Genomic DNA, 143,428 nt, shown 5'->3' on the forward strand with positions numbered 1-143,428 from the left:
ATGAGATATAATTATATAAGAAAACTTGTGAAGAAAAGAAAACTCACTTTCGAATATTTACCTACGGATCAAATACTTATTGATCCACTCACCAAATCACTTAGTAGTGAGAGATTGAACAAAATTCGGAGAGATAGAAATTTTATCAATTCAAGAATAGTATGATTAAAAGCATACTCTTTAGAGTTTAAATGACTTAATCATTAACTTTTAAAATAAATATTGACGTGTAGATAATATTTCACGTGCAAATTACTTTAGAATAATAGGGATGCCACCTATATAATCTAAAATTCTATATCTAAATTAATGTACATTAATATACAATGTAAGGATGGATGGATACTTAATCATTAGCAATACTCATAGCATAGTTAGAATAGTACAAAGAGGTTGTGGACACTCTTGATAAGACTGCCTTTGCAGGTATAAAGATTATGGCCACCTTCTATTAGTTATCAATAAAATCAAAGTATACTCCCTATGGCAAGATAAATGCAAGACCTATAATGTGCTCTTAAGAAGACTAACAACCATGTGTGATGCGGACATTAATTCATTTAATTTTAATAATTTGATATGAAGATTTAATCATCGCATCCATTTAAAATATTTGAATTGTGTTCAAATATAGGTTCAAAGGACATCTACCTACGGTAGACATGATCAAATGGCCCAGCCCGCCCGTGCCCGGCCCGACCCGGCCCAGTTTGGACCGGGCTAAGCCCGGCCCGGACCTGGTTTAGGCCCAGCCCGACCCGAGCCCGAACTACCCATGGGCAGCACGGGCCAGCTCTTTGCCCGCCCGACCCGGCCCGAAAGCCCGCCCGTTTGGCCCGCAACTAAGCCCGCCCGTCTGCTCCAGTACTTTGCCCTTCTGCTACAGTAATTTACCACTGCTATAGTAAAAATTTTGGTATTATACCATTTTGCATTATTTTAAGCACACATTTAAAAAATTTTAATTTATTTTAATTTTTTTAAAATGGAGGAATATAAATATATATTTTTTAAAATAAGCTAATAGTTAAAAAATTCTAAAAATAGCTAAAATATGGGTTGGGCCAAGTGATTGGTGGGTCAGGCCGGCCCGGCCCGACCGGTTAGCCCGATCTCTCACGGGCCAATGGGCGGTAACGGGCTAGACTATTCTAGCCTAGCCCGAACCCGGCCCGGCCCGAGTGATTGGTGGGTCGGGCCATGGACAAATACTTAAGCCCGGTTGGCCCGAAGAGCCCGGCCCGCCCGATGATCATGTCTAACCTACGGCAATGCATCGTACATTATTCAAATATTTTATCTATTTCTATTATTATTATTATTATTATTTATTTTATTATTATTTATTTTATTATTATTTTGCAATTAAGTGAGGAATTGTAGGCTATTTTATTAAATAATATAACAAAATACTCATGCACAAAATGAGTTGTTTTTACTGAAAAACTATGGTGTAAGAAATTTGTTCGAACGAGATTTGAATATGTTGGAACGAGATAGATATGTTTGAACAAAATTTATCCGAAAGCAAATTTATCCAAAATTTGAAATCTATTCAAACACCTTTAAGAAGACAGTTATTCTTCATTAAAAAATCATTGGGTCTACTTAGTCTAAAAGAGTCATTTTGAATGAGATATATCCTATTACAAAAAGGTGCATATTTTATCTCTAAAACTCTTTAAATAAAGAGAAAGAGAATACATAAAAGTGAAGAATAATATTTATACTCTTGATCTTCCTTTTTTTATATAAAATTATTTAATTTTTTCTCCTTAATATTTGGGTTGGTGATTAGTTCCCAAGTTTTTTGGAGTGAAATCCTTAGAAATTTGAAAGTGAAGGTATTATATTCTGGAGATAGAATTACTAATATTTTTCTGTCATCTTTCTCTCTAGTATCCTATCAGTCACCTTCCTATTCTGAAGGGTATCACTGTCTTATTGTGTCCAATAATTGCCTTTTTTTTCTGGTTATTCCATATTCTCCTTCTATAGTCCAGAATTATCTTTGTTTCTTTTATTTTTATCATCATTTCAACAGAAAATATCATGAAAAAATTTCTCTTAACATAGATCTAAGATTATTCACTATATTTGTGGCCTTAAACCAGCAAACTGCAATATGCATCATCCTAGGAATTAGTAATATTGATTTGATAGCTGATTATTGTTTGATAAGAAGTTAAGCCCCATTTGACTAACACAAAGTTTTAGAATCATGAAAATGAATATTAGCAAAGTATCAACTTTGGATTTTAGACAATGCACACATTTGCCAAGATTTGTTTGATGCAATGAACCACAAAAATGTTCATATAGAAGAAGTAAACACAAAGTATCATAGGAGAAGTAAGAGCTACAGTGTTGCATCACCAAGTAGCAATTAAGGAGTGCAAGTATGCCAGAATTTTCTAAAGTTTTCACCCCTTGTTGAAAAAAAGAAAACCAATATAAGCAATCATTTGTCGTTCTTCTCCATAGATGCAAAATGATGCAAATAAAACAAGTGCAGAGAAATACAAGCATCAGAAATAATATTTTCTACTCCTCTGAACATATTAGTGTTGAAAGAGTAGCAAAGCAGCCAGTTCTTGTCCTAGTGTTTATCAAAATATATCAATATTGTGCTAATTCTTTTTGTTTAAAGTGAAACATGAAACTGTAAAACATTTAATACACAGCATCCAACTTTTATTATTTTCAATATGCATGAAGTTTTCCACAACACCTAATGTCCTAGAACTTGTCATCTCACCTGATTAACAACTATTAAACGTTAAACTATTCAGCCTGTTATTTAAAAAAAAAAAACTTAGACAGTTCAACATTTTATTTATTAAAAAATTGAAAAAAAAATTAAAATCTAAAAGGAGTATCGTTGTTTTTTGTGATTCTGAGTGCAATTGGTTGCGAAGAAGAGTTACATAATTCCAACATATAGATACCATATTTTTGCAACAACATATTTCATGACTAAAATAGATAACCGAGCACAAAGTTATGACGCTATAAACTTTTATTTATTTTTTATATTCACATCACTCATTTGAGGTCCAATTAAGTTTCGATCAAAATTATTACATTTATTTTTCTTCCTCTTCATAATGGCGTATCATATGTCTAAAATAGACTGACTAAAAAGTTATAATGGCATATCATATGTCCAAATAGACTAACTAAAAAGTTATGACATGCAAAAGTGAGTAGTTCAACATCTTAATAAGACACTGAATAGTTAAGTATTTTTACTAATAAGATGCTTTATCATTCAGTATTTTACGTGCATTATCTTTCCATAATAAAATATTCCAATATAAATACCGATAAAATTAGTGTTTTACTTAGAAAAACACTGATATAATTAGTGTATCTAAAAGTTAAATATTTAATAGTTCAGTGTTTTACTTAGAAATATAGTGAAATAGACATTTTTAATATTAAATTCCGGGTGCCATCTATTTCGATAAATAGAGTTTAAAATAGGGCTAGTTTGGTCAAAAATTCTCTTCTGGGCCACAAGGACAATACATTTTGACAGCAAGTTTAACACCGTTGTCACTCTATCCAGTTCCGGATTTAAAGTGTTTTGACATCGAGAATATTTCCAGTGAGTTGGAAACTAAGATGAAAGTATTTGTCAGCAGTATTAATTTTTCAACTGTTTCAGTGTAACTACTAGTCTTCAAGCACAAAGATGGAGAAATAGAACGAACTATTCTGTAACACGTTCAAATGCATCCTGGTACTTGTACGAGGAAAATATATTCATACATCACAACCCACCTCAGAATACCAAGAACAATATGGAATACAACCGACAATATGTAACGTTTTGGATACTTTTCAGTGAACTTTTGAACCCAAAAGATTACTACTGAGAGAGGTGACCTTCCATAGATCATGAAGACGCTTGGGTAAACCATCTCATGCCTGCTTAAATGGCAAGCAAAAGCGTACTGCAATTCTTCCAATTCTGAGGCATCATCCATCATAAAATCTTTAGGAATAGCAAGGCCTTGACTATCAAATCCACAGTGAGTGCCCTGTATATGAATTAGCATAGATCTTGTTGCAAAACCATGCTCAGTTCTGAACTATCGTATGATTACACACCAACACAACTTTCTTTCACAACAAAATGCATCAGATACGAACTATAAACAAGAAACCTAGAGCCATCGTTTATGAATGCATAAAGAGAGTTTCAGCACAATATTACCAAACTACTTGCTTCTCACAGTAGAGAAAAATGTTTAAGAGAAAAATTGTTATAAACCATGCTTCTCTTTCTGAATAAGTTTTAGCCTATCATTCACCCTAGCTGTTAGGGATCTATAGTTTTTGAAAGTCAATGGAATGTAAGACTAAAAATAGACATCAATAGAAAATTCAGTGTGTGAACTCAGAAGTGCCAAATCGTTCTCGAGCACTGAGATGTGTCTGGCGATTTCTTACTTAACTATCTTTCTTAATACATCTTCAGCACGCCGTTCCATCTTAGGTAGGGCCCACTCATGTTGAATGATGTCGAGGCTATCCTTCTCTGCACCCAAGCTCTGTAAGGCAGCAAAGTAAAGCAAAAAAAGATGTACATTAGTATAAATATGAGGAATCAAGTATTTCCTTCATAGGTAGAACATAAGCTGGATAGTACACATGATGAAAACGGTTAATGGATGCCTGATGCTAATAATGTGGGAAAATTTCATTTCAAACCCTGCACCTTTTAAGACTTTAAAGATGACATGCTAAATCTGTAATCACAAGTAGAACCCTCTATTTTTGAATTGTTGCTCACATAACACCCTGTGTTAATCTAGCCCAACAGGATGCAGAAACTATTTAATATCTGTTTGCCCGCATATGGAAACATGTCACTCATGTACCCCTGCTCTCTGTCCCTCCCTCTACTGTCAAGAACATCAACAACATTGCAAAGCCTCAATGCTGGCCTTACCAGATTCTTTCTGAAAGTACGCCATTAAAGCATCATGATCATGGCTTTCCTACTACCAGCTATTGACCAATAACGCAAAGGTGTTTGCTGTCATCTCTTGCCTATTTATGATCCATCTTGTACACTGTAATTCGAAGTCATATGTGGAACACCCCTTGGTGTTGACCCAAATGCATTGATTTGGTTCAGGATGATCCAAATAAAGATAAGTTAATCAGAATCTGTAGTTGAGGGTAAAAAATTTCATTGATTTTTTGTTTGACTTGGATGGAGGTGGTGATGTGATTATACAATACCATACCTCTAATTTGCTTAAATTTTTGGGAATTTTCAAGCTTTTTGTGCTAGTCTAGTACCCTGAAGTTCGCTGTAACTTGTAAGCTTTGTAACAATCAATTTTGAGGACATTAGATTGTTAGAAACCATGACAGCTTCGGAGTTCGGAAAGTTGACATTTTCGCCGTGCCTCTTAAATCTTGAGCATTTTGAGTTGACATTTTCACCGTGCCTCTTAAATCTTGAGCATTTTGAGAGTTGTGATCAAATTAGTTTGCTTCACAATTGGTTACCTCTGGTCCTCCTAGACATTTTCTAAAACAAGTCAAATTTTTTGGTGCATATGGTTTTTCAATGAATAGCTATGAAGGGAAATTTGCTGCCTTAAAGCATGATTTAAAGATGATTTGGTCCATGCACATGCATCAACAACACCACTCACCCAGTTTCTCACATCACCAGTAACAATCAATCGTTACGAGTTAGTTCATCTATCAAGGCATGAAGCTTTTCCTCAAACAATCAATCAAATACAGGATATTAGGACTGGATTGATCACGAACACAGGCTATTGCCTGGAATGTGTGGAGGACAGCAAACAACAGCCACAGGAGATCTATATCGTAAGGAAGATTATCACCAACAAAAGTGGCCATTGGGCTGGGGAGGTCTCAGATGAGTAATCTATATTTCTCAAGAACTCATCTTTGAGTAGTGTAATGACAATCAATATGTATGTGCTCATGACCAGGCCAAAAAAAGAAATTTTAACATTTCTAAGCTGCATCTAGCTAACACATAAACGATACAGCCACTCAATGACGAAGATCGAGATGGTTTCTGCGCTTATGTGAGTTGCCGAAGAAATATCCCGAGTCTCTAGATGTGTGACGACAAACATATCATATCAAACAATGGTTAGCATGTTACTATTTCATTTAAGTAGATTGATTCAATCCTTCTCGAATCTGAATTTCATCTTTGATTGAGAACTAGAATGATTATTAGGTTTTATTCCAATGTTGGGTCAAGTTGGTTTTCTTTTAGACTCGATTATGGTTTAGTTTGAGTCTATTAGAGTCATATTAGTTTTAATTTTGTTTTATTTGTAATAGGACATATAAGTCAAGGGTAAACTAGTCATAATAGAAATTAAAATTCCTATGTAAGGAAATCAAATCCTACTTGTACGGGAGATTATTATGGATCTTGAAAACAAAAAGACCCCACAGTTTCCTCCAATTTCTTTATGTGAAGTGTGGAATAACAGGATGTGAAACCCTCCGGAGTGAATCCAGGTTATCTCTTTTCCCGATCTTATTGCTCTTCGCTATTTTTTTTACCAAGAGTTCGATGTTTGAATTTTGAAATGGATCTTAAGAAATTAATAAAAAAAAAAAAAATAGTGCTTATACCGTGGTAACTATTCTAACCAATTATGGGCGTGCCGATCAGCACGGGGCGTGGTAGTGGCACGCATTTATAATATTTTTATTAAAAATTTTAGGATATTTAGAGATGTTTTTTTATCTTCGCCATCTCAATCTTTGATTTTTTATTTAACTATATGCATTAAAACATACATTATAGTGTTTTATCTTTAGATTATTTTTGTAAATGACCTATTTTATTAAAGATAAAATAATAATTAAATATAAATATTATTCACCACATAATATGATTGAATACATTCATAAAAACTAATATAAATGATTGAACACTTTATAATATGATCAACTACTTCATAATATAATTGAACACATAATAACATTCAACTTATAATATTAATTGCTAATAGTTTGATAATTAAAATTTCTAGTTGAATGTGGCATAACGAGGAGAATCAAAAACTTTATTTGTTAGCACAAGAATAACACGAAAATGTTGTATTAAATAATGTCCATAATCTTCAAAACTCACCCACTGAAAGTATTGCTTATTGTAATGTCTCACATAGTCTTCATACAAATAGAAATTTTACAATTCTCATATGATATAAATATTAAACATGCACGAAAACTAAAGTTGATTTAATAATTATTGATAAAAATAGAATAAATTTTTTAAAAAAAAAAAGCTTCACATGCCATGCCAGATGGCATGCAGCCGTATCGGATCGGCACGAGGTGTGCCATTGGCACACCCCATGCCAAGTGTTGTTGTACCACTACCGGCACGACCATCATTGATTCTGACTTCTTTAGAATTCTGAATTCTTTGGAATATTATTAGTTACCTTTGATTCTGACTTCTTTGGAATATTATTAGTTACCCTACTACTATCTTTTTTTTTATTGTCGAGTTTTGTTTTCCTTCTATCTCTACATCTTATAATTTGCATCTCATACAATGTAGGAGCATTTAGGTTATTCCCTCTGAGTTTTCAAATGCGGTCACCATGGCGGGGCGATGACCCAACTGCCCTGCCATGCAGCCTGCTAGTGGCGGGCAAGCTGCCATTTGTTTTTTGGCGGCCCGCGCAACCCGCTTAGTTGTTATAGCGGCCCGCTTTTTCCTTTCCTCTCATCTTCCTCTCCCCCTTCTTGAGCACGACAACGAGCAACAAGAGTGGGAGTGGCGACGAAAGCGACGGCGGTGGCAGGCTTTCTTCTCTTTTCCTCCTCTCTTCTTTATTTTTTCCCTTTCATCTCGGCATCGGCGACGACAAGTGATTGTCTTCCTTCTCTCTCCCTTACTGTCCGATGCTTGAAGTTACTAGTGATAGATTGAAAGAAGAAAAGAAGACAAATGTCACTCTTCTCTCTCTCCCCTGCTACATAGCAACCTAGCATACACCACTTTTGACTAAATAGACACTAGCTGGCATGCACCAAACCCATTTTTATTAATTTTAAATGTATTAATAAAATATGTAATGTAAATATATATATACATATATATGTATATATATATATATATGTAAATATAAATATATGTATGTGCAAATATAAATTATGATATTTTGTTATTATGATTGTATATTACACTACTAAAAGATTTATATATACTATATTAATATATATATATATATTATATTATATATAATTATTATTTCTTTTTTATATATTAGAAATATTAAACCGCTTTGGCGCTAAGCGATTAGGTGACTGTCCGCCACTGTGGTTGTCTTTCAATACATTGTTCCCTCTACATATCACGATTTCATTGCATATTCTTTTGCGTGTGCATTTAATTCATACGCATTAGGTCTGATTCCTAAGTTGTCCTAGATCACTCAACTAACATGTCCTCAAATTTATTTTCTTACCCATAGCCTATAAATCCTTCTCTAGTGCACATAAACCATGGTTAATCAGCAGTAACTACTTTAGAAGCATGTCTATACAGGAGAATTTTGTGGTGCCATAGTTGCTTATAGTTTGGTAAAAAGTACATGATTTTCCATACATCATTATACAGCGTAGCCAGAAATTGATGTTCACTTTGGTGAAAAATATCTGCAGTTATGAGTACCATACCTTTGAAGGATCCATACCAAATCCACCGCTCATTTGCATCATCCGCTGTGTGTCATCAGTGGCTGCACAGAGCCATGGATCAAAATTTTGATGAGTAACTGATAATTGCTTACTCCAATAATAAGGAGAATCTAAACATAAATTAAAAAGGATTGATTGAATTATTATAATCTCATACTGACCATTTTCTTCCCCAAGTATAAGGCTGAATAGGCCCCTCAACCCAAATAAATTAAGGAAATACCTGATGCAAACAACAGAAAATAATCAATAATGTTCAAATGGTGTGAACAATAACCAAATCAGGCCAAAAGAGAACAATACTTCAAGTCACGAAAGGAAACCATTCATGCTAAATGACATACCAGGAACGACTACTGACATAACTCACATCAACAGTGCTTAGGTCAATACCGTTTTGCAGCATTCCCCTGAATCTTTGGGTTAAAGGGAAAGGTACTTTTGCTGAAAAGGCATGCAGATAATTATTAACATAAGCTAACATGCAGATTCTTTCTATCAAACAAAGCATATCAATATACTGTCAGATACCAATAATACTTCCTTTGAATAAGAATTATGAACTTGAGAAGACCTAAAATTTTCAGTTTATTCTTGAAAATAGAAAAGTAAACACATTTGCTACTAGATTTGAGTGCATGATCAGAAGCTGGCAAGAGAGAAATTGGTTAATAAAATAACATGGTTCCCATGTGAGTGCATGACCAGTAGCTGGCAATTAGCGTAAGGCATAATAACACGAAAGATTTAAACACCAGTTCCTTGAAAATTTAGGAACTAATCTTTAGCTACTTATCACATATAGCGATTGATGTAACATAAAGCTATCCATAGTATAGCGATTGATATAACATATAGGTAGGTACTCATCACATAACATATAGCTCAAGTATCCCAGACTTTCTATCAACTAGACTAGAAATATGTTCCCTTGGTTTCCTTTAGAATAAATCATGTCATTATCCAGGACTTTAACAACTCATGCATTTCATAAATTTAAGTGATAGAAGAGTAAAAGAATATATGATGGCATGCACTCTCTCAAAACATTTCATACCGTATGTACTGATGTCCAAGATCAACTCAACAAATAAAGATAAATAATATGCACAACAAAGAAAAAAAGAGCACATATGACTAACTTAATCAAACGATAGCCTATGCCCATGTTTGATAATATCCGAATGAAAAGGAAAGGGAGATCTCCTTCACTAATGATCAAATGTAATAAAAATAGAAGTCAGCGACCAATCATTTCGACATAATTAATGAGGAGCAACTTGTGCTTAAACGTTATCTGAAAAATACCTAGGTGCATATGAGGACAAATTTAGCTTTCAATAAACTCAAATATAAGAAACAATAGCACCAAGGACTTGAGTAACCTGATGCCAAGAGTCTATAAAATGAGTTATACAGATATCTACGACGTCAAATATCAATGTAAACTCATCAATTACTCTGAACCTTCTTATTTATCTTTCTAACACTCTCACGCTTTTCGGCTTGAGAAATTTTAATAAACCCAAGAAGAGGGTTTCACTTAAATAGTTGAAAGTTTTTTATTTTAAATGACATATAGGTCTAGCAGAATTCAAACTCAAGACATCTTCTATAATATCATATTAATTCACCAGAACGGTTGTTTTTATCTTTTATATTCTAACAAATGTCATCTCACCTAGTCAGGGATATACATTGGACAGCCTAGCCTCAATTTATCCATTCTTCTCATTAAAAATGAAAAAAAAAAAACAAAATACGAAGGCAAAGTGAATGCTTCCTTCTTGATAAAAATTAAACTTTAATTGAGCAAAAACAGACATCAACATGGCAGAAAGATTTGTTTTGAGGCGGATGTATCATTCCTCAGTAAATAGAACTTGAAAAGCAGTCTTGCTGATCTTGGCCTTGGTTTCTATCAGGTCCTGGATAAAACTGATATGTTTTCCACCAAAACTTGAAACTCAAAGCACTGTAAACCCTTGCAAAATATATTTAACTATATAATATAAAGAAAATAAAAGTCTATCATGGATTTATTTCTCCAACTCCCCCAAGGTTTCTTTAGAACCAAGCTACCAAGGTCAGAAAATGGTTTGGTACCTTAGATTGAACAAGGTTACTTTCTTATGTAAAAAATTACTAAAGGTCAAGCTCGACCATTCCATCTCTGGCCAAATCCTCATTGTGGTTGAATCTCATAAACATGAGACATTGTGTGAACCTATTTTGTTGCCCCCATCTACTTTTAGAATGGCTTATGGTTACATTAGCAAGAACTAGCAATGTAGAGAAAAATTGGGAGTTTTACCTGTAATAAAGTCCTCATGACATGAACAAGACAGACGAAAATACAAAATTATTGAAACTGATATAGGTGTTGAAAGATCTAAGGAGAAAAACAGCGTACCTGCCACAAAACCAGAGAAGAAGTAGTTCACCCATGCAAAGGTAAGTGTCTGAAAGAGAATAATTATATGCATTAGAGACGGTGGGCATGAGAAACTTGAAATATAAATGTACCTGTGGAATTATCATAGAGAAGTTCTTCTTCATCATGTCCATCGCCATGTTTGGATCTGAAAACATTTGTGCTTGCGCATTTTGGGCTTGATCCTTTGGAACATACAGTAAACCATTCTCCTACAACAACATAATATTTATTAATAATTATTAGCAATGACTTGTTATACTAACATGACAAGAGAGCATCTTCCATATCCACCCAATGTTTTAAAAGGCGGTCACGGGTGATGGGCCCTGCCATCTAGCACTTAGGTGGAAGGCGAACGATAAGACGGTCTAGCATTTTTAATATCAAATAATAAATAAATAAACATATATAATATAATAATATAGATACATAATATACATTATACTAACCAATATAGTATGTACAAAAAATTAATAGGAAGATAGTAACTAACTACTGATTTAAAAATAAAAAAAAGCAGTAATCAATAACTAATTGCTGATTACTTCCTCTAGTTTATTCACATTCCAAATTCCTCTAATCAGCAATAATATACTTAATTAGCAGGTAATTAGCAACTCCTCCAATTAATAATGCAAGACAATAAGAAAAAACAAAAAAAATTGTAATCTTAGTTCAATTATTCACAAACTAATTAGCAATTAATTCCTCTAGCTGCTTACAATAATAGATTAAGAGTAATTAAGCATTAGACCTCAAGGGTAATTAAAATTCAAACATAGTAAGACACTGCAATCAATCGTGCTGCTAGTGTGAAGAAGTGGGCGAGTTTGAGAGAGAGTGAAAGAGAGTGGGAGAGAGTGAGAGAGAGAGGAGCATGGTTCCAAGTTTCAAAAGAGAGTGGGAGGGAGTGAGAGAGAGAGAGAGAGGAGCATGGTTTCAAGTTTCAGCCAATCCCAGGTGGGATCGGGATCGTCATAGCGACTGATTTTAGTCAAGTATCAACCGATACCCGATCCGTATCGAGTCGAGATTGGCCAATCCCGCCTGATATGGGCTCTGTCTCTCTCTTCTCTCTAATTCTTTTTTTCATTTCTTTCTCTGTTAACCCATCTTTCTCATTTCTCTCTCTAGACTTTCCCCCTTTATTTTTCTTCCTCTCTTTCTGTCTGTTTGTCTCTCTTTTCTATTATGTTACTACAACAGATTTTTGCTACAGTAACAAAGAGTTAGAGAGACGAGAGAGAGAGAGAGAGAGAGAGAGAGAGAGAGAGAGAGAGAGAGAGAGAGAGAGAGAGGGAAGGAGAAGGGAGAAAAAGAAGAAATAAAAAAATGAGAGAAAAATATTGCCTTATATGAGAGAGAAAGGAAGAGAAGAAAGAGGAGAAAAAATTTTGAATTTTTTTTTACCGTTGGCGGTAACGAGAAAGAGGGAAAGAAAAGGGAGAGCCAACTCAGTATTCATTAAAATTTTGAGCAAATTAATGTCTTTTTTTAATTTTTAGGCTTCATATGTGAGGTAATTATTATTGTCTTGTTTTCTCATCATTTTTCTAAACTTTTTAAATTTTCTTATATTTTTAAATAATATTTAAAATTTTACGTAATTAAAAAATAATCTAACCCGATACAGACGACTCAATACAGCCGATGCATATAGTTTCTTTTGAATGGTCAATCCCGATCTCGATCCCGATACTAAATTTTGGAATCTTAGAGAGGAATACCATCCACTGGCGCTCACTACGAGAGATTGAGAGAGCGGGAGAGAGACTGCCGTCCGCTGCTGCCAATCACTTACTGCCAATCACTTGCTAAAGCCTTAGCTTTGGTCGCTGGTCACCGCCTTCGCTGCCGCCGGCTGTAGTAGGGCTTTCATACTTAGGGTTTTGGTTTTGCTATAGAGAGAGAAAGTGGCGAGAAGGTTTAGGTTTTTTTTATATAGTGGACTAGTGGTTAGTTATTAAACCTAATCCACTTATAATCAATCTGACCCACTCCAACCCGCTTTGATAGCTAGCGGGCAATGCGCCGGCCAGCCTAGCGCTTTTTAGCGCCTAGGTGGCCCTCAAAGGCGTTAAGCCGCCTTATGCCGACAACAAGCCGCATAGCGGGGCTGCGCTTCAAAACCGATTTTCAAAAAACTGTATTCACCGGTGCATGCAAGTAATATATCTAGAATCTCTCATTCCAATTTCTGAGCCTACATCTATGGCAATCAAATTTCAGACATCCATTCACACCTTGACTCTAGTGTTATCGGACTAGAGCATCATTAAGTCTGGTCCTTAAGTTCTGGTGCAAACTTAAGCCATGGGAGCTAATAAGCAATCAACATCAGTGTTGCCGGTTGTTACAAACATGCCACAATTATCAAGTGTCCACATATAAAGATAACCGCAATAGAAATATATTCCCAGAAAGAAAATTTCTACATCTTATAGGTACTTGATGGGAGTACCAAATAATAAGCAAATTGAGTGGGCATGCAGTCAATTACATTAAGATAACTTGTTGATTCTTTATTGAGTGTTGATTACTATTAATGGTAACTTCAAGATTATATTTTAGGTTGAAGTGGAGCTATGGAGAGTTTAAATAGTCCAAATATTCAAGCACCGTTCACTCAAGGAAATTCAAAGTTTAGAGTGCTAGCAAAGTTGTGAAAAGAGCCCATGGTTTGGCAAGATCACCTCACCACATAGTGATTGTTATGCTCTTTAGTCTTTATATCATCTTTTCGAAATACTTGCAACATCCAAATTGTAAAAAATGAGAAAGATTGAGATAAAAGAAGCATAAGACAAAATGATTTTCACAAATATTATATATATATATTATAATTAATTGTTCTAAAACAAAAAGGACATTTTTGGTCTTTCGATATCAAAATTAACGTCTATCAGACAATTGCATATGTATTAGTATAAGGAGGTTAAGTGACACAAATGAAAAATATAGAGATACTCTGATTTTGCCCTAACTACAGAAGTATAAATTATATTTTCTCCTTTCTTTATTCGCGCCAATGCACCCATGAACTCAGCAAAAGATATATTCAGTGCACATCCACCTCTTCTAAAAAAGATGGAAGGAGAAGTCAAGAATTTCAGCATAATGTATTCCTATAGCTTTAAATTGTCTTTGAAAAATCTACTAGTAGTTCGGATTTGGAAGAGTTACACCATATATTCCATTAAGAAGAATATGCTCTACTTACTAAGCAGAACAATGTAGACAAGGTTTACATTTGGATACTTCTGCAGTTCTGCATTGGCTTGTATATCTAGTACCAAAAGGGCCTCCAAACATCACAAGGATGCTAACTCTTCTGCATCATACATAACAAGATGTCTCGAGGTGCCTATATCAATGTTTAATACCGGCTTCTTAGTTTATATGCACCTGAGAGGGCTTTCTTTCAAGTAGTTCTCGTTATAACTTATCATTAAGGAACTTTAGCTTAAGGGGAAAGAAAGAAAAGGTAGATGAAGGACATAGCTTGCAGATTGGACATGAAATGGCATAATGCATCCTTTTATACTTTTGTCGAGTAAAATATCACCATTTAAAGTTTGCGATATACAACAAAGGCAGAAAATGCATTTCAGAACAAATGCATCCTTCTACAAGCCAATTCTTAAATATGAAAAATGCTACACAAAAATTTACTCATTGGACATGATTTCCTTGAACATGAGGATATGTCTCATTATTGCCTATATTATTTTTAAGCATCTATCTATTATGATGTTACAATCTGACCATGAGGGTCAACTCAGTTAGGTTGAGTCAAGTTGGATGCTTTTACTTATTACGTTTAAATTTAAATTAAAGTGAATAATCCGCGTATGTAAGCTCAGGATGGGAGAGTGATAAGATCTCCCCTTGGGATAAGGTTTGATCCATTCCGTTTTCAGATCTGGACAGTATCTGGTACGAAACTTTGGGAAAGGAGGATTCCGGATGATGTAGTCGTCGGATCAACATGACATTTAACTATGTTGTAGCTCTGGAAAAGAGCTTTCCAACAAATCTAGTTTCAAGAAAATTGGACTACGTGATCTCGAGATATCGTCCGAGAAATGGACGAGCATCAAGGACACGTCTATGGATTCGTGGATGGAGGCACGAGATCCTACGTGATGAAGGATGGTGATAGATCGGCCGTAATGGGGTGGCACCGGTGAGTAAGTAGTGGTGGAAGGATTATGGATGATAAAAGGGGTTAGGGCAAGGTAATAGAGATTTGAAGAAGGGGAAGGAGTGGGCTGCCCCTAAGGGACTAGGGTGAGCGGCCAGTCGAGGGAGGCAAGAAGCAGCGGAGAACGAGAGAGAAGAAGAAGAAAATTAGGACAAAACTCAATTCATTTAATAATGACTTCTCGGTTGCCATCCACACCTTTAGAGGCTAACCAAACAATTTAAAAATAGCAATTATTAACCCTAAAAACAGTGGATTTTCGCCGACCGCATTCGAATGGGGTCGAATGTGTTCAAACGCACGAAAAGCGTTCTCTGTAGATGCGAACCTGATGCAGGCGTTCGAACGCGCCCGATCACGTTCTAACGCACATTTCGTATTCTCTATTTTTGCGAACATGTTGCAGGCGTTCGCAAGCGCGTTTGAATGCACCCACCCGTGTTCGAACACAATCTACAGAAAACTTATTTTTATCTGAAATAAAACACTAAAACAAGAATAAAAGACACCCCTAAAGTGTATCCATACTCGAGACAACATTGGTGAAGTCCGAATCGTATCAGAGAGTTGGGTCTGGTTCGTTGCGTCTCTATCCTCTATAAATAGGAGTGGTTATTGTCCATTTGCTTTCATGAAATAAATACTGGTTTAGCCACTCTATTATCTCTCTTTTATCTTTTTAACTATAGTCGTTTATATTCGTAGGAGTAAATCTAATTTAAAAACCCTAATTTTACCTCTATACCCTAGCCATCCTCTACTGCCACAAACCACTTGCCTATACAGTCGACCTCCACCACCTCACGATCATCCACCACCCTCTGACGATCGCCGCAACGTCAGATTACCAGTTTATGTCATGTTTCGACCCCTATCCACTATTTTCTTCACATCTTTTTACTTCGATCTCAAAATCACTATGTTCTAAAGTCAATAGATCTGAGACTCATGAGTCTACCTCCGATAAAAATCTTAGATTTTTCTGCGAACCGATCAACCCAGATCTTAACAGTGGTATCAAAGCCACTATTCCTCGACCTATAGTGAAGAAGCAATCCAAAGCAAATCCAACGGAGACTAAGAACTCATCTTCATTCCTATGGAAACTCCCCCGGCACCACCACCACCATCCACCACAGTTGATGAACCACTCTTGTGTGCAAAGGTACAAATACTAATCAAATATATAAAAACTTGAATAGATCTATAGAAGAAAGCCACAAATCCGCAACGGAGAACACCGAACGACTAGATAAGACATTGCAAACTTTGAAAGAGGAAACTCCAAACTGCGACCAAGGCACTTCCTTCGGCCGCAATGGAGCCCCTACCATCTCTACAAACCCACCCGACACTAGGGCACCACCGACGGCCGCAACTCCATCTTTCCCGATTGTAGTGGAAACTAGGGCTCGAAACCCTAGTTCTCCATTGGCACCGTTACACGAACTTTTGACCCAAATCACCACTGTGAATCTATTCCTTGGATCCTTCGCACTCGAGTCATGGCCATCGTTTGCACTAGCACTAGCGAAAAGGTTGTCGTTGTGGCCTTCCATGCTGCAACAAACCCACGGCTAGTGGCCTCGGGTTTGGCTCTTCCTCGACCACCGACAGCCACAACTTGCTTCCCCTGTCCAACTGCCAGCCAATAATGGCCGCTGCAGCCGGCGACCATCGAATGGCCGAACCCGACGACCACCTTTGCTGCGATATATCCTGAGCCCTACCTAGTCGAGCATCTCCGCCAATACAGCTCCGCTGCAGTGAGACCCTAGGTAGCAACCGCAGCCACTAGGGGTCATTGGGATTGTCGGAGATACGGCATGGTTGCCCATGCGACAAGTCGAGCCAGAGCTTGATATTTTTCCTCCACCACCACTCGCTATGGTTCCACTACCACGAGGACTCCCTCGGACACCAACTGCCGCCAGCCAAGGACCCTGCCCAACCACCACAAAGGCTACAGCAGCATGTGGTGAGGCTCCTGTGCCAAAAAAATAATTCAGCCCTAAGGTCAGGGTTAGGGCAAAAGGGTGGATGGCATGAAGTGCATGCTTCTTGAGACAAACTGAATTTCCGCGAATTGACTCGACCACCTCGCGTGACTCAGTTTGGGACTCATAAACATGATCTTAAACCCAAATATGAACCCAAGGATGTCTAGGGGAACGACCCAGTGGGCCCGTGTCAACTAACTGACTTGGACATGCATGCAGCCCGAGTACGATGTGAGCTAGATCCATAGGCCCACAACCGTTGTGACTAACATCTGATCATGAGGTCAACCCGCTCGCAATGGCGGACCACATTTGGAAATTCAAGCTCAGACTGTCAAGCTGAATTTCCTAAAATTCTCAGGAAGACCCACTATATTAGACCTTCTTAGCGAAGCAACTTTTCCCATACCATGGCCCGCCTAACCACTAAAAGGTCGGGCTCGCATTGTTTAACTTGGAGGGCGTGGCATTTAGGTAGTACCAGTCTGCAGAGCAAACTTGACTCTTTGAGTCTTGATAGAATTTTGTTGACATAATCCTAGAGTTCGAACGGATATGCAACCAAGTCACCAATTGGTCAGAATCGGCTCTAAAGAGCACGTTAATTAGTGGACTCAGGTTTGACGTTCAAGCAGAGTCAAGGCCTTGAGAACCACTATTTCTGAGGCCTTCTCACTGGCGGTTCTAATAAAGTCTAAGTTGGATCAATTGAACTAGATCCGCAAAGAAGAGAGGAGGAAGATAGCCCAAACCCAAGGCCTACTAGAGGATGCACCCACCTCGGCCCAGCCCATACAAACGGCCTAGCAAAACCGACAGCAGATCACACACTGTTTTGTGCCCAATGACTTGAAAGACCGCAAGAAGAAGGGTTTGTGCTTCTATTGTGATGATTGTTTTACCCCAAATCACAAGTGCAAGAGTTGGCGAGCTAATGTCATTTTCCTAGGCGGCCTTAAATAAGAGCCTGAGTCCTTCGACTAGCACGAGAAACTATATGAGTACAAAGATGTGAAGGACTAGTCACTTTGAGAACAAAGTATTGAAAGCATAGTAAATTGTTACGATATGACAACCAGGGTCGAGTAAGTTAGGTTGAGTCGACTTGAGTCTAGTCGATTGTTTTTACTTATTATTTTTAAATTTAAATTAAAGCGAATAATCTGTGTATGTAAGCCTAGTAGGTCGACTTGGGTCTGGCTCGTTGTGTCTTCACTCCTATAACTAGAAATGGTCATCATCCATTTGCTTTCATGAAATAAATATTAGTTTAGTCACACTCTTTTATCTCTTTTTTACCCTTTTAATTGTAGCGTTTATTTTCCTATAAATATATCTAACTTAGAAACTCTAATTCTACCTCCAACCCTAGCCACCATCTATCTCCACGAGCCACCCACCATACAATCGGCCTCTACCACCCCACGGCCGTCCACTACCCTCAGACAACTGTCATAACATTAGCTTATTAGTTTTTATCCTATTTCGATTCTTCTCCACTATTTTCTTCACATTTTTTACTTCGATCACGGAATCACTCCGCTCCAAAGTTATTAGATTCAAGATTCACGAGGCTATCTCCAATAAAAATCTCACATTTTTCTTGCAAACAGATCGACCCAGATCTGGTTCGCAAAATATGACTATGAAAGACTAACCAGGTCTCCTTCATAGTAGTGTGTACAAGTCGAAACACAAACACATGGCAACTCTCACAATGGAGGGTATGCGAAACATACACTTTGAGTGTCTTACAGATCATAGTTTCCAGTTTCGGCCGTACAGCAGCCACCTGCAGCTGCTACTGCAGACAGCTGCAGCATGCAACAGCTAGAGAGGGAGAGGGAGAGAGAGAGGGAGAGGGAGAGGGAGAGAGAGAGGGACAGGTCAGCAACAGCTCGAGAGAGAGAGAGGGAGAGAGAGAGGGACAGGTCAGCAACAGCTCGAGAGAGAGAGAGGGAAAGAGAGAGAGAGGGAAAGAGAGAGAGAGAGGGAGAGAGAGAGAGAGAGAGAGAGAGAGAGAGAGAGAGAGAGAGAGAGAGGGAAAAAGGAAGAGAGAGTGAGGGAGAGAGGGATAGGTCAGCAACAGCTAGAGAGAGAGGAGAAAGAGAGAGTGAGGGAGAGAGAAAGGGAGAGAGAGAGAGGGAAAAAGGAAGAGAGAGTGAGGGAGAGAGGAAAAGATAAAAAAATAGAAGGTGAGAGAGAGGAAAAGATAGAAAGAAATAGAAAGTGTAGGAAAGAATGGATACTTCAGACTAATAGTTAAAGGGATAGAAAAAAAAGAAAGGGAGGAAGAAATTTTTTTAATTTTTTAGTTTTTAGGCTTTATATGTGAGTAATTATTATTTCTTACTTTCTTATAATTTTTTCTAAATTTTTAGGAATTTCTCAATATTTTTAAATAATATTTAGAATTTTATTTAATTAAAATAATCCGATCCGATGCAGGCGACCGATATGTATCGTTTTTCCGGACGGCCGATCCCGATCCCGATACCGATTTTTGGAACCTTGTTACAGATATGTCTTGTGATTGGAAACACAATATGTGAACTATAGTGTATATTACCTAGCATATGTCTTCCTATATCAACCTTGTAGGACCAACAGTACTGGATAATTGAAGAAAAAATAAGAAAGGACGCTCAATATGCAAGAGAAGGGAAGATAACTAACATAATGGCGACTCTCTATGCAAGAGGTACTACAATACTTGAAGGTATTTACTTGCCCTATATAAGTGCCTCAAAACTAGATCAAAATCCAGGGACAATTCTGCTACACAGTAGAAGTAATTACAGTTTCTCCGAACTCTTGTGTGAAAATATTCTGAATTTAATTGCTAAACTTTACCAGAGGGAAGGACCTCGTAGAAAAATGACATCGCACTCGAAATTATGTACTCACTAGAAAATCTCAAAAAGTTATTATACATGATCAAGGAACAAAAATGTAACAGATTGGGGAGATCATCAGGAGAATTGGTTCAAGAATAAAAGTTATAACAAAGTAACAAATGAAACAAGACAGCTAGTAGAGAAGAATAAGAAGAAGAAAAAAAACTAGAATTCCAGCCATACATAACTTTCAGAACATTTTATTCCTCAACTGAACACGGAAATTAAACTAAAAATAAACAAAGGAACATGTCATACCTCATTGGTAAAGTAAACCCTTCGTGCCCGAAATGCCTTGGCTGAGATAAAACTCGCCCCCGCCCTCAAGCTCCTCGCCCTAAGAATCACCTGCCTGAAGCCAGCACAAGTTCAAAATCAATCCCAGAAAAGAGAGCTTCTATCAAGAAACAACTGTGGTTAGTTAAATAATTAGACCCAAAATTAGGGTACTGGGGCAGAGGATTGAAACTAGCATGAAATACCATCAAAGGTACAACAAATCAACCCCAAAGGCTGTGCATTTAGACACAGCCGAGATTGAAAGAGAAGGATGGGTAACTGTCTCGTCTTTAGGATCGAAAAATTTTCCTCTGATCTGGAGTGCCTGGCCCTCGGATCACCTTCCGGAGACCAATCGAAGGCTAGATCAATCCAAGATCCCAACTTCAGTGCAGAATCGAGATCCACAGATTGGCAAGGGAAGATAGCAAGACCTACCCTTCCTTGATGACCTTGGCGTCGGGGGGTTGGGCGGAGCGCATGAGCTTGGAGACGAAGTACCGGAGGAGGCCAATGAGGACCATCACCACCGATAGAGGGACGAGGACCCAATCCCTTATGGCCGTGTCGAGGACTAGGTCTTCCGCCATGGATGCCTTCTGAGTCCGAGGAGAGAGATAGAGATCGCGGAAGAGAGAAGAAGTGGCGGAGTACAGAGAGAATTAAAAGAGGAGGGTATTGTAGATGGATGGACCGAGGGGTGGACGGCCGTGATCTATTCGGGGGTGGTGACAAAGAGTCTGGATTTGTGTTCAGCTTAAGATGTGAATAAGCCTCCCTTTATCCAGGTAATAGTTACCAAGTGTTATAGGAAGTTTTTGACTATCCGCCAAACTTTTCTTTTTTATCGAGTGACTAATTCCTCTCAAAATTTAAATACTAGAATAAATGAGTTTTGATACATTAATAAAATTGTTAAGCCGGATAGTAGTTTTTATATAATTTTTTCCCTTATACACTTATCAGCAGTTTACTCACAGATTTTTAATTTTTCATATAAGTTGCTTAATATAAAGCTACTTATAGTTCAATGAGTTTATTGAGAGCATCTCCACCATTGCTCCAAAACTCTAAATTTGGAGCATGGTGGAGTTCCAAATTTGGAGCCGAACTCTAATACTATTTAATTTTTAAAAGTATTAATTTTGCCTATAAAAGCTTAATTGGAAAATTTAAATTTCGTCTGTATTTTTTATTAAATAATCTAATTAATTAAACTAAATTTATAATTAGTTTTACTAATTAATTTTTAATAAAAATAGTATCATTGGAAAGTTCTCGTCGAGATCTTGAAATGAGTCTAATATTAAATTATTTAAGTTATTTTTTATTTTTTATTTTTATTTCGTGTAATATAATTTTAATGTGTTTAATTAAATAATAATAATTTAAAAGTATTTCTAAAATTATTAAATATTAGTCTTATTATACAAATATCGATGAGAGTTTTCTAACCATATATTTTTTATTAAAAAATAAAAATACTAAGAGACTTATTAAGTTATTTAAAATATGATATATATATATATATATATATTAATTAAATATAGTGCACCAGCTCTTGGCTCTATATGCTCTAAAATAGGCAAAACTCCGGAGGAGACATACGATATGGTGCACGGGCTGGAGGCTTTGTCCCTGGCTCCAACTCGATCTTGTGATCCACCGCTCGCCGAGGAGGCAAGGTCTTTGACAATTCGGGCGGCATGACATCCCCAAACTCCTTCAAAACCCTTGCGACCCCAAGAGGAATTGGGCCATTCTCCAAAGGATCTGCCTCAAGCTTCAAGGCCGCCAAGAAGGTTTGCTCACCCTTCTTGACACCCTTCTTTAGCTGAAGTGTTGAAAGTTGCTTTGTCTCCTTTGCCGTCGTCTTCGCCACCGGGACGACATAAGGGGACTCATCCCCTATCATACAAAGAGCATTCAAAAACGGCATTGGCACTCCTCTCGCCGTTTGCAGAAATTCCATCCCAAGAATGACTTGGAAGTCATCCAAAGGAACCGCCATGAAATTGGCCTTGCCCCTCCAAGACCCAACCGCAACATGTACGTCCTTCGCTTGCCCGGCGATTGGTTGAGACTTCAAATTCACCGCCTTCATTCGACTTGAGTCCTTTGAAAGGAGCAACCCAAGTCGTTGTGCTTCATGGTCCGCTATGAAGTTGTGAGTGGCACCAGTGTCAACCAACGCCTTCGTCGACTCTCCATTGAGCTCAATGTCGACGAACATTAGCTCATTTGGCTTTCAATTCTTTGGAGGCAAAGACTTCCGCTTCTCCCCCACTTGAGCCTTGAGTGCATTTAGAAGCCACAATGCCCCCATGCGAGGGCCCTCCGTCGACTTCTCATCGTCGCTCTCCGAACTTTGCTCTTGGGCTTGCACTGCATTGAGTGACTTCCTTTGCGGGCAATTCTTCACAAAATGCGGCCCTCCGCATAGGAAACACCCCTCCTCAGGACTCTTGCTCGGTTTCACACCCTTTTACCAAGATCCTTTCTTCTCGCTTTGCATCACCCCTTTGCCTTTCGGCCTTTGGGGCTTTGCATTGCTCGTCGAAGGTTTCTTCTTTGGATTTTCAGGGGTTGAATAATCCGTCAAGCGCTCTGCCGCAGCTTGGGCCGCCGCTAAGTCAGGAATGTCCCGACGTCGCAACTCTGTTTGTGCCCAAGGCTTCAAGCCTTCCAAGAAGTGAAAAAGCTTGTCCTTCTCCGACATGTCCCGAATGTCCAACATGAGCGTCAAGAATTGCTTGACATATTCTCGAATCGACCCCGTCTGTGTGAGATGTCGCAAACTCCGTCTTGCGATGAACTCCACATTTTTAGGAAGGAACTGCACCTTTAGCTCCCTTTTCAGATCCTCCCAAGTATTGATGTTGCAGCGGCCACCTTGAATGTCCTCATAACGAGTCCGCCACCATAGCTTGGCATCCCCATCAAGGTACATCGTTGCAAAGGTGACTTTGGTTTCTTCCGAGTCCGATCGCACCACCCGAAAGTATTGCTCAACATCGAAGAGAAAGTTCTCCAACTCTTTGGCATCTCTTGCGCCCTTGTAGCAGCGCGGTTTCGGCACTCTGACCCTTCCAGAATGTCCCTCTGTGTGCGCGGCGGGTTGCACGGTGCTCATGGCTCTCGTGAGTACCGTCACCCTTGCGGAGAGGTCCGCTAGCTGCTCCTTGAGGTGTTGGACAGCTTCCTTGGTGTTGTCTCGCAACGTCTCGACCTCGTCGTCGATGTGATGCTGATACGCCTCCAAGCGATCCACCCTATCGTCGAGAGTGTATATTTAAGCAACACTGGCACTCAGTTGCGAGATGTGTCCCTCCATGTCGTCAAGCCGCTCTCTGTTACTTCGATGCCTTTCAGAATCGCTCAGATGTGGCTCCGTAATCAGCACCGCTGGTCCTTTGCCCAAATATGTTGTATTTGCCGCTTGACTTGTCTCCCCGCCTTGCTTATGGCGCCCCATTTCGCAAGGATGTTGCTCTTGTCAACCTGGCTCTGATACCACTTGTCACGGACTAAGTCTTTGCAATAGACAAAGACCGCGCAGCACTCAACTTTCAAGTAGCAAAGTTAAGTCAGCCGTTCGTTTCACAAGCGATGCACCTGTTTTGGATTGCGACAAAGCAAAGACAAGCAAAATACAATGTATGGCAAACAAGTTTGTGATTCTCTATTAATTGGAAAAGAAGTTACAAGACATGCCAACGACAAGAAATTAAAGGGGCAGGATAGTCATTGAGGGCAAAATGAACACCATTGAACCAATGGCACTTCGGTTGCGAAGCTGGCTCACTTAATGCTTCTCGATAGTTCTCCTATACTACTAAGTATGAGCATCCCCAATTCTGCAACCCAGGGGGTTCAAAGGTCTTGTGGGGCGTTACGTTTTGAAAGTAAGCCCCGTTTGGGTTTTGGCCCATGAGTTTTATAGGCACGTGCGGGGAAAAACCCAAACTAGTGTTGCGATGACACTAATATTGCGATCCCAAGATTGCTTCGCAAGAAGCTCTTGAAGGAAACCAAAAGACACCCAAAAACATACAAAAGACATGGGGTTGGCATCCCATTTACATACTCAAAAAGCGAAAAATATAATAGGACCGACATTGTGAATAAAAATATGCTCTAAAATAGGCAAAACTCACCGAGTTTGCTTTTAAGTATTAATATGTAAGACTCAAGTTATTGAATATTTCTTGAATTTATTATATAAATATATATATATATATATATATATATATATATATTAGTGTAAATCTTGACATAAAAAATAATAGTTCCTAAAAACGGTTTACTAATTTACTTTTTTTTTAACTATTTACTGAAATACTATAACTATTGTCATGATAATTTACTTTCATTTGCTATTTTAGACATCATTATTTGTGACAGAGATTCTCGTAGTAATATATCTCAAAAAAAAGTCCATCTTGGTAAAAACATTATGCAGAAGATGTCATAAGTTACTTAGTATAAATTGCTAGTCGAGAAAATAGTTTCACAATTTATTCTTTTTTTTTCTAAAAATTATACTTCTAATTTGATTTAGAGAATATAGTTATTAGCTGTAAATTATACTAGATAATAATAATAATTTTAAATATGATATAAAGTTGAGCTAAAAGTAAAAATAAGAAATGACAATTATTTGATGTAAATATCCTATGTAATGAAATTTACTTTTAATTTGACATATAAATTTAAATTATTTTTTATTATAGTTTAAAAAGTAGAGATTGAGGATACATCATACAAAAATTAACTAAAATACCTATTTTAGAGTTGATAGATGTAACGCATCAAAAAATATTATTAAAATTAATCTTCACTTCAAAAAATATATTCATTTTTATGAGTTTCTTAGATAGTGTTGATGCAAGTAGTACAACCAAACCAATAGTTAATGATTTGTCTATATGGTCATAATATTTATATTCTATAAGTACCCCAAAAAATATAATTATAATCAATTAATGCAAATTTGATGTATGAAATAATAGGTTTTATAGGTAATCATTTGGTCTTACCAAAAGCAAACTGTAACTATACAATAACATTAGCTTTCAATAGTATTTTTTAATATGGGCAAAAGTATCATAAATATTTACCACTATTTTATTATAAGTGTTGTCTATGTCTATGTCACTAATTTTATCAGTATTACTTTATTAAAATATTATTGTCGTCGTGTCTCCCGTGGCATTTAAGATATGCTGCTATTTAATATTATTTTAGAGGCATTTAAATATATGTTGCTATTAATTTTTAATGATATTTAGTCTAAGAATACTAATTTATGTTTCAATAGCATTTAGCATGAATATTACTATTTGCAATTTAGCCTCACTTACGTAGTTATCCAAATATTGCTTGATATATTTTTGTTGCGGTTTTATAAATATCACTAATTGTCTTCTAGCAGTATTTAACTTAATGTTAATGCTTATATTTAATAGCGCCAAGAGAAATGCTACTGCCGTATGAGGATTTATAAAGTTGTGAACATTATGTTAAATTAAAAAAGTTGTAATTGCTACCAAGATCTATGATTTTTAAACTAAAGAAAATTTACTAAGTCACATATCTAGTTTCAAATTTCTTCTTTTTTGGAAATATGTATTTCCTTTTGCCTATTCTCTATCAAATATCAAATATTTTTAAGATTTAATTATAGTAATACCCCTAGAACTATAGACTAATATTGAAATGACTCCCTAACTTTTTAAACGCTAAAATTAAACCTCATAAATCAACAAATGGTGTAAGGGAGTGGACGGTGCTAATAAGAAATGGTCAATTACTCTTTTATCACTATCCGCGTGGCATTAATGTCTATTTCTATTCATTGTTATTATAAGAAATATATTACTCATTTTACCCTTGACTGTTAATGGATGAGACATAATTTGATTGAGTTAGAGGAGGTAACATAGATGATCCAACAAAATCTATGGAGTCAGTATATGAACCACCTAAGCAAGCACAAGAACTTGCTAAGCTAGACACATGTACCTCAACCACAAACACATTTTAGCCATAAACACCTGTATATTTAAGCAACACTGGCACTCAGTTGCGAGATGTGTCCCTCCATGTCGTCAAGCCGCTCTCTGTTACTTGGAAGATTAATTCTATAAAAAAAAGCAGTTAGGAGGACTAGATGTTAAATGTATCAAGAATGCAAGTTTATAGAGCAAAAAAAAAATACTTTGCAGAAAATAGAATAAACTCATGTATAGAGTATGGTAAGTTATGAAATTATTGTGAATTGCTAAAAAAATAAAATCCTTAAAGTATGGTCATATTATAAGTTGACAAGCCTAATATAGATGCACAACCAACCTTTTATTATATAGGAAAATTTGCATATAACATCTTGCCTTTTAGCTAAATTTGTATTTACACAATACATTTTCGCTATTTGCAAATCGAGCCCTATGATTTAGGGAATATATGCAGAAAACACCATGTCGTTAGATCTGTTAGTTAAATTTAACTCAACCTCTGGGTTAACTATACTAAAAAGATTATAAAAATACCCTCAGCCCAACCCAACTAAACCCAACCAAATTTAACCAACTAAATCCAAGCCAAACCAACTAACACCCAACCCAACCCATTAACTAACTAAACCCAACCCAAACCAACTAACACCAACCCACTAACCAACTAAACCTAACCGAACCCAACCCAAACCAACTAAACCTAACCCTTCTCCCTCATCATCCCCACAACACTCCTCCCTCCTCTCGCCTTATTCTCTCCTCCCTCCTCATTCCCTTCTCCTACCTCCTTATTCCCTCCTCCCTCCTTATCATCCCACCTCCCTTATTAGGATCCCGCATCTACGACGTGATAGCAAGGAGCAGCCCTCCGCTAGGATCAGGGGTCAACCTTGAGGAGTCGAGCGAAGCTCGAGGGCTCCGTTGACTACTCTCCTTTGGCGACAGCTCCGTCGAGATTGGGGTCAACCTTGGGGACGCCGGTGAGGCTTGAGGATGTCGACGAGAGGCGAGGGTCGTGGCCGCATTTTCCTCCAGCAGGTTAAAAGAAAACATAAATCAATATTCGTGATGTAATCATTGTTGGATTAGGTCCAAGACAAGGATTCTTTCTTGAACGAACTACAAGTATGGAACTCTATGATATGGAAAGACAGAATATAGAACCTAAAAGGATAATTGAAGTGGTTCGTCGTCGAATCGACTTTTTGACCCCCAAAACAAAAAGAATAAAAAAAAAGTAAATTCAAGTAAAACCTCAATGCCAACCTCGAGGTCAACGGTCAACCTAAGGGCATTTTAGGTATTTAAGGTATTTTAGAAATAAAATATCTTTAATTAACGAAATATTCTCACGATGTTAATTTAAATCTAACTCAGGGTGTTTTCTGCATATATTCTCTAAATCATAAGGCTCAATTTATAAATAGTGAAAATATAGGGTGTAAATGCAAATTTAGCTAAAAGGCAGGGTGTTATATACAAATTTTCCTATTATGTATGATGCATAATTTAAATAATTTTTAGATAGATATAGACCCATAATTATATTAGATGCTTGTCACTTAAAAGAATCATATGGTAGGCAATTATTGCATGCTATAGGGTTGGATAAAAAATAATCAAATATATCAATTAGTTATATAAGTAGTTGAAGTAAAATGTAAGGATAGTTAGACATAGTTTTTGCAGAATCTACTTACTATAATTGGAAGGCTCGAGGATAATGAGTAGATTTTTATCTTAGATAGACAAAAAGTATATTTTGTAGAATCAATTATTTGTCTCTACTTAATGAGAATTAAGAATTTATATTTTTTATATCTATTATTGCAAGGTCTGGTCTAGACTTTTGAAAAGTTAATGTTTTGAGTAAAACACATTTATTGTGCTAGACTCCTATATGTAAACTTTGTAAAAATATTAAAAAATAAGAATATAAAGATATGATCTAGACAGTTACGTCAATCTACACAACATATGAATTTAAAAAAAAAAATGGATGAGTTAAGTGTGACAGAAGCCTATAATTAGTTGATGAAAGAGAATCCTACCTATTGAGCCAAATTCAAACAAAGCCCTAGAAGTAAGTGTGACAGAATTATGACTAACATGAGTGATGTATTCAATGTCTTTTTAAAATGTGTCAGGATAAACCAATCATTACAATGATGGAAAGGATAAAAAGATAGTTAAAGATTAGATATTAAGAGATGATGCAATTAAAGTAACTACAAACAAAAGATGTGTTCTAAGATTATGAAAAAAAATTTAAACATAGAAAAGTGAAAGTAAAAAAAAAGTGAACCATTAAATATAAGCAATAGCATCTTTAATAGTAGCAGCAGCTTTAGGACTGAATTGTTAGTTTATCAGAAATAAAATATACGTGCAAGTTATGAGACCTAATTGGCATTCTATGTGCAAATGATATTGCAGCAATATTTATAGACAAAATACAACTAGAGGACTTTGTCAATAAGTACTAATCATAAGGACACATTTATCAAGACATATGCTAAATTTGATTGTATTAATTTATACCTAAATAAACGAATTTGATTGTTTTGAATTGGCTATAGAAGAAAATAAATATGATCACCTATAGAAGATATAATAAACTTAAACGATAGTATCACTAAGATAGATATATAGTTAGATACCATTAGCTTCCTAAATATGTCTTTAAAAGTTATGTTATTGAGTGAGCACTCACCGATAGGAAATAGAGGTTTTTAATAAAAGTCTATTTTTGCTTATGACTTAGAAGGTTGACGAATAATGCAGATTGAGTGAGAGTCATTTTTTATGACACTTCAAGAGTTCGACAAGAAAGGGAATAGGGGAAAGTCCATTTTCTCAAATCCCAATTTTGACAATAACTTGAGGAGGTAGATGAATAAGTAGATCGAGAGAGTCAATTCTCATGACGCATTTAGGGTTTGTTAAGAAAGGATTGTAGGGAGGCTAATTGTGTGAGCACACATAAAAACTAATATTTGCCACTAATTTGAGATTTGTTTCTAATTTAGTATTCATTAGTCCACTTTTCATTAGAAGTTATTACATGTGCAACCAGTTCTATAGTCTAAAGTTAAGTATATGATTTTATATGCGTACTAATTAATATTTCACAACCTCGTAATTGTTAGATTTTTATGTAATTGACTATTTGTGAACACAATAATATTGTGTTTAATGCTAAATTATATGGGTTATGATGTGAAATTTATTTCCAATTCAATTATTTTTTTAAATAATCGTAATAGTAGCCTAATGTGTCAGGATGTCCGCACTATTTGCTTGGTCATTGGATTTTACTAGTTTTGGTAATCAATTTGAGTTAGTTAGATTTGGTTTGGTTAGTGGAATGCTTCAATCTTTTTAAATTCTCATGAAAACATATAAACTTTTTTCTCAATGATTGAATTTCACAACATAACTCATCAACTTCTTTTGAATCTATCATTCAACTATAACACATCTAGGAGGTGCCATATTTACAATCAAGGTGGTCGAATATTTAAATCCATACAAATTAAGTGTGTGAAAAAGACAAAGAAATATTTTACAAGTAGCTAGACTCGGTTGAGTAATCGACAAAATGTCACATTAGAGTAATGACTCGATAACATTTGGCTTGATAGGCCTATTTATGACTCGATTTTTATGAAGGCTAGTATAATTGTCTAACCATTATCGAATATAATATGAGATCTTACTGTCTTTATATCAAACAGAGACCTAGCAAGCTAACTCTAGCTCAGCTTATTTAGAGTTCAAGCTTAGCTTTAAATAAGCTGAGCTTGCAAGCCTCATGAACAATGAGTTTTTTTGATAGCCCTAGATCTAAATCATCGTACTACCGAGCAAATTTGCCTACAACTAAATAATTATCTCAAACTAATCATATGACCTTCTTAGTCATAACGATCAAGTATTAACCAAACTAAATCATCGCATTAACCCCCTCCCCCCTCCCCCCCCCGAACTTTTTGTTCTTTCTATTTTCTTTAAAATTTCTATGTAGTCCCTAGAAGGGGATCATCTTTTGCATGTTATCAAATAATTAATAATTTCTTCTCCATAAAAAATCTCTCATCTACTATCCATCTTACACTACTTACTCTTATGGTTCCAATTTTTTCTCTCCTCTCCACAAACCTCTCATCATTTTTATGAGTTTCTTGTCAGTCTTTTTGTTACTATGTTCCATTTTCATGTATTTGATGTTGCCTTACGAAATTCTATAGTAGAACGAAAAACTATTAGTGCTCAAAGTTGAATACGAAGGTAAGGCTTAACATAAACAACACCTAATCTTTCACATCATGCAATATCTAATAATATTATGCTATTATATATATATATATATATATATATATATATATATATATATATATATATATATATTTATCTTAGTCCTAAATCATGAAGCCATCTATGAGTTCTTGAAGCCTTGATATTTATTTAGCTTGTTCTTAATTGATCAAAATCTAGAAATCGATCTATTACTCTTCGGCTTTACCCTTTAGTTATAAAATTTTAAATTTGTTGATAGGTTTAGTTTAAGTTGAACTATTATTGGTAAATTCATTTGGCCTTCATTTGATTGTATATTCTCCGACATTCATTTGCAATTTTGGGTTGTATTAAATTGCCATAAGAGGCTTATAATGTTTGGAAATTTTGAACCAGTTTTGTAAAACATAGTTCTATTGGAAGAATTCATCACCTACATAAGTATAGCAAAACTATTATATTGGGAAAGTTTTTTTAGAGAAATCTTTTTGAGACTTCTTACACATCAAAACATTAGGAGCTTTATAGATTTTTTTTCTCTAAAATCTACTTCATCACTTGATTGAAAAGATAAAGATTTTAGAAGTTCTACAACTATTTATCTACATGAGTGTCTTGAGGAAGAAGTGAGATGTATGCATTTTGGCTATGCTGATTCTAGCAAAGTTAGTGATTTATTATATGAGAAATAGTTAATTAAGAGGCCCAACAAACAAGAACAACTTCAATCTTTAACTAACTACGGTTATCGAGCAATGAGACATGTCACATATATATAGTATCTAAATTTTGATAGTACTTTATTTTTGATCCGGGAAGAAGATTTATAGTTTTTTTACCTTTAGTTTATAGAGGTTTTTTTTATATACAAAATATATTGTGTTTGTGTTAAAGCTGGTTTATATATCTGGTTTCTTAAATTTTATTAGATTGGCTTAGGAAGATCTCTTCCTAGATCTATGTCACATAATTTTTTTTAATAATTAATTAGCTAAATTGATGCAAATGTATTGATATCTAATATGACAAAGATGCATGATATATGCCTACAAATATTTAAGTGTATTACCAAGGTTGACTCATTATCAAACATAGAATACTAATAATAGCTGCATCTAGGAATAGCAAATACTTATTTAGATTTTATTTTCAAAATTAGAAAATACTCATTAACTATAATAACAATTTTATAAACTGCTATAGATGCATTGCCATTTGATAGTCATATGATAAGGGTAAAAATATATATAGAAGAAACTACTCTTTAATCATAAGTAGTCTTTTATATGTATTTATTTTTTCCTCCCATATCTTACTACTTTATGCATATTCTCAAAAGCATCAATATATTAAATGCATTAGAATCTTACTAAATACAAATGGATGATGTAGACATAAAAATATCCACAATTAGAGTGCAAATGGGGACGGCTAATTGTGAATTTTTTAAAAGAACTATGTTTTATTTTTTAAAATAATTTAGAAAATATTCAAATTTCTAAATTATTTAGAGAAATAGGTTAAAATTTTGGTATTCTCACAATATTAGTATTTGCTATTATATAATATTACAACTATGTCTACCTAACCTTGTGAGCAAATTACTTTCGCAACTAATAGTCCAATTTATTTCTCAGTTTTAATTTATAAATTCAAATATTTGCAGAAAAATACTTCATCATAAGATACTAATGCGATAAAAGGTAAGAGATAATATGTTACGTACTAGTGAATGTAAATTTCTTACTAGAAATAATTAAAATGAATAATGCACATGTATACTTAGATTATTTAGTAGAAGTAATTAAAATGAATTATATATATATGTTAGAAGGCTAGATTCTATGTTTATTTATGATTAGCCAATGCCGAGCCTCATTAATAATAATACAAGAAACAAAGAAAGTACCTTGGATCAATGGACATTTATCTATCGATCAAAATATCAAATTCCAAAATTTATTCGTCGTTTGCTCTTTATGATCAAGGGCATTTTTGTCATTTCATACAACTGTATATTCTTTCCCTTTTCAATATGTCAATAGGGGGGGGGGGAGAGAGAGAGAGAAATTTGGGGGATTTTGAGGGCGCGGGGAAGAATAGAGAGCGAAAAATTCAAGTTTTGGCTGCCGGGTTTCTGCCTTTGTCTTCCACTTGTCTCACCTATTGCCTTCCACCATGGTCTCCGACCAAGAGATCGCGAGCTGCGTCGAATCCCTCCTCCGCCACTCCGGTGACCCCTCGTCCACCTCCTCTCTCGCCGGCGTGGTCCGCCAAGTTGAGGCCAAACTCGGTATCGACCTTTCCCACAAGGCCGGCTTCATCCGTGATCAGATCGATCTCCTCCTTGGCCCTCGTCCTCCTCCTCCTCCTCCTTCTCAACCCCCTCAACAACCCCATCTTCTCTTCCACCATCAGATGGCCCAACCCTACCCACCGACCCAGGCGCCCCCAGAGCTCGCCTATAACTACCCGCCTCCTCTGCCGGCGGCCGCTGTGGTGGCGGCATACCATCTTCAACAACAGCTTCAGCAGCCGCTTCTTCGGGTCCCTGCTGCCGCCCCGGCTGGCCGTGCTGCAGCTACTAAAGAAAGGTGCCTCCTTTACGCTTCTAATACGTTTTTCGGGATGTGCGTATGTTTTGTTTTTGGATGATACCTAATGATATGGCTGGATGTAGGGTTTTGTTTGAGATTATGAACGAAAAATTGTCTCCTTTCTTCTTCTAAGCTGTTTCTAGGGATGTAGATGTATTATTTTCTGCGCTGATGCTTTTTCTGGAAATAGGGTACATGTTTTAGTTTTGGGAAGAAAGGTGAATTTGCTATCTTTCAAACTCGTTGGTGTGGGTATTTGTTATCGACGGATAATTCTTGATGCTACGGCTAGAAGTAGGGTTATTGTTGGAACCTTCGAACTTAAGGCAGCTTCTTTGTGCTTCCGTCCTTTTGGTATGTAGGTGCATTTCTAGTTTGACATTATTCTGGTGCTGTATTTTGTAGTTCCTTTTGGCTTCCAGTAGCACTATCCATCTGTCTCGAGTTGTTTTGCTGTTTTTTTTTATTCTCTTTTCTTTCGTTGTTTGAGTTTTTGGTGAAAAGGTCCTTCATTTGTTCTCCTTGTCTGGAGTCGGGGTTCACTTTGTTTTGTTGCATTTTTTTTTTCTCCGCTGAAGAATTGGTTTTTTTTTTTTTTTGAGACTTGTTGGCAAATGCTGTCTTTGGGCTCATAGCTGAAAGCTGTTTCTGGCCTTGTTGAGGTTAATCATACAAATTAACTGGAATTGTGTGTTCCTACTCGATTAGGCTGATACAATTTGGCATTTATATGCTGCTGGATTTTAGCATATCACAGCATTCAGACATTGTTTTAGTTTTCCAAAATTAAATTTGCTATTTAGCAAATTTGTTTTGTTTTACACAACTCGCAATTTGATGGTTCGTTAAATGTTGCTTTTAAATTAAATGTTGCTGGTTTTTAGTATAATGCAACTATTTCTTTTTCTCCTCCTATTATTCCCTCTCCCTCTCACTGCTGCACCCCACCTCTTTCTCTCTTCCTTCCTATCTTTCTCTCTCTTTCCCTCTATCTCTTCCTCCGTTCCTCCCTCTGTAGCAGTGACAGAGACTCACCGGAAGGAGGAGGAAGGAGGCTTACCAGAGGTCACCGAAAGAAAGAGAGGAAGAAAAGAAAGAAAAAGAATATAGAAAATAGAAAAACTCATCCTAGGTCGCCGGAGGTCGAGATTGTCGAATCTTGATTAGAGCACGTCATCAGGGATCTGCTTGGGCGCTGGTGGATTAGGTAGAGAGTAGAGAACGAGAGAGAAAAAATAAATGGAGGAAAAAAAGAGAGAGGCGAGCTGTTGCAGTAAGAGGGAGAGGGAAGAAGAGGAGAAAATTAGAGAGAGAGGGAGACAAAGGGAAGGGAGAGAGAAGAAATTGAGGAAAAAGAAGTGGGTTGCGATAGTAAGAGGGAAAACGAAGAAGAGAGAGAAAAGGGAAGAGAAGGGAGAGAGATGTAAAAAATATAAAATTATAAAAAAATAAAATTTGTCTTGTGACAATAAGAGAGAGGCTGAGGAGGAGAAATAGGGTTTTATTTTTTTAAATTTTAAATAATTTTATCTTTCAATTTAATCTTTGTTTAGATTTATTTATATTGAAAATTAAAATGGCTCCAAGAGAGAATATATACTTCATATTTGAGTAGTTCTTATTTTTCTTATTTTCTTGTTGTTTTTTCTAAATCTTTACAATTTTTTTGCATTTTTAAATAATATTTAAAATTTTATGTAATTAAAAAATAATTTGATTCAATACGATTGATCGTATGACCGATACAATTGATACGATCAATACCTATTGTTTTTTCGGCTAGCCGATCTTGATCTTGTTTCAGAATCTTGGAGAGTAGTATCTCTATGATCCTTTATGATCACTCATGCCATTGTATGGCACTAGAAATTAAGCATATCTTATTATTATTTAAAAAAAAATCTAATTTGAGGTCTCTTTTATCACTTTTAATACCTCCTTGTAGTTGGCGCTTAATCTATATATATTATACTTTAAATTTTAAAAACCTAAGGAAAATTTCAGTTTACTCCAAGTATTTGCTTCAACAAAGAGAATTCGAGAAAAATTGGAGAAAATGATGATATTAGAATCTAAAAACATATGTTACACTAATATTTAGTGTTGAAGGACTTTAATTTAGCCCCTAAAACCTATTTTAAGGCCACAGAAAGGTTTAACAATTGTTTTTCTTTTTGCACGTTAAGACCATTCAAATGTGCTAGCGGCACACCGACTCGATGCAACGCATGCCAATGTATATGTATCATATGAAGTCAAGGTCAGCAAGCCCCATGCCATTGGCACGTCAATCCTTATGTCTCATATTAGTTAATCTACAACTATGAGAGTGGAAAATAGACTAAAAGTACTCGTCTTGAATCCAAATATCATGAGCCTCAAACTTAAACATCACTTCAACTTGGCAGAAAGACCTGCCTGATGGAGGAAAGGTGTTCAAGGTCCTCACTGTCCTACTTGTTGATATGACAGTGGATATGGTTGGAATAATTTATTGGATTATTTGGACTGGCTAAAGAAAGTTGAGATGGCTAATGAGAGTTTAGAATGCTTTGGGTTTCTCAATAGTTGGGTATATGAAACTTACGAATGTTAGTAGAGTATAAAACAAGGATGTAGACAGAATAATATGCAATGCAAGCTCTTTTTTTTTCTCCTAATGCTAGGACCAGTCCGAGCTAAAATTTGTGCTTTGGTATCACCCCAAATGAAAAGAGAAACAGAACTTTTAAGAGTTTGTTCCACTTTTTTTTTTTTATAACTATGAAGAGGATCATTCATCGAGTGGGTTTCAATAGATCTCTATGCTTACAGTGCCTATATAGCATGCTTTGTACAAGAAGAAACAAGGAATGAAGGGCTGTTTTGATTTACCACCTAGTGGTGAAATGTTTTATTTCCTCATCTGAGAAGTTACTGTCAGATATGTGGAATTTTGGTAGAATGGAAAATTGGTGCATCAGGATTAGTGTGATACTCCATTCCCTGGGGCCTAAACATATGCTAGTCTGCATATTCCACAAAGACATTTTACTGTTTGAAGTTTCCTCTTTTTCTCTTTAATGATGCAAGGCTTCATTCTGGATCAGCTAGTAATAGGTTCTCATTTCATTTATATGAGAGGTTTTCAATGAATATATAATTGTAATCACTAGCAACTGTTCTCAAATTTTCTATTGTTTGATTAAATGGACAGGAAAAACCATTAGGCCTTGTTTACTTGGAGTTTAGGGACTCTCTTAAACTAGTTCAGGGACCACTAACCTGGTTTAGTAACCAAATAACTTTTTTATCATTTTCATATCTAACTAAGTTTATTTTCTAAAAAATAAGATTAAGAAATGAGACTAATTAATCGAGTTCGGAGTTTTGCCTCAAACCAAACAAGGTCTTTATCTATTTGATAAAAAGATATAGAACTTAGTAACCTCAAACCAAACAAGGTCTTATCTATTTGATAAAAAGATATAGAACCAAGTAGTATAGATTCTTTAGGACTACTTATTGGTAGAACTCTCAGGGTTCTAAGTTAGTATTGTCAATGGATAGTTTGCTAAACCTTTGGTCAGGTAAACCTTAGTGTTACATCAACTGTTGGGATCTGTTGGACAAATTAAATAAGACTTAGAATCTTTAGTCTTTACCATAATTAGGTTCTCTCATTCCTTTTCCCCCTTGTAAATCAACTTTATAGATAGTATTGGAATATTTAAGCACTTTATAGATGCTATTCATTGATTATTTTCTTTTGTTATTTTCTCATGAAGTAGAGGGATCAGAGGTTTAAAGCTTCCTTTTAAGGTTCAAATCTTCAATATAGCCTCATCTTCGTTGTTAATTGTTATCTTGTGCATTTATTGGTTAGCGAGTTGTGCTATTTGTTGCGTATGGTATCTAAAGCTAAGAATTTCATTCCACTTCTATGATGGTTTTGTCACTCTGTAGGGTTTGGTTTGGTTACGTTTCTGTAATATAGAAGTTTTAGAGTTCCCAGCAATGCTCTGCAACCTCATCTGCCTACATGCATTGGTGTCAAATAAATGACCTAGTAGGGAGTTCATAAATGGGACCATTAAAATTTGAACAAAGGGTAGGTATGGTGACAACTTACATGTATATTCAATACTCAACAACATTCATATTATTCTTTTCTCTGAAGAGATGGATAGGGGAAGGAATCTTGTATCCTTGATATATCACAAGAAGTGGTGGCAACACCTTGTTTTGCACCATATATGTTGTCTGAGTCACCTACATATGGCATTAGCAAACTCGGTCCAAGTCTAAAAGGGTTGGGTTCGATTGGTAGCTCAGAACCTATCGCACGCCTCATCTCGTAAGTGGAACGATGCACTTGTTAGTGTGCTGGGGTTTCTTGGTAGTTGAATAGCTGCTCGACTTGGTGCAACCAATTCAACGGATCTCCACTTGAAAAATTAGAAAATTCAAGTTGCAAAGTACGAATTTGAACTCTAGGGATTTGGTTTTCATCTTGACCCACTTGAACCCAAGGCTGGTTGTGTGCTCTATACCCTTGATGTAAGAACCAGAAAAAAAAGGGTTGAGAGAAGAGGGTGCACATGTTCTGCACGTACAACCCCTCCCCTCTCCCTCTCCGGCACGCGATGAGGCGCAGGGAGAAATCACGCCTAATCCGGATCAGATTAGATCTGAAATTTTCTTTTAATCTATAAATTAAACCTTAATCCTCTCTCTGCTTAACCATTTCAGCTCCTTTCTCTCTTCTTTCTCTCCTCTTTCGCTTTCTTCTTTCTCACCGTTGGAGTCACGTCGTGGAATTGGCCTGTCGGAGTGCCGCTGGAGCTATCGGAGGTCACCACGTGACTCTTTGGTAAGCCCTCTCTCACCCCTCAAATTTAATTAAAATTTGATAAGGTAAATCAGAAATACCTAAATTTGGGTTTCTCATCTTCATCGACAAATTATGCCGGCCAGCGGCTTCGGGTCGCAATCGCTTCATCACCGGAAGCTTCGTGCTCTAAGCCCGGTGTCGATGATATCTTCTAGGAGGCTCTAATGGCTCGGGTTGTGGTTGGCCATGGGTGGGAAGTCTTTCACTATTGGTCGCGGTGGTCGATCTTCCCTCTAGTGCAGATCGTCGAGGTCGCTAGGGAAGCTCTGACGAGGTCGATAGGTTGTCGGCGACAATGGTCGCCGGCGATGCTCTCTCTCCCTTCCCTTTTCTCCTCTCTTCTTTCTCCCTCAACGATCTCTTGGGGAAGAAAAAGGTTGGGCTTGGGTTCAATTCAAGCCAACCTTTTTCCTTCTCTCGGGTTCGGGTTTGGGTTGCGGACCCGACTCGACCTCTAGCCTTAAGTCATGGGCTGTAGGCCGACCCGCAGTCCAGTTCCTTGTTGGCTTTGGGTTGGGCTTTGGCCCAGCCCAACTAGCATGAGGTGGAAGAGTGGGCTACGGGCCAGCTGCAGCTCAATCCAATCCATTATCTTGGCTGGGCCTTAGCCTAGCTCGATTAGTTCTATTTTTTTTGGAATGGGCCGAGCCAGAAGTAGCCCAACCCAATCCAATGGGTAATTTAACCCATTTTAGTTCCTTTTAGTTTTTTTTAAATTTTAGAAATATTGATATTATTCAAATTGAAAATTTTATTATTATTTATTATTAAAGGTGGTGATTTTTAGTACGTGAGCTAGAGATTTGAAATTTTGGTTGTCTTGCCTAGACTCAGGTGAGTGGGTTCACTCACATATTTATTTTTATTATATTTCGTACCCTTGTTAGACCATGTAAATTTTTTGTATGTAAAATTGGTTATTTTATCCTTACGCGCAAAAATTTAATTGTTATATTTTTTGTGTGTATTTAATCATTATATTCAGTGCATTCCCATACTTTGTGCAAATATTAAATTTCGTGAAAAGAAAAATGAGACTAGTATTGGTATGATTTAGAGAACAGTTTCGGTATAAATCGCTTGCGATTTTCTGTAGTGACTCAAGTCTATCTGGAAGTCTAGGAAAAAGTCCTAAATCAGATCACTACGGTGACTTTCTTAGGTGACTCTGACGGAATTAGGGAACAGTCTTAGGATAAATTAAAAATTTCCTAGGTGACTCTAACTTCTCTCAACGGTTAGAGGAAAAGACAGAGTGTGTTGATCACATGGTGATACCATCTGATGATCCTAACCGGATCAGCTATGAAGAAAAGTCTCGAGCGTCATCTCGAGATGACTTTTAGTTAATGTGGATCCATAGGGTATAGACCCATTGAGACATATGACAGTATAAATATTGGAAAGATGTTAATATGTTGAAACCGTACAAGGTTACAAGTTGTGACTCTCTATTGTTATTATTGTCATTATTTAAAGAGCATGTCTATTGCAAATTGTTATGTATATTATTGATTTTTAGTTCTAAATTTTATTTTATTCAATATTAATAAAATTTAGAATTTATTTGGTTTTCGAGTGGATTCCACTCACTGAGCTATAGTTGTTGGCTCATGGATTGTTTTTTTATATTTATTTATCTATCTTAGGTAATAGTTAGCGGGGTGACTGAGCGAGATGTACCCGGACTCCACCTCCACTTAGGATCTACCTATTTATTTTTCTACTATTTTGGATTTTATGCTTTAGATTAGAAGTTAAATTTGTTTCGTTTAGAGACTCAAAAATAATGACATTGTTTCATAATTATTACAATTAGTTTAAATTTAATAAAGCAGATCTTTATTGTCTTTTTTTTTGCTATCGTATACGTAGAAAATATTAATAATGCTTTGTGTATTTCAAGCATATTGAGATATATGGCCGGTCATGATTCCTATTTCGGGTCGTGACACTTGAATATGTGGAACTCTTTGGTGTGGGTTCCATTGGTTCGATTGCTGTCTTGGCCCTCTAGCCCACGGATCTGCTTCTTTTGGTTCGATGTTGAATCGTGCAACTTGTGGCTCAATCTGCGCGTCTGGTTTAGTAAGGCGAACCCAGGACTGAATTGGTTTATTAAGAACTTTAAGCGCTGGATCTGCCTTATAGGCTGCACAATAAGATGAACCGGATGCATCTTGGGTTGGCCTTGGGGCGCGTGCCCTAGGTCTTGGTCTGCACGAAATCCTAGGAGCTCCTAAGCATTTGTTGTAGTCTCGCTACTGCTAGTGCAAATGTGGAAGGAGATCTTTGACGACCAAAAATAAAGGAAAACATCATTTCAATTTTTTTTTCCAATCATGCATCTCTTTCCTTCTCTTGCACATCCTGCACTTGCCAAAGGAAGGCCAACCACTTAGGTGGTGCTGGTGCAGCTGGAAGTGCACCATGGTCGGAGTTGTTGGATCTCTCGATGGTGTCGACATTAGGGGAGATGTCCTTGGTACCTAATGATTCAAAGGTGTGGGAACTTCATATGCTGTTGTCCTTATTACTCTAAATCTGGTTTGCACCATGGAAATGTGCTGAGGAAGGAAGGGCTCTGATACCAGTAGTAGTGGCCCAAATTCTAAAAAATCTTATCTGGATTTGAAGAAGTTGCAGATGCTTCTAGGTGTGGAAATCTTTTCATTTGGGGTCAAGAGAGGGTGGCCACGACTTGGTGGAGGAGTGGTAGATTGTTGCAATGGAGGTGTAGAGGAAAATTTCGAAAGTGTGGAGAAGGCTATTTAGATTAGAGCTACTTCTAAGGCTAAAGTTAGTCGATTCATTTCATAATGAGCAAAGAGCTGCATGCCACAATTTATAGGTGGCTAATTTCGAATTGAGCTACTTAACCGTCATCTGGACTAACTAATGTTAATAAGCAAACTTAGAACAACTAGGCCTAATAAGTAAATGCTATAGACCACAAGGTCTTAATTGAACAACTTAAATGAAGTAAGCAAATCTAAGAAATTGTGTGAGTCCAATAGTAGATCAAGTAATTTTGCTTGGCTAGGCTGGATTATCTTACACTTGGGTCATAACAATTGAGGTGATTTCTGGTTGATGTTGATCCAAAGGGCATATTGATCTAATTAAGACTAATGACATTATTAATATTGAGAGAAATTTATTTATTAGTACTAAGCATGTTATGAGATATGATTTTTATTATTATTATATGTGTTGTATTATTATTGTTAATACAAGTATGCATAGTGAAATTGTCTTTTATATTATTGGACTTGGTTTTATTTAAAGTTGTACTTATGTATTTAGATTTATTTGGCTTTTGAATGGATTTAACTTACTGAGCTATAGTTGTTAGCTTATGGAATCTCTCTTCTAATATTTTAGATAATAGTCAACGTGGCGACTGAGCGAGATGCGCCAGGACCTCACTTTCATTTAGGATCTACTTCTTTTTATCTTTCAATTATATTAGTCTTTATATTTTAATTATCTGTCAATTCAGTTTGATTAGAGACACTTTAGTATTGACATAGGTTATTTTTATTATTATTAAAATTACGTTCATTGTAGTCTGGTATTCAAATAAATTCTTGTTATTGTAGATTTAGAAAATTTATTAGGTTTCGTATATCTTAAGTGTATTGAGGTACATGGCTAATCATGATTCCGATTTCAGATTGTGACATTCACTCTAATATTAATGTCTTCCAAATTTCAATCTTATATTGCTAAAAGTATGTCGTGGATGTCCATAGTAGCTCACTGACATGTATAACAGGACAAGTCCATTTCTTCTTGCTGTCTGTTCCCATGCCCTCTTCATTTTTCTGGTATTTTAGCTAATTAGTGGAACTTGCTCCTACTATTGCAGTGCTTCCACTGGAACTAAAAGAAGAGGTGGACCAGGGGGTCTAAATAAAGTTTGTGGAGTTTCACCTGAACTCCAGGCCATTGTTGGTGAATCAACTATGCCGAGGACCCAGGTCACTTTTTCAATTAACAAATTCTTTATTATTTTCTTCTATTAGATGCAAAGTGCAATAAAAATCATGTAGCATATCTTTTGGTTTATTTAGGAAAAATTAATTAGATTTTTCTTGATTCAGATTGTGAAGCAGCTGTGGGCATATATCCGGAAAAACAATCTCCAGGATCCTAATAACAAGAGAAAGATCATCTGCAATGATGAACTCCGTGTTGTTTTTGAAACTGACAGTACTGACATGTTTAAGATGAACAAGTTGTTAGCTAAGCATATTCTTCCCCTTGATCCTAGTAAGTCTAGCATTTAATGTTATGTAGATCAAATATCTGTTTTGTAGTTCATCTAATCTGAATGGGTTGACTACTTCCACTTTTGCAGAGGATGGTGCTCCAGATTCCAAGAAACTAAAGCCTGCTGATGTGGACGCTGAAACAAAGCTTGATGTTGGTCAACATCCTGTTGTCATATCAGATGCACTTGCCAAATTCATTGGAGCTGAGAAAACAGAAATGCCACAAGCTGATGCTTTGAAGCATGTATTGGATTATATAAAAGCTAACCAGCTCGAGGTTAGTGTCAGTATGTCACGTCCTTTTGTTTTTTTTTGGAATATTCCTTTTGTCTTTATGTTGTAGATCACTTGCTGGAACAATCTCTGGTATTTCCAATAATTTTAGTTTTACAACTGGCATATTGTTCTTATTACCTCTCAGTATATAAAGAATTAAAATGACCTCTCTCTATCAACAGCTTAAGTTTTTAGATTAATTAGTGAGTTGACTAGAGGCAAATATCTAAGGTGTGCATATCTTTTATTATTAATATTGTTGTTGCATCTTCCCCTTCCCCTACCCAAGTATCTTTGTACTCCCATGATTTTTGCATATTTTCTAATACAAGATTTGAAGAAAAAAGAAATTAGTGCTCTTCTCTTTTTAACAGCAAGATTAGATATACCTACTTATCTTTCCACTTTTAAGAAACAACATACATCCACATTATCAGTTGGTCTTCAATGTTAAGTGCTCTGATGGCTGATGGTATGTATTGTTTTACGAGTTGTCAGTGGTGCTCAATGTTCTCAGGGGATAACTATGGTCTGCTAGATTTGAATTCTCATGTAAACATTAAGTTGACCATATTTTTGTTTTGTCCATTTATCTAGTGAATCAACAATTACTCGTATTCTCAATTTATTTTTTCCTTCGATGATATCAGAAGTTTCTGTAGCACCAAAAATCAATGAGTGTACAAATGTCAATTGGCTCCATTGAGTCGAAACTGGTGATTTTGTTGAATCACTGGAAGATACCTTTTATTATTGTTCGCTTTCCTCTATCTATCTGTCATGCTGGATTGATTGTCGCTTTTTACAAGGTTTTCTTATTCATATTTATTGAACCTTTCAATTTTCAAATTTCAATCACCTTGCTTTTCTAATTGTTTCACAAGAGTATATGAGAAAGAAGATGATCCAATTGGACAAGAATTATTTTGCAAATTGTTGATTGTCTTGTTTTTCACTTTGACTTACTTGTGCTTAAAGGTAAAGACACATCCTACATTGGTATCTATATGCTTTCCATTGCTTCTCTTTAACCATGTCTCCCATTTTAGAAAAAAAAAATACTAATGTCATGTAGTAAATAACATATATAATTTAAACTATCAGTTACATGTAATTATAACTGCCTTCTCTTCCTAGCTGCCCAATTCTCAATTCACCAGCCCAAAGTGATTTGCTGGCTGAGTGGTGTGCCCATTTCACAGATAGGAAAACTGATTTTCCCCTCTGTAAATCCAGGATGTGGGATTCATCATGTCGGCCAGTCGGCCTAGTCTATATATATCCCGTATGAGCCTTGGATATCTCTATCCACCTCTTCTGATTTTCAAGTTCTATGTACATTATAGATTAATCCATATAGTGTCATTCAGTTGTTCAAATTGGTTGTGAAGAGCCAAATTTATCCATTTGGAAAAGCAATTCAGTGAGGAATGTTGTGACATGCCTATTTATGCCTGTGGGGCTTCTCAAGAACGTATTGTTTACTAATTATAGTCTAATGGATTTCTGAACTTACTGTTTAATCAATATGTCAGGTACCATACTGTGGATGTTTTCCTAAAAAAAAGGAAATAAAGAAGAAAGGATAAAATAAAGTAAATTGTGGATGATCCAATGGTATTAACATATCATTATGATAATCGGAAATCTAAATAATTCAAATGTTTAAGTACGTGGTAAGAACACTACGAATTGCCATTTCATTTGCATAGAGCACAACAATAGGCTTTATTAATCTTTGACATTCTGTTTTCTAATCTACTAGTATTAACAGAGGGCAAAAGCTTTTTGTAATAGCATATCGACACATAAATGCAGATATGCACATGTATGAATGCCCTCATTCATCTGATATATTAAGATAGTCCTAAATTTGTTTTGTAAATTTTATCTGTCAGGTTAACAAGGTGTTTAATGTATTTTAGTTTTTGTTCCTTTTTCTTTCCTGTTATCTTGTAATGACTGGAACTCATTTTCGAATAATCTTCTGGTAAAGCAGTCTTTCTTCATTTGAATTTTAATGTATAATTGCTTTAACTGCTTGCAGGATGCATCTAGCAACTCGATATTATGTGACTCAAAGCTTCAAGAGCTTTTTGGTTGTGAGAGCTGTTCTGCTTCAACTGTTTCCCAGATGCTTGCACAGCATTTCATTGAGAAGTCGTGACATGTTTTGTCAACAGGTTAGGTTGTCTTGTATCTTGTGATGTCTGAATTTGATACTTCTCTTTCTAATGCATATTACTTTAGTGATAGGCATTTGTTCACCTTTTCTGTTTTTCAAATGGTTTTTTCTTATTGAAGGATATGAAGCTATGTATTCTGTAGAACAATACCCATATATCCATGCATCTTATGAAGCTGACACTATGTAATAGTATATCCGTCTTCTCCCATTTGCCTCTTTTCCCTTAGATTGAGCGTTTTATATTAAGTACGAGTTAATCCTCCAAGGCAAGCACTAAGTCCAATTAAAGAGATTACTAGCAAAATATCTTTTTTGATGATTTCTAGTGTATCTCATTAAGGAACAATTGAATTTTTGCAATATTAATTTGAGATTATTTGTCAAATATTACTCAGCTAGGCATTATATCCGCATTCAATGTAACTTTTTGTTGCTTCTAGAGTCATGCATCCACTGATGAGATGTCATGTGGTTCCTTCTTATCAATATTGAATTTATTTTGATGCCAGAACTTTGCCTTCTCTGTTCTGCATGCAGATCTATGACTCCAGTGACATCGGTGTGCTTTAACGGTGCATCATGGGGTGATTTAGAAAAGGAACAGTTTACTATATGTGCTTTGGTTAGGATATGTGATTGTGCCAGACAAAAGAAAGTAGATTCTTTTGATGCCAATCTGTAATCTTATCTGAATTAATGTTGGCAGAAGATGATGCTATTTGACACTTTATGATGTAGTCTTAGTTTGTCAGAAACACTCTTCAGCTTTACTAACTGATGTAAAGATGACAGCCTGAATCAAAATGAGCAACAGAGTGCAACCCTCACTCAGTTCTTCTGCATGGATTACCAGTATCTTTGTTAGCTGGACTTCATCATTCCTGCTCATAATTAATCAAGCAGTGCATTTTTCTTCTGCCTCTAAATTCTCTAGCTTTGCTTAGTTTTTGTTTTTTGGGTGCATGTATATCCCTTCTGGAAGTCTCTTAAAGTTGTTTGATATTTATATGCACTTCTCTCAAAACACTTTGATTTTACTTTGAAACCCTTGTTTTTGTATGAATTCTGATAAAAGTTAACTAATAGTTAAAATTTTCCATCTAACAGTAAATAGATAAAAAAAAATATACTCCTTTTCTATTTTGCTCTTTTAATGCTTTTAATTTACCAACACCGTGTGTGCTCGGTGGACATAAAAGAGTCCAACGTGGCAGATAAAGGAGGTGCCACGTCATCTTAGCGTCCGTTCCTTGTACGCACCCACCCACCCACCCACATCGGATCCGGCGAGCGGGTGCGGTTTTGGGGGCCGCTGGTTCCCGTCCTCCCCTACAAAAAGGGACACCAACTTGGCACATATTTACGATTTACTGGCACTGCAGCAAAGCACTATCAACCTCTATGAAACCACTTCATGTTGATACTCAAAACTACCATTTATTTATCCATTTATCTTTTGTAACTAATGTTCATTAATATCGATAGTGGGAATTTCAAACTCTCTAGACAAGTTTGAAGGTTAATAGCGTGTAATTAGGAAAATAATTAAATTAAAAATGTGGGCTAAATTTTTACTTCTTTAGCCTCCGTTCACTTGTAGAATAAGGATGGAATAAGTATAAATATTTTAATTTTTAATACCAAAAGAAGAATAAGGATGGAATAAGCATAAGTATTCTAGGGCTAATACTAGTATAAGATGTAATAATTAAATTTGATGTAATATAAAGTTGGTATTAAAATAAGGTAATTATGTTGGGAATTGGTGATGTTTTAAACCCAACGACAAAAATACTCTTAACTATATGTTAAAAAATAGTAGTAAATAGCATTTTTCTAAAATAATATTATTTTTTATTAAACTGCGGACTTAAAATACTCTATATACCTACACTATGAATAAATAACAATGTACTGCAGGGTAATGTAGGGTTATAAATCTGCACTGCAGAAATAACATGCATTCTTTATATAAAATAACTATGCATTAAATAAAGAGGCATTGCGGGGTTATAAGCCTGCACTAAAATAACAATGCATTAAAGAATATATAAAGAGGAACTACGAGGTAATGCGGGGTTATAGACATGCACTCTATATAAAATAATCATACACTAGAATAAATGAATAGACACTGCGGATTAATCTAAAGTTATAAGCCCGCACTACGGATAAAGTGTGCTGGCTTAATATTTTTTATTTTTATTTTTATAGAATTTACTAGTTTAAAAAAATATTGTGAGATGTTTAAAATTAAAAAAATATTTGAGAGAGAAAAACTAAACTGTAACTGAGATGACCGATATTTAATAGAAGAGATAGTGGAGAGAGAGAATCTCAACTGTAAGTGAGATGATTTGTAATTAAATATTATCTAATCTAGGGGCAAAATAGCAATTATAGATTATTATTATAATATTTTTTAAAAAGTTGTACGGAATAAGATGAAAGGGAATGATAAATTACTATACTAGAATAAGGTAAGATATTATTTAATTAGTTATTACATAAGAATAAAAAAGCTTATTTTAAAATAAACTTATTCTTATTCTACGAGTTAACGACGGCTTAGGGTTAATTAACAGGAACATGCATGCTTGGGTAATTGAGTAGGCCACCTTCATGCCAAACTGCACAAAGCACAACCCTCTCTCACACAACTCACAAGGTGGTGGAATTGGCCCTCCATTTGCATGACCACTCACTCAAAAACTATTACCCATAGCAATAGAAAAACTTAATCTCCTCCTTTGTCATCAATTACCAAGAAAATTCAGATTGATTTCAGTGATGTTGGAGTCCTCAACAAACTATCACATGCCATTTGATCATTCCATAGCAATTGAAAAACTTAATCTCCTCCTTGATATCCTCCTTTGTCATCAATTATCAACACAATTTAGATTGATTTCAGTGATGTTAGAGTCCTCAACAAACTATCACATGCCATTTGATCATTCCTCGCAACACCCGAGTACTCTTTTTTACAACCTCTATATATAGCCCTCCAACTTACAAACATTTGTTCTACTACAAGTGACCATTACAGCTTCAGACAGCTCAATTCTTCTTTAGCTCTCATGGCTACTGTTAAGGTAGATTAGTTACCTTTCAATATTAGTCATAAATACTAGAATGCTGAGAACTATAGATCTAGACATCTTTCTCTTCAAGGAAAAAAGGAGTTATGGATGCAATGTTAATTCTTTGTTATATATATTTATAGATATTATATTATTGAATGCTGGGTAATTGCAGGTTCAGTTAGCAACAAATGCTGCATCAGTGCCTGAAAATAGCCCCAAGGAGCAACCAAATGATGCCCAAGAGGCATCCAAAGATGAAATAGAGGTTTTACCAACATCTACACCTACGCAAAAGATGGTGCAAGAGAAGGAGGAATCTATTGATGTTGTTGAAGACCCAACAATGGCACAAGAATTTGAATCTAAGGTTGAAATAAAGGCGAGTGAAAAAGTGGTAGAGCCAGAAGAAGCCAAGATAGAGAAGCCAATCGAGAAGATTAAGGCAGTTGCAGCGGTGGTGCCCGTTGATGAGCCTGAGGAAGTTGAGGTCCCAGAAGAGGCTCCAGTAACTCCCGAGGAGACAAAGGAGGAGTTGGAAGAGAACCATCAAGTAGAGGAAGCAGGCAAAGGGGCTCCAAGTGAGGAGAAGAGTGATGAATAGAGATGGTCTTTTTAAAGTGTTTTAAAGTTGACTAGTAGGTAAGTGCTTGGTGCTTGTTGTTTGCGATCTATTATATATAGATATATATGTTGCTTTGGAAGTTGGAAGTTATGCAATAATCTAAATGGCTCATGAGGCCATGATCTATTACTATGGTTATGTTAGAGCTTATTGCTATTGTACTCTCTGTGAAAGTTCTAAGTAATGCATAAATAAGCTTATGAAGTCTCTCTCTCTCTCTCTCTCTCTCTCTCTCTCTCTCTCTCTCTCTCTATATATATATATATATAATTACATATGGTATATTGAGTAGTTTGACAGTTGAACATAATATGCTAATTTGTCATCAAGATTCTAGGAGATCTTTCTTGTTCAACATAATTAAATTGAATCATCATAACATCCAAATGAGGCAGTGATGAATGCTCGAAATAGACTTTAAAACTCTTAATTGGAAGCATGATATACATCATTAGTCATCAGTCACCTAACGCTAGAGAACGAGAGTTTTTATATTTATATTCCAACACCTGGCAACTTTAAGTTTTTAGTTCAAAAGGTCATCGAATATAGTGTACTATTTGTTTTCCAATACAATGAAAGATAGAGTTAAAGAGATCGATCAAATGCAAGAATTAGGCATCACATTGCCATTGGAAGTCCCTTTAACATTAACACATATAGTTGTCAAGTCCTGCTCCACATCTCCATTGTACACCAAGTTGATATTGCTGAGCTCCACCCCGTTGCATGGCACCGCCTTGCTGCACACCAGCTTGATTGCCTCTTGGGACGCAGACGTGCCGTTGATGTTGCGATACACGATACGATCGATCTTAACTTGTGAAGGAGACTGTGAAAAGAGATGTTTGAACATCCAAATCATTCACCTTAAGCTTTTTGAAGTCTTCAAAGAAAAAATAAAGAAAAAAAGTTTGCTTTAAGTTGGTCAATGGCACTTACTGTTTGAGTGCAATCAGCACGCGGGCAATATTCCTGGTCGATGATGATAGGGTTAGACACATTGTTCATCGTAATGTCTTCAAAGACGAAATCCGACGCCGTTGACGGGGACGGCGTCGACTGCCACGTCTTGACACGAACGCCGTTCGTCGTGCCGGTGAGCGTGCAGTTCTTGACGGTCACGCCGACGACGTCCTTCTCGTCGGGATACTTCCCGAGACTCCCGACGCTTATCCCGTGGCCTGGGCCGCAAGACACGTTCGACACGCTGATGTTGACGCTGCCTGGGCCGATCGACACGCAGTCGTCGCCGGTGCCGATGGCGGAGTTGGCGATGCTGACGCCGACCGAGTCGCCGACGTGGATCCCGTCAGTATTAGGGCTGTCGGCCGGCGCGGTGACGGTGATCGAGTCGAGCTGGACGTTCTTGGAGGCGAAGATGTTCACGTGGAAGGACTTGCTGTCCACCAAAGAGATGCGGCTGATTGTCGCGTTCGTGACGAAGCTCAGAACCAACGACTTCAAGCAACCACGTCGAAAATATAAATATTCTTTAGGCAAATTACAGTTTTACCCCTAAATCTATACTTACCCTTATCAAATTAGTCTACATATGTTGGGGGTAATTAGGTCTTTTCACATTCTTATGAACTATCACTTATAGGCAAATACTTGGTCTAGACCATAAGAAACAATATATATATATATATATATATATATATATATAAATACATCTTTTATTACTTATCTATTAGATTGCTCTATTAAAAAAATTTTGGCAGAGTATTATGTGATCTATTAACTATTTTACTCTTATTTTAGAGGAAAGGGAGATTAAAAAGAAGAAGATAAGAGGCCAGATTAAATAGTCCATTTGATGTTTTAATATCATTAATACCATTAGGAGGGTGATGCTAATATAATTATCCTAATAAACCTTCACATGCATGTAACTTCTTAGTTATTAATGAGTGACTTACCACGGGCAGTAGGTGGCATTTCGATTTCTTAGGGCATTGGTTTTGAGGCCAAGCTGATGCTCCTCGGCCGTCGATCCGCCCACCTCCCGAGATCGAGAGGCCGTCGATGTATTGGAATTCAATCCAGTTCTTTGTTGGTGAATACATACTAAGGTCAGTTGAGGCTAGTAGTTGCCCTTCCAGTTGCACTGCCATGAAGCCCTTGCATGGCCCTTTAAACGTCGACGGTCCCACCAAGTATTCTCCCTCCGGTATCAGAATTTTAGGTTTCCCGTCGGCCGCCGCCGCCGAGCATGCCACTTCCCATGCCTTTTGAAATGCCTAGAGGTGTATATATAACTCACAAATTGAAGATGAATAAGCCACAGCAAGTGCCTTTTGGTATGAGAAATATATACTTATTAGGTATCCTCCAAGAGTTAGGGTAAAGTTAAAGTTTCTCCAATGAAGTTTCCAGCGTTTCCAGTCTAGAGCTTGTAGTCCGTTGAATCCTCAAGTAAAAGAAAATTGGTATTATAACTAGATTTTTGATTTCTTATAATTTACCTTTCTCATTTAGTTTAAGTCCAAACCTGGCCCATTGAAATTAAACATATAAAACACACACTTGTTTAATCTAAAATTTTCATATATTTCTCATTTAAATACGTAATTATTAGCTTAAGCTTTTCGAGCAATTTGTGTACAGTATAACTTATTATAATCCCATCTAATGAAAATTAGGCTAATCACCTGAGTATTATCGGTTAAACCGTCTGCGACCGCACCATAATCCTTCACATTGTAGATTGAGATTGATTCTTGTGCAGTGCCAGCCCATGCAAAAATGAGCACCAAATAAACCCTGCCAAGGTTGTACTCAAACCCCATTCTTGCAACTTGGATGTCAATAGCTCACCTTGTATGAACTTTAAGGTGGGCTATATATATAATTTATGTGCAGCAGCAGAGGGGCTGCTCTGCCTTGTAAATCCTCAACTTCTTCTGTCCATTTTCAGGCATTTTGATGCACAAATTGTTGGCCTTTGCCCAATTAAGTTTGTGGTTCAGAAAACTTTAACAGTGGTTGCTTAAGCTTACATTTGTTACACAGTTACACTTGGCATGTCTTTGTATTGCATCATTAATTAATTAATTAATTAAGTAATTAACTTCTCAAGGACAGAAGTTGTTTCTTTAATTAGCTTAGATATTAGCAGCTGCTTGAGATTTTATGCTACATTCTGAAATGTTTATAACTTTTTATCCTATTAACCTAAAAATGGAGAAGAGTTGTGATTTCTGGTATACTTTTGAGAAATTTTTACAATAAACTGAGGCCAGCTCATGTTCAGTTAGAATATGTAAGAAATTTATTATATTATATATATTTGGAGAATAGTTGTTACCAAGTTAAAGCGCCTCTTTTGGTTGAGGTTGGAGTTGGATGGATGGTTGCTGTTTTGGTGTCTCTCTGGCTCTATTTGATCTCACTTTAATTTGTAAAGTTCAAACCTAGGTCAAGCTGGGGTTTCAATACCACAGCTGATCCGAGCCAAGCTTGAGCCAATTAGTTAATTAATCGATTTGAGCCCGAGCCATTCCTAAGCTAACACGATTCGAGTTCCTAAGCTAACATGATTCAAGTTCGAGCTCGAATTGTTTATAGGTCGATCTGAGCCCTAGCCATCCCTAAGCTAATTTGATTCGAGTTCTACCTATTAACTCATACATAGGTCGATTTGAGCCCGAGTCGTTCCTAATTCGAGTTCGAGGTTCAATTGAATGTACCTTGTTTGAGTTTAGCTCATTTACACTCATAAAAAAAATGTAAATAAGGATAAGTAGACCTAACATCTCACTCGAAAGTCCAACTCTAATTAAGTCAGATATAGTCCAACTCGAATTAAGTCAGATATGCGGTGAGCTTTCTATGGCAAAAAAAAAATGAAGCATTTTCTACAACTTGAATATAAGAGCTTATTTAGCAATCATATGTACCAAAAATAAAGAAAAGTATAATTTCAACGAATTTTGTTAGACTTTATAATTGACAAATTCACGATAAAAAGGAGTTATTTATGGTATATTTTATGTAGTTAATTATGTATGGATTGTGGCAAAATATTCGATAAAGGTCGGATGAACTACACGAGTGAATACAATTCATTCGAACAAAGTTTGAACATTTGAGGTACATTCAAATTAATTGTGATACATGTATATGGGTTGCTCCTATTCTTACACATTTAAACACATACGTGAATCGTTGACTTATTTCAATCCGAGTTGAAGTTGACTTTATTGTGATACACATGGATTGATCGGCTATATTATTATAAAATCTTATATTTAAGAAAACTTTAATTTTATCATGAAATTACTAAATGGGGAGTTTATTAGGTTTGGTAATCGACAAATTTATAAGCAAAGAAAGTTATTTGTGGTGCATCTTCCCTAGTTATTCATGTATAAATTGTGGCACTATGTTCAACGAAGGTCGGATAAACAGTATCAAATAATTAGTCAAATACTAAATTTTATTTTAATTTTTATTTCTTTTCACTTGAATATTTAATGTTTTCATCCGTAACATTATTCCATAACTTATGTATAATCCTAAATTATACATAATAACATTAAAAAAATTTGCACTAACAATATGTAAGTCATTTTTCTAACAATTGTTTGATTGTAGCTTTTGTTTTGGTACTAGAAAAGGGATCCACGATTTTTATCAATAGTTAATAAGAATTTTTTTTGACATAAAAAGTACATGTCTTTGCCTGTTGCTTTTGCTTTTATCAGTAGTTTATATATATAAAACATTGAATTTATTATTAATTTACCTTAAATTTTTTTTTTTTATTTTTAGTTATCACGCATAAAATACTGATCACATTGACATCTTACATGTAAGAAGAAGACGCTGAACTCGTTAGTATTTTTTTTCCTTAGGTAAACACTGCTAAATTTAATATTTTACTAACGGCTATAGTAAAATATGCTTCTTTTGGTATTAAGTTTAGAAAAAAAAAATAAAAACTTTGGAAGAGGGCTAAATTTGGTCCAAAAAAAAAAACTCACAAAAAGAACACCAAATTTGACAAATAATTTATAGAATCAAACAACAAATTTCTAATAATTTATGAGAATATTTAATTTTCTCTTTGAGTTCATTGAATGGAATATAAGGGCTAGTGATGTTCCCAATGAACATGAGGAGGACCCCACAATGGCCTCAATTTAAAGAAGAGTCACATGGAGTCACCTTGTTATGTCCATCCATGACCCTCCCCATTAATAAATTATTAAATTTGCATGTGCTAAGCTTTAAATATTGCTACTTAAATTTTAAAAAAAGAAATAAAAAGAAAAGAAAAGTACGTGACGAGAACTTCTATGATGCTTCTCTTCTTTTACTACAAACAAAGAGGAATAGATAATTGCATAATTACTTCTTTTTTTTTTTCTTTTTCTGTGGAAAGTATGCATTTATCACCCTAATTTTCTAGGAATTTATTTCTTGCATAACCATACCTAATCTATGCACCTCATTAAGGAGAATAGGCTTCTCGAAGCAAGTTTCTTTGGGACTTTAGTGGAGTTTGACCAAAATATCCTCTAAAATATAATACTGTTCAAATTATTTTTTAAATTAATATTATAGTAAACTTTTATATTTTTTTTTACTGTAGTACTAGTTTGAGAAATAGTTTGAACAATAATATAATTTGATAAATATTTTGATTTTTTTTGGTGTCATTTATTATATTTTATTAAAGTTGTATTTTAATAATGTTTGTCAAGTTTGACCAATGATGTTACCTTAATGAGTGGCCATTACAACCAAAGTCCACTGAATTATGACCTTGAATCTTCCATAGATCTCATCTGATCTAAGTTGGGCCCACCCTTTGTGCTTATAAATAAATAATAAAGTCACCAAAAATGGATAATCCCTCAAAAGTAATTTTTTTTTTCATTATTAAGGTACTGTCAAATGTCATCTAATCACATACGTATGAAATGAAAGGTGACATTTAGTACCACCAATCATTTTATCTTATTGCGGAAAACAATCCTCCTTCTCTCTTATTTAAATAATAATAATAATAATAATAATATTATTATTATTATTAATACACTCTTTAGTTCTTTTTTTAATCAATTTTTTTATTGTCATTCAGAAAAAAATAACCTAATATATACTATTCTTTACGCGCAATTTGGTTGCGGTATAAAATAAAGGGTTAAGTACACATGCACTTTCTGAACTGTATCCAATTTATACGATCATCTCTAAACTTTTATTTACACTTGAGTTTGCAATTGATATTTTTTATTTTTAGTAACCTACGGTACCATGAATGAGATAAAAATTATGGAAGAGAATAAATTTAGTAGAATACTAATATAGAAGGGTTTTTTTTTTTATATCTAAAGATAATTTATAAAGAAAAAATATTTAAAATAAATTGTCATATTTATAAGTGAGAAAATAATAATTTTCTTCTTTACCCCCAAAAGACTTTAGAGAAAACGGTAAAGATGACCCACAATAAAGGTGGAACATTAAGGAAACTATCGGATTAGTAAAGTATAATGTCTATTTAAAGCATTTTGGAAGTTATATTTAAAAAAATATTAAAAAAATGTCATTCTATTGTATTTAGTTGGGTTAAAATTAAAGTTACAATAAAAATCAGTGGACGAAAAAAAAAGGAGACAAAATAGAAATCCAGCAAAAAGGAGAGGGCGAAGTAAATTTTTTCTTAGTTCGAGTAAGTGATAAAATTAATTTTATTGCTCTTTCCTAGTTTAATGTAAATAATTATTTATTATTTATTTTTTGTACTATTATATGATATTCTCATAATATATTTACATTTCTCAGCAAAAGAAAAAATTAATTTGACTTAATTCGTTATAATTTACACAATATAAATATCATCACTAGTAGAATCACAAATCTACGTATCAAAATATTTTTAAGTATAAACATATTCTAATATCTTAGTAAATATATTATAATCAATTAGTACATTATGCTAGACTTAATTTTTTTCTACATTTGAACTAGACTCGTTTTAGATACTTAAACTACTTTTAAGAATATTTGGTGGTTGTGAATTAGGCTAGGAGTATAATTATTATTTTCAATGTTACATGATAAATTAAAAAAAAGTATATGGTTGAGAATGCATAGGGAAAATAGGTCAAATTATATTATCTTTGAGGTATGTTAGTTCAAAATTTTTTTATTAAATTAAACTAATGATTAAAAATTAATTTTTTTTTAAAAATAAATATTTATGTAATTAGTTTATAATGAATACTTTTTTTTCTTCTAAAATTGTAAGTCTGTAAGTCAAACCCTCAAACTCTACTGTCAGATAAGATTACTATACTTTCTTTTTAAGATTGCGGGCCTATAAATCCATTGATCCATATTTCAAATCATTTCTTGTATATCCTTAATTTTTCTCCAAAGTAAATATAATTTTCTAATCGAAAAAAATTAAGACTTACTAAGTCTGAAATAATTCATAAGACAGTTATAAACATGTAATAATTTACTTTCAAAATTTTAAATTAAGTTTACGTGGGTTTATAAGCCTGCAAAACGTAGTAAGAAAAATAGAAAACAGTAACTTTACCTTGTAGTAGTAGGATGTGACATAGAAAAAGTAAAAAAAAATACTCTTTTAAAAAAAAATTAAGTTTATGTCATATAAATTATACTAAAATGTTATTATTAATTTTGTAAAATAGAAATGCAAGTAATTTCAAGAGTAAACTATAAGTTTAGAAGAATTTTAATTTAGATTTATTTATATATTTTTTTCTCTTCCCTAACGTTGTGAACTGGAAGGAAAAAATAGTGTTTGATTACTTAAGAAAAACAAATGTCAGTTCAGGAAAAAAAAAAGTAATTAGACTTTTGTCTTCTCGTTGAAAGTACCAAGAATAGTCCATTGAAGAAAGATCCAGCTGGAAGCCTGGAAGCCAGGCCCACCACCTTCTCTGTCTCTCACTTTGCTCCTAATAGTCTTAGTCTCTCTCTCTCTCTCTCTCTCTCTCTCTACTGGTGCAGCGGTGCTCTACCTAGAAGCTCAGTTCTGAATCCAATGCCAAGACCCAACTCAGAGATCCCCGTTTATGCAGAGAAAACCCATTAAAAAAAATCTCATCTTTTAGTCTTCTGCAAGATCTGAATCGGAGCCGGAAGTGGGATCTTTGTTTTCTTTCACTCTGTTGGTGGAGACGACAATGGGGGAAAGGATATGCTCTGCCTTGCCTCTGTTGTTGCTTGCTCTGATTCATCTGGGTCTGGTAGCAGCGCAAGCTCCCAAGTCTCCTTGGCAAACCTTGAGTGGTACACAATACTTACTCATCTCCCTTTCTCTGTGATTCTTTCTGATTTCTTGATTTTTACCTGTGGTGTTTCCTCTTATGGGCTTCGTTTTGCTCTACGGTGGGTGGTGGGTCTCTTTCTGGAGGTCCTCTCCTTTCTACTATGGGTGGTGTGAGGCTGTCAGAGGGAGGGAGGGGGGTTGTGAAAAAGTCTCCTATATTATAACTCTGTGTATATCATATTGGTTTTCAGGAAATGAGATTATTTGACTGATGATCTGAAGTGGGTATTTGATGTTGGTGTTGGTTAGGTTGGTTAGGTTATGAGAAGAGAGATCTCAAGTGTTTGTTTGTTGGTTTTGAGGAAACAACACTTGGATCTGCAGTTAGCTGCCATGCCTAACTTGGTTGTTGGCAACTGTCTGCTCTTCGATTACTGCACAATATGTGCTCCTGATTAACTCGATCAATGCTGCTTTCCAGAATATTAGATTGATTTAGAGGAAGTTTTTAATCAGCTTTCCCTGTATTAATTGTAGGCCATCCTGTGGGTGGCGTGTTTGAAGATTTGTGATGACTGATGAGTCTTTATTTTGTTAAGATGTTCACTGAGTACCAATTTACTTGCAGATCAGTTGGAACGATATCCAACAAATTTAAGTTTTTCCCAATGTACTATTCTTCCTGGCGTTCTGCCTGCCGTATGATAATTTGTTTGTAATTTTTCTTGGATTCACCTTGCAAGAAGGTGCTACCATTACTGGTTCTAAACTTCTCCAGGTAGATATTATGTATACTTGCATGAACAAGACAAGAAAACAGGCAAATGAAATGAGTTGTGATAAATGATCACTTAAAAATGATGATCGAAATTCATCCTATCGTTGATCTATTAAAGCACATTAGAATGAAGCTTGAGTAAAAAAAATATTCCCATTAGTATAGCTACAACATAAAACTTTAGGAGGAGGACACTTTGAAGGGTTTGGCAGAAATCTTTTCACCAACATGCCATAGTATTCGAACAGAAACGAAATCTTGAGCAAGCAGGAGGTTTAAGTGTTTTAATTTTTAAAACAAGTATGCTTTCCATGCTGCCATGTACAACTCTACAGGGAAAACTGCTCTGGGCATATAAAAGAAAATAAATTCTAGAAATTTTTTCCGTAGCCATTCATCCTTATAGGTTTCTAACCAGGTAATATTATTGAACCATTATATGTGGACTTATGCGATTTAACTGTGTCCACCTGATCCACCTGAAAGATTTAAGTTTGCTGTCCTATTTTGTTGCCAAAATTGATATCTTACAGTCTCCTTACTGCTTCAGCTAACTAGTTCTCCTTTCTTGTTCTAAGGACTAATTATCATCCTTCTAATGCAGGAAATCCCCCTTCAGTAATAGCTAAGGGAGGTTTTTCTGGAATGTTCCCTGATTCCAGTCTACTTTCCTATAAAGCTTCATATCTTACTGGCGCAGCTGATACAGTTTCATGGTGTGATGTCCGCTTAACAAAAGATGGTGTTGGCATCTGTCTACCAGAGATAGATTTAGCTAACTGCACAAATATTCAAACTATCTATCCTGACGGAAAGAATAACTACATTGTCAATGGAGTGTCTACACAAGGGTGGTTTTCTGTGGACTACAGCTTCAATGACTTGGTGCCAGTCTCATGTAAGTTGGAATTGCTGCTTCTGTTGCTATTCTTTTAAAAACAATTCTCTTACATTCAGAAACTTTTCACAATCTAAACAGTGGTGCAAGGAATTCTTTCTCGAACTGATAAGTTTGATAGAAACCTCTATCCAATTCTTACTGTTGATGATGTGGACTCTAAAGCAAAACCTTCAGCATATTGGGTGAATGTACAGGTAGGATATATATTTCCATAATATTCAGGCTCTCTTGTAGTTTTAATAGTTCTACTTCTAGTTCATGCCTCATATAAACTAATTGTTGAAGTACTGCTTATTTTGTAGCATGATGTATTCTACAAGCAGCATAATTTGAGCATGAGAAACTATCTTCTTTCTCTGTCAAGAGATGTCAGTCTGAATTATATTTCTTCGCCAGAAGTAGCCTTTCTGAGCAGTTTAGCAGGAAAATTGAAAAGTAAGACAAAGCTCATTTTTCGCTTTATGGAGGAAGATGATATTGAACCTTCGACAAATGTGACATATGGTTCACTGCTGAAGAACCTTACATTTATCAAGACATTTGCCTCTGGAGTTCTTGTGCCCAAGCATTATGTATGGCCTGTAACATCTGATCGCTATCTACAACCGCACAGTTCTTTTGTCTTGGATGCACATAAGGAAGCACTAGAAGTTTTTGCATCAGGATTTGCAAATGATGCATTCTTCAGCTATAACTATAGTTATGATCCAATAGCTGAGTATCTTTCTTTCGTTGACAACGGGGAATTTTCAGTAGATGGTGTACTTACAGAGTTCCCAATCACTGCGTCAGAGGCCATAGGTGATGTTTTTGTGTCATTTCATTAATTATATTCTTGCAGATAAGTAGTATCACTGAATTCATGAAGGACTCCAATGCGGCTTGACATTGGGTAACTTGGTTTTTCTAATTCAACTATAGTTTTGCAGTTGTCAATAAATGCATACGGGCGTTTATGTTAAAGTTGGGTTAATAGAAGAAAATAGGTTCACAACCTATATGTTTAGTCTTTTAAGTTGATTTGGAACCTGTTATGTGTACCTAATCCAAGTTATGTTGGGATTGCCGTTTCAATTATATAATGATTGCCAGTAGTGATTATGATTTGACTCCTTCGGTTTACTCTTGGCATAACATTCCTCCTGTTAAATCACCAATTGTTATAAAAGCTCAATCTATTAGAGAATAGTTGTTTTAAAAATATTTGAAGATCCCATCATTTTTGGGCTTAAGGCATTTTGAGAGGCCTAGGAAATACTTAAATGAGTGAATATTTTATATAAGTTTAACGAGATTCGAACTCTGAACACCCTTCTCTGATACTATACTAACTATTAACTACTTTAGAAACTTAAGCTGCTAGAAAATGGTGGTTTTAATCTTTTATATTCTAACAACTCCAATACCGATTATGGTCATCTCAGCCCTGTGAAGGAACCTTTTATTTGTATGCTATCACTCCTTCATAGTTCATACTGGCGCAGTATATGCTTAGCATTGAATTTCTGAAATGATCTTAATTTGATTATGACTTGACTTCTGTATGCTGGTAGTCCTAAGTCGCATGAACATAATTCTTGCTCTATCATTTCTATAGTGCTGCTCATCTATTAAATGTTCTCATCTTGGCAACACTAACTTTAATAGGTTGTTTCAAGGTTTTCCAATATTCCATTTGTTGTTAAAAGATGTTGCTTCCTAGTAGACATCATCGATCCATAAGGTACTGCTGGTCCCTAAAGAAGAGAACAGTCAACAACGCAAGATAATGAGCCATTCTGCTCAGGCATCACCATCTAGTAACTTACCTCGCACACACTAGTCATTTAATTTCCTATATTTTAGGTAATAATGTTTGTAAATCAGAAAATGTAGTTCGAATATTGTTGAAATATTTTCCTTTTACTTATAGTCAAATTTGAAGGCACAGAAGAGTTATAACTTCATTATCTGGCCTGAAGTAGTTTTTTCCCCAATCTTCTCATTTACTCTCTAAGAAAAATCTGTTCAGGTTATTGTGGTTAGGTAGTCTATCTATTAAATTGTAGCTGTTAATTTAATCTCTGTTAGTTCTGAGTAATTCAAATTTATGAAACTAATGGAGTTATATATTCTGATGCTGTTCCAGGTTGCTTTTCACACACAAACATGAATAAATCTGAACATGGTAGGTAGGCTATACCTTTTCTCCTTCCCTTCTTTGGTTTGGAAGATTTTCTTAGGCATGCGTCTATATGATGTCAATGTGCAGTGAATCCCAATTTCTGCTCTACATGTTTCAGGTAAGCCTATAGTTATTTCCAACAACGGCGCTAGTGGGGTCTACCCGGATTGTACTGATTTGGCTTATCAGCAAGCTGTTAAAGATGGTGCTGATTTTATAGACTGTCCTGTTCAAGTAACACAAGATGGGATCCTTATATGCATGAGCTCTATAAACCTCATGGATGTTACTACAGTTGTAAAATCAGCCTTCAGTTCCCGTATTTCATCAATTCCAGAAATCCAGAGTAATCCTGGAATTTTCACATTTAATTTGACCTGGGATGAGATCCAAAAGTTGAGACGTAAGTGAACAGTTTCTTCTCTGCACATAATCTTTGTTTAAAACTTCATAAGAAAAGAATGACTAGGATATTACCTTCCATAAGTATTACTTCAAAATTAATGCTCTCATATTTTGTTGTATCATTTGTTTTATATTTTAGTCACTTGCATATTCTTTGTTTTTTTTCCACATGGTCTGCTTTCATTTTTTTGTACTTTTTATTGAACCTCGTTACAAAGCTTTTTTCTAATTTTATCTTTGCTTTTTCCTATTGTAGCCGCTATCTCAAATCCAGAAGCTAAATACCTATTGTACCGAAACCCTCGATACAAAAATGCAGGAAACTTCATGAAACTATCTGATTTTTTGGGTTTTGCAAAAGACAATGCTCTTTCTGGAGTCGTGATTAAAATCGAGGTGAGAGCAGCTATTTGTTCAATTTACAGAACTTGATCTACTATTGCCATATGATACGAGTTCTTGTAAACCTCAAATACTGTTTACGAAAAGAGATTCGTCCGTACTACTAATTGGTTGACAGCTGTAGTAGCACAAAAGAAAACTTTAGAAGATTGGTAAACTAGGTTTCCAAAGTAAAGAAGATTGTGTAACAAGGTTCGTGAGTTTTACTGTTGAAAATTCTAGAGGTGTCAAATATTGAGATGTTTACTATTAGGACCGTTAAACAAGCTTAATAAACTGAGCGAGCTTGGACTTACTGTGGCTTGCTCTTGTTTGGTTAGCATTAGCTCATTACGATAAAATATATGTTTAGATATTATATCATATCAAATCAAATCACATCATATCATACCATATTGTATCATATAACATATTTGTCTCTTAAAGCACTTGGTGCAATTGGTAAAAGGGCTCATTTACATTCTTTCAGTCTGATTCAAATGAACAGATCAATTTGAGCTCAATTTCAACTCCAATAATTTCAAGACAGCTCGAGCATAGCTTGCTCAATTGAGCTCAAGCTTGTAGACACTCTAAATGTAATCTTGGTATCCAATTACCAAATGTGGTGGAGCATTGTTGCATTGCATGAAGTTGGTTTCTTACTCGAGAAAGTGTGTACATATATATTCAAGACCTATTTGTTTCGATCTTCTCAAGCTAATTGGGATTAGGCCTCCTTATGAGGGTTCTAGTTTGACCAAGAAATGTAGTTCATCTATGTTTTAGTTTCCTAGATGAAGTAGGAGAGGGCAATAGCTCTTCTAATAAAATTAGGAGATAAAAGAAATTCTAAATTTAATTAAGAAAATAACATAGGCTCTGAATGCCTATGTAAACATGCAGAGGGATGGCTTTTCAGATGGCAAACAAATGATCATGTGGCCTATTGTATGAGTTTTTCGTATTGACATATATAAGGGGTGATAACCTTGGATAAAGATTGAGGCTGATAACGTTGGATAAGGATTGTTTTATCAGAGATGATTTAGAGTCATTGTACACTGCATTTTGCAGTGGATCTGTTGCTGCTTCGTGATACCCAAGTATGAAACACTCAAAATTCTTATAATACCCTTACTTTACCTTCCTTTGGAACCATGGAATATGGGCTCCCACTCTTCCAAAAACATGGAACTTTTGCAAACCAACGTTACTCTCATACTAACACATGTTTTTCACTCTTTCACATTAACACATTTCAGACAAATTATGCATTTTTTTTCCTTTTCTGAAGTACTCTACTTGAATTTTAGTTGAAGTTGTTATCTTCTTCCTTCCCTGATCTCATCAATATGGGCCAGCCACAGAGTGTTATCAGTAGTGTAGAAGGTTAAGAGGCTGCCAAACCAGCACCGGTTAAGATTCATCCTGCTTAAACACAAAGCATGCTTTGATGTATCTCTCAATCTGAAGTTAGTAGAGAGTTTGTTGGTTCTTACATCTAAATTCATCAACAATAAACAGACTTGCTGTTTAGCTTTTGTTGGCAAGTCTTATACTGTGTTATCATTCTTTCTTCTTAAAAGTCCCAGAATCTTCCATTTTTTATGATTTCCTTTTCATAAAGTAACCTATAATCTTCTGCATTTTGACCATGTTTTTTCATTATTGCTGCAGAATGCTGCATTTCTGGCAGAGAATTTAGGATATAGTGTAACTGATGATGTCATCACCACTCTGAAAGATTCAGGTTATAACAATCAAACTGGACAGGAGGTCATGGTTCAATCTGCCAATAGCTCCGTCCTAATCAAATTCAAGCAGCAAACCAAATATACCCTCCTTTACATGATTGATGAGTCAATAGGTGATGCTGTTACTTCCTCAGTAGAAGATATTAAGAAGTTTGCCCATTCGGTGGCTATCGGCAAGAAATCCATATTTCCTGTTAGTCAGCAGTTCATCATCGGCCAAACTGAGCTCGTCCAGAAGTTGCAATCTGCTGGCCTTGCTGTGTATGTTTATTTATTACAAAACGAATTTGTTTCTCAGGCGTGGGACTTCCTATCAGATCCAGCGGTAGAGATAAATGGATTTGTCCAAGGAGCTGGTGTGGATGGTCTCATCACAGATTTCCCGAGGACAGCTGTTGCATATAAAGGTAATGCCTATAACTTGCATTGATGTTTACTCTTTTCTACTTGTCTATGATAGTAGAGGCCTTGCTTGTTTTTGAGATTAAGAAAAATCTAGAATAGCTATTCTACATTTTTACTCCTAAAATTCATTCCTTTAGATTAGAGCAGGTTATTCTAATGTTTACTTGTAATTTAGGATAGTGGTGCAATAATTACTTTTATGTGACATAAAGTTGAGATAAAGTATACATGAGAAGTGAAAATTGACTCAAAATGGTCATGATTTGACGGAAATTTAAATTTAACTTTCTCATTTATTGTAGGTACATGATGCTTACTTGTAAATATGTAATGAGATAGGTGGGTGGTAGGAGAGGGGAGAGGATTTCAGATCGAAAGGTAAAAGTATAATTGGGGTTCATGTGTGTAATAATTAGAATAATATTTCTAATCTAAAAGTAAGGATAATTGATATTTCTTTTTTAATCTAGAATATTGTTCCCTAATTAAGAATAGGAGAAAAGGCCATTTTGAAGCAAATTGGGGCTTATAGAGCAAGAAAAAAAATATCAGTCCAGGAGCTGACAAACATCATTCATGGAGCTATAAATCTAGGTATAACTCATTCACAGTGTTCCCTGCCTGAAAAGTAATTTATGCCCTTGTTGGACTAAGAACAGATGTGATTAAATGACTATCCTTCCATATTTGAGTTGATGCTTGGCATGCTTTCAATCCCTCTCATAATGTAGAACTCAAACAATTTGGCATTGGGTCCAATGTTAATTTGAACTTGAGAAGCCCTTGGGAGAAAAGAGGAAAATAGAGTGAATGAATCTCTATTGCTGTTCATAGTATTTACATTTATACTTTATTTGAAGTGATAATACACTAAACCCTAGCTAAATTATGGTCTACTAGCTGCTACACCTTGACTATCCATGCTTGAGGTGATGGTGAAAAAATGGAGGCATTTCTTACTGAAGTAAACCAACACTGTTTTTTGCAGGAAATTCTTGTTTGAAGTTGGGTGATAAAGCGCCAGTTTACATGAATCCTGTCCAGCCTGGTGGTCTTCTGCAGCTTATGGACCCAATGGCAGAGCCCCCTGCCTTAGCTCCGCTGCCGGTCTTGCAGGTGTCTGATGTGGTGGAGGCACCATTGCCTGTGGCTTCCAGTAAACCATCAACTGCAACTCCACCTACTCCGCAGCCTTCTGGAGGGCCTCGACGGATGGTTATCTCATTATTTTCGTCCGTGGCTATACTATTTTGTTTCCTCATCATCTAGATGAATGCACACTGGACATAATTCTTTAGTTCTGTGGCTCGGGTTTCTGCTGTGGAAAAGATCTGGGGTTACTGATGCAGTTAATTGGCTCATGGTTGCATTGTGTACCTTTCTGCCTTTTCCGTTGTATTTTGGGATGAACTTTTGGTAATTCATTTCTATGTCCATTCTTCACTGAGTAAATCTTTACTTTTGTTCACTTCTATGTTCCATTCTTCATTGAGTTAATCTATACTTTTATATCGCTTCTAGGATAATCTCTTCAGACTGACTTCGGTGAGTAATTCACAAATGTCCAGAAGAAAGGACTCCTTTGATCTCAATTACTTTTGGAGATCAACTTGATGTTTTAGTAGGTACTAAAATAATGTCTAGTGGAGCAAAGAGCTGGTAGTAATAATCTGTCAGATTTCTGCGAATCTTTTCATCCTTTAGTTTATACTCTTATCTGTTTTCCCAACTGTTGTGACAATATTTGGATGAACAATTTTGTATGTAATCAGATACTTGTCTGCTCAATTGTTCAACAACTACAAGAAATGTGATTATGCATCAGATTTTTTTTCCTCTCTATATTCATCAAACTCTACTATTTTGAGGCCCTTAGCATTAAGAATCTTCTATCTAGTCAGGTCCTCATCTACTATTGGTCATAGTTGGCTTAGCCTGGTGCTCCGTTTCCAACTTCTGTAAACCTCATGACACACCAAATTCAACTGGGTTGTTCATCAAACTGGGAGTAAAAAAAGTTGCATCATCCAGAGAAGAAGAAAAAGACCTTTCCTTCTGAACAACTCCAACTACCTTATCAAATCCTTCTCTTTAAAGGCCAATTACCTCCTACTCTTTCTCTCACACCATCAAAGCCCAAATGGCAAGTCTCTTCAAACCCTTGCTGCTCTGCATCCTGATAATATTCTCCTCCCATTCTTCCACTGCCCAAACTTGTTCAAGCTACACCTTCTCTAACAGCAAAATCTTCAACTCATGCACCAACCTCCCTCATCTGGGAGCCTCCCTCTACTACAACCACACTGCTTCCACCAACACCATCAGCATTGCCTTCAAGGCCCCGCAGAAGTCGACTGGGTGGATCGCCTGGGGCCTGAACCCTAACGGCACGGCAATGGTTGGCTCGCAGGCTATCGTTGCGTTCATGCACTCTAACGGTAGCATGGTGGCATATCCGACGCAGCTGGATAGCTACACGCCGTCGATGGCCCCAGCAACGCTGAGCTTCCCGGTGTCCGACGTGTCAGGAGAGTACGTGAAGGGCGACATGATCATCTATGCCACCATTGGGCTGGTAGGCGGTAGTAGCAAGTTTAACCAAGTTTGGCAGGAAGGCAGCAGTGTGGTGAATGACGTTCCTAGTGCTCACTCTACTACTGGTGATAACATCAAGTCTTTAGGGACTGTTAGTTTCCAGTGAACGCAGTTTTGCATCTTGTCAGTTCCAGATCTACTTCTAGACTACTGTCATAAATAAATCTGTGTGTGTTTTAATTTATTTGTATACACTTTCTACCTACAATTATGGATATGGAGATGGACGATTAGTAGGCAGAACATAGTATCAGTCTTTTGAGGCGAGGCATGATTTGCTTGCTAAGAAATTATCTGGATTATTATATGGTTGTTTTCCTTATCAAAGTTAAGATCAAAATCCATGTTATAATGTTAGACTATGATTCATTGCATTGTGAAATATTTGAGACTGAAATGGAGCACGTTGCAAGTTCTGTCCTGTTTTTTTGTTCCCTCTATTTGCACATGTTAATTTTTAAATTTGCATCAAAGTATCTGTTGAAGTTTATCATCATACTATAGAGGGAATCTTATAAAATATAGTTAATGCACAAGACTCCCACTAATTTGAAGAAAGTATATATATGGCATACTCTACGAGGGGGAGCTCAATCTCTCTCGGAGCTGACTTTGTGTGAGTTGATTTGAGTGGCCGTTGGATGCTTACCAACACATAAAATATAGATACAAAAAATGTATCAAATATGATGGATGCGACTAGAACAGTTCAAAATATGCATCCGACGGCTAATTGGATCAACCCGCACAGGGTCAGCCTAGACAGAATCCCAATCAAAGATGGGGGAACTAATTCGGTGAAATTATTTGGATTTCATAGTCACAAGCTTTAGACAAGCAACCAACTTGGGTGTCTTTCCTTGTTAATATTCATCTTCTTCCAGTAAGCAAATGGTGGTCGTAATATATACCATGGTCTCATTTTTTATTTTATTTTATTTATAAAATTGAGCCAATTAGATTTGCCACAGCAGCTGCCCCTTTGCCAACGCTTATTTTGTGATGAACTTATATATCTTTTGTTTCATTTTTTTGGAAGACCCCAACTTAGTGAGATTTACTCCCGTATAAAATGAAAAGAGAAATAAAAGAGGATTGATAAGGATTCATTGACAGTTTGCAGTCTCTAATTTTAGAAGTGGCTTCTAATATTATTTATATAGCAAACTTACTTTCACTATCAAATCTTATGATAGAATTTACCAAATAGCAAGAAAATTCTGGTGCATGTCAAGAGGCAGTGCAAGGATAGCAAATTAAATAAAGTTGATTAGAACCAGTACATGCCAAGAATGCAACCCACACAATCTCAAAAGAACACTAGATATTGAAAACTTTTCTCTATTACTAACTATAAGAGAATTTCTATTGTTTCTTCCTCTGAAGAAGAACTTGTGTTTGCATGGATTGGATATTTGGAGGAAGGAGTGTGCAAATGCTTATGCTGCTGTTGCTGCTCATTTGGGGTGTCAATGCTACTTATGCTGCTCACATTCTAAACGTAAGGAAGTTTGGCGCAGTTTCCGGTGGAAAAACCGACAGCTCTCAGGTACGAAAACTAGGTTCGATTTCAATCACATCCTAGTGCACGAAGATACACAAGACAAGATGTTTTTTTTTTTTTTTTGACTCAAAGCTCGGTATATATATAGATAAATATATACTTAGAAAGTGTTTGGCTTCGTTTTTGAATCATTTTAGGCTTTCCTTAGAGCCTGGGAGAAGGCATGCAACCTAGGAGGAGGCTTCAAAATCCTTGTGCCAAATGGTGTGTTCTTGGTTAAGCCACTGGTTTTCCAGGGTCCATGCAAGGGCTTCATGGCGATGCAGATCAAAGGAATCCTGAGAGCTCCTAAATATCTGAGCTATTTCCATGATGATGATTGGATCAAGATTGAACATATTGATGGGCTATTCATCGGTGGTGGTGGAGTATTTGATGGCCAAGGAGCAGTGGCCTGGCCTCATAATAAATGCCCCAAGAGGAAAGACTGCAAGCTTCTCCCTGCTGTAAGTTTCTTGTAAGCGCTTAATCTTTTAGATTAGGATTTTGGGAAAATGTGAGTTTTTTCTTCAAAGTTGTTCGTCGATCTCTACGTGACTAAGAAAATAATATTCCTTTCAGTCCTTTAAACTTGCTCATGTTACCAATGCAACCATCCAAGGCATCACATCACTGGACAGCAAGTCCTTCCACATGATCATCTTCGAAAGCCGCAACATTCGAGTTGACGACGTCAAGATAAAGGCACCTGAGACGAGTCCCAACACCGACGGCATCCACATCGAAGGCTCATCGAACGTCAACGTCACGCGGTCGGTCATCGGCACCGGCGACGACTGCATCTCGGTCGGCCCCGGTAACAAGAAAGTGTCTATACTCGACGTTTTCTGCGGCCCGGGCCATGGGATCAGTGTCGGGAGCCTCGGGAAATACCCCGGTGAGGACGACGTCTTCGGCTTGAGGGTGAGAAATTGCACCCTCGCCGGGACGATGAACGGCGTTCGGGTTAAGACATGGCAGGCGTCTCCGAGGAGCTCGGCGTCGGACTTTGTTTTCGAAGATATAGTGATGAGGGATGTCTACAACCCTATCATCATAGATCAAAAATACTGCCCATACAGCTCTTGTGATGAGAAGGTAAGAACTACAATCATTTAAGCTCATAGAGAACGGTGAACCACAGCATCGAGGTTCGAGATATTCTAAAAGGCAAAGATTAGAATGTAACATAAAAGTTTCCATGATATCAGAGCAAGCTTTCAGGAGACATACTATACTGAGCTAGAAAGAATATGATCTAATTAAACTACATTTTGTCTTCGATCTCTCTGTCACAGTTTCCTTCCATGGTTAAGCTCAGTAACATCAAGTTCAGGAATATAAGGGGGACCTCAACTTCCAAGGTTGCAGTGAAGCTCCTGTGCAGCAAGGCTGTGCCATGCGAGGATGTGGAACTGAGAGACATCAACCTGAAGTACATCAAGAAAGGTGTGCCTGCACTGGCTTCGTGCTCAAATGTCGTTCATGGTTCTTCTAAAGGCCTTGTGATTCCTCCTCCTTGCATCTGAAGGACTTGTGCTCCTTTTATTTGGATTCATTCATTTGGATCTTTCTTTATTCTTTTTCTTTTTTATTTTTTTTCTTTGGTGCAGTGACACCTTGAGATTGAGATTGTGAAATAAGGAGACCTACTCAAACACCTTTAGTTTTGTCTTTATTATCGTTCAGATCCCAGTCGGATCTATCTATTGCATAATTAACTAGAAGATAAAACTTTCACTCCGACCACTAAGTAAAGTGTCTTGATTACATATATATTTATTCATAAAATTAAATTAAGCAAACTACAAATTCTAACACTCAAAACATCGTATGTCACCACATATACCAATAAGATGCGATATAACTATAATCACTCCGAATACGATAGGTACCCTTCTCCATGACTAAAGATATCATCAGATCAATTCCAACTCTAAATAATTATTATGGAGAAAATTATTTGGTGATTTAGTGATTTAATGACTTGGTTCAACGACTCGACTCGGTTGATGGTTCGACAGTGCGATTGACTTAGAGAATCAGCTTAATAGTGCAACGGCTTGGAGTAGGTCTTGACAACATTTAATTCGGAGCAATTGTTCGGCAATGCACATGATTTGAAGCCTAGACTAGTCAGCTTACTATAATGGCTAAAGTTTGGTGAAACCTAAGTGCCTTTGTATTTGAATAACGTTGGCCTTTTATCCAGCTCATATCTAGCCTTTTAAGTTCATGAATGATAAAAAATAAATTTCTATAATCATTCCACGTTGATTCCGCCGTTCAGTCTCTATCTACATAAAAAACATTGACATGTAACATGTTCATTAAGAAAATTATCATCACCACTTTTGGAGGCATTAAAAGAAAAAAATGTAGAGGTCAATGATAAAAACCCAATAATAAAGGTCAAAATGTAAAATAATCTTAAAGATTGGATTCAAACTTTAACACATAATTAGAATCTTAATTAACCTAAAAGAAAATTGCGCAAAGACTCCTATCTACTCTTTAGTCTCACTTTAATAAATTTCTTTATAAAACCTAAACCAACAAAAAAAGGATCACAATTATTAAATTATGGACCTAAAAACCTGGTAGGGTCTAGAGAGGTCCAAACTTAGGAAGCCGGAAGCGGTCTCAGATAAAACCCATGCCATCTTTAGTTTGGTAGGTAGGAACGCATCCTCTGCACATCAGATGGTAGTAATTTGCTACATTCTCATACTTGGCAGCACATGATAGGCTTCTATGTTACTCAAAGATTGCCAAGCAATAGAATATAGCAAATTCCTGTGACTGGGTTGCAGGGAATGTGATTCCATGTATAGCTGGCACCAGCTGTTCCCCAAAAAAGATATCCAAATCATACTACCAAACATCTACTTTGTGAGGCCTAAATGGCTCGGCTAAGCTCGGTTGATAATTTTTATTTAATTATTTAATTATTTATTTTATTATAAATAATTATTAAGTTTTTTATTATATAAAACTTAGTAATTTGATAGTAAATATATTTTTATAAATAATTTTAAAGATATTTCATGCATCATTGGTTATCTTCAGAGTAACACAATTGAAAATGATATTTATTATTTGTTATTTTAACTAATTTATTCGGTGGTTTATCTGTAAATTTATTAATCTTTCGTATTGAGAGATTCTAATTATCTATAGATTTTAAATAGGCACAAATTCGAGCCTCCTAATAGGAGTAGTTTGCTGTCAAGTTTGAGAGATCTAACGGGGAATAAAAGTATTATCCAGCTCCATAGAGATAGATCTCTTAAACAATAAAATTCTCACTTAAGTGCAAATAAAACTATATATATATAACACTAATAGCATAGTTAGAGAATTTATGGCTAGGCTAACTGAGCCTAAGCCTACCACAAGCTAACCCAAGTGATATGCTCATGGATTACATTGCTCTATTTATCATACTAGTGGATCCTTATATATGAAAAAAAATTCATCTTCATATACTTACCAAACCTACACCAGTAGCTTCGCCATCATACTTCTCTCTCTCTCTCTCTCTCTCTCTCTCTTAAAAACCACTCATCCTTCACCAACTTCTCATAGAGACATAGTACTCCTCTTCCTACCTCCATCTCCATGGCTATTCCTCACATCAATATCCTACTTACTCTTCTCTTTCTTCTTCTTGTTGCTTCCTATCCGATACAACCACAAGAAGACCATGCCCAAATGGTAAATATTATATTTTTTTCCATTGAGTTAAATTCTTGCGTACTAATTGAGATGTAGGAAGAATTAGAATTTTGTATATTATTCACAACTCCTGCATGGCTTATAAGAAAGTATATATATATATATACACACTTTGGGGCACTATTAATTTTTGCTATATATTTTCAGGCAACAAGCAAGTTAGCAAGGACGACACTCTTGGAGACCATAGGTTTGTATTCGCCTTCCTATGAATCTGAGAATACCATGTTAAGATTTATTTTCTAGTCTCTAAAAATAAAATATGCTACCCATGTATAATTAGTAAATACTCATAATATAATTTTGAACAAAGTAGTATATCAAAATAAAAAGAAAAGAAGAAACAACATACTAAATTGCAACTATAATTTATTTAAACTAAAAAAATGGTGGCTCATCACAATATGAAGTTTTGTTTTTTTCCGGATAAGAAAGTATTTTACTTTTCGTATAACTTTCTTTTCTGTTCTCATTGTAATAAATCTTTTTTTTCGTTCTTTATCATAATAGATAATTTTACGATTATATAAACTATTTTTTTCAATATATACCCACTTAACCAAATTTTTTTATAGTTTAGGACTATGTATAATTACTTTTTTTTAGTTTAAAAGATATATGTGAATATTTTCTTAATTCAAGGTGTATATAAGTAATAAAAATAATTCGGAAACTGTATGTAAAAGAATATTGATTTGTTGTTATAATCATAAATAGAATATTTATATGAAGAATTATGAAAAAAGTGTCACCTGGTCCATGGCAAAGACAACAAATGTAGTAAGTAAATTCTTTTTTTCTTTTTGTTCTTCTTTCTTTGTTTCCTTTTGACCTAAAGTTCATACATCAACTCGTCATTCTGATGATATCATTGTATTCATAATTGATGCATGAAGTACAAGCATCATGTTTCTTGTAATCATATCCCAATTTCATATTGTTGCTTCTTGCTTCTAGACTTTGCAATCGTCCCAATTTCATGCTCTACCAGTTACAATATCTCACACATTGTAAATTATGTAAACATGACTGAAGAAAAGGTCTGCTGGTGACATTTCAGACTGCGACTCTGCATGCGGCGGCCGGTGCCGGCTATCATCACGACCCAACTATTGCACGAGAGCTTGCCGTACCTGCTGCGGCCGATGCAACTGCGTTCCATCAGGCACTTCAGGAAATTATGATCAGTGCCCCTGCTATGCCAACCTGACGACCCACGGTGGCCGGAAGAAATGCCCTTAAACCTGACATACTGAAAGTAATACTGCATACTGTATTATTAGATGAATAACAGAAGCATATGATAACAAATACATAACTGAAAAGTGTATGCTTCAAGATGCAGATTTATGTTGTCTACAGCAATATCCACATCATCCAGTAAATGACACTACCATCAGCACACTGATATCCACGTCATTAAGATGGCAAGGTTGAACTTTAGATGACCACAGGATTCAAAAATTCTGTAGTTCTAAGAAGAAATAGAATGATAAAATATCACAGTAAACAGGAAAGATGGAAAATCTAGAGTGAAATCAAGAAAAGTATACAAGAGTTCTGTTTTTTTAAACTGCTTTAAGCACCACCAGAACCACGCTTCTAATCAAAGACGATCAACTGCAGCTTATGAATAATGATAGCCAGCAAGCACACCAGCTCTTGCGATGGCACAAAGAATATTGGCACCTGCACCATTGAACAAACGTTTTGGTCCTTTAGTCTTCAGAATCTGGGAGAAAGCATCAAGGAACTCTTGTATTTGACAGCTCCAACGGCACCGTGTAAATTTTGTGCTCTGAGAAATTAGAAAGCAACTAAGCCTTTAAGTGTTTATTTCAATCTCTACGCATTTTCACCACTCCACCGGATATTCCCTCTGTCCCTAATGTACTCCAGCTTGGTAGTTTCCACCGCTTGCCCACGGTTGGAGGGTTGGGTCCTGGGATTTGACAGTAGACTTGAAAAGCCATCTACAGATTCAAGTCATCTACAGACGCTTATCATTCTGGATAATGCTTGCATCCTTTTAAAGAACAAATTTATAAATAACACCAAATGCACTATACTTTAAATATATATATGCAAATCCTACCTTCAATCAGTAATAAACGGTTATAGATTAACACAAATGATAGTTCAAGTTAAACATCAAAATTAAAGGAGCAAGAGAGTTTCTGTTTACAACATTAACACAACCATTTAGTCAAATATAGTAAGATCAACCAATGATGTCTTCCAATCAAGCTAGAAAATTAACAACTCAAGATGCGCTTATATATATACGTAGACAGTTAGCAGAAAAATCAAACTAACAAAGATCTTAGTGAGATACTTCAAGTAAAGAAAAATTATTGTACAGAAGAATATAATGAACCTCACCTCAAGTATTTTTCCTAAAGATATTTGAGTTTGAAGTTGAATATTAGAAAGGGACTTTCATATAATAGCCACCAAAAACTTTTCAAATATCATAATTGCCATTATATTCATTAACATATCATAATTACCACTAAAATCATTGAGGTATTTCAAAATGTTATTTGGCCGGTTAAATCTAACTAATCATGATTAAAACTGAACTTTAATAGGAAAATGCCATTACGTCCTTGTATAATTTGGTTAAAATAGGTCAAATACTATCTAGCTTTACCTGATACCATAATACATCAAAAGAAAATACTTCATACGCAAGAAAAGGAATCAGTAATAATATTTTAAACAACTTTAAGAAATAGGGGTATTTTAGTCATTTACATGCACTTGTTAATTTAATAACCCTGTTACAAATACTCTAGGAATATTTCATAAAAAAAACTAACCATAATAGTATTTCTAAAAGAGGCTAGCACAAGATAATCATTTACTACTATATTGAAAGAATCTGCTACAAAATCAAGTTTACATATATGACACTTGCAGTTTCTCAAAATCTAAGTAGACGTTGCTGAAGTTAAGGTCCTCATGGTCTCATCAGATCAACATTTGTTTAAGTGAACATTACCATGTAACTTTGAGAAGAAACAATATTTAACTGCTTACCAGAAAACTGAGGGAACTCTAAACTATTAATGCAGCCAAGACAGAGTGCAGCTTCTACTCCATCTATTGATGATGTACAGTAAAAGTTACCTGGAACAATTAACTTATTTGACCCTTGATGCTGCCAATCACAGCACACCACAATCAGAGACAGGATGAGATGATTAAGAATCTAGAAATTAATACTGTGGGACTTGGAAGACCCGACAACAACGCATTTATGTGTACAAGACAGTCATCACAGAGACCATGTAAGATACTCATTAAATGTCGCATGAGAATACTGCAAAGCACGGCCAAAATCCACAGAGCTATGAAGTATGAAGTAGTTTACTATTCTCTATGGTTCTCAATGGGTTCAAGTAGCAACACAGCCTTGGAAAAGACAAACTTGGAAATGCTACTAACTGCGTCCTAGTTGCAACCTACATGCAAATACTACATTTAAAGATCAAGATAATGAAATTGCACACTATCTTAACAGCATTCAGCACTCAACAGCATATGAATTAACATTAACAATGAGCTCAAATCAAAGCTTATACTTAATGTAAAAGGGACAAGACAACAAGTTTACAAGGCAAACGTGATGACAGTCAAATATAGCCGACCAAGAACCTCAACAATTTAGAAGGCAAAAATCACTCTAGAATCTCAAGCAGTAAGCAGAAAATCTTACTGGACCCTCCCCAGCTCCATCTGATCATGCCCTTGCTCCCCATCCAAGCGAAAACCACCTGCAGTAGCATTTGTTGCCCCAGACGCCCACTTCAATTCCAACTCCAACTCCTGCTGCCTCACATGAATCAGCATCCTCTCATTCTCTAGCCTCATCCTCTCATTCCGCAGTCTCTGCCTCTCGAGTTCCCTATCCTTCTTACTCCTAAACCTCTCCCACTTGAACCGCCGCTTCTCAAGCTCGAACCCCTCTTCCTCGATCTCCACCCTCTCAGCCCGCAGCTGCAGTGCCTGTCGCTTAAACCACTCCTTCTGCTCCCATGGCGGCCACATCCCATCCTTGAGCACCCCTTCCATTTCTGCCCGCAAGCTCTCGAACCCTCTCTTACCCAATTCGCAACTCCTATTCTCTTCATCATCCTCCTCATCCACATCCTCCTCCTCTTCTTCCTCATTGTCATCTCCATGCTTCAAAGGTGCCACATTTGGGTGGCAACTGGGCATCTTCTGTCCATTGTGATACGCACACATCTCACGATAGAAGAGGTGCTTGGAGCTGAGGATTTTCTTGACGTCATCCTTGGCCTTGGGAGAGATGTGAGGCATGGAATCCAGTAAGGCGGGGTTCTCGACAACCTGGCATGAGGTGCCGCGACCGAGAATCTCGTTCAGGCGCTTGTATCGCTTGTTGAGGTCGTTGAATTTGTCCTCGCACTGCTGCGGGGAGACATAACAGTCGCGCTCTAGCATGAGGCGCGAAACCGCCTTCCACTTGCCCTTCTTTTGTAGGACAGTGGCACCGCCGTGCTTCTCAGGAGCAGCGTCATCGCCGACGAAGGCGACAAGCTGGATGAGGAGGCGGACGACATCGTCGGTCCACTTCATTCGCTGCCAAGGTGAGACCTTTTTGCCCCGAGATGTAGAGGACTGGTGAGGGTCCTGGTAGTTATTCTCGTCGTCGCCAGCGCCCCCGGCAGATGAGGGGAGATGGTCCTCATCTTCTTCGCTGGCGATCCGATGGTGATGGAGGTGGGGGTCGAGGTCAAGGATTCCAGAGCCGGCACCGGTGGCCGTCATCGGATTATCCATGTTGCCGAGTTCTTGTCTTGCGTCAAGCTCACGATCCGAGCATTGCTATGCAACTGTCGAATTCTGGAGAACGAGCAGAAATCTCAACGCTTTGACGAGATTGGCGGGCAGAAACCCCAGATTTGGTGCAGAATGACTCGAGATGGATCGAAAGGATACGCCTTATGCGAGATTTTGACCTGGAACAGAAGAAGAATTTGAAAACTCAGAGAGAGTCGGAGGTCGGAAAGCAAGCATTCTTCCAAAACCCTAGAATCCAAGAAGACCGCCTAAAGCTCCTACGATTTGATAAGATTTGTGAGCAGAAATACTAGATATGGTGCGGAAAGACTTAAGTATGGATTGACACGCTAGGGTTTAAAAGATTTCGAGACGGGATCGAAGAAGAAATTTAAACTTTGGAAGGGATTGGAAAGGTGGACCAGAACACCAAAAAATAAAAAATAAAATGGCGACTTTTTGGGAAAAGGGTTAAAGAGAAGCCGGGGGGGGGGGCTCTAGTCTAGTATATTCATTTACAATAATGCCCTTGCCCTTGTGATTAGTATATTCTAATCAAGATGGTTTGTTAACTAGTATCTGGATTTTAAATTACTCTTATATAATTTAAATTTAAGCATTTAGCCTTCTATAGAGTTTAACGCTAAGTTGCAATTATTAATCAACCAGTAATCTAATCGAGAAAGAAGAAAAAAATAATAATTACCGCCATAAAAATATAGTCTGATTTAAGAATGATACAAATAATTTGGTTTGTCGGCGCAAAAAAGTTATTGTTTATTTTTTGGATGTAAAATCCAACAGTTATAATATGTTCTGGATTCACACTCTATTAAGGTAAATTTTTAAAGATTAAAAGATAAAAAAGAGAATGTATACTATTGGATCCAGTTATAAGGTTGTTTTAAAGCTTCAAATTGCTGAGTTAGATTCATGTGCAGCATCTTTACATTTATTCATATTGAGGTTTCTCAACTTTTGATGAAATAGAAAGAGGGACAAATCTAAGGTAAAGTTTAGTTTATGAATAAGAGATATGTTTTATAATTAGGTTGCCTATAAATATGTTTTATAATTAAATACTTATTTATATATTTTTTAATTAAATTATTTATACAATAAGTCATGTAATAAGTTGGGCAGAAAATTTTATCACAAGTGAAAAAGGTGACAAAGTTATACAGCATAATTTTTATTGACATAAAATAATCAAAATACTTTCTCTATATATAATCCCTCAACTTTATTTTTTTCTACTTTTGTTCCACTAATGTTTCAAATCTCTATGTGCAAGCTGACGACATTGGATTTTCTTTTTTTTTTTTCTTGGTTGTTTTTTATATCTAGTGTTAAAATAATTTTACTGACAATATTTAGTCAAAATTCAATAACCAAATAAACAAATTTACATAAATTTATTCAAAACAATCATTATAATTTTACCTACGTTTTACAACCAAACAATACGATATGAATAAAATTATAAATGTGCATTATTTGTATTTAAGAGATACAGGTAAAATTATCCTTAGGAAACAGTATGCACCAACCAAACAAATGCCTGAATCTTTTGGTTCTTCATTTAGACGCCAAGAATGGTTCTGATCATTATGAATAAGTGAGCAGATCTTTGCAATATTGAGGCGCAAAACCTTCCTATCAACCATATATGGAGGAAGAAGAACAAGAAAAGGAGAAAATTTAAAGCTAATAAAACCTGATGACCTGAAAGCTATATCCATAAATAGAATCTGCAACCATAGATTGAGAAAGTTCAATCATTACGACAGAGATTGTAGCTCATACCGAACTTTAAACTCCTTAGGTAGAACTTATATCCACTGCTAATATCAAAAAGTCAGTTCCAGAGGTGACACAGAGCCGACTTCAACACTTCTAAGGAACTTACTCAGATCTTTATGGCAAAGAGTCAAAATCTATACAATTGCGAAATGCAACTAACCAGAGATGAGTGTTTCCTCGGTAGATTCTTTGAAAAGAAGAGAATTTTCCGAGCATATTATTGAGAAAGTTTAGATGATACACGGAAGATCACAGCTCAAACCAAAGTTGAATACTCACAGGATTCTGGCACATCTTGGACATGGAACGGTTTCTTATATGACTGCAGCAACAGAGAGGAGCAGACGACACTAAGCGATGAGGCTGCCATGCAGGCCCCAGCAAGCCAAGGTGGCAACCTGATCCCAGTGAAAGGGAACAGGACACCGGCAGCAATCGGCATGCCAAGAATGTTATACCCCAAAGCCCAGACGTAGTTTAGCCGGATTCTAGAGAGTGTCTTCCTTGAGAGATCTATGGCAGTGACCACATCTTCCAGGTTACTCTTCATTAGGACAATATCAGCAGCTTCGATTGCAACGTTTGTGCCAGCACCAATTGCCATGCCAACATCAGCTGCAACAAGGGCTGGTGAATCATTGATCCCATCACCCACCATGGCCACTGTCAAACCTTTCATCTGCATCCAGGCACATAAGACTGAAAGATTTAGATGCTTGACCTACTAAAATATTAGCAACCATTTGTCGCAAAACTGAAAACTGAAGAAAAGAAAAGAAAAGAAGCTTTAATGTGATATGCTTGCCTACTTATCTTCTTTTGAAATATTATAACAGTTAAAAAAATCACGCTGCTGCTGTGGGAGTTGTTGTTTCAAGGCACTCAGAACTATACAACATACCACAACAAATGGCCTTATCTCAACTCAGAACTTCATAAAATCAGATTGACACGTTACATATTGTGATTAGAGAGGCTTACTGTTACCAAATCCTTCAGTCTCTGTCTCCTTCAAAACATCTATTAGTATCATTAATATTATTAACGCCAAATCAATTAAATTTTTTCTTAAACCTCAAATTCATCTGGAAAATCTGAGTAAGAGTTCCATTAAAATATCACAAAAATAAATGTGACATTTTTATTAAAATAATATATATCCAGAAGGTATCTACCTTATTATCACTTCATGACTAGTCAGAGCATCATGCAAGCAGAGAGAACAGAAAGTAGAGAAGATGTCAAGAAACGAAGGTGAGCCAATCTACGTCTGAGAGGTTAGAGACTAAAGTTTACTATGTCCTTTTCCAAGTACTAAATTTGAGGGGAAAATATATCACAATATCACACATGAAATAAAAAGATAACCTGGCCCACTCAGTGATAAGAATTTTAGATGAGAAGAGCTTGAAATAAGGATATAAATGTTCTAAATGTACCTGCAAATCTTTAATCTTTTCAGCTTTTCCCACTGGATCTGTCTCAGCAAACACTGTATTTATTCCAACCTCCCTAGCTATTGCAGTGGCAGTAGCCCAATTATCACCAGTCACCATAATGCTTGAGATGTTCATCGAACTCAGGAATGAAACTACACGTCCTGCCTCAGGTTTCAAAGGATCAGATACAGCAAAAGCTCCACATATCACACCATCAACGGCGACTAGCACGCATGTCCTGGCTAGATGTTCAGTATCTGATACAAATTCCTGAACTTCAGGGCTTATTTGAGCTTGGAAGGCAAGCATAAGCTTCTTGTTGCCAACCAAAACCAGTTTGTCTCCAATATTTGCACTTACTCCAGCTCCAGGATGCACCTCAAAGTTCTCGAGTTCTGCCATGTGACTGTTTTTCAGCCCATACTGCTGGTGGAGCTTCTTTGCCTGTTCCACCACAGCCTTGGCTAATGGATGCTCACTGTTAGCCTGGTAACAACAACAAAATGCTAAGTGAGCTAAGGAATCAATCTGCTGTATACACAAGCAGATCTTGGCTCTTCATAAAACACACATGTTAGTTTAAGAAGTAGCAATTTAGCTACAACCTAACCTCAGTAATGGCAGCCAAATCACATAATTCTTGTAGTGGTAACAACAACAAAATGCTAAGTGAGCTAAAGAATCAATCTGCTGTATTGGCATGTACACAAGCAGATCTTGGCTCTTCATAAAATACACTACATGTTAGTTTAAGAAGTAGCAATTTAGCTACAACTAACCTCAGTAATGGCAGCCAAATCACATAGTTCTTGTAGTGGTATCTTGGAGAAGAGCTTTGTTTGAACGACAGAAGGTCTGCCAACAGTCAGTGTTCCGGTCTTGTCAAATACGACAGCTTTCACCTATATTAAAGATTCCAGAGCAGCGATTACAAAGAAATCAAAACCTAATATCACGGGTGAGAACCAAAGATAATACATTTTGCTTTATTACTCTGGTCTTTTACCTCTTAAAATAAAAACCAGCAGTTACTTACTTTATTAGCTTTCTCAAGTGCATTACCACCCTTGATGAGGACCCCTTGAGAAGCCCCTTTTCCAGTGGCAACCATAACAGCTGTTGGTGTTGCTAGTCCTAAAGCACATGGGCAAGCAACAACTAGTACAGAGATTCCAAATTGCAAAGCTAGCTCAAACCCATCCATGGCCTTCGGTATCCACCACCTAGGATAAAGGTGAGCTTCTCCAGGTATTAACCAGCCCAGCCAAGTAAGGAATGCAGCTATCACAACCTGCCGAAGAGACAACAAAAGCAGAGGAAGCCAGCCATCACTTTCTTAGTTAAAGAGGAATCTTTTGTGGTTTGTACTATGGATAAAAGGAAATAGATGATTTGAACGTAATACTTTTGCATCTTCTGATAACTAAATTGTATGACTTTGACAAGATCTGTAAAGGTGACCGATGTAAAATGGCAGGAGATAATCAATGTATAACTTACAGCTGGAACAAAGAATCTTGAAATCTTATCAGCTAACTTCTGAACAGGAGCCCTTGCAAGTTGTGCAGCTTCCACTAGCTGCACAATCTGTGATAAAGCAGTTTCTGACCCAACATGAGTGGCCCTAACTAGAATGCATCCATTTTCATTCACAGTACCACCAATAACCTGGTTGTGAAAATTAAGCCAAATTATGAATTAGAATATAGGAATTTCTAGAGGAACTCAATAGAGAAAGTACAAGAGAGACCTTGTCTCCCAGTCGCTTAGCAATGGGTCTTGCTTCTCCAGTAATCATGCTCTCATTCACATGACTCTGACCCTTTATCACGATCCCATCAACTGGAACTTTTGCACCTGGAACAATCTTAATAACATCATTTCTTTGAAGTAACTGAGTGCTTATCTCTGTCTCTGAAATGATATTCCCATCTCCATCCAAGCTTAGCAGAAAAGCCGTATCTGGAGCAAGTTCTGTCAGCTTTCCCAGAGCATCTGATGTCTTCCCCTTTGCAACCACCTCCAAATATTTTCCCAACAGAATAAAAGATATCAACATAGCACTGGTTTCAAAAAAATCTTGTCCTTCAAATGATTCTGAAGTTAGTGCTTTTATACAAATATAAACAGAGTAGAAATAAGCAGCATTGGTACCCAATGCCACCAGGACATCCATGTTAGAGGATCCTCGCTTTAGTGCATGATAAGATCCGATGTAAAATCTGAGTTATTTTTCCAAAAGAACAAGTCAGCAAACAAGCATTAATAAACTATGATAGTGATATCTATGTATAAAATCCAACACTATCAAATAAAAGCCAATAATAATCAGTTGATATTTCACTTCATGATGAAGTCATTCCAGACTTAGCTAATGCACAACAAAATTTTCAACTTCTACTGAGTAAATGTGAAGGAGGAAAAGACAGAGAGTAAAAAATCAATTACTATTACCGGTATCAAATGACTAATAAGCATATTCTTTTATTAACGCTAATCATCAACTACTCTAAAAATTTAACCTGCTAGAGAATGATGATTTTTATATTTTTATATTCTAAAATTCCCTTTTATTTCTAGGCTAAAATATTTTGATTGGCCCAAAAAATAACTTAATTTAAAACGGGTAAATATTTTATATTTTAAAATGACATATATGCTTAGCAAGATTCGAATCTAGAATCTGGCTCTGATATCATATTAACTCACTAACTACTCTAAAAGTTTAAGCTGTTAGAGAATAATAATTTTTATATTTTATATTCTAACAATGTAACTTGTAAAATATTATGCAAATAAGTGAAAATATAAGTAAACAAAATAAGATTAGTGCTATGGGAAGAAGAAAATTTATGAACGAACGTAATTAGTAAATCATCTATGCCTTTGCTCTAGCAGTAAGGAGGACAAGGAAAAGTTGAAAAGGTGGTTCCAGACTTTCAGTAAAACAATTGTTGATGATAGCAATGATCGCATAAAAGAAAATGCACGATATAATCAGAATTCATACCTCCAGCCAATTATGAACTGAACGGGAGAGCAAAGGATCCAACGTAGTAACATTCCAACAGTCAGATTGTTGATAACTTTATAACATAACCAGTCCCCTACTGAAGATAACATAGGCAATACCATGGAGAACATGAATACTGGGACTGAAAATAGGCAGCTCCAAAGAAACTGGTTTCTGTAGGTCCTAATTTCAAGATGGTGTTCAGCTTCTCTTCGCCGTGGCGGTGTGTATAATCTTGCATGAAAGAAATTAGGGCTCTGGCCAACTTCTTGAATGCATTGGATAAGCGACCTCGGACCAGTGAGATCAGGGTCATATGCTACTGTTACTTTCTGGGCCAGTGGGTCCAAGTCAACATGATTCACACCTTCCACTGCTTCAAGCACTGACTGGATGAGGACACCATCTTCTGGAGAATGGAGACCTTCAAGCTTTATATGCACTTTGTTCAAATCATCTCCAGAGCTGATAAGATCAGCTCCAAATCCTGCATCTTGAATAGCCTCAATGATTTGATTACAATCAGTTACACAGGGGTCGAAATGGACCTTTGCTTCTTCAAGGGCAAGGCCAACAACAGCTTTCTTGACTCCATCAACCATCTGAAGTGCTCGTTCAACAGATTCAGAACAGCTAGTGCATGCCATTCCTTTAATTCGAAGTCGACATACAGCAATCTCTTGCTCTGGAAACTCATCAACTTCATAATTGAGATCTTCAATGGCTTCTTTTATCATTTTGGCCTGGAGATAGGGAACCCGGTTCTCACGGTATGGAAGAAATCAAACAATAGCCAAGGCTTATCACTTATGGATAACGTTAATTTAACACGACTTTTTTTCTCAATGTATGTAGTAAACAGGATTCAAATGCACATGTCATCTAATGTTAAAAGAATTGTGTATCTCCCAGTTTAAAGAGCTCAAAACTTGAAAAGTGGCAATTTTTTTCATGATTTTATTTTCAGCATCCACTGTCTATTGTCTAACTGTGATTACAGATTCTTCCTCCATATAACTCCAGTTTTGGCAACTGATGGACCAAAAAACACTTTTACCAACTCAATTTTGCAAGGAAACATATGCATTCTCATAAATAAATAAGCACTTGACATTAGTTTACATTCACCAAAGAATTTATTGAAGTATACATGGATTTCAAACTGTAGTATACAAATGAAATAATAAAATTAAATTTTACAAAAGTCTCGACATTGACATTAAGACAATATTTAATTAAAAAAAAGACAAGAAGACAAGAGAAAAAAAATATACTGACATTAGTATTGAAGTGGGATGAGTGAAACAAATATCTATTCAGATCTTCAGCTAATCTCAGTCACAACATAAGAATGAAGTTGATAAAGAAATAAGCACAGATTTAGCACTCAGTACTTAAATGTGTAACCTGATATTATTACATAAAAAAAGAGATTTGACTGACTGCAATTGCAAAATAGCTAAGCCTTTAATTTAGTTTATACATAATCAACTATTCCACATATTATATTTGTGATGATTAATGACAGATTGTCGTATCAGTTGTACCGTGCTGCATTGGTCTAGCATGTACCATGCTAGTGCACTCCATACTCCCTCCTGCCCACCTGTTCAGATTCAAAGGCAACCTGTGTCGATCTCGTGCCAATTCCATGCTAATGAATGCCAACCTATACTGATCCAGTTCAGAACCACACAAATTATTTGGCACAGAGGTGTTGCATTGCTCCAGCCATACCGGTAGGCCTAAAGAACCTCAATTGTTAGCCAGCACTCTCTGGACCACAAACACACGGCCTTGCGACTGGATAACATCCTTCCATTCTACGCAAAAAAGAAAGAAAAAGAAAAACCTATTTGCAAATATGCACTACTAAAGTATGAGAGAAATAAGTACAGCTGCATTCATCTTTTCACATACGGAAAAAGACAGTTCTACATAACACTAAACTCACTCCATATCAAGCATCATATTTTATTCAAACCAAGCACAACCTGGAGATTGAAAATTTCAAAATTCAAGAACAATTTGCAGAAAGAGATTACTCGCATAAAGAGATGAACAGTAGTACCAGTGTTACTTACGTTGGTTAAATCCGGCCGGTATCTAACCACACCTTGGCCTTGAAGCGGCGACACCGAGATGCTCTCGACCCCTCTCATATTCCCAACCACAGATTCTATCGATACGGCACAAGAAGCGCATTTGATCCCTCGAATCCTGAACACGACCTTGCTGGTTTTCTTCCCACTTTTCTTCCCACTTCCGTGAGCAGTAGAAGAAACAATTTCCGAAGGTTGGAGAAGAGGCGCTCTTAGATTCTCTCTTCCATTCGTTTCCATTTTCCCGACTCCCAAGTATAGACAACACAACGTAAACCTACACAAATAAATTAAAAAAAAAAAACTAATCTGCTTGATTCACACGAACGAATCCGTGACCGCCTCAAAGAATCAACATCCAACATGATAAAACTTAAAACAAGGTCATGTTTTCCCAACTGAAATAACCAAAAGCGAACGCAAAAGCATGGGAGACAACCGAGCAATACCTCCAATTAGGGTTGACGAGAGGCCGGCAATAGAAAGGATTGGAAGTTTCTCAACGCTGCCTTCGTAGTCTTTGTTGATATATAATAGCGGTTTGCGACTCCCTCCTTTTTATATATATATATATATCTCGTAGCGTTTTGAAATTTCGAACTGCGCACACCTGCACGGTAGTTGTTTGCGAAAAAGCCAAAGAGGAATGCAACGTTTACTTTTAGCTTTGTGGGCGTCGAAAGGACATCTATCATATATCACATTTTAAAATGTTCTTAAAATTTATATTTACATATATACCCTTAATTTACGAAGAAAAAGAAACAAAATTATTGTAAATTAGAATAATAATAATAATTTTCTTGTATCATTCTGCATTTAAATGTATTCATTATAAAAAAAAGTTTGAATTTTAAATACGTATACTGAGGGGATTTTTAAAGGGTATTTATGGAATAAAAAAGTTATGACATTTTATAGGAGGAGACAGTGGGGATGGCACCATAAAAAAGATACGTGCATAAAGAAGGATGGAGAGCGAAACGACTTTTGGAACTGTGGAATTCCACGTCATCACCATCATTCATCACTTTTGACAATGACAAAGGGAATTTAATCTAAATTGAAAATAATAACCTGCAAAGATTTAGGAAAAGAAAAGGATATGATATTAGTAGTGGTATTATTGTTATTGATGCATTTTTAAAAAAAAAATTAAATTAAATTCTTTATCATTGATGCTTAATTCTCTCCTATATATTTTAAAATGTGAATAAATTTTGGGCAAGTGGGCCCAAACTAATATCATAATTTAATATTATGTTTGGAATCATATATTTTTTTTCCTAGAGACTCATATAGTACTCAGGCCATTAGTCCGAAGTGTATAACACGTACTGGCACTGAGACTTATTAAAAAATAAAATAAATAATTATTTATAAGATCAAAAACTTGCAAGATTATTAATTTTGACTTTTTTTTGTGGATAACTATTGATCCAACTTGATCCATTTCAACCCAATTTTAATTGAATGATTTTATTTTTGGAGGAAATCCTAGCATTGCACTACATTTAGGTAAACTAATGATAGATATAAAATGTAGGAATTTACTCTGGACAAAGGATAAAAAGAATTAAATTGATCTTATTTCCTTTTGTTTCTTGGTTTGATATAAAAGTAATATTTATAATTTTATTTTACATATAAAAACATAATATGATTTCGCCTAATTCACATATCATCACAAATCATGTAACTAAGTTAGATTTTCATGCATTACACATGAATTATGAGTTAAACTTTTGAACGAGAAGGAGTGACTAGAGTTTGAGATTCATTGAGAAAGCGATAAGTCCTCCCCTTTATCATGGTTTTCTTATCCCAACTCAGATTAAAAATTATGATTTATTTATTATCCAAATTGCAATATTTAATTATTTTTTTTTTAAGATAAGAAGTGTTTATCTTCTAAGATACATATCCCTACACCTAATCTGAGTTTAACTTGGTTGATAATCCCCCACTTGTACACCTTTAGCATTTGGTTTGGCATTTGAAGCACTTGGTCCACTCCCAGCATTTCCTGAGCACTAGTGGCTGTCACTCTATCCCCATTCATTTGTCTCTGTGGGAAAAAGGAAGGAAAGGATTTAAAGTGCAAACTGCTGCAGCAAAGCAGTGAGTGCATGAAACCCTTCTCTTTTTCCAGATTTTCAGACCATCTAATGGATAAGGAGCTCAGGGAAAAAGGTAAGAAGATCTTCATATCATCACAATTAATCAAATGAACTTAGTCATAGTTTTGGAGCATGGCCCACATAGAGCTTTGAATTGCAAATGTAGGAATGAAGAAAGAGATCAGGCTATTTTGAGTCATTGTCCACTGTGATGTTTAATTGTTTAAATTCAAGTAATAAAAATGTTGTCAGATTCCAAGTTCTAAAGGTCATATTATGAGCTCCGTTGTTATTGGAGCTTAGCTTGTGGGGGGTTTCCATCTCCCTAGCCACCAGTTTTTGTCCACCACCTCAAAGAAGCAAGTTGAGTGCATGGAGATCTGAAGGAAGTGCTCTCTTGTGATGGGATGTAATTCTTGGATAGAGTTTGAAGATGATATAGTGGCCAAGTGGAACGACAGCAGAAAGCAAGATAGAAAGGAATGAGTGTAGATCCAGCATGCAGCTAGAGACTTATGATAGTTTAGAGTTAAGTGTAGCTAGTCAAGATAATAGTAAGGCTTCCTACGATAATAAGCGTTTCTTTCCTACCATAAAATTAATTGTTGATCAATCAACTGGATAAAGATACGACGATTAAGATCCTCAAATGTATAATAGGAATGCAAAAAAAATTATAAGATATTATTGGTTCAATAGGTAATTATGTATTTTTAAAATATATTACCTTGCATAATATTTTTTGTCAATTATATTATTTTAATCATTTATTAAGTAAAAGACATAGATATATATATATATCCGGTATTGATGTCTTTTTATAATTAATTTGATGAAAGTTTAATTAAATATTATCTCTTCGATTATTTTTTAATTATTTACATATATCTTTCATTAGTTTGTGATTGATTTAAACTAAAACTTAATGACATATAGAAATAGAGAATCATATTTAAATTGAAGTCTATCTCTAAAGAATCAAATTTAAATTATTTAGTATTAAATAATATCTCTATAATTAAGGCATAAACATATTTATCACAACCATATCTAAGAGAGAGAAACTAATATGTAACCCAAAAGTTAGGCACTCGTGATCTAATCTTCTTAACTAATAAGCCTTTTTTTGTTTAACGTAAGATTATAAATTTTAGAGGGTATCAAAGTATTTGCCTATAAAAATAGTGTGCAAAAAAGAGAAAGAAAAACAAAAGGAGAAGACTAGATGTTAACCATAAAATCAATAAGTTATATACAGTGTTATTTTGAAAATATTACTGCTTCGTTACAAATTGATCATGAGCATGCTAATCATAAACTAGAAAGAGTAGTCAACCCATATTCGATATATAGTCTACACAGTTATGCCAATGCTCGGACAAAACAAAGCTGTAAGTATTTTGTATTTGATAATGTGTTCTAAAGCAGATTTTTATATGCAAATGTGTTTTGATCGTATGCATGAACTTTAGCACAAGATTGATGAAGTTTTTACGAAGGAACTCAAAGTGAAAGATTGGATTTCAAGTTATGATTTTAACCCTATTATTCAAAGTGGATAAGCAAGTTACGATCACAAAATTACTTAATTATTCCTAGTATTTAGCTGTTCTATTCTTTATTTTAAAGGTATTTTGGTTGTAAGATTTTAAAACTGTTTAGTTAATAATATATTTTTATTTTATATAGTGATGTGTTGACAATGTTTAGTTAAGAACATGCTGCTGTTTGTGTTACTATTCGTGATGATCAATATATTGCTAGCTATGAACATGCAAAATCATAAGTTCTTAAAATTTGATGTTGTTAAACATAACGATTAGTTAAAAATAGCTAAGTAATATAAGACATAATATTCTTTTGATTTTCTACAATTATGTAGAACTATTAATATATAATTTAAATATTTTTAAAAAGTCAGCGATCTAATCAGGTGAACTATCGGTTGAACCAATAACTCAGTAACCCAAATTTTAACCGGGTTAGTATCGGTTCTGTTCCGATAACTATTAGTCTAAATATTAAATGTTGCTTCACTAATTTCACTGCTTTTGCCTCATGCTTTTGTTTTGGTAGTGAAATACTGGAAGATACCGATTGAGGCTATTAGTCCAATAGAAAAAGGGTATAAGGCTTGCATTTTGCTTGTAGATTTCCTACATCTTGGGTATATTAACTTATTTTTCTATTGGTTGTCCTAAACTTAGATTGGTCTGATAAAAATTATCCCTACCATATTACTAAATGATCAAATTATTCTTATCATCTTCAAATAGGACAGAATAAAAAGCAAAGAAATGAGAGAAGGGTACATAAAAAATAGAACTACAACACTAAAGAATGAGGCGAGAAAGATAAATATAATGTTCGATAAAAAATAAAAAATGCACTTAAAAGTGCTAGTATTTTCTAGATAAATATAAGAACATGAGGTCTTTATGATGCTGAGGAACTTCTTAATGCAAATATGCAAACCAGAATTAATTTATTTATGTTTGTTAAGACCAAACTGCAGCATTATTTGGTTGTTGTCATGTGAAAACATGCAGCAATCTCTCTGTGATCTGTATTTGTATTTGACTACCTCCAACCATAGTTTTATAAAATTTTGTATTCAAAGATCTGGAGGTGTATACTTGGAATATTCATCACATCTCATGCATATCACACCTAACATCATATTAATCAATTCCTATATAGTAACACAACAATATTTTATTAAATAAACATTTTCAACATATAAACACAGTTTATTAGCATGAAATATAAAATTAAATAGAACTATATAAGTCAATCCACTTGATAATTAAGAGTTTGAAAATTTTAAAAGATAGATATTTTACTAATAAGTTTTTTTTTTTCAAACCTTAGAATTAAATACCTAATTAGAAAACTTTGCACAAGGAATAAACCTAATTGGTATGCCAAAATTGATACTTAATTGGTTATTTTGGTTATTTCGCCATCATTAAATTTAAGTTTAATAAAAAAATTAACAGTCTCATCTTAGTCATAACTACAATAACTAATTTGAGACTTTTTAAAATACAGAAAGTAAAAATAATTTTGAACATAAATACATATAGTAAAATGTATTTAACTCAAAAATCTATTCAGTAAGGTACAGATTATAGCTAAGACAATAAAACTTTATTAAAAACACCATACCTTTTGCTATTGTTATCATTCATTCATGTCCTACCGTAATCATACAAGTATTTATTATCTTATTCATGTATTTTATTTTTTAATGCCTCAAAAACACCCTGAATTAAATTTACTCTAAAAGATAATATAATACTTTTGAAAATAAAATTTAAACTAGCCCTCGTTTGACTTTAAAAATCTAGAACTTATTCAAGGTACTAAAATTATTTTGCATCTATATTTCATTGAACTTATCTATAAGGTAATTAACCATTAAGGAAACTAAGGGCGTTTTTCTAAGGCATTTTAAGCTGATAGTTTATTTTTTTAATCAGTTTTTACTAAAAAAAATATGATTTTTTTGATTTTTTTTTTGATAATTTTTTTGAGAGATGGGCATCATCTTTGCTTGCTTCTTGCATCTCTGTAATATAGGTTACATACTTCACAAAATGTTTATCTCATTGTCCATTAGGACTCTAGAATTATACATTGCTCAATGTAGAAACTAAAAATAAAATAAAAGGGAAAATTTATTCTTGTCTCTTCTTTTTCTCTTATTTTCCTCTCGATATATCCTTTCTAATTGATCCCTATTTTTTATTATAAGTCTTTAAAAAAGCTCTCATGTTAGCTTTAACTTGAAGTAACATAATTAAATCCCATATTTTTATTTTTAAAATATAACTTCTAAATGTTATAATTGTTCATTATACTTTACTAATCCGGTGTCCTTAGTTTTTTAACCCTTATCATGGCTCATGTATTTTCTCTCTAGGGCAAGGAAAAACTCATTGGGAAAGAAGAATGAAGAGTCTAATGGAAAAAAATAAAAGATCATTTCCATCTTGTAAGAACAAATATTTTTCTTCGAATGCTATTTTTTTCTTCGTAAATTCCTCTTTAGAGATCAAGAACTCTTGGGTTCTACTTTAGTATTCTACTAGAATTATTTTTTCTCTTAGTGTTCTACTTCATTCACAGTGTTGTAGTTTCTTAAAAACAAAAAATGTCAACTATACATTCAAATAGAAGTGGTTGAACTCTCTAGAAATACATGAAAGTATGACTAACTTTAGTTTTATTTCAGTTAAAGTGGTATAATATTTATGATTGCTTTCTTAGAATGTGGGAAATTTTTTTGTTGGGTCTTTGTTGAGGAGAATGTCAAGTGCTTATATGTGATAGAGGGCAATATAAAATACGAACTTCGATGACCAAAAAGAATTATAACAGGAAGTTCTAGAGTTATCTTAGATGGAACATTAATACAAATTTTCTATGTAATTAATTTAATTTTTTTTGTAGTAATCATAATCATAACATGGTTAATTCAATAGGAGGATTGTTGTGATTTTTTTCGCTTGGCCCAATGAAATTAAGTTCAAACCAGACCATTGACATTAAGTACCAATTTTGTAGGCTTAAATTAAATAAAAAGTTATTCAAGAAAAGATGGCCATTAGCTATTTTGTAGACATTAGAATTATTATGATGTTTCTATTTGTGGTTATGATATAACTCATATATATATATATATATAAATTGCTAAATTGAAATCTTATATTAATTAAATATTCTTATGTAATACTAAGTATAATCACTTTGTATTGTAGTTTAATTTTCAGTAATTTTCGTGATTGCTTATAGTTTATGTTATAAGAAGTAATTGGAATGCTATATATGCTCCTTTGGACCTTTCAGGTTCCGAAGGCCGAAAGAATTTCTAAAGAACAATATACAGCTACCCAATTTGATCTAATTAATGATGTTAGAACTCCAAATATTCAAATCTTAATTACAAGAGCTTCATTTATTAAATTTCAGTTGTTGTAGCTTAAAGTTAGCTGCAATCTTAATAATCTCAAAGCAAAACATATTAGTGTTACGAACCAAATCTGAAATGATTTGGATCTAAGAAAATTATAAAAATCTATATAGCGGTAGCCTCAAAATTTAGGATTCTAATGGTTTTGATTTCACCTAAATTAGGGATCGGGATGAAAAGATATAAATATGGAAGAAGGTCAGAATGGGACAGATCAGAAAATATTTGATGTTGCGGCAGTCGTTGGAGAGTGGCTAACGACCAAGGGTGGTGATGGACGAAGTAAAGTATGGTGGATCGTGGTGGAGGATGGTAGTTAGGGTTTGGGTGCTTTTAAAATGATTTTACTGTTATGATCTACTCTTATGAAGATAAATACAATTTATCAACTACAATAAAATGATAAATACGTTAATAATAAAATAACTAAACTTAATTTTTTTTTCTCAATACTTGGATGCTTAGATTGTTAAACAAAGAAGTCTAGCTCTTTTATATATAGAGGTCGGGTACAATGATTCTTACTTGAACTAGCCCTAAAGGCTTACAGACTTGTGTGAGAACCAAAAAAAGAAGAAGGGCTCACATGCATTGCACGTGTGATCCCTTCTCCTTCTCTCACCCGTATTGCGACGAGGAAGAGGAGGCCATGCAATCCTTGGTCAAATCCTAATTGAAATCGAGATTTGCCCTATAAAACAAACCTTAACCCTAAATTAGGGAGGACACACGTCGAACCCCCTCCTCTCTTCTTCTTCTTCTTCTTCTTCTTCTTCTTCTTCTTCTTCTTCTTCTTCTTCTTCTTCTATTTCTAGTTGGAGTCGCGTCCTCGGATCGGCACGCCAAAGCAATCGGAGATCGCAACTCAACTCGTCTATGAGTGCTACCTCTCAAAGTTAATTAAAATTAAGGGATTTTTATAAATCACACCTTACATTTTGCCTATTTTATGATTCACACCCCGTCTTTGGGGATTTTATAACACGACCCCTCTTTTTCCCTATAATGTTCATTTAACACTCTGAGTTAATTTAACCTAACTATAATCAAACTGAATGATACCAGAAAGAGAATATTCTATTATAATCCACTATGTAATTTATAACATTCCTAAATTACCCTTATACTTATCTCTAATTTTATTCATAACATGAATATCCATACTTGTTACTTTTTTTCAAACCATGGAAAACATCACATAAATGCCAATCCAATCTTAGAGCTTCCAAACTCCAAACCATGGAGATCTTAGAGCTCCTCAAACGCCAAGCCGATTTTGTTGCTTGCGATATCAAAGATGGGGAGAGAGATGAAAAAAATTTGGAGAAAGATGGAGAAAAAAAGGGTTTGAGCTAGAGAGATGAAGAAAAATAGGTGAAGTTGGGGGAAGCTTCTAAGGCTTGTACATGGTAGGGATTTTGGGAGATTCTTGTGGGTTGTGGGTTTTGATATTATAATTTTGTGAGGTAGGGTTTAGTTATAGATAAGAGAATTTATATTTTGTGGGGTTAGGGTTTAGTTTGGGGAAGAAAGATTTTGTGGGGATTTAGGTTAGGTCAGAACTTTTAAGGGTATTTTAGTAATCTTTAAACTAGAGTCATATAAACTATATAACATGGTTAATGTCAGTTAGCTAAAATAACGTTGGGGTGTTAAATGAACATTATAGAAAAAATGAGGGGTCGTGTTATAAAATCCCCAAAGACGGGGTGCGAATCACAAAATAGGCAAAATGTAGGGTGTGATTTATAAAAATCCCTAAAATTAAATAGGCTAGAAGAGAAATACCTAATTATTTGGGCGCAAGTCGAGGAAGCTATCGACCGGTAGCTTCGGGTTGCTGCCTCTCCAACTTTAGAAGTTTTGCATCATCGACCTCATACCGTGTGTACTTTCTTTGGAGCCCTCGTGGCTCGGATCGCTGTCGGCCAAGAAGTTGACTCCAATCGTCAACGATCGACCCGACCCTTCTAGAGCATGTGGCTGTGGTAATGAGGAGCAATCGGGTACCATCGATGGATCTCCGACTATGGTGATTGTCGGTGTCTCTCTCTCTTTCTCCCCCTCTCTTTTTCTCTAGTTGTCGATCCCCTCGAGGAAGGAAGCAAGGATGGGCTCGATCTTGACCCTAGCTAACCCATTAATGTAATTGGGTTTGGGTTTGGATTCGGATCCAAGAGACCCGACCCGATCTATTTAAATTAGTGAGATTGGGCCTTTCTCAATCCATTTAAATGGATTTTTCGGTAGGCTGCAAGCCAACTACAGCCCAACCCATGAATAATAATGGGTTTGGGGGCCCATTTGAATAATTTAATTAGTTTAAAATTTAAGAAATCATGATATTTATTCATTTAAATATGTTATTTTTTATTATTAAATATGGTGATTTTTCTTAAACTATGTGCTAGAGATTTTAGTCGTTTCACCTAAACACAAGTAACCCACGTATTTATTTTATTTATTTATTTATTTTATATTTTATGCTTTTTATCGGACCATGTATAGTTCTTTGTGTAAATATATTATTATATTTTTATGCATTATTATGTTCTGTTTGCAAAATATAAGACTAACTATATTGCTATACTTAGTGCATGTAATTATTTATATGATCGTTAATTTTAGTGGAAAAATATAATTGATAGTGGTAGGACTTTGAGAACAAACACATGCTAGATATTCTTAGTGCATCTCCTTGAGGTGATTCAAGACTACCTTAAAGTCCAGAGAACAGATATATACCTGATCAGCATATGATCCGTTTAGGTGACTCTGGCTCGCTTAGAGAACAATCCCATGCTAGATTAAAAATCTCCATGAGATAACTCTAATCTTTCTCCATAGTTGGTGGAAAAGACAAAGTGAGTTTACCATATAGTGACACATTTTGACAACCCAATTGGATTTACTCTATTATTACTTATACTATTATTATTATTATTATTATCATAAGCATGCTCTGTAAGATTCTCATTTTATATTATTGAACTTGTATTTATTTAAAGTTATGTTTATGGATTTGAATTTATTTGGCTTTTGGGTGGATTCCACTCACTAAGCTATAGTTTTTGGCTCATATGTTCCCTCTTCTAATTTTTGAGATGCTGATCAATATGACGACCGAGCGAGATGCACCAAGACTCCACCTCTACTTAAGATTTTACTATTTTATCCATCAGTTGTATTAGACTTTTTATTCTAAACCATCTGTCATTTTAGTTTGATAGGTGAGACATTATCAATGACATTTATCTTTCTATATTATTGGATTATATTTATTGGAGTTAGGTATTCATAATTAAATTCTTATTATTTTGGGATTTAGAAAAATATTAGTCGAGTACATTGAGGTACATGGTCGGTAATAATTCTAATTTTCGATGGTAACAACTTGAATTAGGACTTATTTTAGAGGCTTATATGACTTAATTAAATTTGTCTTAGTGGCTTATATGACTTAATTGGACTTACTTTAAGAGCTTACATAAAAGATAAATATAAATCAAATAAAAAATAAATAAACTCAATCAATCCAGCCCAATATTCCCGTGATGCGATCCGATCTAACACAGTTACACTCAAAGCAAAATGTACCATTTTGCATCTAGGTTAAGAGATGAAATGGTACAAAAGCATTGAAAGTAAACGTTCTTATCTACTTCATATCTCCCATAACACAAATATAACAAAATGCTTTGATTTGCTGCTTTTAGTCAATTTTAAAGAATAAATATTTAGCTTACAGCATTCAATAATAGAATACTATTACAGCAGCATTCAATAGCATAGACCCCAATATTCAATAGAAAGCAGCTGCCGTGTTAGTTTAACTTTGAAAGTTAGTTTTGATGGAAACTAACAGCATGGAGTTTAGTAGATAGTAAATTTTAAAAACAGGATCTATTTAGATAATTGAAAAAAGAAGAGGTCGAAATAAAAACAAGATTAAAACGAGTGAGCGAAATAAAAAAATTTCAAATGAAAAATAAACAATTGATGTGAACTCAGGTAAGTAAAATAAGTAGAGTTGACAGTCTGATCTCTGGATCAAGCGTGCATCTTATGATAATGAGAGTCTATTTTGTGTTTCTGTGTGCTTTTTTTCTCATTGCATTTGCATTAGAATAGATTGCAAGTTGCATGATAAAGGAGATGTGATTCAGTAGCATATATGATGACCAGATTGTCGAAAATTAGCATTCGATAGATGAAATCGACACGAAAAATTTTAAAGAAATTATGTGTGGAGGATCTGCAAGAATGGAACCAATTGATGACAAATTAGTCTTTAGTCAGGTGAAGTGGAAGTTAAGAAGAATGACTTGCTAATGGAAATTCCTAAAGCTGGCATGAAAAATTGGCACTACTAATAGATTAACACATCAATACTTATTATTAGATTCATCAATAGGATACTCTCTCTCTCTCTCTCTCTCTCTCTCTCTCTCTCTCTCTCTCTCTCAAGAAAAGAAAAAAGAAAAGAAAAGAAAATAATAGAAAAGAAAAGGGTATATACTTCATTTTTATCATCTATGTGGAGTATAGTTATTTTCTTGTAGTCCAGCAAAGCTATAACTCTGCACTTTTCATGTTTAGGATTTGTATAAATAATAGAGATTAGTGCAAATTGAATCCTTGCCATTCTCTCTATGTTGTTAAAATTTCTTTTATATATTGTCTCAAAGAACTTTGAGACTCAAAGCTAAGGTGCTTAGTCTTAAGATTCAGAAACAATTTCTTGAGAGGTAACACCCAGTTGGTCAAAGAATTAAAACTATCCTTGGGCCTTAAAAGAGTAACACACTTGGAATCCTGAATGCTTAATCAATAAATTCCTCGCAGATCTTGTTAAGATCCATTCAATCACCTCATAAAGATTCAGTTCTGGCCTTGAATGCTCTTGTGTTCTATGATATCCATGTATATGTTCTCAAAACTTAGGTATCAGAATAGTAGCTTCATTGAGTCTATATGAATTTCATATGGAAATATCAATTAATTTTCACACCAATCGGTTTTATTGCTTTTTTAATTTTAAGTGCTTGATCTGGAGACCATGAATGGGAACACCTTGCTAATTAGTTCTTCATAGAATATATTAGATTGACAAAGTTTATCGCGGTCTTACGTGTATACATAGATTTTATAAATTTATCACCATTACATATTAACATCAAAGCCTTGTTACCTGAGAAAAGTTCTAAAACTCTCTCTTTCTGGAAAGAATCAGATGATGCAGAAAGGTCATCTAGAACTGCTGATTAGTTATGTTTGTAATAGAAACAACCTCTTTCTCTAAAAGCCATCTAATTTGGAAGAGAGTTATTTAACACTAGATTTGCACTAAATTTATTGATCCATAAGGCTGAAGAAGATATATAACTCTTGTCATACCACAGAACATAATTCCACATATACTCTTAAATCTACCATATTCTACTCTTAGTTTTCCAACTATTTTAGAGAATCTAAAAAGTTATCATAACTCTAAAGCATAGAGAAAATTAAAAGTCACTTCAAATGGGTAGCTTATAAACATTTAAACAACACAGTAAGTAGATATAAGTACAAATCAATCTACAATTAGAACATCATATAAGCATTTCAGACAGCTGTTGCTTCAAAATTCCTCGTGGAAAAGGACCATCAGGTGTAAGGACTTCTATCACCACCAAGGAAATTAAACCATGTCTGAGAAAGGACAGCCAAAGACATTCTTCTGTCCTTCAGTTACATCCATTGCTATCTATGAATTTTGGCTAAATGCATAGCGTGCTGAATAGGATAATATTCTCGATTGTAAATTTTTTTGCGGAAGAAATTAATATGTATCAAAGGAGAGATCCATATATCTTATCCATGATTATGATTAGCGTACGAATTCTCTATCAATAGAAATATATATTCTTCTAAATTGTCTACCAACAGTACCAGAGACAAGATATCTGTAAAGATCATGGCATCTTGTATGAATGAAAGACATAACAGTAGCTTGTACTGCAGGATTGCGATGTATGGTCCCAAATATTTATTCAAAACTCTGAGCTCATTGTTGCTTGCAAGGGTAAAATTAGACTCCATGTACTATTTTGATGCATCTATTCACGCGGAAAAATTAGAGGCCAACCATTTCATTGAAAAAGGAAGAGAAAGGGAGAGGAAGAGGGGTTGGAAATGAAGCTGACATTAATTGAAAGATCTCCAAATTGCTACTATTGAATGAGAAGTCATGATCACCGCCTCTCTTTTAAAAAAAAAATAGTTTCTTTCGTTGAGGAAAAAGCTTGTTGAGGAGAAATTTCAATACAGATAACCAGATGTCCGTTAAGTCTGATATATAAAAGAAATAAAGAAATAATTTAAACAAGCATCACTAGTTGGCGAAGATCGATCACACAACAAAAGAACATAATGCATCAAACCGAGAGGCGCATAAGGATGATATAGCAAAAACATCACCTAAGCAACTATTCGTCGCAATCACAGTGAATCTGAACTAGCCCTGTAGCACCACCACATAGCCAACACCTACAGAACCTACACAGAGTAAGATTGGTTTGATTAGTTCCGGATGAAGCTGACATAAATTGAAAGTTCTCCAAATTTTTCTACTTTGGTGATAGAACCACGACGAAATATCAACTATATGAGTTGAATTCTTAAAAAATGGAGCACCAAAAGGAGGCAGATGCTTTGGCCTAGGAGGGATGTTTGATTGGAACATCTTATTGTTGTACATATAATATAATGTTATACCGATAACCGATATCATATTATATATATATATCCTAACATTTGGTGACCTACGTTATTACCTTCTAAGTATGAGTATCTATATTATGTGAGTTTTATTAATAACTTTTTTAGATATACTTGAGTTTGTCTCATTCATCATAGATTTGAAATTTATCAAAATTATCGGATTTTCATTGCTACGATTCACACTAAGTATCACACACTTATTAAGGCTTTTAGGTCTGATTGTGCTTAGGAGTCTGCTATTATGCATTCTATTTTCTTCTCATATGACACTCTTTTTCAACAATCTTATTCTTATATTCCTGAATAAAATGGCATAGTTGGATAAAATCATCAGCACATCTCGGAGACTAATCGTGCTCTTTTGATTAGTTCATCTATTTATTATACTTTTTGGGCAGAAGCTTTTTGAATTTTGTCAACCTTGTCAATCGCACGCCCTTTCCTCTCTAAATGGTCATTCTCCACATAATAAGGTTCTTTTCTCTATTAAGCTAGACTATAGCCACTGTCGTAATTTTGAACAGAAGGAATAACATTGCCATAATCTTTGACTCGTTGGATGCGCATCTCTCGCCATGCCACCTTTTTAGAAGACAGTCCTTATTATTCTCTAAGGATCTTAGTTTTCTTGAGCCTCCTAAGCTTCCTCTTGAGCCTTTGCCTTATTTCCCTATGGAGTCCACTATCTGAGGTCTAGATATCTATCATTCTTTTTGTCTTTCCATTACATAGATGTACTCAATAAGTAAGTTCTATACCTTTTATTCTTGTGTCTCCTCTAGTCTATTCTATTTTTCTACTATCTACATCTCCTCTTCTAGTCAGAATTATGGGTTGTCATTATTCATGTGTGAATATGTATATTGATGTGGCATGCTATTTTTTGAGTTTCATGCCTTTCTTATTCACTTCGACCGCAAGCCTAGTTTTTATCAAGGTTGTTGTTTATCTTGAGTGGTAATGTGCTATGGCGGAGGAGTTTCGGGTCTTTGAGCATACTCAGACATCGAATGTAGTTCCCTTCCTAAGTGATGTTAATCCCATTAGCTAAAAATTTAACAAATGACAATCTTATTATTCTATTGAGTGATACAAAGCTCATGGTATTGCTTTTTACTCAAAAGTAAGACATTGACTATAAGGAGGCATTGCTCCAGTTTTCATATTACCATTATTTATACTCTTATTATAGTTCTTGTAGTTCTTCGTTAGCCTTCATTTCAAATGGATATGAAAAATATTTTTTTTTCATCATGAATTTTCTAAAGCATTATACATACAGCCTCTCTCTCTACTCTCTTTGTTCCTTCATCTCATGCATGTCATTTTGATGCAAATCCAGCTAGGTCGGATCACATCATAAGAACATTGGCATCGATGGATTGAGTCTATTTATTTTTTAATTGATTTATACTTATCTCTTATGTAAGCTTAAGACAAATCTAATTAAGTCGTGCAAATATCTAAGGCAAGTCCAATTAAGTCATGTAAGCATCTAAGATAAATCCAATTAAGTCATATAAATATTTAAAACAAATTCTAATTCGAGTCATGTAACGCTTTAGGGCTAGTCTGGGCTTCTTTGTTTAATCATCCAAGCATGAAGAATTATATTTTAGTCCTAGACTATTTTAGGAGTAAGAGTAAGATAATTTTGAAATAATAATAAAGTAATCATAGTTATTTATTTTTCTATGAGTAGATCTAACTTAGAACTCTAATTCTACCCCCTAAACCCTAGCCACCATCATCTCCATGAGTCACCCACTCGTACGGCCGACTTCCACTATCTCACAGCCATTCACCACCCTCCGACGATTGCCGCAATGTCGGATTATCCGTTTCAGCCCGAATCTGATTTTTCTCCACTGTTTTATTTTTATCTTTTCACTTCAACCCTAGTTCTACCTCCAAATCCTAGCCACCATCACCTCCATAAGTCACCCACTCATATGGCTAACTTTCATTACCTCACGGTCGTCTACCGCTCTCCGACGACTGCCCACAACATTCGATAATCCATTTCAACCTAAATCTAATCTTTCTCCACTATTTTATTTTTATCTTTTCACTCCAATCTTGGAATCATGTGGAATGAGAGCCACTAGATCTGTGACTTCCACGCTTCCACCCCATAAAAGTATCATAATTTTCTTATAAATAGATCGGTCTAGATCTGATTCGTAACAAATCTTTTTTGATATATTTATGGACTCAATCAGGCATCTCATTCTTAGTTTGAACGATCATCATGCAATTACTAAAGCTAATTATATTGTGATTGTTCATGACTACTCTATGTTTATGTGCTCCTCACCATGTAGGTAGGTCAAGGCCATTATCGCTAAAGATTACATGATTAATACCGATGATGATTTGCCTTCTATTAAGTTTCTATAGAATCACTTGTCTAAGCATTTTTAAATGAATGATTTGGGATTGTTTCTTAGTAAAAGTGTGGTTCACTTGTCTCAGTATTTTCAAAAGAAGGATCTTAGCTTTTTACATTGTTTTTACATTATTTTTTAAGCTTTGAGATTGTTCAAGCCAAAGAGACATAATTGTGTCTCAATAAAAGTATGACCTTGATTTGATTAGTCGGGCTTCTATACACAATGATAGGATGGTTGATACATATCTTAAGTTTCATGTGAAGCTTTCTCCTATAAATGGTGTGTCATTGGCATATCCTGCTAGATCTAGGTAACTTATCTACTTATGTATCATTGGATCACTCTTATATTGTGAGCATGGTTAGTCAGTTCATAGTGGCTCCTCAATTTGTTTATTGTGAAGAACTTCTTCAGAATCTCATATATGTGCAAAGGACCATTACTTAAGTTATTTTTAATGTCACCATATTCTTCTCTTGTTCTTCATGCCTATTTTAAAACTAATTGGGTTGAAGATCCTCTCACTTATTGTTCCACCACTAGATTTTGTCTATTATTTAGCAACCCTTTTATCTCTTAGCGAAGTAAGAAAAAGAATCCCGTCTCTCTCTAATGTTGAAGAAGAGTATAGAGCAACGTCTATTGCTACTATAGAGATAATTCTTTTGAACAAGATGTAAGAATAATAGGTCAAGAAGAAATCTAATCAAATAGGGTTAAACATGTAATCAAATTGGATCCACTCGCAGCATTGGGTTTATTGGAATGAGCCTATTTATCTAGTTTGTAATATAACTAGAGCTGGATCAAGTTGTATCAGAAGAAATAAATTTGCTTAAGAAAATAAGACATTTTGCCGGGGGGCGTTCAAACGCCAGGGACCCGTGTTCGAACGCCTACACGCATTCACAAAGACAGAGAACGGGAATTGCGCGTTCGAATGCATACACGCATTTGCAAAGACAAAAAACGGAATTTGCGCGTTTGAACGCGCTGCGGGCAAGAACGCTCTATTTTTTAGGGATTTATTTTAGTTGTTTGGGTCAAAAGGGTGAGCCTCTATAAATATGTGGAGGAAATTCTAATTGGAGTTTATCTGATAATTGCATTGGCATTGTTGCCCCTATCTCCCTCTTTCTTGCTTTAGCCGTTGACCCCCTCTCCCACCTCTTTCCTTCCACCGCCCAAGTCCTTGGATGGCCTCCTCTAACTCCTAATTCCCCTCTTTTGTAGTAACTTCCCCCCCCCCCCCCCCCCTTCACTCTAAAAAAAGAGTTCTTCTAGCACCTATCTAGTTATTGAAGAGCTAACAAGCTAGTGTTCATCCGACCTTCGATCATTGTTTGACCTATATCTTAAGATCTAGCCATTCAAACTCTGAGATCTTGGATTCATTGGAAAAGTCTCTTCAAAAGCGACAATATCCAAATTTTAGTAAGATCTAACAGTTGAATCCTCTAGAATATCTTTCGAAAGTTATGTTCTCAAATCTGTCCAGAATCGCTACGAATCGGATCAAGCTGGTTCGTAACATTATATTAAAAAAAGAATAGCAAATCAATCTTTAGCGCACAAAAGTTATTATAATACCCTTGTCTCTCTCATTCTCTACACCACTGCACCACCCTAACCCTCTCTCACCTCCCTCTCCACTATACTCCCCTTCCTCTCTCTCTCTCTAGCTCAATTTGGAATGAAGAGAGGTAGAGCGAAGGGGATAAGATGTGAGAGGAAGGAGGAAGGTAGCGAGGAGAAGAGTAGAGAGGTGTGAAGAAGAGAGTTTTTCTTTTCTTTTCGTTGTTAGGAGCGAGGAAGAAGATGAGAGCATTTTGGTCCATAAAATATAAGAAATGGAGAGAAAAATTATTTGGGCAAACGCTGCGCTCAATTAACTTAGATGAAAAATCTAACAATCTTATTTTAATCATAAGTATAAGGACTTATTTAAAATAATTAATATAAAAAAATAAAATAATTTTAAGCATAAGTAAAAAAGGATAAAATATAGCCAACCCAAACGATATCGTGCAAGAGAGGAAATCAAAACTTGTGTATATCATTTGACTCACTTGATTAACTTAGAAAATGGCTCCCCTTAATATTGTTTACATGAGCCGATAAAAGAATGTTTTTATGGCATTGGAAGGTCAGTAATTTTTTTCTGGCTAGAGTTTAGAGGGGTATTTATTTAAATGCCAGAAGAAACTTATCTCGACTTTTACCTAATTTGTAGCCATGTATAGAAACGCCTATCTCAGCATTAAAAGAAAAGAAAAAAGCATGACTAACCATAGTGAGCAGCTCATAGATATGAACACAAGATCCATGAGTTGAAGATCCTTATCTAACTAAAGAAAAATGTAAACTTACTTCTGTCGTTACATAAGCTACTCTAAAAGCTTAAGATGTTAGAGAATAATATATTTTTTATTTTATATCCCAACAATCATTTTTACTTCTAAAATCGAAACATTTTGATAAGCCTAAAAATTTATTTATTTATTTATTTATTTTAAGTGACAAACATGTCTGATGAGATTCAAACTATGACCTCTATTTTGATACTATATTGATCGTTAGGTTCTTTACAATTTTAAGCTGTTACATAATGGTAACTTTTTAAATTTATATTGTAACATTTTATCAAGAAGAGCAATACATATTTCACTTCATGGTCACATGTAGCAAACAAGAAGAATAGCCTATAATGGATTGTGGCTTGATAATTAAGCATAGCCATATTAGCCTCTTTTTTTTTCTTTTTCTTTTTCTTTTTCTCTCCAAAATCATGACATCTATTTCTTATATCAATTGCTTGAGTCTTCTCCATTGCAGTCAATTAATATTCTTTGGCCAATTTACTTCTGTCATGTTACTTCTCCTCCCATGTCAGTTTTGGTCTCCCTTTGTCTCTCAAGTTTGCTTTCTGATTTAATGAAATCATTACTTCATAGTAGAAATGCATGGTGTCATCTCCTTTGAACATATAAAAACTACTTGATGGATTATCACAGAACTTATTCTCTATATATAGGTGCAATTAAAACGAGAGTAATCATGGCATCATAGAGAATTGTTACTATATATCTTATTGATGCAAGGCAGCAGCAGTACTGATAGTATTGTCATTCTTCTCACCTTACTAAATTCAACTCATTTTTCTCATCTCCTTTTTTTATTCCATTTCCCTTTGTTGAAATCTTTGTGTCTGAATATTCTGAAAACTTGAATTGCAACAGATACTCTTGTTATTCACTAGTTTGATCCTTTGCCATGATTATATTCATGTCTTAGATGTGAGGTTTGGTACCCACAGATTTTGTGAAGGATTTGATAGAGATAATAGGTTCACAACCTCTAAGCATATATGTATGCATAATTCAGGTTGTACTACAAACTAGGATTGTGACTCCTAATGTGATTAGATTTTGAATCCCTAGATGTGGTCCTCATATGACAAGCCATATAGCCTAATTTTCCTTGTGGGGGGGGGGGGGCTAAATGAGATTAAGAATAAGTGTTTATGCTACCTTATCCTTTAACCAAAGTTACCTCATGTTAACATATATATGGCAGCTCAATTTAAAGTAGTTTATTAGTCTCTTAATCACCCAATCGGACCTTGCTAGCTTCTTCACTCAAGGTACCTTTTGAACAGAAGAATAAGGATAATGAAGTAAGAATCCACTACATTCTCATACATCGAATCCACTCTGAATCTACCAAAGAATGAAAATAAATAAGAAATTAACCTTTTCCTCTCAAAATCATATGTTCACAAACTCGAAATAGACTCTGATTTATTCATGAGACAGTGAGTACATGTAGACTCCCATTCTCCCATTCATGAGATAATTTTTTTTACAACTTTTCTTTTTGTTTTCTCGAGAGAAAAATATGAATCTGTAGTTCTAGTTAAATCATCAATCACTATTGTAAAGGGAAGAATCCTTCAAAATTTAGGGACTGTAGGACAGATAAATCCAATTACTTTCTTGTCTTTTTTCTCTCCCATTCTGTTGGGGAACAGTTGAAGCACATGATTAGCTCTTTCTTTCTTTCAAACAAAAAGCCAATAATTGACTGAAGGCATTGGACTAGCCAGCCTATGCTTCCTTCTAGGAATAACCTAGGATTTCATATATATATATATATATATATATATATATACACATGTATATGTATTTATCATGCTTAATTAGATCTCCTTGATGATATTTCCTACTTTATGATCATGAGTGGTTTGTAATTGGGGCCTAGTTCAGAAGTCTAAGTAGAGAAGAGGAGTCTTTTGCTTTCTTTCCCTCTTCTAGTGTATGCTTTGTGTGCCCAAAATTGATGACTGAGTCATTTCACTACTAGTAATGATAGATGGATCATTATGGCAGAACTAGCTAGTCTGCAAAGGTGAATTACATTAATTTTCTTGGAAGAGGTACTGAATGGCTTTTGGAAAGGATGGTGCCCTTGTGCTTTTACCTTTTCAAAGATGGAATGGAACTTCACATGAAAATTTCTCACTAAACCAACATATGGATTGATCAACTTCATTTTGAGTTCCATGTAGATCTATCTAGATTTTGCAGTGGCTCAATGACTGGGTCTCTAATATTGTGAGGGCCATCTTATTATATGTCCTTATGATGCATTCTTTACAATCTGTCTGCAGCTATAAAACTTCTAAACTCTCTTGCCATTAATTAAAGTTTTTTTTCCTTAACTTAATCAAGTTTTTAGAATAATTTATGAGTTAATAAAACATCAGAGTGAGAGGTATTGAGTTTGAATCCATTTAGGCTTACTTCGTCAACTAAGAGTAATGATGTGATATACAACTATCATCTAAGAAAAAGATGTCAATTAAGAGTAATGATGTGATGCATCAGCGGAAGATGTTAATTCTCAAGTCATTCATTAGTCTTTGTTAGACAATTAAGAATAAAAATTATTATTATCTAACAACTTAAGCTTTTAAAGTTGTAGATCATCAGAAGAATAAGAGAGTCGAATCCTAGTAGACTTAATTTGTCAATTAAGAGTGATGATGTGATTACACATCAGTGAATTGCTGAAATAAGATTATATCCCTGTAGGTTTACATATATTACTTGACCAACAGGTTATTTAGTCTTAAACTTTGAACAGTGGTTTTATTCAGTATCTATTAAGAATCGCAGATCTCGTGGAAAGATAGAAAACTAGCATATGAAATGAAAAGTTTATTTTAATTTATTTACTGTCTAAGAAAGTAAAGAAAAATACAAAAAGAATAATTTACCCTTGAAAAGTAAATGGGTGATAAGTACTTCTGATCAAGTTTTTTAGATTATGATACACTTTTAACTGTTGGATAAAGAGAAAAAATATATATATATTAAAGATAAGTATTGAATAGTTTTGTCTATCAATTAATTCAAGTTAAGTTAAGTCTATTTTTCCGATCTTTTAAAGATAAAATGAGAGAGTACAATTTGTAAAGCAGTAGTTGATGAGGTAATAGTCTTATTTAATAATAATTAGATTCATGAAAGAGTACATTTTTCTTATTTTGTTTTTGTTGATTAAGAAAATCTAGGTTTAGATGATATGTCTTAAGATGGTGCACATAAAGGATAAGTTTGGTTGGTCCTTCTGAGATATCACATCATTGAGTTATTTAATAATCCATTAAACAAGGAATGTTGCTAAAATGCTAATATGACTCTTAACTCATATATTTAGGTACCACTAGCTCTCTTAGTTGTAATCATGTGTCAGAATATAATGAGACATGAATCCATCATTCTCTATATGCTTAAGCTTTTAAAGTTAAAAAAAAAATATTATTTTAGTTCATATATAGCAGGAGGCATACCAAGTTTGAAGTTAATCTCTGCCTAACTAACCCAAATCTACTTCTTTGTTGGAGAGGTTGGGATGCAGTAAATTGTCGACATACAATCTTTAGTTCTCTATCATCTTACAATCTCATCAAAATATATGGTCATATGAACAATTATTTAACCCCAGAATAGTACGTCATATATATATATATATATATATATATCTTTAATAACGCTCCAATTTATTGGACAAAAAATAGATACAAAGAAAGTGCAACTTAAATAGATAACAGTAAATAAAGATTATAAAAAGAGTGGATAGAGTTGTTAGATATAACTCACCTATTATATACATATATATATCCTATATTTAATAAACATCTAGTAAACTAAAAGTAAAAAAATAAAGTATAAAGCAACTCTCTCTCTCTCTCTCTCTCTCTCTCTCTCTCTCTCTCTCTCTCTCTCTCTCTCTCTCTCTCTCTCTCTCTCTCTCTCTCTCTCTATATATATATATATATATATATATATATATCTTCTCAGGAAGCAGATCAGTTCTCAGAAACCTCCCAAAACTAAAGACTAACAAAAAGAACAGTCCTATATCTTTGCAATACTTTCTTGTAAGACTCAATAACTCTCTCTCTCTCTCTCTCTCTCTCGCTCGCTCTCTCTCTCGCTGCACGTACAAAGAAACAAAGTTAGAGATCATATTTTCTTCTCACCTCCAGACCGATCACTTGGGCTTAATTGAACAGTCTCGCTCAGCCTTCAATGCTACGAAAACATACTATAATATGTCCTTCTCTCCCTCTCTCTCTCTCTCTCTCTCTCTCTCTCTCTCTCCTTACTGTTGTAATTTATTGTCCTCACTATCGACATGCTCAATTATACCTTCAAGCTTGTATGTCTGGTGGCCGTTGGGGCCTACCTCCTTGCACACGTTTCTAGCTCCTGCAGACCAAGAGAACATAAGAACTGTTAAGCATTTATTTACAATCGCTAAAGTGAACAGTGCCAATTTTGGGCATGATGGGCCCAACTCATTATCCCAATGGGCCTTAGGGGGCCAGGATGGGGCCCAGGTGTCCTTCCTTGCTCTCGACCATGCCCACTGATCTCAGCCCTCCGATGGCGATCCGACGGCACCATCGCAGCCTATGGCGGCATGTCATTTAAGGTTAGGGTGGTGGTGGTGTCTCTATCTTTTCCTTGTGTGTTTAAATGGAATAGAGAAAATAATTTCAGAATAATAATAACATCCTATTTTACACCGCATATATTTGTCATGAGTTAAATTAACTATGCCCGCAACATCTATCCCCTCAAGTACACTAACTTTATATACTGATATATTTTAGGTATTTTAATTATTTATTTTTAAAATCATAATGAATAACTCTTTATTTAGTCAATAGTTGTTAGATTAAATTTAATTCAAGATATTTTTAGGCAATAAAAACAAGGTTTTTTTGCATGTATATTCTTTAAAATAAATTGACATTGATATTTGCATTATATTCCTCAAAACATACTTTATTTACTTAGATGCCCTCCTAATTACTTTTTAAGTTAAGTCTAAATAATGTAATAGAAAGGAAAGATAAAAATAACCTTAACAAAAAGAAAGTTAGGGTTTTGAAGAGTACACATTTAAGAAACCGCATGTCGAGGTGTATACAAACAAATAAGGAATTTTTAAATAAAATATATAGAAATTTTTTTAAAAAGGGATCGAATAATAATAATAATAAAGCAAAGGCTCCTCTCTTATGTCTTCTTCTTTTCTTTTTTGTGCATTAAAAGTAATATAGAAAGCCTCTAAGAATTCAGTAAATCAAATATCTCCTATATTCATTCTTTTCTTTTCTTTCCTTTTAATTTTAATATATGATACTGCAAAACTTTAGTGTCCATATTTGAAATTTGCTTCTTGACTGATATCTCAAAGTTGCATCTGAATTTCTATTCAGAGGGTGCCGTATTTGAGTCTCTTCGACAACGATTTATGTTTTTAATTAAGACACTATAAGTTTTCACTATCTCTCAAGAAAATAAATATAAAACATATGAAATATCTTGCAGCAAAGTGATCACGAGTACTCCTGCGTCTTGAAGATGCTAATGGTGATGGTGATGTGACTGACTCAGACTTTAGCGGAACTTAGTAGCGAGTAAGGACATAGGAACCTTATATGGGGTTCTTTTTATTTATTTATTTAGAATTTCTTTCATTTGGGCCTTCAAATTAGTGACTTTATTTATTTATTTTTCTACTCTCTTTCTGCATAGAATTCAGAGTCTTAATTTCGTTTATTTCAGTGTTCTTGGGTGTCTAGGAGAGTCTGTCAGAACTTTCCATCTATGAGAGTGTGTCTTTTTATTGAATTAAGATTTTGAATCCCACGTTAATCTTCATGAGGTCAAATTAATCCAGTTTATTATTAATAAAATGTCAAGAATTCTATTCACTTCTTGACATTATGTTTCTCAAAAGTTCATGCCTTTAATGTGGTATTGATGGAAATCAGAAAATAGATTAGAGATTAGCTTCCTGCTAGTATTCCTTCTCAAACCAACATATTAGGGTTTATTCCGTCTTCTTATTTTTGGCATTCATTTGCGAATCAATGGATTGAAGTTCATATTTATCTTTCGTGGCACTTCTTTGCATCATTATTACTCATTATTTGATTAAAAAATGACTAAGTTATAATCTCACTTATAATAATTGGTTAGCCCTCCCACAAACCTAGTGGATTAATTAGGTAAAAGATAGGAGCTGGACGTAATTTTGGGGTGCTTTGAAGAGTGTAAAAATTATGACATACACTATATATATATATAAAAGGTAGTATAGCATCTAGGACCAGCACGATTAGATATACATAACATAAAAGCATTCAATCAAAATGCTTAAAGCTACTAGAGTGCAGGCCCACTATTTACGTCAAGCTCCTTCATAAATTACCTATTATTCCATGTAGTATTAGACATCATATGCTACTTGCCAATAGGATGTATAATCTCAGAGAAAAAGAAGAAAAAAAAAAAGAAGTATTATTGGCTGAATAAATCATAGTTCATTGTGGATAAAATAACCGATATTTCAGGATTTATCCTTAAGGTTTCCCCGATTTCCAGAAAATTTTATATGTGCATATATTTGTTGTTTAGGAATAATGCTCAGTAACCTAAATCTTTGTAGTACCTATTTTTATATATTTTCAAAAAAAATCATAATAAGTTTTTATTTTATTGTATCACCCATTCTGCTTGTACTTATAAACAGATAATGAATATATATATATATATATATACTTGTCGTACTAATCCGGTGATGTATAATTAAGTTAATTAGTTGTGCAAAATAAATAAAACAAAGGTGGTGATCTTACAAAATTAAAAAGTGTTTTAATTTTCTCACATTTGTAAACAAATATATAAAAATGATGAAGAAAAGGAGAGAACTAGTAGACTAGTAGAAAGCTTTGGGGAGCCAATCTACCTTTCTATTTTGTCAGGCAGGTGATCTCTCTCTCTCTCTCTCTCTCTCTCTCTCTCTCTCTCTCTCTCTCTCTCTCTCCCCACATTTTGGATGAATAAAAAGCACAACAGTTAGAAAGTTTTGGGAGTCAATCTTCTCCTCTTTGTCGGCCAGGTGACTTCCCAACCTCTCTCTCTCTCTCTCTCTGTCATCCCTCATACAAACACATGCTTTGGTTCCCATTGTTATGCTTGGATTTAGTGAAAATTTTCACTCCTCTTCACCCCCTTTAGACTTTTGGGCTACCTTTATCTTTTGGTGATTTAGTGCTCTCTCTCTCTCTCTCTCTCTCTCTCTCTCTCTCTCTCTCTCTCTCTCTCTATTAATAGTTTCCACATCTACCTCTCCTCCTCCCACAAAGGCCAAGCTCCATCCATGGCAGACCATCATACCAATTTCTTCAAAGGATACTTCAATTACTACTCCTTCTCCTCCAATCCTTCTCCTTCCCTACCCCTCCCCTCCTACAACTTGTACACCAACTATTCCAATTACACCACCACCACTTCCATACCAGCTCCAAAAACCCAATTCCAATTCCAATCCCCACCCCCCTCCCCTCCCCTAAGAGAAGCCCTCCCCCTCCTCAGCCTCAGCCCCACAAGGTACCCCCACCAAGAAGACCAAGAAGACACCTCTTGCAGTGCCTTTGAGGAAGATGATGTTGCTATTAATAATGGTGGGAAGAGCAAAGTAGTCTTGGGTGGTGGTGGTGGTGGTGGTGGTGAAGGTATCAACACAAATGATGAGGATGAGGCAGTCACTGTGGCCCTCCACATAGGGCTCCCAAGCCCCAGCAGCAGTAGAGCTGATCACCAAATCTCCATGGTCTCCTCCACCTCAGTGGATGAAGAAGACAAGGAGGGGGAGGAGGATGCCACTGCCATCCCTCTTGGCTATCCTACTATAGGGAGACTCACCAAAGGCCAATATTGGATCCCTACCCCCTCTCAGATCCTTATTGGCCCTACCCAGTTCTCTTGCCCTGTGTGCTGCAAGACTTTCAACAGATACAACAACATGCAGGTATATACGTACATACATACATATAATTTAATTGATAAAGTTTTTTTTTTCTCTTTTGCAATTATATATCTTTTGGTTTGTGTTTTGTGTGACTAGTAGAGAAGTAGTACTGCTGTTTTCTTTATGTGATTGAACTACACAGAGGTGGTGATGTTATCTCTGATATGCTTTGTCCATAGCGTATGCTTTTGGAGTTTGTGTGTTATTGTGGGGTTTGGCAGCTTTGAAGGGGATATTACTGAGGGAGCGTTCAGAGTTCCTTCAGACCTGCTCAAGTGGCTAGCTTCTGAGGAACAGGAAACTCCCTTCAATCTTCTGCACCACATGCCCAAACAGTCCTGACCTTAAAATTCTCTCAGTCCACATGAAAAGTCTATACATCTCTATTTGCTCGCTCTCTCTCTCCAACTCATCAGCTTCTCTGCAGTAAATTTTACTTCATGGTTCTTGCCAATGCATGTGAGTCCATACTTTGCAAACTCCTTAGGGCTCTAGGCTGACAGAATCCAATGGCAACAGTCCTTCATCAAATCAGAAAGCCTAGAGATCAGTGCATCCCTTTCATCTCCCACCTCATCTAAAAGTGCCAACTCCACCTCCCCCTCTCTCTAGTTAACTTCTCCATGAATGATATTAGAAATTAACAACATTTCTTGCTCTCGTTAATTCTTCTTCTGTACAAACATATGCTTCATGATGAAGATCATATGATAAAATAAAATTATTTTTACTCAAGAGTTATCACTAAACTGATCTTTTTAACAATTAATCCAATATTGATGATTAGATGCACATGTGGGGGCATGGATCACAATACAGGAAGGGACCAGAATCCCTAAGGGGCACCCAACCCACAGCCATGCTGAGGCTTCCATGCTACTGCTGTGCACCAGGTTGCAGGAACAACATAGATCACCCAAGATCAAAGCCACTTAAAGATTTCAGAACTCTTCAAACTCACTACAAGAGGAAGCATGGGATCAAGCCCTTCATGTGCCGCAAGTGCGGCAAGGCGTTCGCCGTGCGCGGCGACTGGAGGACGCATGAGAAGAACTGCGGCAAGCTTTGGTACTGCATCTGTGGGTCGGACTTCAAGCACAAGAGATCACTCAAGGATCACATCAAGGCCTTCGGCCACGGCCACGCCGCGTATGGGATCGACTGCTTCGAAGAGGACGACGAGCCGTCGTCGGAGATTGAACAGGATGATCATGGTAGGAGGAGGACTAAAGATGATCATGGGTTTAATTAGAAGGAACAAGTTGCTTGCTAGTGCCTAAAGATTAGCTTTACAAAGTTTTACTCTTTTTCTCTTCTTTTGCTTTTTCTTTCAATGTGGTTTACAACAACAATGTGGGATCCTCTCTTGTAAGTAAAGCTTGGTTGATTTCACGGTACTTGAATGGAGAAAATGGATGCTTTGGTTAAGGTTCTACTTCTCTTTATTTATTTTATTAACAATTGCATGGGAGTTTGCATGATGCACTAGCTAGGTAGCATATCGTTGGAATGGAAGGCTAGGGTTGCAAGAACTAAGCTAGCAAAGATTAATTATCTTTACAAAGTTAGTCCTTCCTTTCCTTTCCTTTCTTTCTTTCCTTTCCTTTCTTTTCAATACCAAATTGTAGGATCTTACCTTGTAAAGTTTGCTTTAGTACGACATGGATGGAGGCAATGGATGCCTTTGCATTGCACAGAATTTTCAGTTTATTTATGATTCATGAAGTTCTTGAGAGCCACTGTGTGTGTGACATTGGTAGAGATAGCAAAAAAAGTCTATATATACATGAAGAATTATATGTCTATTTGTGTAGAGAAAAGATGTAGAATTAAATGGTCTTAATTTGTTTAGATATTAAAAAGTACATTTTTGTTCTCTCAAGTTCTTATCGAAAATATAAATCCAGTTTAATTATTTGTGCAATAATTTTCATATCTATAGTACTCCATTCATCCATTTTTTTATAATTGAACACAGCCAACACAATGAGCAATGCCATCTTTACTTTGCCTTTGGCTCATCTGGACAGATCTGATTTGTTGTGGAAGGGAAAGCAAGATGATGGTTGCTTAGATCTTTATCTCTCTTTAGTGAGCTCCTCTTTATCCTTTTCTTCCACTAATTACGACAATGATTAAAGCCTAATAAGGACTTAAAGTATGGTCCTTTCCTGTTCTTTTCTCACCCCGCACCCTTAAGCTTTACTTCTTTGTTAGATTCTCAGCTTTGCAAAACCTAAACTCAAAAAAGAGCCATTCTTTAAGATATGCATGCGTGCATGGCTGCTAATTCTTCTTGTTTTCCAAGGTTCAATACTTGCATGTGTGCATCATATAGTTTATTTAGTGATAAACTTTCCTAGTACCTAGCTGGCTAGAATTTAATATTTGACTGGAATCCCTTTTTGTTCATAAAGGAAGAGGAGGCGATCAATGGCTGCTAACCTAGCAAGATTACAGTGCAGCAAAGAGAAGAAAGATGTAGATCTCATGCTTTACTTTATGGTGGCCGTACCTAGAGGCCTTTCACCTACCCAAATCAATCCCTTTTGTTTATTCTTGTTCTTCCGTGATCAGTCATGCCCTCTTCTGCAACTGATAGCAGTAACAAAGCTGCCAAGAGGAAAGGGAAAAAAATGAAAAAGAAATCAGATGAGTCCCCAAAATATATTTCTCCTTACAAGAAATGCAGTTGGAAGGGCTTTTCATACTCCTGCAAAACTTCTTCTCTCTTCTTTCTTGTTTGTTGGATTTGATGCTTTGTGCTTTGGGATGGTGAATATGTGCTTTCGTTTGATGGATGGAACATATGCCATGAGATATTCAAATCAAATGATTAGCTTGCTTTAAGGAGCAGGAAACATATGAGAGAGAGAGAGAGCTAGAGATATTTAGAGAGAGATAGAGGAGAGAGAAGAGAGAATACTACTATATGATCTATAGTAGCAGCCAGCAGTAGTATAATTTATTACGGTGGTCAGTCCATAAATGAATCTTAGAAGCTTGGAGGGTGAGATCACTAAGGAGAGAATGGATCCTTGTGCCAGGGTTTTCGTCAGAAGTATACAGAGATCTAGAGACACAGAGCAGTCAACAAAGGGCTTTTTGACAAGTCATATCAACTACAATTCATCCATCAAACTGTGTATGGACAGTGCAAAGGTGCACTATACAATAGTATCTCAAACAAAGCCTTTATCAGAAAACAAGAAGAAAAATAAATAATAATAAAGCACAAAAAATAACTTAGGCTCCACACTACCCTGACATTACTCAAGCATCATACCTTCTTTTGTCTTCTTTTACTCTCTTTTACTAGTGTTTCTGTTACTTTTGGATATTTCTATTGTGGTGTCTAGGTAACAAAAGGGAGGCATGAGGTGAGAAGTGCTATTGTTGTTTGCTAGGATTGTTGTTGCTGTGTTAAATCAGGAGTACTGATTCATGAGAGATGTTTTATTTTAGTAAAAAGTACTATAATATCAAGGTGTATAATTGCATATTATATATATATATATATATATATTAAGCTTTACGAAAAGTGACTCACGTCTAAAGACTAGTCTTAATAGGTGTTTGATGATTATGTTTCAACCAAAGTAATCTCAATTATTAAATACTTTGTGGCCTTCTTCTTTCTCTCTCATCCTCATTTAATATGAGTAATCTCCTTCAAAAACATACACATGATCAGTGTATAATTAACAATATATAGTCAACCAGTACTATATCACTTTTGACTGACATGCTTTTATACGATAAGTGTATAATCATATATTATCAACCAGTGTATTGCTTTTGACTCCAAAAGATAATAAACTCTAATACTAGTTCAAATCAATACTTCCTTGGATTTGGAGAATTAATAGTTGTTTATTTTTTCCAGCATTATCTTAATAATATAACATAGTCAACTCAATGTAACTAACATATAGTATGTGAGATGTAGTTGCCCTCATATTATATATATGACATAAATCCCTACTCCCACATGTCTCTTGAAACATTCCCAAGGATCTTTCAATACACCCAAATTAAATTGGCATCCAAATGCTACAACAAAACTTGGCCTTATTTAATTTACTGTCATAGGTGCATGAGCCCCATCAAACAAAATAAAGAAGAAAAAAAATTCAATACAAAACTTTTCCTTGGAACTATGGACTAGATGGAGCAAGGATGAGAGAATGGGGGATTCAATTCACAAGAGGATTGCCCACATTGGAACACCACAAGTGTGCATGCCTCTCTTGTCTGCTTAAAATCCCAATGACCCCCTCTCTTCAATATTTATTATACTACTTATTTGTTTATTATTTATTTTTGCCATGTTCATGGCCTTGTGGTGAACTGTAGTGTTGCTGTTATCTTGTCCAGGAGACCAACCAAGAATATAATAAAGTAATATATGTAATATATATATAATTCCTTGCTCCTGTTCACATTTTAACATGTATATGGGGACAGCTCTGCCTCCCATGAATGAAATCACGAGGTCTGGAGTTTGGACGTAGCCATGCAACTCTAGATGCAGCAAAAAGCAAAGAGTTTTTTATTATTCTAAGTTTGATTCTAGCTTTTTTTTTTAATAACATGTTTAATTCTTTTTGGAAATTAAATACAAGAATAAATGTGTTTAGAAATCATCAACTCAGTTAGCGATTTCTAAATATAAATTACTGATTATGTCAACAAATTATATAGAAATTTTATATAGTCTGAATAATTTATTAAGTCTTAGAAGAAATTTAAATTTTAAGTAAGTCGACTACATGAACAACTTATATAAAGATTATTTTTTCTCAAATTTTGCATTTTCTTTGAGGATTTAAAATTTCTATATAAATCGTTAATTTAGTCGGTGACTTATAATTTAAAAGTCATTGATTGAATCAACAGTTTTTAAACATATTTAGTCTTGTATTTAAGTTTTACAGTGTATTATGCATATAAAATAAAGTTTATGGAAGTCTTGTGTATGGATCTTCCTGTATACACTTCCAAAAAGTGGCAAGTTAGTCATCTTTTGCTCTTCCATATTATTCCCACGGCTATATTGTAATTTTATGCAATTCAAGCTCCCTTTGTAGAATACGCCGAGCAGTAAAATCCAGTATATATGAGATGATAGGAGAAGTGTGAAGTTTAAACCTTCATGGAATAAAAAGATAGGACATGTAGATAATGATATATTAATTAATGGGTCCACAATCTACATGTTTAAAACGAAGTGTATATATATGAAATCACTAGCAACGGAAGGAATTTATCAAGAACCATAATAAAGTGAAAAGGTGTAAATCTAATAATAGTAAGAGGGGAGATTTCATATCTTATCCTCAATTTATGCTAGATTTGTTTTAAGATTTTATTACTTATTCTTTTCCGCTGGATCTTTCCAACCTAATTGTATTAGAAGAAGAAGAAGAAGAAGAAGAAGAAGAATTAGTGTGAGGAGAAGATTCAAGAAAGCTAATCAGAGGAAGTTAAGTCAGGATAATTCCCTAGTAAATAGTACGATATATGAAAAAAAAAATGTGAATCTTTAGGTATGCTATGATACCAATTGAAAATACTTATAATATAAACGCTCAGATGTTTATCATAGAAAGATATAGAATAATAAATAAATAAATAATCTCAAACACAAGCAATTTTTACATAGAAAATTTTAAATCGAGTAAAAAAAATCACGAATACAGATCAAAATAAATCTCTAAAATCGGTAGAAATTACAAGAAGCTTATCATCTGTTGATTTTTATTACTCAACCTGTAATAATCTTACTCGTTAAACCTTGTGATGAACTGCTTTCATGATCAATTTTCTAATTTCAGTAATCCTCAAGATTGATACTTCCATCTCAGTGACCATCAAGATATAGTTCTTATAGATCTATGTAGATATATTGAGTTGAGAGCGATTTAAATGTTTCGTCAAAAGCCATTAATGTTCTTCAAAAGCCTCTCTACAACAATGATGAACAGTTCCTTGGGTTAGGTTCTCGTAACCTTGAAAACATCCTTCAGATAAAATAAAAGATCTCAGAAGATTTCACAAAATTCTCTAAGTAGATGAAGATTTGCAAGATGACTTAAATCGCCTTTTGAACTTCATTTTTCTAAATTATGCTACATCAAGAAATGTAATATTTGTAATTTCAATTATTCCAATTGGTTTTCGAACATACTGACTTAAAAATTTCTTTTAAATTGAAGAATTACAATCCAATTTTCATGTAATTTGTATATATATCTTTTTCTTTTAAAAACAAATGTCATAGACTAGAATTCTTAAGAATAAGTTTAAAATAAATTTTCTACTTTAATATTATTTTATCAAACATCTTATAATTTATACATCTATTCATACATAAAATCTAGGCACATTACATAGATAAAATCTTATTTTGAAATACAATTTACTTATTACATAAGTATAAATAAAATGTTATAATATAAAATTCAAGTTTTGCAGGGAGAACCATTCTCAAGTATAAAATCTAGACGCAATGCATAAGTAAAATTCTATTTTATAATACAATTTACTAATTACATATCTATAAATAAAATGTTAGTAAGATAAAATTCAAGTTTCTCAGGGAGAACCATTCTCAAGTATGAAATTTCTCCTTCTAGGATTCAGGAGTAGTCAAGATAGTCAAGACCACAATTATGTTAAGATATTGAGATGCTTGGTTTGATCCATTCACCTTATTAAAAGCTAGAAAGCTTTCTTTGAATGTGCATAAGATTCTCCGAGTTGTGGACACTAATTGGGTCCCCTTCCTTTGGGGAATATGGTTTGAGTCTTGAGAGAGAAGAAAGGCAACAAAGGGAGAAACAAAATGTGATCAAAAGACTAAAGGGGAAAAAGTTAAGGCAGGTTGTGACAAAAGAACATTTATAGGCTTCTTTCTTCTATCTAGGACCATAAGAGAGAGAGAGAGAGAGAGAGAGAGAGAGAGAGAGAACCAAAGGTTGACGTTCATGTCCATGATCCTAATATCAAATCGAATCAAAGGATAATGCCAAGGAGACTTGTCATCAAAAAAGAGATAAAGATGGGAGGCTATTTGCTTGGGTCTTATCTACCAAAGCAACTATTATATGTTTAAAGTAAAAGAAACCCACGTCTTTGAAAAGCCTATACTTCAAAGCAAACCCACAAGCACAAAAGTGTGAATATAAACAGTTCTCCACATAGGTATTTCATCATTTGTTGGTTAAGAAACTGGAATTTGATGTGCAAATAGGAAATTTGGGCACAAAAATTAATACCAGGATAAAAATTATAATGCTTTCAACTCACCCTCAAATTAAAATATTAAATAACTGTTATATTTTATATTTTAGACTCGAGATATTTTAGTCGGCGTAGGAAATAGACTTAATTTACATGAATAAATATTTTATGATATTTTGAAATAACATAAGAGACGCATAGCAAAATTCAAACATATGATTTTTACTCTATTACCATGCATATTAAATCGCTAACTATTCTAAAAGCTTAAGCTGTTAAAACTATAAGGAAATTAAGTATTAAGTTTGAATCACAAATTGAAATCGGTTCAAATTCACAAGTTTTTAACTGTAATTTCCCCTTAATAGTGATTAAGATTAAATTGGTGCACCTGCAATGCACTGTACTTTTCTGCAACTGCTATGTGACAGAATCTCATGGACCACCTTAATAAAGTTAGAAAGTAATCGTATTCAAGTAGAGGTATGATGATGTTAACTCCAAAAGACTTGAAGTTATTCTATTCAGCTATAAATGATGCAATCATTCAGGAAATTTTTTTATTATTAAACCTGCTGCATTTGAGCTAGAATGAATTAGAACTTGTATTTTTCAAAAGCTGAGAAATTAATCTAATATGATCTCTAACTTTTTACTTCACAATTTTCACATTGTTATTTGATGTCTTAGATGTTTATAATAAGATGAACAAGAACTCTTATCTTAGATGTCTTTTGTAGAAGAAATAAGATACTAAGATGTGGGAAAGAATAAGGATAGCATATTTGTTGATAGAGATAAAAAGTGGAGGATGCCATAAAGGGGGTTATTGGAAGAAAAAGTTCTAAAGGTAAGAGAAGTGAATTTTGATTCTCTTTTTGAAAAACCAATCTTTACAACTAGAGTCTGGTTCTTATTCTACAAAATGTACAAGTTGCAAAGAGATTCTACTAGTTTACTTATCTAAAGTAAAGCTTAAGCTCATATAATTAAGAGGGTACTTAGTAAATACCTCTATATATCCTTCTCTAATAAAATCCTATTAAGCTTACCTATGTGATAACTTAGGCATAAGTTCCTATCCTTTATGCATTAACTTTCTTTCAGACATGCTTAAGTGTGGTCAATATATATAACTAAGTTAGGCAAGCTTTTCTACTTCAGATGAGAGGGTACCATAAAATTAATTATCACTCATTTTCTTATCAAGATAGAGTGATTGACCAAACTAGCCGTATTTAATTTTTATTTACTAAAATAGATTATCCCTCAAACTTATTACTAAAATAATTTTTTTTTTTAAAAAAAACTATAGCAATACCAAAAACGTCAAAACTCATGAGCATTTTACGTTTTTACTCGACCGCCGACTAGTTCAGCGTTTTTATGTTATGATAAAATGCTAAAATATTTAACATTTTATTTGTAAAATTCTATTTAAATTAGTATCTCAACTGCTTATATAAAAACTTTATTTTTATATTAAAATGCTTATCTTAATAATGTTTTATTTTAGAAGTAAAATCGTTTACGAGTTCAGCATTTTTTATAAGGCTACGGTGTAATAGAATCTTTTTAATAATAAGTTTAAGTACCGGTTTATATTGGTAGAACATAACTAGTTTGGTAAAAAAAACTGGTTAAAATTGCATATAAACTTTTTATTCGCATTTAAAATATATACATAAACCAAACACTAAGTTGAGATGATAAAGAATAGTGTACTTTATATATCACATTATTCTAGTAGTACGGTCGACAAAAGGAGCATAATGTGATCAGTTTAAAGACTACACAAGGAATAGAGCCACTTGAATTGCCTCAATTTTCTCACCTTCTTGTTTTTATCTTCTTTCTCTATCTAGGGTTAATATTTTGATCCAAGGACATCTCTGACATTGGAATATTGCCCTAAATCTTAGGATCCTAACTCAAAACTATCAGAATCTATAAGCTCAATTAGAATCACACATAATTAAACAGTTACTGGCCTAGATTAGTACAAACCCCACAGCAAGGTGTCCCAAATCAACCTACTAAGCTGATGTGAGTCGAAATTTGGATGACACCGATTCAACCCGATCGACGATCGGACGGATAGGGCGACACCGGTTCATCGGAACAATTTATAACAGGGGTGAAACATGAATTTTAACTGCAGAAAAAAAAGGGTCAATATGATCTCTCACTGTCAAAATCCTTACAAGCAGGTATACGGCCTGAATTGGAAATAAAATCACTGTCGGATAAAAACAAAACAAAAAAAAAGGTAAAGAGGAAATAATATCACAAGGGATTGAAAGTTTAAAAAAAAATAAAAAAATTTTAAATTAATTATTTTTAAAAATAAATAGTTGGACACTTGACGACATTTATTGCCTTCTGACTGAGCACCCACTGTGATCTCTGAGCTTGAAATAGTAAAGCAGGTGAGAAGCCCAATTTTTAGGCCCATATAAAAAGGCCCACAAAAGGATCTAAAATTCAATTCAAATTCTTCATTTTTTTTTCTTCGGCATCTTTTAGGTAAATTCTTTTTTATTATTCTTAAAATGAGTTATTTATTTCAAAAATAAGTATTATTATGTTCACTTATATTTTAGATTAATAGTTTAATAATTACTTTTGATGTGATAAAAAATAAAAAATATATATGTTAATAAAAAATTACCATAAATAATGAATAGTATTTATATTCTAGAATAAAGTTATTACGATATTTAGCTCTTATTATATAATAAGGAGTTATATTCTAGAATAATAAAAAATAATTATTCCTAAAAGTGAACGGGATTTGGCACGTTGCATCCTTTAGTTTAGCTTTGCTAAAAAATAAATAAGTCAAATAAAAGTAAATTTTAAGGAAAATTTGCACATAAAAAAAATTCTTACATTATGCAACTTTTTTTTTTCCTTTTATTCAAACCCTACCTTTATCTCTAGAAAACATCGGTCATTTACAAAAAGGATTTGCTTAACGTACTATAAATTATCGTCACAAAAATTCAATAACTATTCTTCTTTCGTTAACAAAATTAGGGGTGACAATTTTTGACCCGACTCTATAGCTCCATGCAAATACGAAGACTTTAAATAGGATTGACTTTAATATAATCAAGTTTAAATTATAAACCAGTTGACTCGTCTAATATGATTATTAACGGATCTATAATTTTTTTATCGTCACATTGGAAGAAATAAGGTCAAAATTTTCTGTATAAGCATTTTAGATCTTTATGATCACATCAAGAAGTTAATACCATATGTTAGTGTCTTTTAATCACATATAGCTATCTCCCAACAACCAACTAATCTATATATATATATATATATATTTTATTTATTTAAAAGATCTATATGGATAATAAAAAAAATTATATACTGTGATAGCAGCTTTTTTTAATTTCCCATATGCAATTTCATTCTCATGCACATAAAAATCAAAGAGATGAACAAATTAATTAGAGATTGAAAAATAAACGGCTTATACTTGTATAGTAAGTAAACAATAACTTAGGTCTATATTAGTATAGTAATACATATTTCTCACTCCTTCACTCTTCCATCTAATTTTTTTTTTATTTATGCATTATAAAAAGTATTTTAGTCATTTGTCAAACTATTATTTTAACTTTATGTTACATCAAATATAATTATTACACCTAGAATAACTTATATCGTATAAGTTATGTATACTAATATAAGAAGTTAAAAATGACTATAGCAGTATTAACCTTATTTTACAAGTAAAAGTGAATGAATCAAAATATACATTCTCAAAATAAGCTGCCATGTAATTAATTTTGATACTTGATAGTACACACAAGGAAACAAAACAAATCACTTGTCCATTTTTATGCCAATCAGAAGAAAAGATGAATGCAAATTATGAGAGACACAACCCCCTTACAATAATATCTTGAATGCCAAGCACTTTTCTTTGTGCCCATAACTACACCACCCACTCAAAACCCTAGAGATCTTTGATTTATGCCCATAACTGCTGCTCCTCTCTTTCCTCTATATAGAGTGATGAGCTGGGAGTTGCTTTATGTTGGTGTGTTTGAATCCAAAGTCTAGAATTTTTCTTCATTTTTTTCTCCAGTCTATATGTCTAGGTATTAATGTAAGATAGACACTCCCCTTCCCAATAAAGTCTGAAAAAGTATTTAGTGCTACTTTCCACTTCAGTTGAAGAAGGGCTTGTGCTCTCTCCTTTAGTTTCAAGTTGGGTCATCTCTCATTCTCTTCTTATTCCCACTACATCAAGATCAACATCCTATAAAAGAGAAGGATCCCAGGCATGGTGGAGAGGAGAAAAGACATCATTGTTTGGAAGAAAGAGGCTCCTATGAACCCTCTAGTTCATAAGCTAAGCTCCCATGCTCAACCATGGATGAAGACTAGGGCATGAGCTCTCTCCTTTTCCTATATGTGCTAATGAAAGGACCATAAATACTTTTGCAGTGATTGTTCCCTTTATGTCATGTATGACATTATTATTATTATTATTATTATTTTCTCTAGATGCATTCACTGTCATTGAATTGGTAATGTGAATGCAGCAAGATCATGTTATTGACAGCGAATGTAAAATGATCCCAGGGACATTGCACCTTATGAGACGTCATAATCATGTAGAAACATAGGTACTAGAAATAGTGAATGGAAATGTCTCCATAAATTGGAATCATAGAGCCTTTTAAGATCAACTTGAACTCTTTATAGTTAATAACTCAAGCTCAAAAAAATAAAGATGTTCTATATTGGGCAACTAATGTTTTTATAACAACTAGTGCAGTGAAAAGAAAAATAATTCCTGAGTGGGGGTAAATGGGCCCTGGTTAGGGGTGTCGAAATGAATGAGCAGCTCGATTAAAGCTCGGGCTCAGCTAAGCTTAAGCCTAAACAAATCTTTTGGTTCAGAGCTTCGATGGGAGCCGGCTTACTCAAGCTCGGCTATAAAAAAAATATTTATTAGTATTATATATAAGTATATTTATAACCATTAGATCTTTGATCTAAAGATAGCCTCAGATAAATAAGCTTGATTTGAAGATAGCCTCAGACTTACTTGGCTTGAGTTAAGGCTTGAAAATAGGCTCAATTCTAGCTTTGGCTCTAGCTCGGGCTCGATTCGAGCTTGGCTCGACTTGAGCTGAGCCATGCCTAAATAAAAATTAGGTTTAAAATTAATTTTGAGCCAAGCTTGACTTGGAGCTAGCTCAGCTCATTTGTGCCCCCTCATCCCATGCGCTATGTTCATTCGCCACGCTAACCAACATATGAAATATTAAGAGTCTTATGAGCTAATAACTTTAGCTCAGTGGTAAATTCACCCAAAATCAAATGAAACTCAAATCAGCAAAACACGATTTAAAGAAAAACCAAAGCTTAACAATTAATAATAAATAAATAAATAATACCAAGCATAAAGAGTATGGTAATTTATGGCTTCTAATTGCTTCAGCGATGCTCCTATGACCTGAATCCGCAGGGCGACTTCAACAGGGAAGGAACAAGGAGAAGAGAAGAAGTAACTACAACATGGCGAGGAGGATTGCTAAGTTTTATACCGGTATTTATTAGGGTTTACACGAATCTTCCCCGACGATTTTACCTAAGATTTCTCAAGAAGAAGAAGAAGAAGAAGAATAGTGAAATATTCATAAGCATGGAATTATGCTAATCCACCACATGGAATAAGTGTGTGCGGCATACTGCCTTCTCTTACATCTCATGATCATGATGGCATTCCAATCTTCAAGTTCATGGCAACACTAAGAATGGCATATTCATAAGCATCCCTAGATTGCCGTATAAATTTAAACAAAACAAAGCTCAAAGCAGTAAATAAGATCACCCTGCAGTTGTTAGTTAACAAGAAAAACGGCAAACTAGTTAACAGAAACATTTAACATAGATATAAAATAGACACTTCCACTTTCTTTAGTGATACTAATTATTTCTGTGATGTTCTTGTAATCTGTTATAATTGTGGATCTTACGTGATTTTGTTTTGGTCGTTGTAGTAGGACTATGGTCCATATACTGTGACAGGTTTTTATCTATTGTGTTTGGGATATTGCGTGGTTTTAAGTTTCAATGAAAGCCTGCTTGTCAAGAAAAACTAATTATTTTTATGATATGCTTCTTCTCTTACAAATATCACATCATATGATAGTCCATTTTACGTGATCAATAGGGGGTTTGATCAATTTAACAATCATTTTTATACATTGGTATATATGCACATACATAGATGATATAAGACTCCACTATTCAACTATGTATGCAAGAAAATTCCAAGATTGTAAAAAACTATTAGAGAAATGTGCTGCTTCAAAGTAGTCCAAATTTGTGAACAAGCTTCAGAGGTCACTCTCCCTTCAAATCAATGGATTTTCTCAATTGATAACTGCATTCTACTATTTCTCTTGGAAGAAAAAGGGGGCACCTAGTAGATAATCAATCTATGCTAGATGCCAAAGTATCTGAAACCTATAGGAACTAAATCATTGTGGTTTACATGAGGATGAACAGCCACCTCTTCAAATTAATTGTAAGTTGAAGTTTAATTGCAGTAAAAGTAACCCTTGTAACATAGTAAATCATAACAAGTCTGAGCAAAATCACTAAAATAAAAGAGCATATCATGTGAAGAATGAGGGTATATAGAACTTTCATTGGGGATGAGGTACAATTCATGCTGATACATCTTATGATAAGAACATCAAATATACATGATTTCCTTCTCTTCCTTGTTGGGATAGTGTTGCATGATATGTAATGAGAGACCAAGATAGACAAATAACCTCACCACCTTTTGGAATGTACAAAGCAAGCGAACTGCATTGATATATTGGTCAGAAACTGTCCCAATTTTACAAGCTCATCTCCTTCGGTAGGCTGACTTCTAGGAAATATAAGCTGCCAATGCAACACATTGATAAGATATAATTAAAATGAAAGCTAAAAAAACTAAAAGTGGATCTAGTATTGAGTGATATAATATTAATGCATAGAGATCATTAAGTGTTTCTGTGAAATCCAAATCAGGTCGAGTGCCCTAGCATCTAAAATGATACATCTTATGTTCATATCATTGTGTCAAGGTCATAGAAAGCTGATCATAATCTAAGGATTAGTGATCCTTATTGTTCAGTTCAATGAAGTGTCCATCTCAAAGTTTTGTAATTGGCAAGCTATGTTAAACATAATCAGAATGTGTGCATGAGAAGCCTATGAAGCAGATGGGGAACCACAGCTTTGAACCAGAAAAAATTTACTGCTAATGTTACTGTGTAACGGACCTTGCAGACATGAAAGCCATGCCAACAAATACAGCTTTGACAGCTTGTTTCTGACCAGCATAGTCAAATGCTAGAGGCAACATTTCATGCAGAGTGAGAAAAGCCATCACTCCTCCAACTGCATGGAAAAGTAAAAGTAAGCGCCAAAGGTATCAAATTACTTGATTAGAATAAAGTAATGCAATTACAAAATACAATGAACCTGATCCAAGTAAGCCTTCAAGGATTTCAGGATTCAGACTGCTTGGAAACAAATAGCCTGCAACAGAACACCAGTTAGAAAGCTTATGTAAGTAGATTGGGAAAAAGAAAATCTAAACCAAAGTAAAGCAAATTCTCAAGAACATGTTCTGAAGCTTTCAAGTACCAAGTTTTATATCCAAATTCACATGCAAGTTAACAACAGATAAAGGATCCATTCTATTGAATAGATATATGCAAGACAAACTTAGGTGCTATGTACTGATGATACACATTGTGCAGAGAAGATATGTCACTGGAAGGACAAAAATCCTGTTCCTCAAATAGGTTGCATTGGTTATGCAGTTCTACAAGTGAAAGTCATTTAATATTTTAATATGATTAGTAGATCCCACTGAATTTGATAAGGATTGCATACAATTGCAGGTGGTGTGATAGCTCCTGATAAAAGCTGCCGGAATTATGAAGTTTATCCAGTAAACAATGTCTGAGGAATTAGCACTCACCAAGTTGTGGACAACTTTGTGAGAATAAGCAGCTACTTTCAGAATGTTGTTAAATTTGGTTTTTGCAGATTCTTCTAAAAGAACCATAGAGACATGGCATCATATACCAATGGAAGCCTTTGTAAAGTACTTAGAGAGCTTCCTGCAAACTCCGTTCATATACGAGGGCATGTATATTTGATGTTAGAAATAAACTCCCCATACTATCAGAACCCTTCCATATTACTTTGCAAATAGAAGATCAATCTCCGATGTGTATTTTGATGCACTTATACTTCACCTTATCCTTCCAAGCCAAATAGCATTCATCCTACCATAGTAGTATGTCATTACCTGGCAGTATTTAAGTGAATCTAATCCATGTGATAGCCCTATGACGCTCTTTTTGACCATCTATGAAGTATCCAGTGTTCAAAAGGGAAGTGCATGACTAGCAAAATAAATGGCTGTACATCATAACAAATCTAATTTCAAATATTAAATGGAGTAGGGAGTAGGCTAAAATAATAAAAGATAGTGGATAAGGTGCATCCTCGAATATCTAATCTCAATCAAACATGGCAACACTAACTGGCATAACTGTTTGCTATGTGAGATGTCATATAGCACTCATATAAAGAAGGCATAAAGAGATGAGACATCTCATTTCTGTGAGAAAAGTAGATATTTTGCTGAGCCCAGATATGGCAACTAACAAGAGCAAGAATACATTATTGTTTTATGTTTCCACTACAAGACAAAAATCACATAAAAGCGCCAAAAGCAAAATTATCAATCCACCAACCTACAACAATCACTCCTAGTGGCTCAGCGAAACCAGAAAGTGTTGCCAGTTTGAATGCCTGCCATTTGCTGTGCTATTCAGAAAGAAAAAAAATTGGAGTATGTATCAGATGAGTTTTCACATATAAAGGCGGTGCAATAAGGTGTCCATAGTTTGTTCATCTATCAACTCAGTAGACACAGCTTGCTTTGGCTTAGGACCAAATAATATCTATCTCCCCAGCTGTAGTTAGCATTTTTTTTTTGTTGGAGCAAATAGAATATTACTATAGTAAAAAAGACAACCAGATGAAACAAATACTATATAAAGGCGGTGCAATAAGGTGTGCATAGTTTGTTCATCTATCAACTCAGTAGACACAGCTTGCTTTGGCTCCTTTCTTAGGACCAAATAATATCCACCTCCCCAGATGTAGTTAGCAATTTCTTCTTCTTCTTCTTTGTTTTTTTTTTTTGAGCAAATAGGATATTACTATAGTAGAAAAGACAACCAGATGAAACAAATACTATATCACCAACTACCTCTATCTTTTGAACTGACAGTTGATAGACATCTACATGATGCAGGAAGATCAGTACCTGTCAGTGGCAAAATAGACTGGAAGAGCTACAGCAATGCCCTGGTAAGAAGAAACCAAGTAAATATCAAATTATTTCTATAAAGTGAATCTCAAATTTAAGAGATTATGATGGTAGAAGAAATGTTTTCTTCCAACTCCCAGCTAATTGTAAGTGTTAACATAAGAGAACTCCAACATGCATATGGTTACTTATAATAAACTGACAAAGACAGGTTAAATTTTGATCATACTTGAGAGAAAAAAGTGGACCACTTTTCAGATGGTAAGTTTTACTATGTATCAAATGAAACCATTAAGCTTCCAGAGAGAAAAATTTACCATCAGAAGTTAGTTAACAAGTCATCTCTAAAGAAAATATTTTCTCTTTTGGAAGAGATAAAAAATAAATGGGATTTCCCAAGAGCAACACCAACTTCAGAAAAACATAAGTAAGAAAGAAGTATCTTCCTGAGAACTATGCCAGATGTCTAATTGTTGGTACTAGATAGTATGCCTAGACCCTAGAGGTCTCTACTTCCAACTTGGGATTAATATGTACATTATACATTTAGAGTTCAATCAAATTATTTGAAAGGTATGAAAATGAAAGCAATTATTTCAAACAGGAGAATTTGCCAAAAATAATTCACAGAGAGGATGATAAAATTTTCCATTAAATATTATCAAGTAAATCTAATACTCAGAGATAATAAATGCAATGAGAATTAACTCCTCATGGAAGCCAAATTGCCAAAAATAATGCTATAATATTTGAAAGAAGAATCCGTCTGGATAAACAAGTTCATGCACATAAAATATCTTGCCTTACAATCACTAGCAAGACCAATATCTGACATCTATATGAGGTAATAAAAGAAGCCAAAGTTCATTAGGTGAGCTTATCTAGTGATTACAGTGCATCGTTATCAATGTGATGTTGAGGCCCACTTCCAATGTCAGTATAATGAAAAAAGCTTACCAAAGATGAGTTCTTCATCACTGTTAAAGGTTTTACTGGATGACCTTACTTATCTTTGCCCTCACAACCTTTTTACTTCTCCATTCTAACTTTTCTTTTTACTTATATTTCATCTTATGATTTTCTCATCCCTAAATCATAACTATAGTCCATCATAATTCATAAGTTGGTATACTCATTATGCTTGGAAGCATAAAATGTGTTTAAAACAAGAATTTTCAAGATAAAACAATATAAGCTGCTCTTAAGTAGGTATACTCTAATAAGCGGTTCATTTAGTGCAAAGGCAAAGAAAACAAGATAACTGAACCACCAAGGCATAGGCATTCTCCACATCTTCTTCAAAGCAATTTGTTGACAAAACTAACTCAAATAGAACACATAGAAACTCCAGATTCAACCTTGACCACTCTCTTTGCAGGATGGTATGTCAACCAAACTATTTGGAAAATGTGTAAGAATTACCAACTGAACGTTACCTCCGGGATATTGTGCAGAGCAATAGCAAGAGCCAAGTTCAGGCCCACACGAAGTCCCTAAAAGTTTTAAAGAAAAGAGTAGTAAGCTACACTGAATCCATTATAAGCAATTAGCAAAATTATTATAAATTCTGAGATAAAAGAGATTATAAATCTATAACGTTTTAATGTAAAATAAATGGAACATGTGGCTGCTGTTCGTGCAAAAATATGACTTATACGACCTTATATGCATGAATGCCCTAAAAACAAAATGCCCCATTTGATAGAAACTAGGCCATGAAAGTAGAGGAGCATCAGACAACTATTTGCATGGTGTTTTGCTCTACTAACAGAATAAGTAAGAAATAGCTGTAACTAAATAGTGCATATATGCAAAAGGCTACCACTACAACTAAATAGTGCATATATGCAAAAGACTAGATACTTCAGGGTAATGGTTTAAAACTGACGACAATAAATATGACTATCAGGAGGCATGAGACAGGTGGTATGAAGCTTCCTCATATTGATGCATAACACGGATGACCATTGAGATTATATTTGAGACTTTCAGCCATAATCTAATAATTCTACCATTCTAGTAAGATGAAATTTTAGCAATATGAACTGTGATGGGAGAAACATGGAAATAGCTTAACAATCCGTGCAGCATGATAATTTGGCATACTTCTGCAACCTAGCACTTGTCAATTATAAAATATTTGTCTCTAACCACTCAAAACATGACAAGATCATCAAAAGGCACTTATGAGAAAAAAGCAAGTTCAACTGACGGAGAATTCCAGCACTAACTATTTCCTGGTCCAGATCACACTGATGCAGCATTGCAGTGTGCATTCATCCCTTTACAATACATACCTTCATTGATCCAAGAAATACTGCCATTCCCTCAGGAAAGTTGTGCAAACTAATTCCTGCAACTTGCAATAATTACAAATATCATTAGATGAAATCAAAAGCATCCAGTAAATAAAACAGCAGTATATTTAATGATTTACATGCACAAACTATCAAAAATTGCTTAGCATATGAAGAGTGTATTGCATTACATTAAAATATGAAGGAGAACGTAAATTTTGGTCCTTCTATAATGGTCTAAAATTTTAAAATTTATGACTCCCTAACGAAGGGCACAAAAATCAAAAGTTCAAACCTAGGCAATTATTTGTCATGCTGGTCAAGACTGGTACTAGCATGGGGTACCCAGGGAACCTGACACAGCTGTCACCTCATAGAGATGAACAACCATAAGAGAATCCAATCCTTAACAGACAATTCAGTTAAAAACGATCGACAATTGATGTGCTAGTCATGAGCACCTCTAAAAGGAGCACACTGATCATCATTGAATCTAGAAAACCTTCTAATCAATTTTAGTTCGATTATTAACATTTGATAACATGATTTTGCATCATAAATACATTTAATTTATCAATTTACATGTATAATACTACAATTACAGCATTTTTCAGCATGAATATCAACCTAAGTGGGTTAAGACTTAAGATTATGCATGCGCAATTTTGCAAAAATCCATGAAAGATCCACACATGGAAGTAGGAAACTGTGGCTTATACTCAACTGTCAATTGATCATCTAGTGATCCAAATTGAGATGAGAAAAAAGATTTCCATAAAAGTACAGGGTACAGTCTTAGTTCTAATTGCTCAGGTTGTTTCTCTCAATAAGCTTCTGGCTTCCACATCCGCTTTAGTGCTTGGGCAATTCTTCCTATCTTCTAGACGCTTACTAATTTAAAAGGAGTTGCTGCATTTTTTACTGTAGCATAAGCTTATTTAGAGTTGTTAAACTCTTCTAGCCAACAAGGCTTGGGGCTGGCACAATACTATTGGGATAAGGCTTGGACGATAAAGAATAATTACAGTAAAAAAATGGATTCTAATTTTGGCTGATCCCCATCCCGGGCCGAAACTAGCCGAGTATCGGTAGATCGATCTATTTCGGGTTGGGATCGGTCGATCCCGCCCGAGACGGTACAGGTAAGAGAGAAAGAGAGAGAAAAAAAGAGGAAGAGAGAGAGGAAAAGAGAGAAAACTAACGGGAGAAAGAGAGTTTGTGGGTTGCGACAATATGAGGGAGAGGGCAGAAGAAAGAGAGAGGGAAAGAGAAGGGAGAGAGACGTGGAGAAAAAATAAAAAATAAAAAATAAAAAACTATGCTTGGCGACGGATAAGAGGGAGAGGGAAGAAGAGTTTGGAAGAGAGAGAAAAGGATAGGGGAAGAGAAGGGGGAGAGAGAAGAAATGGAGGAAAAAATCATGTTTAGGAGTTGGGCTGGTGGAGAGGGAAGAAGAGAGAGAGAGAAGGGAAAGAGAAGAAATGGAGAAAAAAAATAAAAAATCATGCTTGCTAGTTGGGCTACGACAGTAAAAGGAAGAGGGAAAAAGAGAAATTGAGAGAGAAAAAGAGAGATTGAGAGAGAGAAAAAAAAAAGGGAAGAGAAGAAAAGAGATAAATAAATTTTTAGAAAACATACATGAATAATTTTCTTTTCTTATTTCTTATCGTTTTTTCTAAATTTTTAGAAAATTTTCTATATTTGTAAATAATATTTAAGTAAAAAATAGTCCAATACGATACAAGCGGCCGATACATATTTTCGGACAGCTCATACCAATCCCGATACCAAGTTTTAAAACCTTGGTTGCAAAGTTCAACAAAATCACAAATTATTTGAAAGTGAAGCTAGCAACAAAGAAAGTCATGAATTCTCGTTAATTTTATTCTCCTAACATCATACTAATTTCTTTAACAAATAAATAAAATTCTTCTCGTTAACTGGTATATGACATAAATAATCTTCTATAATTCATTGTTAGCAAGTAAACAAGGAATTTTAGGAACATGCTTACCTACAGCAGTGACTATCCCACTGAAGAAAACCTGCCGGCGATGTTTCCTCATCATGTCTTTACCTGATCCATCATCATCATTCTGCTTGTCTCGAACCAAAGATAAAAAAATCAAAGTGACTTTTCTACTTTTGTAGGAAGAAAAATGACTAGCTAATGACTCATGGGCAACAAATGTAATGCAGACCTCTTTTTTGTTTGCATCTGTTCTTGGAACAATAGCTGGTTCTGGAATAAAATTGATAACAAAAGCAAAGAAAAGAACTCCTGCAAAGAACTGCAACCAGATAACTTTTCTTAAATAGGTCAAACTCAAGAAAAAGCAACAAAAAAGAAGTGGCAATCATATCCCAGTAAGTAGAGCAGGTCTCACCCAGAGATTTCCTTTTAAGAAACCAATAGAGTTCAGAGCATTATGTGCCAAGTCTAGAAAAGATATGCTCAACATAAGTCCAGCAGCAAAACCCTGACAAATGAATTAGAATCTATTACAGAGTCCCTGCTGTAAGAAAAAAACCATAAGTAGTAAGGAAATCCAATAAAGAAGAGAGACACAAGGAGATCACCTGCAGAAGCCCAAGCATCTTGAGGCTAGGAGAATGATTTAGAATCACAAGCAATGCACCTGCTCAGAGAACCAGAAAGTCACTAAGATATGGAGATAGTCATTTGACATTATCTACCAAGAATAAAATAGTACACAGTGGATATTCTCAAGATATTCTGTGTATAGATTACTTCCTATAAAAGAAAGTGAATAGTCATGACAGAAGCACTTACAACTCCAGTCATGTAAATATATCATTTATCTGAAACCTACTTTCAGTTTGCATCCAACTCCATTTTCTAAGACAAGGCTCCGGAAGACAATGAAACCCCCAACACAAAAGTCATTCCGAGTGTGTGTTTGTACTACTCTAACATAAGCAAACTAGACAAATTTAGGCTAGTTGTACATGAGGTGAAAAGGTAGCATGTTCCTTCCTGCTCCAAATGCAAAGTTCCAATTTTAATAGAATAGAAACTAGACAAATTTGAGAATCTTCTTTGGAAGAGCACGGCATTTTAAGTTATGTTTCAGGTTTAAAACATTTTGAAATGTCATTTACTTTTTTTAAACATCTAAATGAAAACTTCTATTTCCTCCAGAAGAAATAAAGTCTTCTAGTTAATTGACATTCCTATTCTTCTTTTAAAAATAATTACATGAGAAGAACATATTAAGAGAAATAGAGAATTTGAACATATTTAAACCATAACCCAGTAATTAAAATTCTCAAACTGTTCTTTTTTACATCAATTGGCCTGGAAGAATTCACACGCTATGGTGAAAAAGTTCATCATAAGATGCCAAAGATAGGTTTATCTCATATAAAAGCAAACAAAGAGCTATCTAGATTAAATGTTTCAAGAGTAAATTTAGTTTGGCCATCCAGACACCACAAAGTTCAATCAAAGTTAGTATTTAATAAGAAACATATGCATCAAAAGAGGCCTAAGCATTGGCACCTTAAACCTTGCACAGGTCAACTATTGTGACATCAAACAAAAATCTTTCAACATCACTACTAGTAGAAACAAAACAACTGCAACAGACATTCCAATGCTTGAGGCTCTCACTAATGCATTACAAGTCTAGGAGGGGAAGATGTATGGGCCCTTATACTATTAGATGAAAGATTATTTACGCGGCCAGAATTCATGACTGCTTAGGTGCAAGGAGGCAAGCGTCAATGACACAATGTAACGCCTCCACAAGCACATTCAAAGAAACAATAGAAAAGGCAATTAATAATCTGATTATTGCTAGAATAAACTCATAAAGAAGCCTAAGACATGAAATTCAGACTTCTAATTCCAAAAGCTCTAAAAATTTGGTCCTCCATGATTAATCAACTGGAGATGAACTTTAGCATCTAATTTGCACAATACAACTGCTTCTTTTTACAACATTAAGAGAAATAATGGAGTTTAAAATAAATCAGAAGATGGTTCAGCCTATGGTTTGAAGTTTTGTCTGAAACCGAAACATTTCGCTAAAACATTTCGCTTTTCAATCCTATCTTATCCAAAATTGGTCCCCAAAACTAGCATCCAACCAAAACAACCGTAATAACAATTTTTTAATGTATGCTTTAAATTCAAAGCTGGATTTGACTTAAATCTAACTTGTACCTGATTGAATATCAACCTCATTGTTTAAAACTTTAAATGCTATTAGATTTTGTGTGATAGCTTGAAAAATAAGATAAAGAAGACTATTTATCAAAAGAAGAATAAAACAGATACAACAAGATTAGAACTAGAACCGACTGAAACTGACAAAAACATTTCGTTTTTTAACCGAGCCAAAACCAAAACATTGAATTATGTTCCAAACAATCTGATCTCACTCCTTGTAACAATTATGGTCATAACTCACACAAGGTTTTACAGTATTGAGCAGTTGTAGAGAAAACCTTCATCAAATAAAAATGGTCACAGGAAAGTATATCAGATTATCAGTGTTCCAAATTGTCGTCAACACCCGCATAGGCAGCCAGTGATGGCATATGCATTTGTGGCCCATATCTCATCCCAAAAAGGGATAACCTGCATAGAATTTCAGATGACCTATCGGAGACCTAATGTCCTTTTTCTTTTTTTTTCTAGCCATACACAGTAAGTCATTTCATGAAGATTTTCCTTTTTTTTTCCAAATCATGCTTTGCATATATTTATCAATGGACTATTAAACATCGAACACTTATGCACCTACATGCACATCTGGATACTACGTAGACTCTATGAACTCTCTTAACTGCCCACATACTGTGCATACCTTTTAAAATATTGCTGACTATTAAGAGTAAGCTCACTCTGGCTATCAAAAACATTAAAAGATTAAGAGAATTAATTATAGGATATATGATCCTCTACAGAGGTTTATTATTACTCTTTGCTTGAACGGAAGGCTTTTGCAATCCACATTATACTCTTATGGCACTTCCCACTGAAGATGAACAGTTCATTACATCTGCTCATCCTATCATGAATAATCTTAGGCCCCATTCCCCCTTATCTATAAATAAGGGGTCCATTATTCCTGAATAGCAATCAAGCGCCATTAACCACTCTCTCTGGCTGGACATCCAAAGGCCCTGATAAGGGATAAAGAGGTATAATAAGTAATAATTAGCCATGAAAATGGAAAAGGATAGCTTTGACCTCAACTAGTCATGATAAGGGAAAAACACAGTTTCCCTCATCATCACTGTACAAGAACAATTCTGGAAAGGGAAAAAAATCAACCTTTTCCACTTTCTTTATTTTGGCGTATCATACCCCACCAAACTGAAAGCACATTGAGGATAGATGATAAGTATCACACTTTACACACGACTTCTCTTGGTCCGTTATTTGTGAATTTCTTATGGTGCAACCAAACAAACATGGCCTAACTATCTATGTTATTCGACACCAGAAAATCTTATGTCCCCCAAGAACAATTGAACTCATAATTAAAAAGAAAATAAAGTGCATCGTACTGATTGTTCTCTAAGCATTCATGCTACTGTCTCCCCCTCTTTCCTCACATATTCATAAACTCAACTAGAAACAGAACAACTGGCTCGCATCAGATACTTATCCGGAAAGAATCCAAAACATCCACGAGCCCAATGAAGCAGTACCCAAATAAATATTCCAAGATAAACTTACAAAAATAAAAATAAAATCCCCACCAAAAGATAACAACTTTCTCATCGCATCAGCGATGGCAAAATGTTGCAATCAAGCCCGTCTAGCAAAATTCCTCATAGCACGAGGACAATCCCAACACCCCCAATATCAAAAGACACACATCCCAAAATCCAAGAAAAACGCGATTCAAATTCTATTCACTTTCAAATCGAATTAGTACCTATGGACGTGCTCAATCCACCGACCAGCGAGAGCGCGAGCGCGACGAGGACTTGCGAATCCATCGGAAATCCCTCTCCTTCTCGGGCACCAACAAGAGAGGGCGAGCGAGGCCTTCAACTCCCGCTTCCAAAGATGGAAGCTTTTCGAGGAGGTAGGGGAGAGAGAAAGAGAGAGCGAGAGAGAGAGTGTGTGTGAGGGAGAGAGGGGTGTTTGAGTTGTATTATATAAATAGAGTCTTATTCGTATTATTTTTTTCCATTATTATTTTTTATTTACTATCATATTCTTTAATCTTTGGAGATGGTTACGTTAGGGATGACTTGCTCTTTTATTGGAAGCATTTGAATGTTCTTTACCTTTGTCTCTTCTCCATGGAGAGAAATAAAGGTAAAGAAAATATATTAATATTTTTTAATTTACTATAAAAATATTATGAAAAAAGATGGAATTTTTTTTTATAAAAAAAATTATTAGAATTTATTAGTTTATCACCCACTCCACGACCAACTTGGGAATGTCATGAGAAACGAAAGCTTAAATTACTTATGAGGTGGAGTAGTTGTATTGCTAATAGAGTGTCTGAGTTATTCTTATGAGGCCTTTTTTTTCTAATTTTTTTTTAATCATTTATAAGAGCTTGTTTATTATGAGTTAACTCTTCTTAAATAATGAGGTATTAAACTGTGTATATTGCTCACCTATTGCTCCGCTAAGCAGCATCGCCAAGACATCGTTCTAAGTCGCTGCATTGACTCAATCACGTGTAATCAAATCTTTTAGTCAAGTTATCAAATCACTAAGTAATTTTTTTCACAATAATTATTTAGTACCGGAGACTTACAATCTCTTTGGTGACGTAAAAAATACTTACCAATATTACTAAAGTTGGCTGGTTTCATAACCCTTTGTTCGATAAATTCAAGTTGATTTTAATTTTATAAAGGGTATTTTGGTTCATTACTTTTATTTTATTTCCCTCCAAAACTAATATTTTTTTTAATTTTTTCACATCATATCAAAAGTAATAATAATTTTTTTTTTTTGTCTAGTTCAAGGCACATAAATTAAAGCTAAAAAATAAAGCTAGTTAATCAAATTTGAAGCTTAGCCTTAAACCAATTATTGCCTAATTAACTTGAAAGCCCTATGGGAGATAATAATCACTATTTGGATGTAACAAATATACATATTTTTAGTGTATTACACTTTTATATTTGTGGAATATTTGTTATCAGATTGTTTATAGAAAAACTCTCATAGGCAACTAGGATTATTATTTGCCTTCAAGGGAGTAATCTAGGAGATAATTCTATTCTATTATTATATTGGCAAACAAGCCATATTGCTTGTAAATAAAGACTGCTTCAACTATATAGTCTAAAGTCATAATATATATTGTTGGTATTTACTTAACAGCTTAACTATTTTAGTGAAATAGTTATCAAACATTCGTATCATAATGTCTTCTATCAGTTCGTATGACTTCGTTGCCTATCAACTTAAGCTTCTTCTGGATAAACTGGTTTATATATAATCATAAATATTATATTCGTTCAAATATAAATTAATTACAGTAAAATAAAGTAGTTTTGGTTTTTAGTTAGCAATTATTTTATAAGGGACAACAAAATTAGTACATAACACTCATAATATACATAATAATTAAATATTGTTACATTGGTGCTTTAGTTATGCAATGAAAATTACTTTTTTTTTTACATAGTTGCTACCGAAAAATTTTAAAATGTCATAATTGTCATTATATTTTTGAGAATTGTTGATAGTGATTAGGTTTTAGTAGAATAGTCTTAATTGATTGTTATTAAATTTTAAAAAAAATTGCATTTCCTTTTTAAGTTTAGAATGTTAAATTTATAAACAATTTTTTGTCATACAAAAAGAAGATATATTTCATTGTACTATAGTATGGAAAATAATAGTTGGTAGCTTTTAAATCATTTTAAAAAATATGTACATGGGCAAAATAGTTTGTTAATTATTTTAGTTGTATTTTAATCCTAATTAGTTAGATTTAACTATTAGAATAATATTTTTGAAAGAGAAAATAATTTTAGCAGCAATTATAATACTTTCTAAAGTAATTAAAGAGAGATCTAACTATTAGTTTGTAACCCGTTCAAACGTGTGATTAATTATTTTTATTTTTATTTTTTGCATATAGACCCTCAGTTTTTTTCTATTTACATATATATTAGTTTAAACTTCATATATATATATATATATATATATATATATATATATATATATATATTGTGCTTTTTTTTTTTGAATTATATTATCTTAATAATTTATTATTACTAATAGACATATATACTCTTAACTGAGAGTAATAGTTAACTTGATGAAAGTATAACTAAATTTTATCTCTTTAATTACTTACATATATATCTCATTAGTATAAAATTGATTTAAACTAAAATTTGATAACATATAGAGATAGAGAATTAATTTTAAATTAAAATCTATCCTGTATAAAGGTAAAGAATCAAATTTAAATTATCTAGTATTAAGTGATATCTTCCAAAGTTAAATTATATCTATCATAATTATACTTAAGAGAGAGAAATTTTAATAGAAGGAAAAAATTCGAAAGTTAGGCATATGCATTTAATCTAATCTTTTTAGCTAATATATTTTTTTACGTAATATAGTATTGGAATCGATAGGAGATATAAAAACTAGCTATTATAGCCGTTAAATTAGGATTATAAAAAGTGGTATACCATAGTGGGACATAAAGCAAAGTTAGTGATATATAAAGTTACTAAGAGTGGGTAGATTAGATCATTGGTATACGTAGGAATGGTTTACATGATAACATAATTAACTTGCAAAAATTAGGTATATATCTTTAATACCAAGTGGATTGATTACTTTTAGATAAGCTAATTAAATTAAGCACTCATACTCTCATGTTATTGTCGCAATGATTCATAGAAGACGATTGACGTGAATCAATTAGATGTATGCTATGAGATAATTAGTGACAATGTTAGTAGTGATGGAATCTCGCGAACTTCTAGGTTTAAAATACGATAAAAATATATATATATTATGCAATTATGGTAGCATCTACGCAACAGTGATGTTGCTTAATCATGTGTTATAAAATTAACTAAATGATTTTTTAAAAAAATTAGAGAAATTTGTATATAAAATACTCTACTTTATAATGTAATTATAATTTACACCCTATATTTTCGCTACTTGCAAATCGAGCCATTTGATTTAGCTAATACATACAGATTTGAACATAGATTTGAACTAACACGGTCAGAATATTTCATTAAGTAGATATTTTTTATTTTAAAAATGACTAAAATGCCCTTAGTTTAGTTAACTTAACTCATTTGGTTAAGTTTAACTAATTAATCTAAATGCAGGTTTTTTTTTCACATATTCATTAAATCATAGAGCTTGATTTGCAAATAGTGAAAATATAGGATATAAATCATAATTTCATTAAAAAATAGAGTGTTATATGCAAATTTTCTAAAAGATTAAATTGAATAATGCTATTTTGTAGGGGAGAAACTGTTACTAACCAGTCTAATCCGATCCGCAACGATTCTGGACTCGATGAAGCATATAATTTTCGAAGGGATATGCGAACAATCTAACCGACGGATCCTCCTAAATTTTGGACATGCTATTGCTCTTGGAGAGATCTTTCTAACGAATCCAAGATCATAGAATTTGGATGGTTAGATATCAAGATATCGACCAAACAGTGGCCAAAAGTCAATTAAATCCTAGCTTGATAGCCCTCCAATAGCTAAATAAATACTAAGTTTAATTCTTGGTGTGAAGGGGGAGAAGTTGTTGTAGAAGAAGAAGGAGGACCAAAGACTTGGGCGGTGAAAGAAGGGAGGTGGAAGAGAACGTCAATGGCTAAAAAAGTCGAAAGAGATAAATATCAAAGCTAATTCAATTATCTAAGATTCATCTTTCCTTTTTCCAATTAGATCTAGAGGTTAGTAATGTTATTCGACTATTTCGATATTATTCGAATATCTATAAAATATTCTGCAAATATTTTCCTGAAACTGAGCAGAGCTAAATTTAGCTAATTAAATAAAATCTTAATCTACTAAGACTCTAACTAAACCAAATAACTAAATAAGATAATTAGACTCAATTCATTGAGAAACAAACTAATTCTTCCTTTTTTTTTAAGATGCCTTATAGCGTTTTGTTGTTTTCTTTTTCTTTTTCTTTTTCTTTTGAGAGACAGGAGAGAAATGGGCTAAGCCTAATGAGAGTCGTAATATATAAAATTAAGCAAATAGGATGTTAATTACTTTAGTACCATTTTTGCAAAATAAAGCTCAATTAAGCAGCTTCATTGTGATACTATCTATAAATAAAATTATATTTTTACTCGTAAAATTTTACTTGTACTCATATAATTGACAAATTATACTTACCAAATAGAATTTTATTCAAGTAACATGTTTATATTTTACTTATAAGTATATATATATGTACAAGTTATGAGATGAGTGATGATGAATATTAAAGTGAAAAATTAATTTTAAAATCAAAGATTTTATTTTATGTCTAACACTCAAATAGCCGACACAAAAGATGTACATACTCTTATAAGAAGAAATTAAATATTAAAGGATCCAAAGCATTATTTTCTCTCATAAATATATATAAATATATTTCAGAGTTTTAGACCAAACTCTTGCTCCTAAACTTTTTTGCTAGCTGAATTGAAAAATCACTAAGAATAACAAGTTCCAAATTACTTACATAGAAATTTTCGCTAATTTTAAGTAAGGAAGAAAATTTATCTATATAAATTATTTTTTGGTTCAACGACTTCTAAATATACATCGCTGACCTAATTACTGATTTTTGAATTAATATAGTCTCATATTTAAGTTTGGAGATGAATTAAATATTGGCGGTAACAATCTGATTCCAAAGAGTCACAAAAATCTGATCAAAATAAATAAATTAAATAAACTTACAGATTACAGAATATAAAATTTTGAATAGTCGAGTCTAGTGTTGGACACTATCTCCTTAAGACCAATTCGCCCTCTGTCGATTGCTTCTGGAATAATGGATGTCGGTCTCCCAGGATATAACGACTGACTTGCACTCAAAAGGAAGCAACTTTCGAATGCCTTGTTAAACTTGAACCGTGTTGTGCTCTTTCTCAAATACAGACTCAAACTTAAGACTCGACTCTAGAAGGAATGAACCAAATTTCTATATAAAATTATGCAGACTGATAACCTATTTATAGAATTAAACAGCTCGACGAAAAAGATACAAAAGGTCACCGAATTGATGCATCATTTCGGGTCTGAAACTAATTAACAGTTACACTGTGAAGGGATGCACTATTTCGAGTCAGGTGATTAACTGTTCATCGAAGGGACACACCACTTCGACCCCAAACCAAACCAAATTTGAACCCGTATCAGGCAAAAAATTTAAATTAGATTTGACCCGTGCGTGCGAACCGAGCCGAGCCAAGCGACGAACGCGTGTGAGTTAAATTGCATAATAACCTTTACCGACAAAATAGGTACCCCTTTTAGGGCCCAAAGCTCATAAGAAGTTTGTTACTTATATACTATACTAACATTTCTCAAATATTCAATATAGTATTAAACTCACTTTTCTTTATTTTCCATTGCTATGGTACTCATTTTAGAGCCAATTTTCATTAACTTATCTTCATGGATTTCACTAAGTGAATATATGACAATAAAGTACTCTTTGAGCTAAATTAATTCCACCATTAAACTATCATTAATAATGTGTGGGCCCCACTTAAAATTTAGCTCAAAGTTAATAAAAAAATTTATGTTAAATACATGAAATTACCAACATTAAACATGTTATAAAGTAAAAAATTGGTAGACTTAGATACTCAAAAATTCCATATTTCATTGTAATTAGTTCAACGCTCATAGCAGCAAATCAAGAAAATAAATTTTCTCACCACTCATATCAATACACGTGGTTTCATCTAACTATGGCTCACTTTTGGCTTCCCCATGCAAACCAAACTCATGCTGCCACGTGGAATAGTGGACCCGGTCATCACGTTGCCGTCCAATTCTCATTCACATGCATGCACGTAGACCTCGCAGAGGTTTTAATGATTAAGCACTAGAATTAAAACCCTAAAACAACTTAACTTAATTAGAACCATAAACAAAATTCCCAAATTTCTTGTCATCCACTAATCACCAACCGTCAACAATGACATCCACCTCCCCAAACCCCTCCTATAAATCACCGTCTCCCGGCTCCCTCCTCCTCTCAAGCTTGTATTTGTAAAAAAAAAAAACAAATAAAAAGATTGATTGAGAAATTAAATATCAATCAAAATTCTAAAAATAAAAATCAAGGCAGGCTTCGACGGTCTAATCTTACAATTCAATGTCGATGGAGATGAAGAAGATTGCTTGTGCGGTCCTTATCGCTACCACCTCAGCCACTGTGGTGCTAGCTACAGATGCACCAGCTGTTAGCCCTGTTAGTGCTTCTTTTGCGATCACCCCTGTCGTCGAAACCCTAATTTGTATTAAGAAAGTAAGAGTGAGGTTATAGGCCCATATATACAAGGGTTGTAGCAAACACTGTTGAATGATTAATTGATTAATTTGTTCTTGGTGAATATGTTGCAATCTCTGAATTCCCGGTGTGGTTACTTCATTCTGCTTACAAGCACTTATATATGAAATTGCTATAAAAAAATGGTCATAACGAATCAACTCAAGTCACAACACACTCAATGTGATTCATCATCCCAGGAAAATTCTTCTCATGCGGTGTAACCGATCAAGCTTAGAATTGAAAATAATTTGAATCTAGATTTATGATTAGACTTGAATTAGAATTATTTCAATTCGAACTAATTTTAAGTTAATTTTGAGTTTGAGTTAAGCTTAAGTCTAAATGAGCCGATCAATAAGTAATTTTAAATCTTAATTAATTCAAATTTGTACCTTAATTAATTCAAACCAAGTTTCAAGCCTTATCAAACTTAAATTAAATTAAGATTA

General features: G+C 34.8%; 13 protein-coding genes across 18 annotated transcripts; 7 read left to right on the forward strand and 6 right to left on the reverse strand.

The window, feature by feature from the left end:
• Positions 1–4,230: 4,230 nt before the first annotated feature.
• Positions 4,231–21,307, reverse strand: LOC140793778 (uncharacterized). The gene is made up of 8 exons (XM_073145465.1): positions 20,992–21,307; positions 20,533–20,626; positions 11,263–11,382; positions 11,150–11,198; positions 9,081–9,180; positions 8,898–8,959; positions 8,716–8,777; positions 4,231–4,559 (listed from the first exon to the last, which is right to left on the reverse strand). Exons 1-8 carry the CDS (start codon positions 21,141–21,143, stop codon positions 4,455–4,457), a joined length of 744 nt encoding a protein of 247 aa, XP_073001566.1. The 5' UTR covers positions 21,144–21,307; the 3' UTR covers positions 4,231–4,454.
• Positions 21,308–22,129: 822 nt separating this feature from the next.
• On the reverse strand, positions 22,130–22,786 carry LOC140793761 (DNA damage-inducible protein 1-like). The gene has a single exon (XM_073145445.1). It carries the CDS (start codon positions 22,784–22,786, stop codon positions 22,130–22,132), a length of 657 nt encoding a protein of 218 aa, XP_073001546.1.
• A 10,096-nt stretch (positions 22,787–32,882) lies between these two features.
• Positions 32,883–45,922, forward strand: LOC140793448 (uncharacterized). The gene is made up of 6 exons (XM_073144930.1): positions 32,883–33,463; positions 42,211–42,322; positions 42,446–42,614; positions 42,703–42,893; positions 44,940–45,075; positions 45,618–45,922. The coding sequence occupies exons 1-5, from the start codon at positions 33,048–33,050 to the stop codon at positions 45,057–45,059; spliced, it is 1,008 nt and encodes a 335-aa protein (XP_073001031.1). The 5' UTR covers positions 32,883–33,047; the 3' UTR covers positions 45,060–45,075; positions 45,618–45,922.
• A 2,210-nt stretch (positions 45,923–48,132) lies between these two features.
• LOC140794254 (uncharacterized) lies at positions 48,133–48,920 on the forward strand. Its single transcript, XM_073146201.1, has 2 exons — positions 48,133–48,175; positions 48,339–48,920. The coding sequence occupies exons 1-2, from the start codon at positions 48,161–48,163 to the stop codon at positions 48,765–48,767; spliced, it is 444 nt and encodes a 147-aa protein (XP_073002302.1). The 5' UTR covers positions 48,133–48,160; the 3' UTR covers positions 48,768–48,920.
• Positions 48,921–49,330: 410 nt separating this feature from the next.
• LOC140794214 (exopolygalacturonase-like) lies at positions 49,331–51,579 on the reverse strand. Its single transcript, XM_073146135.1, has 4 exons — positions 51,443–51,579; positions 50,711–51,031; positions 49,731–50,249; positions 49,331–49,620 (listed from the first exon to the last, which is right to left on the reverse strand). The coding sequence occupies exons 2-4, from the start codon at positions 50,903–50,905 to the stop codon at positions 49,390–49,392; spliced, it is 945 nt and encodes a 314-aa protein (XP_073002236.1). The 5' UTR covers positions 50,906–51,031; positions 51,443–51,579; the 3' UTR covers positions 49,331–49,389.
• A 5,197-nt stretch (positions 51,580–56,776) lies between these two features.
• LOC140793978 (glycerophosphodiester phosphodiesterase GDPDL4-like) lies at positions 56,777–65,679 on the forward strand. 2 transcript variants are annotated; one of them, XR_012110042.1, is made up of 10 exons: positions 56,777–57,068; positions 58,431–58,724; positions 58,806–58,921; positions 59,030–59,528; positions 60,856–60,894; positions 61,010–61,294; positions 61,553–61,692; positions 63,358–63,841; positions 64,828–65,255; positions 65,361–65,679. XR_012110042.1 is itself a non-coding variant. In XM_073145780.1 (9 exons), the coding sequence occupies exons 1-9, from the start codon at positions 56,963–56,965 to the stop codon at positions 65,106–65,108; spliced, it is 2,244 nt and encodes a 747-aa protein (XP_073001881.1). In that variant the 5' UTR covers positions 56,777–56,962; the 3' UTR covers positions 65,109–65,307. The 2 variants fall into 2 exon arrangements, 1 of the variants encoding a protein (XP_073001881.1); XM_073145780.1 differs by lacking the exon at positions 65,361–65,679 and having other exon boundaries at positions 64,828–65,307.
• Positions 65,680–65,967: 288 nt separating this feature from the next.
• On the forward strand, positions 65,968–66,855 carry LOC140794524 (cytochrome b561 and DOMON domain-containing protein At5g47530-like). The gene has a single exon (XM_073146622.1). It carries the CDS (start codon positions 65,980–65,982, stop codon positions 66,538–66,540), a length of 561 nt encoding a protein of 186 aa, XP_073002723.1. The 5' UTR covers positions 65,968–65,979; the 3' UTR covers positions 66,541–66,855.
• A 981-nt stretch (positions 66,856–67,836) lies between these two features.
• On the forward strand, positions 67,837–69,506 carry LOC140793762 (exopolygalacturonase-like). Its single transcript, XM_073145446.1, has 4 exons — positions 67,837–67,983; positions 68,136–68,444; positions 68,560–69,075; positions 69,276–69,506. Exons 1-4 carry the CDS (start codon positions 67,837–67,839, stop codon positions 69,504–69,506), a joined length of 1,203 nt encoding a protein of 400 aa, XP_073001547.1.
• Positions 69,507–71,413: 1,907 nt separating this feature from the next.
• LOC140793490 (gibberellin-regulated protein 11-like) lies at positions 71,414–73,059 on the forward strand. Its single transcript, XM_073144991.1, has 3 exons — positions 71,414–71,694; positions 71,863–71,905; positions 72,776–73,059. The coding sequence occupies exons 1-3, from the start codon at positions 71,599–71,601 to the stop codon at positions 72,955–72,957; spliced, it is 321 nt and encodes a 106-aa protein (XP_073001092.1). The 5' UTR covers positions 71,414–71,598; the 3' UTR covers positions 72,958–73,059.
• Positions 72,570–76,985, reverse strand: LOC140793489 (uncharacterized). Its single transcript, XM_073144990.1, has 2 exons — positions 75,437–76,985; positions 72,570–73,657 (listed from the first exon to the last, which is right to left on the reverse strand). Exons 1-2 carry the CDS (start codon positions 76,522–76,524, stop codon positions 73,561–73,563), a joined length of 1,185 nt encoding a protein of 394 aa, XP_073001091.1. The 5' UTR covers positions 76,525–76,985; the 3' UTR covers positions 72,570–73,560.
• LOC140793488 (copper-transporting ATPase HMA4-like) lies at positions 75,235–85,501 on the reverse strand. Of its 4 annotated transcripts, none has more exons than XM_073144986.1 (10): positions 85,331–85,501; positions 84,864–85,158; positions 82,777–83,522; positions 81,517–81,988; positions 81,267–81,434; positions 80,803–81,057; positions 80,546–80,668; positions 79,767–80,252; positions 78,607–79,006; positions 75,235–76,703 (listed from the first exon to the last, which is right to left on the reverse strand). In XM_073144986.1, exons 2-10 carry the CDS (start codon positions 85,119–85,121, stop codon positions 76,687–76,689), a joined length of 2,925 nt encoding a protein of 974 aa, XP_073001087.1. In that variant the 5' UTR covers positions 85,122–85,158; positions 85,331–85,501; the 3' UTR covers positions 75,235–76,686. The 4 variants fall into 4 exon arrangements, with proteins under 4 accessions (XP_073001087.1, XP_073001088.1, XP_073001089.1 ...); XM_073144987.1 differs by having other exon boundaries at positions 84,327–85,158; positions 85,331–85,500; XM_073144988.1 differs by lacking the exon at positions 85,331–85,501 and adding an exon at positions 84,327–84,773 and having other exon boundaries at positions 84,864–84,992.
• Positions 85,502–110,586: 25,085 nt separating this feature from the next.
• Positions 110,587–112,957, forward strand: LOC140793220 (zinc finger protein WIP2-like). The gene is made up of 2 exons (XM_073144586.1): positions 110,587–111,529; positions 112,317–112,957. Exons 1-2 carry the CDS (start codon positions 110,879–110,881, stop codon positions 112,779–112,781), a joined length of 1,116 nt encoding a protein of 371 aa, XP_073000687.1. The 5' UTR covers positions 110,587–110,878; the 3' UTR covers positions 112,782–112,957.
• Positions 112,958–125,432: 12,475 nt separating this feature from the next.
• On the reverse strand, positions 125,433–136,581 carry LOC140793593 (zinc transporter ZTP29). 2 transcript variants are annotated; one of them, XM_073145153.1, is made up of 12 exons: positions 136,372–136,581; positions 133,037–133,095; positions 132,844–132,936; positions 132,658–132,747; positions 132,471–132,552; positions 130,457–130,512; positions 129,596–129,652; positions 128,157–128,197; positions 127,579–127,646; positions 126,290–126,346; positions 126,088–126,205; positions 125,433–125,704 (listed from the first exon to the last, which is right to left on the reverse strand). In XM_073145153.1, exons 1-12 carry the CDS (start codon positions 136,433–136,435, stop codon positions 125,659–125,661), a joined length of 831 nt encoding a protein of 276 aa, XP_073001254.1. In that variant the 5' UTR covers positions 136,436–136,581; the 3' UTR covers positions 125,433–125,658. The 2 variants fall into 2 exon arrangements, with proteins under 2 accessions (XP_073001254.1, XP_073001253.1); XM_073145152.1 differs by having other exon boundaries at positions 130,457–130,518; positions 136,372–136,571.
• Between the last annotated feature and the right edge of the window lie 6,847 nt (positions 136,582–143,428).

The sequence above is a fragment of the Typha latifolia genome, chromosome 8, assembly GCF_019914945.1.
Source record: "Typha latifolia isolate L0001 chromosome 8, TyphaL0001v2, whole genome shotgun sequence".
NCBI classification, from domain to species: Eukaryota; Viridiplantae; Streptophyta; class Magnoliopsida; order Poales; family Typhaceae; genus Typha; species Typha latifolia.

Excerpts from the sequence above, each read along its gene's own strand:
- LOC140793778 (XM_073145465.1), bottom strand. The coding sequence starts at position 21,143 with ATGGCGGAAGACCTAGTCCTCGACACGGCCATAAGGGATTGGGTCCTC. Across the intron at positions 11,199-11,262 it reads TCTCTATGATAATTCCACAG|ACACTTACCTTTGCATGGGT; the intron begins GTACATTTATAT and ends ATTCTCTTTCAG. Across the intron at positions 8,778-8,897 it reads TATACTTGGGGAAGAAAATG|CCACTGATGACACACAGCGG; the intron begins GTCAGTATGAGA and ends GGCTCTGTGCAG.
- LOC140793761 (XM_073145445.1), bottom strand. The coding sequence starts at position 22,786 with ATGTTCGTCGACATTGAGCTCAATGGAGAGTCGACGAAGGCGTTGGTT.
- LOC140793448 (XM_073144930.1), top strand. The coding sequence starts at position 33,048 with ATGGTCTCCGACCAAGAGATCGCGAGCTGCGTCGAATCCCTCCTCCGC. Across the intron at positions 33,464-42,210 it reads GCTGCAGCTACTAAAGAAAG|TGCTTCCACTGGAACTAAAA; the intron begins GTGCCTCCTTTA and ends CTACTATTGCAG. Across the intron at positions 42,894-44,939 it reads TAAAAGCTAACCAGCTCGAG|GATGCATCTAGCAACTCGAT; the intron begins GTTAGTGTCAGT and ends AACTGCTTGCAG.
- LOC140794214 (XM_073146135.1), bottom strand. The coding sequence starts at position 50,905 with ATGGCAGTGCAACTGGAAGGGCAACTACTAGCCTCAACTGACCTTAGT. Across the intron at positions 50,250-50,710 it reads AATGCCACCTACTGCCCGTG|TCGTTGGTTCTGAGCTTCGT; the intron begins GTAAGTCACTCA and ends GGTTGCTTGAAG. Across the intron at positions 49,621-49,730 it reads GTGCTGATTGCACTCAAACA|TCTCCTTCACAAGTTAAGAT; the intron begins GTAAGTGCCATT and ends CTCTTTTCACAG.
- LOC140793978 (XM_073145780.1), top strand. The coding sequence starts at position 56,963 with ATGGGGGAAAGGATATGCTCTGCCTTGCCTCTGTTGTTGCTTGCTCTG. Across the intron at positions 59,529-60,855 it reads CACTGCGTCAGAGGCCATAG|GTTGCTTTTCACACACAAAC; the intron begins GTGATGTTTTTG and ends ATGCTGTTCCAG. Across the intron at positions 60,895-61,009 it reads CATGAATAAATCTGAACATG|GTAAGCCTATAGTTATTTCC; the intron begins GTAGGTAGGCTA and ends TACATGTTTCAG.
- LOC140794524 (XM_073146622.1), top strand. The coding sequence starts at position 65,980 with ATGGCAAGTCTCTTCAAACCCTTGCTGCTCTGCATCCTGATAATATTC.
- LOC140793762 (XM_073145446.1), top strand. The coding sequence starts at position 67,837 with ATGGATTGGATATTTGGAGGAAGGAGTGTGCAAATGCTTATGCTGCTG. Across the intron at positions 67,984-68,135 it reads GAAAAACCGACAGCTCTCAG|GCTTTCCTTAGAGCCTGGGA; the intron begins GTACGAAAACTA and ends GAATCATTTTAG. Across the intron at positions 69,076-69,275 it reads ACAGCTCTTGTGATGAGAAG|TTTCCTTCCATGGTTAAGCT; the intron begins GTAAGAACTACA and ends TCTCTGTCACAG.
- LOC140793490 (XM_073144991.1), top strand. The coding sequence starts at position 71,599 with ATGGCTATTCCTCACATCAATATCCTACTTACTCTTCTCTTTCTTCTT. Across the intron at positions 71,695-71,862 it reads AAGAAGACCATGCCCAAATG|GCAACAAGCAAGTTAGCAAG; the intron begins GTAAATATTATA and ends ATATATTTTCAG. Across the intron at positions 71,906-72,775 it reads GACACTCTTGGAGACCATAG|ACTGCGACTCTGCATGCGGC; the intron begins GTTTGTATTCGC and ends GTGACATTTCAG.
- LOC140793489 (XM_073144990.1), bottom strand. The coding sequence starts at position 76,524 with ATGGATAATCCGATGACGGCCACCGGTGCCGGCTCTGGAATCCTTGAC. Across the intron at positions 73,658-75,436 it reads ATGGAGCTGGGGAGGGTCCA|GACCCAACCCTCCAACCGTG; the intron begins GTAAGATTTTCT and ends GTCAAATCCCAG.
- LOC140793488 (XM_073144986.1), bottom strand. The coding sequence starts at position 85,121 with ATGGAAACGAATGGAAGAGAGAATCTAAGAGCGCCTCTTCTCCAACCT. Across the intron at positions 80,669-80,802 it reads CACTTGAGAAAGCTAATAAA|GTGAAAGCTGTCGTATTTGA; the intron begins GTAAGTAACTGC and ends TCTTTAATATAG. Across the intron at positions 79,007-79,766 it reads AAAAGATTAAAGATTTGCAG|ATGAAAGGTTTGACAGTGGC; the intron begins GTACATTTAGAA and ends GCCTGGATGCAG.
- LOC140793220 (XM_073144586.1), top strand. The coding sequence starts at position 110,879 with ATGGCAGACCATCATACCAATTTCTTCAAAGGATACTTCAATTACTAC. Across the intron at positions 111,530-112,316 it reads ACAGATACAACAACATGCAG|ATGCACATGTGGGGGCATGG; the intron begins GTATATACGTAC and ends ATTGATGATTAG.
- LOC140793593 (XM_073145152.1), bottom strand. The coding sequence starts at position 136,435 with ATGGATTCGCAAGTCCTCGTCGCGCTCGCGCTCTCGCTGGTCGGTGGA. Across the intron at positions 127,647-128,156 it reads GTCTATTTTGCCACTGACAG|CAAATGGCAGGCATTCAAAC; the intron begins GTACTGATCTTC and ends TGAATAGCACAG. Across the intron at positions 126,206-126,289 it reads TGAAGGCTTACTTGGATCAG|TTGGAGGAGTGATGGCTTTT; the intron begins GTTCATTGTATT and ends TTTTCCATGCAG.